Below are 144,179 nucleotides of genomic sequence, written 5' to 3'. Positions count from 1 at the left end.
GTATTACATTTAATCTGTAGATTACTTTGGATGATATTGTAATTTTAACAATATTGTCTTACAACCAGTGAACATAGAATGTCTTTCGAGTTATTTCCATTCTCTTTAGTTTTTTTCAGCAAAGTTTTGTGTATACCATCATGGTTAGATTTCTGCCTGAATAACTTATTCTTTGACGCTATTATAAATGGAATTTTTAAAATGTTTTCATAGTTCTTTACAACTCTGTAGCAATATAACTCATTTTCCTATGTTTGTTTTGCATCCTGCCTCTTTTATTAGTTATAATCGGTTTTGTGTTTTGTTTGGAGCTTTATACACATAAGATCATGTGTAGATATAATTTTAATCCTATTTTTTATTTCTAATTTAGATGCTTTTTATTTCTTTGTCTTGCCTAATTACTCTGGCTAGACCTGCCAGTGCTACGTTGAATGCAGGTGGCAAATGCACCATCCTCATCTTGTTCTAGATGTTAGGAAAACAGCTTTCAGTGTTTCATCATTGATCATGATATTAACTGTTGGTTTTTTATACATCCCATTGTCATGTTGCAGAAGTTCCCTTCTATGCCTAATTTATTGAGTATTTTTATTATAGAAAGGTGTTGTATTTCATCAATGTTTTTTTCTGCATCAATTGAAATAATAATGTGCTTATTCATTTTACTGTTACAGTATATTACTCTGATTGATTTTTTATATGTTGAGCCACCGTTGCATTTTGGGGATAAATCTCATAGGGTGATAGTTTACAATCCTTTGATTATATAGTATTGCTGCTAGTATTTTGCTGGTATTGCTAGTATTTTGCTGAGATTTTTGCTTATATATTCATAATGGATATTGTGCTGTAGTTCTCTCTTTTGTTCTCTCTTTGGCTTTGGTATAAGGATAATGCTATTATCAAAAAATGAATTAGCAATTATTCCTTCTTCATATATTTTGTCAGAAGAGTTTGAGAAGAAATGGTATTAATTCTTCTTTTAATGTTAGGTTGACTCAGCAGTTAATGCAGCTATTTGGTCATAAATATTTCTTTGTTAATCGCTTTCAATTACTAATTCAATCTCCTAGGTTATAGGTCTATTCAGATTTTCTCTTACTTCTTGGCCACTTTGGTAGTTTATGTCTTTCTAGCGATTCATCCATTTCATCCGGGGCACCTAATTTGTTGTTAGACAGTTGTTCACAGTATACTCCTGTAATCCTTTTGTATTTCTGTAAAGTTGGTAGTAATGGCTCAGCTTTCATTTATAATTTTAATAATTAGTCTTCCATATTTTGCTCAGTCAATATAGTGAAAGGCTTGATCTTTCAAAGAATCTTTTTGGGGTCAAACAAATGTATCCCTTTTGTGTATTGATTTATGTATTCCCCTATAATTTCTCCCTCTCTAAAATGGAAAATCAACTGTAATTCAACTGCTGTGCATGCAGTTTCTCAGGACTCCTTAAACCTGTGATTCACTGGGCCACAGTCATTCATACGAGCTCAAAATAAACCTCTTTAAGAACCCTCAAAGAGTTTGGTTTTTCTTCTAAAATTTCGTAACGTAAATTATATGTAAATCATGGTAGTTGGCATTTTTCCACGCATCAGTAAGTTGTCTCACAGTGATCAAATGCAACTTGCAGAAAATAATTGGATACTATCTTCAAAATAAAAACAATCTCACTTCAGATGTTCTTTATCCAACATAAATTTAATACCTAAGAGATAATGTATAACATAAAGATTCATTAATTATATCATCTTCTCCACCATTATCCATGATGATCACATACTTTGGAACTTATTCTATGGAGAATAGCCTAAAGTGAAGTCATAATAATGATCACATTGATATGCATTATCTCTCTTCTTCTTTTTATTTTTATTTTTTGAGATGGAATGTTGCTCTTGTTGCCCAGGCTGGAGTGCAATGGTGTGATCTCAGCTCACTGCAACCTCTGCCTCTGGTGTTCAAGTGATTCTCCTGCCTCAGCCTCTCAAGTAGCTGGGATTGCAGGTGCACACCACCATACCTGGCTAATTTTTATATTTTTAGTAGAGACGTGGTTTTGCATGTTGGCCAGGCTGGTCTCGAATGCATTATGTGTCTTCTAAGAGTGGTCAGGGGATTCACTCTAGTTTAATTGTCACTTCTTACAGTGAGTGCTGAGGTTTGTATTCAGATTTCACATTTTGAATGTACTTATTAGGACCTGATTACACTCTTTTACACTCTGGCAAAACTATACGAATTCTATAAATTTTAATTCTATATCACTTCTCCAGGTACATATCATATTTTCCAAGACCCACGATTATTTTCATGGTGGATCTACCAGATTCAGCAAATAGTCATATAGAATATACTTAAGTTCAAGATTATGAAAAAAGTAATACTTTTCTATTATGATATCTGCATACTTGCATGCAATATGTATATGCAATACTATAAATGTAAATACACTAAATTTTATCTATTATTTATCTGAAGTTCAAATTTAACTGTGTCATTGGTTATCTCTCAACTCCAATCCATGGGAAACTTGGTGTTCTTCTGTCCAAAATTAGCTCCAACTACCTCCAGAGACCCGTTGGAGAAAGACACCAGTTTTTGAGCCAACTACTACAATTCTTAAAATGTGGATACCATCGTGTCTTAAAGTCAATTTTTTTCTTACTATTCTTGTGTCCAAAATGACAGTAACACACAAACAATATGACTGTGCCGATACGTGTTGGTGGCACCTATTAATTATTTGTTTCTGGCACTGAAGATAAATATGTGTATTTATGAGATTAATCTTTTAGCTCGAGAATAACAACCACTTAATAAAATATTCAATTTTCCTTTTCTAAACTCCAATTTAGATTAAATTGTTTTTTCAAGGTGATGGATTAGAGACTTTAAGCATGCTTCAGCCACATGGACATAGCACAATAGTGCATAAATGTCAACTCTCTGAGCTTTAATTTAAGGAGAAGAATAGGAATCCACCAGAATCATGAAGGAGACACCAGATCCCGGGAAGGAAAATGGAGGCAAACTGCCCCCATGATGGCAACCAGCTAATAAAAGTGAGTGAAGTACCAGTAAGTAAAATCTATTTTAATATATTCTAAATATATATGCAATATATATATATATATTCTAAATATAAATGCAGCCAACATTGGAGCACACAGATTGGAACACACCCCAATGACTGTTAGACAGATCATTGATGCAGAAAACTAATAAAGAAATTCTGCATTTAAATTCAATTCTTGACCATTAGGAATTACAATACTCTTCACTCATCAACCACAGAACATACACTGGAGTATCATCTGCGTGTAGATGTGTATACTGCTCAAAGCAATTTACAGATTCAATGCTTTTCCCATCAAACTACTAATGTTATTTTTCACAAAATAGAAAACATCTAAAATTTACATGGAACCTAAAAGGAGTCTGAATAGCCAAGCCAAAGCAATACTAAGGCTAGAGACATAGGCTAGAGATATCAAATTACATGACTTCAAAATATCCTAGAAGACTATAGTAATCAAAACAACATGGTACTTGTAGAGAAACAGACACATAGAACAACGGAACAGACTAGAGTACTAGAAACTAAGTCCACATGCCTGCAACCATCACAACGTTAACAAAGTTGACAAAAGCAAGCAATGGGAAAAAGACTTTTTATTTAATAAATAATGCGGGATAACTGGCTAGTCATATGCAGAAGAATAAAACTAGACCCCCATATTTCGCCAAATACAAAAATTAACTTAAGATGGATTAAAGAGTTAAATGTAAAATCTCAAGCTATAAAACGCCTAGAAAAAAACCTAGGAACTACTTTTCTTGATAATGGCCTTGGCAAATAATTTATGGCTAAGTCCTCAAAAGCAATTGCAACTAAAACAAAAATTGACAAGTGGGATTTAATTAAACGGAAAAACTTTTACACAACAAGAGAAACTATCAAGGTAGTAAAGAGATAACCCACAGAATGAAAGAAAATATTTACAAACTATGCATCTAACAGAGGTCTATTATTCAGAACCTATAAGAAACTTAAACAAATCAACAAGCAAGCAGCAAGTAACTCCATTAGAAAGTGAGCAACAGGACATGAATAGACACTGCTGAAAAGAAGACATACACACAAGCACCCAACAAACATATGTAAAAGTGCCATCATCATTATTTATTAAAGAAATGCAAATCAAAACGGAAATGAAATACCATTTCACACCTGTCAGAATGGCTTTTTTTGAAAAGTCAAAAGAAAAACATATATCAGCGAAGATTTAGAGAATAGAGAACATGTATACAATTTCTGAAGGAATGTATAATTAGTTCAGCCACTGTGGAAAGCAGGTTGGGGATTTCTTAAAGAACGGAGAGTTGAACTACCATTCAACCCAGTAACCCCATTACTGGGTATATACCCGAAAGAAAATAAATATCCTACCAAAAAGACACATGTAGTCATAGTTTTTATCACAGCAGTATTCACAATCACAAAGACATAGACTTAACCCAGGCGTCCAGCAGTGGTGGTATGGATAAAGACTCATGAAATACTATACAGCCATAAAAAACTCCAAATTATGCCATTTGAAGCAACATGGATGCATTGTTTCCAGCAAACTAATGCAAAAGCAAAAAACAAAATACCGCATGTTCTCTCTCATAAGTGGGAGCTAAATGCTAGGTACACATAGTCATAATACAGAGGGGCGGGAGGGGCCGGGACTGGTGGCTCACACTTGTAATCCCAACAATTTGGGAGGCCAAGGTGAGCGGATCACCTGAGGTCAGGAGTTTGAGACCGGCCTGGCCAACGTGGTGAAACCCCGCCTCTAATGAAAACACAAAAATTAACTGGGCATGTTGGCTGGCGCCTGTAATCCCAGCTACTCGCGGGTCTGAGGCGGAGAGTCACTTGAACCCTGGGGGCGGAGGTTGTAGTGAGCCGAGATCGCGTCACATCACTCCAGCCTGGGCGACGGAGCAAAACTCTGTCTCAAAAACAAACAAACAAACAAACAAAAAACAAAGAGGGAAGAGGGAGGGAATACAGATCGATTAAAACTACCGATTGGTTAGTGTCCTCTCTACCTTGGTAATGAATTCATTCATTTAATTCATAATTCATTCATTCAATTCATAATTCAGTTCCCCCTGAGGAAAAAATATTCACTTGTCATTAAAATCTCTCTGCGTCTTATTGATTTCAGATAGAAGTTAAATTTCACCTTAATAATAGAAACAAAAGAACTACTTAAACTGACAAAAACTAATAAAGGTTTGCTCAAATTTACTGACAGAGTCATGGGTACTTCATATAATGTAACATTCTACCAGTTTTAAGTAAAATAAATAAGGAAACAATCTTAATTCCATCGCCTACCGGGAGGGACGTGCCCCCGCTCCCAGGTGAGTGGGACCCTGCGCTCTGGGCGCGTTGCGCCGCGGCCTCTGGCACCTCTTGTTGGCAGCTTCGCCATTGCAGGCACAAGGCAGGCATTGGGGGGCGGGCAGCTGGCCAGGCCCAGGCGATTCCTTTGCCAGGGGCTGGGCAGGTGCGGAGAGGGGCGGAGCTGTGCTGCCCTAGGTGAGGGAGCCTCCCGCTCTGGACGGTTCGCCGCCCCTGCCCCAGGAGGGCGCTGCAGGAGCTGGGTGGGGAAGGGGAGGGACGAGGGGACGCAGGCCAGGCCAGGTGGCCTCTTAGACCTGGGTGATGCAGGAGGGGCTGTGGGAGACCAGAGAGGATCCGGAGCAGAAACCGGGAACTGATACCTCTGGCTGAATATCTGTCCTCTTGCAGAAGATTGAAAGTCAGTTATTTCATTAAAGTTTAATTTTATTATAAAAATAACAACTATTAAAAATTCCCTGTAGCCACTGGAATGATGAATTTTGGTGCAGTTTCAGCATAACAATCTTTGGAGTTTTAGATATTCTAATTATTCAAATTGTGGCCATGTTTCAAAATATATGCCGTATATTTTTATGGCACCCGTCCCTGTGTCCCGCATCCTCCTCTGTGTCCCTGCTGGCTCAGGAAACGAGCTTCTTCCTCCTTCCGCAGACTCGGATCAGGCTGTCCTCCCTCCGGCGCCTGAGGTGATCATGGGGACAGCCTGACCTCGAATAGCCTGAGAACGCCCGGCCTGTGCCCTGTGCTCAGCGTGGTGTCCTGGCTCGTGCCCCTCAGCCCCGCACAAAGCAGTGCGACAGGTGTGGAAGAAGCCAAAACCAGGCAGCGGTGAGCGGATGGATGCTCCAGGGATGTGGGGCTGCTGTCAGTCAAGAACCCATTGCCAAATTCCATGGCATAATTTTGGATATTTTTCCCTTATATTATTGTGGAAGGCTTTCAGACTTACACAGTTTGAGATTTTTAAAAAAATATAGTATAAACTACAATTCTGACATATATTTTACATGTTGATAGCAAGTCTTCATATCGTTTTTTGTTAAAGGGGGCTATTCCGTCTCCATAAGTTGGCCTTTGCACCCTTGTTGAAGATCATTTTGACCATATATACAAGGCTTTTGTGGAGAGGGGTATCTCTATTATTTACTATGTCTACATGTCTTGATTTAATACATTTCTTTTTAGATTTTCTCCTTTTTACTTTTTGAGACAGGTTCTCTGTCATCGAGGCTGAGGTGCACTGGTGCGACCATGGCTCACTGCAGCCTTGCTCTCCCAGGCTTAAACAATCCTCTCACCTCAGCAACTAGAATAGCTGAGACTACAGGTTCATGTCACATTGCCAGATTAATTTTAATTTTAATTTTTTTTTTGTAGTGATGGGTGTTCTCACTATGATGCCCAGTGTGGTTTGAACTCCTGGGTTCAAGCAATCCTCCTACCTCAGCCTCACAAAGTGCTGAGGTTACACATATAAGCCATCGAACCTGGCCTCAAAATACCACATTTGAAAAGAGTTCAACAGCACTGCAATTAGTTTTTGATTTAAAAATTGTGAGGGCTCCACACTTGACATTCTTTTGCAAGATTAATTGGCTATTTTCAGTCTTGAGATTTCATAGGTTTTAGAATTTTGTATTTCTCCAAGTAAATATTGTTATGATTTATATAGCTATTGTATATAAACTGTTGTTGATTTCATTAGTACAGACTTAAGAATATTGTTATCTAATTTATGAATATGGGATATCTTTTCAATTGTCTAATCTATAAATATAGACTATCTTCCCCATTCTTTGTGACTTTCCTTCAACAACATCTTGCAACTTCTAGTATACTAGTATTACATTTCTTTTTTTGTTTATTCCAAAGTATATTCTTCTTAATGCTATTTTCAATGGAATTTTAAGAACTTGGATTGTACATTGTAGTGAAGAGAAACACACTTAATATTGTATTCTGCAATTTTGCTAAATGCAACTATCAGTTCTAACAGGTATTGTTTTCAGCATATAGGATTTTTTGTATATAACATCATATCATAAGTAATAGGTAATTTTACTTCTTCCTTTAGAATGTGGATCTTTTCTTTTTTTCATTGCCTAGTTGTTTTGCCAGGACATTCACTGTTATTTTTGAATAGATGTGGCAACAGTGAATATCTTGCCTTATTATTAATCTTAGAGGATAAACTTTTGACACTTCAGAATTCAGTATAATATTAGTGGTGATTTTTTTTGTTTTTTGTTTTTGTTGTTGTTTTTTGTTTTTTTGAGCTAGAATCTTGCTCTGTCACCCAGGCTGGAGAGCAGTGGCATGATCTGGGCTCACTGCAACCTCCACCTCCTGAGTTCAAGCTATTCTCATCCCTCAGCCTCCCTGATAGCTGGGACTACAGGCACACACCACAAAGTCCAGCTAATATTAATATTTTTTGTAGAGACAGGGATTCACCATGTTGGTCAGGCTGGTCTGGAACTCCTGACCTAAAATCATCCACCCACCTCAGCCACCCAAACTGCTGGGACTATAGGCATAAGTTGTTGAACCCAGTTGGTGATGAGTTATTTACATATCTTTTGTTATGTTACTTTCCTTTTATTTCTAGTTTATTGAGTTTTTTTATCTTGAAAAGATGATTAATATTGTCAATTGACTTTTCTGCATTATTTGAGATGACTGTGTGATTTATATCTTTTCCTCTGTTATTATGATATATTAAATTGATTGATTTAAACTCTCATTCCAATATGGTCAAATAGGAAGAACTTTGGTCTGCTGCTCCCAGTGTGATCAATTCAAGATTTCTGTATTTCCAACTGAGGTACCTGATTCATCTCACTGGGACTGGTTGGACAGTGAGTTCATACCATGGAGTGTGAACTGAAGCAGGGCAGGGCATCAACTCACCCAGGAAGTGCAAGGGATTTGGGGATTTTCCTCTCCTAGCCAAGGGAAGGCAAGATAGACTGTACCTGGAAAAACAGGACACCCTCGCCCAAATACTGCACTTTTCATACAGTCTTAACACCTGGCAGACCAGGAGATTCTCTCCTGTGCCTGGTTCATTGGGTCTCACACCCATAGAGCCTTGCTCACTGCTAGCACAGCAGTCTAAGATTAACCTTCATGCTGCAGCTGAGCAAGTGGAGGTGAATCTGCAATTTTTGAGGCTTGAGTAGGTAAACAAAGTGGCCAGGAAGCTTGAACAGGATAGAGCCACTCACAGCTCAGCAACGCCTACTGCATTAATAAACTCGACTTCTGTGGGCAGGGCATAGCTGAATAAAAGGCAGCAGAAACTTCTGCAGACTTAAACGTCCCATCTGACAGCTGTGAAGAGAGCAGTGGTTCTCCTGGCATGGTGCTTGAGCTCTGAGAATGGACATACTGCCTCCTCAAGTGGGTCCCTGAACCCAATGTAGCCTAACTGGGAGACACCTCCTAGTAAGGGCCAACAGACACCTCATACAGGCGGGAGACTCTCTTCAATGAAGCATCCAAGGAAGGATCAAGCAGCAATATTTGCTGTTCTGCAGCCTCCTCTGTTGATACCCAAGCAAACAGGGTGTGGAGTGGACCTCCAGCCAACTCCAACAGACCTGCAGCTGAGGGACCTGACTGTTAGAAGGAAAACTAACAAACAGAAAGGAATAGCATCAGCATAAACAAAAAGGACATCCACACCAAAACTTCATCTGTAGGTTACCAACATCAAAGACCAAAGATAGATAAAACCACAAAGATTAGAAGAAACCCGAGCAGAAAAGCTGAAAATCCTGAAAACCAGACCACCTCTTTTCCTCCAAAGGATTGCAGCTCCTCACCAGCAACGGAACAAAGCTGGAGGGAGAATGACTTTGACGAGTTGACAGAAGGAGGCGTCAGAAGGCTGGTAATAACAAACTTCTCTGAGCTGAAGGAGTATGTTCGAACACATCATAAGGAAGCCAAAAACCTTGAAAAAAGGTCAGACAATGGCTAACTAGAATAAACAGTGTAGAAAATACCTTAAATGACTTTATGGAGCCGATAACCATGGCACAAGAACTTTGTGACATATGCACAAGCTGATTCAATAGCTGATTCAATCCAGTAGAAGAAAGGATATCAGTGATTGAAGATCAGATTAATAAAATAAAGTGAGAAGACAAGTTTAGAGTAAAAAGAGTGAAAAGAAATGAACAAAGCCTCCAGGAAAAATGGGACTATGTGGAAACACCAAATCTACGTTTGTTTGGTGTACCTAAACGTGACAGAGATAATGGAACCAAGTTGGAAAACACTGCTTAGGATATTATTCAGGAGAATTTTCCCAACGTAGCAAGGCAGGCCAACATTCAAATTCAGGAAATACAGAGAACACCACAAAGACACTTCTGGATAAGAGCAACCCCAAGATACTAATTGTCAGATTCACCAGGGTTGAAATGAAGGAAAAAATGTTAAGGGCAGCCAGAGAGAAAGGTCGGGTTACCCATAAGGGGAAACCCATCAGACTAACAGCAGACCTCTCAGCAGAAACCCTAGAAGCCAGAAGAGATTGGGGTCAATATTCAACATTCTTAAATAAAAGAATTTTCAGCCCAGAATTTCACATCCAGCTAAACTAAGCTTCATAAGTGAAGGAGAAATAAAATCCTTTAGAGACAAGCAAATGCTGAGAGATTTTGACACCCCCTGTCCTGACTTAAAAGAGCTCCTGAGGGAAGCACTCAGCATGTAAAGGAACTACTGGTACCAGTCACTGCAAAAAATATGCCAAATTGTTAAGACCATCAATACGATGAAGAAGCTGCATCAATTAACGGGAAAAACAGTGAGATAACATAACAATGACAGGATTAAATTCACACATAACAATATTGACCTTAAATGTAAATGGGATAAATGCCTCAATAAAAAGTCATAGACTGTGAAATTGGATAAAACATCAAGACCCATCAGTGTGCTGTATTCAGGAGACCAATCTCACATGCAGAGACACACATAGGCTCAAAATAAAGGTATGGAGGAAGATCGACCAAGCAAATGGAAAGGAATACAAATTAACAATTAAAGAAAAGCAGGGGTTGCAATCCTAGTCTCTGATAAAACAGAATTTAAACCAACAAAGATCAAAAGACACAAAGAAGGCCACTAAATAATGGTAAAAGGATCAATTCAGCAAGAAGAGCTAACTACCCTAAATATATATGCACCCAATACAGGAGCACCCAGATTCATAAAGTAAGTCCTTAGATACCTACAAACAGACTTAGACTCCCACACAATAATAATGGGAGAATTTAATACTCCATTGTCAATATTAGACAGATCAACAAGACAGAAGGTTAACAAGGATATCCAGGATTTGAACTCAGCTCTGCACCAAGTGGACCTAATAGAAATCTACAGAAATCTCCACCCCATATCAACAAAATAAACATTCTTCTCCGCACCACATCGCACTTATTCTAAAATTGATCACATAATTGGAAATAAGCACTCCTCATCAAATGTAAAAGAACAGATATCACAACAAACTGTCTCTCATATCACAGTGTAATCAAATTAGAACTTAGCGTTAAGAAACTCACTCAAAACGGCACAAATACATGGAAACAGAACAACCTGCTCCTGAATGGCTACTGGATAAATAACAAAATGAAGGCAAAAATAAAGATGTTCTTTGAAACCAGTGAGAACAAAGACAAAAAACAGCAGATCTCTGGGACACATCTAAAGCAGTGTGTAGAGGGAAATTTATAGCACTAAATGCCCACAAGAGAAAGGAGGAAAGATCTAAAATCGACAGCCACACATCACAATTAAAAGAACTAGAGAAACAAGAGCAAACAAACTCAAAAGTGAGCAAAAGGCAAGAAAGATCAAGCAGAACTAAAGGAGATAGAGACACAAAAAACCCTTTAAAATTATGAATTTAGGAGCCGATTTTTTGAGAAGATCCACAAAATTGATAGACCACTAGCAAGACTAATAAAGAAGAAAAAAGACAAGAATCAAATAGACACAATAAAAAAATGATAAATGTTATATCATCACGGATCTCACAGAAATACAAACTACCATCAGAGAATACTATAAACTCCTCTACACAAATAAACTAGAAAATCTAGAAGAAATGGATAAATTCCTGGACACATACTCCCTCCCAAGATTAAATCAGGAAGAATTTGAATCACCGAATAGACCAATAACGGGCTCTGAAATTGAGGCAATAATTAATAGCATACCAACAAAAAAATATCCAGGACAAGATGGATTCACAGCTGAATCCTACCAGAGGTACAAAAAGGAGCTGGTACCATACCATTTCTTCTGAAACTATTCCAATCAATAGAAAAAGAGGAAATCCTCCCTAATTCATTTTATAGGACCAGTATCATCCTGATACCAAACCCTTGCAGACACAAAACAAAAAAAGAGAACTGTAGAACAATATCGTTGATGAAAATCAATGTGCAAATCCTCAATAAAATACTGGCAAATGGAATCCAGCAGCACATCAAAAAGCTTATCCACCACTATCAAGTAGTCTTCATCCCTGGAATGCAAGGCTTGTGCAACATACACTAATTAATAAATGTAATCCATCAAATAAACAGAATCTATGACAAAAACCACATGAGTATCTCCATAGATATAGAAAAGGCCCTTGACAAAATTCAACAGTCTTTCCTGCTGAAAACTCTCAATAAACTACATATTGATGAAATGTATCTCAAAATAATAAGAGCTATTTATGACAAACCCACAGCCACTATCATACTAAATCCGTAAAACTGGAAACATTCCCTTTCAAAACTGACTCCAGACAAGAATGCCCTCTCTCACCTCTCTTATTCAAAATAGTGTTGGAAATTCTGGCCAGAGCAATCAGGCAAGAGAAAGAAACAAATGTATTCAATTAGGAAGTCAAATTATTTCTGTTTGCAGATGACATGATTGTATATTTAGAAAACCTCATCGTCTCAGCCCAAAATCTCCTTAAGCCGATAAGCAACCTTACTAGTCTCAGGATAAGAAATCGATATGCGAAAACCACAAGCATTTCTATACACCAATAACAGACAAACAGAGATCCAAATCATGAGTGAGCTCCCATTGACAATTGCTACAAAGAGAATAAAATACCTTGGAATACATCTTACAAGGGATGTGAAGGACTTCTTCAAGGAAAACTACAAATCACTGCTCAATGAAATAAAAGAGGACACAAACAAATGGAAGGACATTCCATGCTCGTGGATAGAAATAATCAATATTGTGAAAATGGTCATACTGCCCTAGGTAAATTACAGATTCAATGCCATCCCTATCAAGCTACCAATGACTTTATTCACAGAATTAGAAAATACTACTTTAAAGTTCATATGGAACCAGAAAAGAGCCCACTTTGCCAAGACAATCTAAGCAGAAAGAACAAAGCTGGAGTCATCACACTACCTGACTTCAATCTATACTAAAAGGCTACAGTAACCAAATAGCATGGTACTGATATCAAAACAGATCCATAGACCAATGGAACAGAACAGAGGCCTCAGAAATAACACCACACATCTACAACCATCTGATCTTTGACAAACCTGACAAAAACAAGCAATGGAGAAAGGATTCCCTATTTAATAAATGGTGCTGGGAAAACTGGCTAGCCCTAGATAGAAAGCTGAAACTGGATCCCTTCTTTACACCTTATACACAAATTAATTCAACAGGGAATAAAGACTTAAATGTTAGTCCTAAGACCGTAAAAACCTTAGAACAATTTCTAAACTACACCATTCAGGACATAAGCATGGGCAAAGATTTCATGACTAAAACAACAAAAGCAATGGCAACAAAAGCCAGAATAGACAAATCAGATCTAATTAAAGTAAAGCGCTTCTGCACAGCAAAGAAACTACCAACAGTGTGAACAGACAATCTACAGAATGGGAGAAAATTGTTGGCAATCTATCCATCTGACAAAGGGCTAATATCCAGAATCTACAAAAAACTTAAACAAATTAACAAGAAAAAAACACCATCAAAAAGCGGGCAAAGGATATGGACAGACACTTCTCAAAAGAAGACATCTATGCAGCCAACAGACACATGAGAAAATGCTCATCATCACTGGTCATCAGAGAAATGCAAATCAAAACCACAATGAGATAAAATCTCATGTGAGTTAGAATGGCGATTATTTGAAAGTCAGGAAACAACAGATGCTGGAGAGGATGTAGAAAAATAGGCAGGCTTTTACACTGTTGGTGGGATTGTAAATTAGTTCCTCCATTGTGGAAGACAGTGTGGCCATTCCTCCAGGATCTAGAACTAGAAATACCATCTGACCCAGTGATTCTATTACTGGGTATATACTCAAAGGATTATAAATCATGCCACTATAAAGACACATGCACACGTATGCTTATTGCAACACTATTCCCAATAGCAAAGACTTGGAACCAACCCAAATGTCTATCAATGATAGAACTGATTAAGAAAATGCAGCACGCATAAACCATGGAATAGTACGCAGCCATAAAAACGGATGAGTTTTTGTCCTTTGCGGGGACTTGGATGAAGCTGGAAACCATCATTTTCAGCAAACTATCAAAAGGACAGATAACCAAACACCATATGTTCTCAATCATAGGTGGGAATTTACCAATGAGAACACTTGGACACAAGGCAGGTAACATCACACAACGGGGCCTGTCAGGGGCTGGAGGGTTAGAGGAGAGATAGCAGTAGGAGAAATATCTAATGTAAATGATGAGTTGATGGGTGAAGCAAAACAACATGGCATCTGTAAACCTATGTAAAAAACCTGCACGTTGTTCACATGTACCCTAGAACTTAAAGTATAATAAAAAAAAAATAGATTGATTTACATGTGTTGAACAATACTTACATTGGAGAGATAACTCCTTCTTCGTCGTGGTGTATAATCCTTGCAATATGTTATTGAATTTGGTGTTCTAATGTTCTGAGGAGAATTTTTACATCAATAGTCAACAGGAAAATTGATTTGTACTTGTATTTTTTTTCCTTAGTGTCTTTGTGGGGTTCAGTGTTGTGTTAATGCTGGGCTCATAAAATAAGTTGGAAATTGTTTTCTCTTTTTCATTTTTCTGAAGTAGTTTAAGAAGGGTTGGTGTTAACCCTGCTTTAACATTTTGGAAAAAAGAAATTTAATGAAGTGATCTGGGCCTGGGCTTTTTGAGGGGAGGTTGTTGTTACTACTTATATGCCTATTCAGATTTTTTATGGTTTATTTTTAGTATAATCTATATTTCTAGACATTTGTCTGTTTCTCTTAGCTTATCACATTTTTTGGCATATACTTGGAATTAAACTTTTATAATCTCTTCTTTTCCTACTTTTATGGCATCAGTAGTAATAGCTCCTCTTTTATTTCTGAATTTAATTATTTGAGATATCTTCTTTTTTCTTTTAATCTAACTGTCAGTTTTCTTAATCTTTTCAATAAAACCAAAGTTTAATTGATTTTTCTATGGCTTTTAATTGTTATTTATTTATAACTGCTGAAATTTTTATTCTTTACTTATGTTTGGTTACATTTACTAGTTGATTTAGATACATTTTTTTTAAATGTACACATTTACTACTACAATTGAATACAAGCTATAGATGTATTCAATAATTTTGTTATGCTTTCTCTCCAGTTATGTTGAAATTTTCACTGTGATTTCTTCTTTAACCCATAATGCTGTTTAGGAGCATGTTACTTGATTTTAATGTATTTGTAAATTTTTAAATTTTTCTTCTGGTATTCACTTCTAGTTCCATTCCATTTTAATTGTAAATGATACTTCGTATGATTTTAATTTTCTTGAATTTATTTCTTTGTGGTCTGATTTGTGATATAGTCTCAAGAATGTTCCATGTGCGCACCAGAAGCATCTGCATTCTGTTGTTGAGAAGATCGTTTCTAAAAGTCTGTTGGATTTGGTTGAATCACTCCTTGCTCAATCCTCTGTCTTCATTTGGTCGACCAGGTTGTCCTCTCCATTATTAAAGTCTCCTATCATTTTGGTGGTGGTCTCTATTCCTCCCTTCATTTTTATTTATAATTTTGTTTTTTACACAGACGAAGTGTTGCTATCTTGCCCAGGTTAGTCTCAACTCCTGGGCTCAAACCATCCTCCTGCTTCAGCCCCCACCAAGATGCAGGGATTACAAGAAGGTGTGAGCCACTGTACTCAGCCTATTTCTCCTTTTAATTCTTTCATTATTTGTGTTATGTGTTTGGAATAGTTGCTGATACATGTGCATATTTTGATTATGATATCTTCTTGGAGATTTATCTTTATTGTATAATGTCCTTGTTTGTCTTTATGACAGTTTTTTGCTTAAAGTCTAATCATCTAATGTAAATGTGACCAACTTTGTTCTATTTTGGTTGCTATTTAGGATGATTTGGTTACCATATAGAATATAATTTTCCATTCCTGCACTTTCAATCCATGTTTATCATTAAATAAACAGCATTTATTTGATTTTATATTTTTAGTTTTATAAACAATTTATAAAAAGAATTTATTTGATTTTATATTTTTATTTTTTCAGTGACCTTGTGTCTGTTATTGGAGAATTTAACATTGTTATATATAAGTTATTATTTGAAGTTAAGGAGTTACTACTGCCATTTTGTGAATTATATTGTGTTTCTTTTGTAGTTATTTTTTTATTTATTTTATTTCTCACTGTCTTCCTTTTGTCTAATTAATTTTTGTACTAATATGTTTTTATTTCTTTTTCTTTTGTATACATTCTACATGTATTTTCTTTGTGATTACTATGCAGATTTCATGAAATATCTCAAAGTTATAAAAATCTAGTTTAATCTGATGTTATCTCCAGTAGCATATAAAAACTCCAGTCTTTTACGTGACTGTCTTTCCCAACACACACATTGTTCTTGATGTCACAAATTAGGCCTTTTTTTATGATGTATTCTTTAACATACACATAAAATATTTTTGTACATTTTGTGTCAAATTCTATAAAGGAATTAAAATTACTTACCAACATCACAATAATACAGGATGCTATATTTCTCTATATATTTGCTTTGCAACTGAGCTTTATAGTATTGTATGGCTTTTTTGGTACTCTAATTTTTTAATCTCAAAGGACTTTCCAGCACTTCTTGAAGAACAAACCTAGTGGTCATAACCTCCTTCAGCTTCACTTTATCTGAAAAAATCTTAATTTCACCTTCATGTTTCAATGAGAGTTTTGCCATATATAATGTCCTTGGTTGGTAATTTTTCTCTTTTTTTTTTGAAATTGAGTATATCATCCCACACTTTGAACTGCAAAATATCTTTAAAGACATCTGTTGATAGTATTAGTGGGCCTAAATTTATGTGTTTAATCTTTTTTCTCTTGAAATTTTTGAAGTTTTTTCTATGAGATATTTAACACTTTTATATTGTGTCTCACTTTGGTTTTCTTTAAATTTATGCTGGTCAAAGTCCACTAAAGTTCTTGAGTGTGTTTGTCGATTTCTTTTTTCATATTTGAGCAGTTTTTGTCCGTTAATTTTGTTTATTTATTTATTTGTTTTGAGATGAATTCTCACTCTGTTGCCTAGACTAGAGTGCAGTGGTGTGATCTCAGCTCATTGCAACCTCTGCCACCCGGGCTAGAGTGATTCTCTTGCCTCAGCCTCCCAAGGAGCTGGGACCAAATGTGAGTGCCACCAGGCTTGGCTAAATTTTGTATTTTTTTTTTTTTTTAGTAGAAATGGGATTTCACTATATTGCTAGGTGGATCTTGAACTCTTGACCTCAAGTAATCCACCTGCCTTGGCCTCCCAAACTGCTGGGATTACAGGTATGAGACACCGTGCATGACCTGCCTTTCGTATTTTTAATAACACACTTGGGACCTGTTATTTATTTCTTCTTGCCTATTTCTCCCTTTTGAAACAGCAATGTCTGTCCTTTGCCTTTCCCACCGTTGTATTTCAAAAACACACAACATGTTAGATTTCATAGATCCACAGCTAAAGAAAAACTTGCATTAGAATGAATTATACCTTGACTTTCACCCATATGAGGTTTGGACAAGACTTTGAAGTTAGATTTTAAAGTTGATTCTGGAGAGAGTTTAGAATTACAGAATCTAGTAGATGGAATGATTGTATTTTGTGTGGAATTAAAAATAAATTGGGAACATAAGGCATGGTTTTCATGTTTTTGTTTCCCTTAAAACTTTATGTTGAAAATTAATCCCCAAAGCAGCAGTATTGGGAGATGTGGTTTTTCGGGATGTGTTTATGTCAGGAGTGCTCTATCCTCATAAATAGACTACTGCTCTTATTAAAACGTTTGATGAAGAAAGTTTGGTCAATTACACATTATAACTTCTCTCCACCTCACATTAATTCCTAGAGTGAAAAAAACTGACCAATGGATTGTCTACTTATCTCCAGTCATTCACCTTTTTATAAAACTTAACCTAACACTGTAACAAGTGTGCAGATACAAAAGTTCATAAGTCATTGTCCATGATCTTGTGTAATTTAAGAGAAGATATAACAATAAACTAAAACTTCCAGGACACATGGCACTTATAACTGTTCAGGAAATGTGAAGATAATAAAGGTACTAAAAGAGGGGCTTCAGTGGCATCATTGCATGTTTGATGTTTATGGGAAATGAAGGAAAGAGCAGGCTGGGGGGATGATTCACATAGGGTTGCTAGGGATGACTCAGGACTCTTTGAGGTAACAATGATGGTCGGCACTGAGGAGAGTGGTGGTCTTTGTTGACATAATCACAGAGATTTTCTAAGAAGAGATTTTGTTTGTTGTCCTGTTTGTTTTTCCAGATATGCATTTACTTTTCTGATAAAGGACACATCTTCAAATAGTAGTGCTATAAAAGTGCTTTTTATTCCATAGAATTGGAATCTCTGTCATGTTCCTTCCTGTCTTCTGGATTTTTGCCTGTTTTTTGGGTTGCAGGCCCAGGTACTGTGACCAGAGCAACAGTAATTAGGCCTTTATCTACATAGTGATGCTCCTACCATGACAAACTTGTTCTCTACCGACATAGATTGGGAAGATGTTCTCTACAGTGGCCTCAAATAGAAGCCTGCTGTCTATCTTAACATGATAATGAGCAGCTTCTTCCCATGCACCACCTGCTCTTTGAATATACTACAAGCCATTGCCATTAATCCCAGAACCTACTGGTTGGTGAATTTCAAACTCACTCATTTTAGTTATACATTATGTGTTTTCTTCCTCTCATGGATTCTCAACTTCTGTATTAGTAGTGACTGGCTTTACCCCACTAAAGCTAAATCAAATGCAACCTGGGCAAGAATTATTTTTCTTATTTACTCATCTATTACCAAATTCACTCTTTTAATTAATATAACGCTTGGGATAACATTTTCTTTTATTCGTCCATAAATGTGCTTCATATGGATATATCACACATGGTGTATAATTTGACACAGTGTTAATATAGTTTTGATCCATTTAGATGTTTGCATGTTTATTTTATCTCAATGTTTGTTCTCAGGAAGAGTATTTTTCTCCATAAACTAAATTTTCAGGAAATTTTAAATGCATTTTACTGAGGTAAATATACTCAGTTCACATTGCTTTTGTGTATTAAGGCACATTTTTCCTCAATCCTGAAAATAACTTTTGAAATATATGTAATTTTAAATTTACATGTCTTTCCCTCAGAACTTTGAAGACCATAATCTACTGGATTCTTGATCTTATTCACATATGGAGAAATAGGTTTGTTTTCATTGCTTCATAATTAATTTGAATTTTATCTTAGATGGCTTTATGTGATTTTCTCTATTTTGGTATTATGCTTTTAACTATTGTTTTTCTTTTAATAGGTAGGCCTTTAAGCTATTATAATTAATTATTTTAATAATTATATTTTTTATTCCTTATTTGACATTCACTCCATTTTATTTATTTAAACTGGGACTTAAACTATATGATTTATTCTAGATTTTTATGTATTTTAATTTTTCATATTATTTATTTGTTTATCCCTATTGGGACTCCTAAATATTCACTTCATCCTACCTTCTAATTCATAATTCCTTTTTTCATTTATGTAATTTTTCTATTTATTCTATCCTTTACGTTGAAAATTTTTTTACATTTAAAATTTTTACCTAATTGTTTTCATAATATACTTTATTTTTTTCTTACTTTTAAACTTTTCCTCTGCTATATTTAATCATTATAACTACTTATATTATTTCTACACTATATATACAATTTTGAGATTTATTAAGAGCTAATGGTACAGCCGTGTTTTGATTAGTATTTTGTTACTGAATAACTTTGATCTTGATGACTTTTACTTTGTATATCTTAAAAAGAATAGTAGATTTCATTTTGTTATAAATGACCGACCTCAAATGATGGGGTCGTTGAAGATTCTGTGTCGAGGTATTTTATTCCACTGAAAAGATATCCGTAATGTGAACAATGCTCCCATTGCAGACACCTGAAATGATTAAGTCAATGTCTTTATCTAAATTGTCCTGATTAAAACACAGGGTGTACATATGAACCAGAAACTAATATGAGGATTGGTGTTAATTCCCAAATCAACCAAAGAGGAGAAATACCACCTCCACTAACTACTCTAACCTATTTTTTCTAAACTTTTGAAAATGTAAGGATTCTTGTTTAGATAGCATAGTCAGATCCAAATACTCCTGCATCTATGCTGCTGTGACATTATACTCACCAATCAGACATGTTCAATTCTAAAAACCTGTGCTTTCCTTATTAGCAATTCCGAAAGGTAGCATCAACTTCTAGTCTAATTTTGATTCTACAGCTGTACTTCTTTATTCTTTCCTGAAAAATTATTTGTGGAGTTAGATGCTTTTGAAGTTTCTCAGCATATATGGTTATTTCAGGTTGAAAAGATAAGATTATCTAAATTTTTGCCAGAAATTCTGATACCCACATTATATCTTTGAAATAATTGGTTGTCACACTCCTGCTGACATGTACATTTAGGAAAAGTATATAAATGTCAGTGCTTTGCAGTGTCTGAGGGGTTGAAATAAATAATACCGGACATCTTGAACACTGAGTCTCACATGTAGATTTTCATTCCCATTCCCAGCACTTAGATTCAGGGGCACCTTCCTGAGGGGCTTTTGGTGGAGGCTTTCTTCAGAAACTTTTGTTCAGATCCCTGTTTCTGGAGAAGAAATGGAACTTTGATAATAATTTTTATACATTCTTTTGAATACTCCATGCTTTTTACTCTTGCTCATGAATTCTCCTCTATGCTCTCCTGCCCCTTTTCTTACAAAATTGCAGGCCTGTTTTTAATGAGGGGCCACCTCGGCAGTGAGACAGTGCCCCATGTTTGTGCTGATCCATCTGACCCTTTCCTGGTGCTTCTCCATGAGGAAAAAATGGAACAATGAGGAGTCGGTGCTTCATCTGATTTTGTTTGTTGCTTACCACAATCACAGAAAGGAAGACAAAAAGGCTTAACAATTACTTTGATGTGGGCCTCTTGATTTAATTTCCAACTCTGATATCAAGCAGTTTAGCTCTTCCCAGCTCAGCTCAGCTCTTGAAATTTCAAGAAAGAAATTCTGTTTTTATTGGTCTAACTTTTGTGTCATTTATATAGAAAAAATGGTAATAAAATTGCATCATATATTTAAAAATTGAATGCCTTCTGTTTTGCCATTTTACTGAGGAGAAAATTTGTGTAGCCTATTGGAATCTTTAACGGTGAAACTCCAAGTACTAATATTTGGAAAAATTAAGGAATCAAAATCCAACTATTTCTCATAGCATTTCTTTTTTTGTAAAATTTCTATTTTATTGTTTGTAATTTAAAAACTTCTGTAGAGTATAAAATAGTTTAAAATTTTCAAAGTTAATACAAAATTAATTTTAGAATTTCTGTTTGCATAACCGATTGTTGTAAGTAGCTAATATTAATAAATTTTAATCATCAACTATTATCTAAGCTGCACATTAAAAACTGTGTTAATATTTGCTGCTGCCTAAAATATAATACAAATTTATGTAATCTAAGTTACTAAAAATTACATAATTTTGCATAGTAACATACACACATATAAATAATGAACATACACAAGTCATTTTTTTTCTATTTCTTACTTACATTTTCTGTTTCATATTTGTATCAGAACAAAGTGTTTATGTCCTACTATCATAAATGGGTGTTTGCCTATTTTGCATTTTATTATGTTAAATAATCAGACATATGCTTAGATTCCCCTAGGTTAAATTTTTTATATAATTGTTATTCACATAAATAATCCAGAAATTATTTAAAGTTTTTAAAAAATTTCCAGTGCCCTCACTGTACATAATATAATTCTATTTGTCAAAGTGTTAGTGCCGTTTGCATGATATAAAACAACATTTTAGTGGTATCGACTAAATACATTACTGTAGGCATAGCTTACTTTTTCATTATTATGTAATTTTGGTTGTGCTATGCTGTTTTTCTAAAAGTGCTTGCAAATCAGTTCCAGGCCACAAAGCTTTGTCTTCAACCAAATAAGAATGTCTCAGAGACCCACAGAAATAACTGCCCCAAGTACTCTTATAAACAGGCTTTGATAGAATGACCTGTATAACTTTGAGACACTATCACTGGACTAAGTTATTTCTCTAATTCTAGCAGAGAAGCATATGTGCTTACAAGATAGAGTAAAACAAATATTAGTAAAATAGGAATAAATGAACTGATGATGGATGATAATAGGTTTTGTTTGGAATGTGAACATAAAACATTACTGCATTATTTCCTTGATATCTAAACATGAGTTAATGAGAGCTGTTGTTACATGTTATACACCCTTTAGAAGGCTTGTGTTTTTTGTTCTTATCTATATTCATAGTTTTCTGTATTTGTGATTTACAATCTCAGCGCTTTTCATAATTATAGCTATATTTGTAGTTGCATACAATTGAGTTGCATAGTTGTAGTCAGTAGTCAGGGGATGGGCAAGGAGATGCAAACATTTCCAGAGTGTTATTACCTTCTGTTTCAGTGGAAGTTCTTGAGGTTTCATTGCCACCTGGCACTCATCTTTCATGAGCTCCTTTGTGTTTCTGAGGCCTTTGTCATACACCTAGGGTGTGGGTTTGCCTGGAAGCCAGCATCTAAGTGTAGAAAACAGGGTTTTCCATGACCCAGTCATTGAATAGACTCTTCATCTACTTCTGCTGTTGAGAAAACATTGTTTCTTCTTCAGGAATTTCCACCTTCTTTATCAAGGACATCGTATCATTCTTCAGGGTCACAGAATGCTCTACAGCCTACTTCCTTGTATCCACAATGTAGGAGATCAGTTGCACCTGAATTCAAGGAAGATTCGAGAGGGGTTACAGTTGCAGAATTCCAAGCACCCTCACTCTGACTGTGATGATGTTAGAAAGACACATGGGGAACTGCCACAAGGGAGGCACTTTGCAGGGAGGCCTCAACCCCAGGTCACACCCCTGCAGGAGGGCTCTTCTCCTTGTAACACTCACTTAACCACTTACAGAAAGGCAACAATTAGAAAATTTAAATGAGGACCAAAATACTAACTCTAACCAGTTTATTATCTCAAAGAATTGGAAAAACAAATTTTTCCAATAATAGGGGATTAGAAGAGTAAACAAGGTATGCGTCTTCATTGGAGCTACTTATATGTATTAAAAATGAGATGTACAAATAATTTTTTTATGACATGGAGAAGTGCTTATGAGAAGATATACCATTAAACATATTAATTAAAGGCATACATTAAAAGGTATAACCAAACTTATACACTAGAGCTTAAAATTTAAAATGTGCAGAAAAATGACTGAGAGGAAATATGCCGAATTATAAGAATTGAGGTGTTTCTTATAGGAATCAGGATCCTGTGAGAAATTGAATTGCCTTATTGATTCTCTTGTACTTTTATAGTTTCCAAAAGTTCTACAGAGAGTGTAATGTAGGACCTTAGTCAGGAATAAGCATCTCTTTCAATAAGCAGGAGTGAAGTTCAAAGGAAGGGTGTGGTATGGGTCTGTGTGCTTCTTTTAATATCTAATTTTTTCCACGTAGTGCTTCAGAAAGGAGAAGGCAATTTAAACAACTTAACCCCATCATCAAGAGGGTGTTACTTAAGTACATTATGGGAGGTCATAGATAAACAACCAGGCAGCCACTAAGCATCAGAAAGTCCGTGATGTCTATTGGCCTGTGAGATGGTCTGCATTTCCTTGAAGGAAAAAAAGCAGGTTTTAAAACACTAGAACCAAGTCAAATCCTAAGTTTAAATAGAAATATTAGAAAGGCTTATGCATAAGAAAAAGATCAGAGTATTCAATGGTTAATTCTAGCTATTACTGAGTAATTTAAATTTACCTATAATTTTTTAAATTTTAAGGCCAGGTGTGGTGACTCATGCCTGTAATCCCAGCACTTTGGGAGGCCGAGGTGGGTGAATCACTTGAGACCAGGAGTTTGACAGCAGTATGGGCGCCATGGCAAAACCCCATATCCACCAAAACCACAAAAATTACCCAATTGGTGGTGTCTACTTGTAGTCCCAGATATTTCGGAGGCTGATGCATGAGAATCACTTGACCCTAGGAGGTAGAGGTTGCAATAACCCAAGATCTCACCACTGCACTCCAGCCTGGGTGACAGAGCAAGACCTTGTTTCAAAAAAAAAAAAAAATTATCTTAATTAGGAATCAAATAAGTTAATTAAATGTCAACTTACACTCAATTTACTTTTTAAACATTTCAAGAATTGATATTCTAATTTTGTGTCAGTACCTTATAAGAATCAATAAAATTATTTTTAAAATCCAAGCAATTTTAAAGCTTTTATTTCATTAGACTCCCTGGCAAGAAAGCCTTGGGAGGTTAGAAAATTTGGAGAATGTAGAGGGAAGTTTGGGAAAAGTAGAGGAATGTATGGAGGGCAGAAGGAGTGAACATCAGGGAAACCCTCCCCTAGCTCAGTCTTCAGATGAGCTGGTGGACTTCCCCAATCAGCCTGGGTCACCTTTGCCAATGACCACATCTTGTCTTCTGATTGAATGCTCCTTTCAAGAAGCTGGTGTCTAGAAATCTTTTCTCAATTTTAGTGTCTTTTGTTATTCAGAGGTTGAAAAGCAAGCCTCCACCTAAAGTGCCAGTCCTGGGGCCTTGGTGAGACCCTCTGCTGAGGAGAACCTCCACTTGACATGGGGGTTCTTATTTTATACAAAATGAGGACACCAGGGAGCAGGCAAGGAGCAGTAAACCAAATCTTAAGCAAGAACCAAACTCTTGGGGGAGTTTGTTTCTTTCTGCCACATAGTGCACAAGTTTTAGAGAGATTATAGGGGTGAAGAATAATAAAATATTTTATTTTTCAATATCTTGCATGGTTGTCCAGGTTGGAGTGCAGTAGCATGATCATAGCTCACTGCAGCCTAGAATCCCTGGGCTCAAGTGATCCTCTGCCTCAAACTCCCACATAGCTGGGACTACAGTTGGGAACCATCACACCTGGCCAAACTTTTTTTAATGTTTAAATGTTTTTGTATAAATAGAGCCTCACTATGTTGACGAGGCTGGTATCAAATTCCTGGCCTCAAGCAATTCTATCTTCTCAGCCTATCAATATAACAGGAATACAGGTATGAACCACTCTCCCTGGTCAGGCCCTTTTTAATGTTTTATTCTCCCAAATTCTTCTCAGAAAAGTCAACATGCACCAAGTATCAGCTGAGATTTGACTTTCAACCCTGAGCTGAAATCAGTTGCAAAGCTCTCCATTCCAAACAAGGGACAAATGCAGAAAGAAATGGTGAGAGGGAGCAGCTTGATTCTGGCCATGCTAATTGGGCACCTATTATGTGCTGAGAAGACCCATAGAGCTCTTTCCAAGCTCCAGCAGCAGCGGACAACCATGGTGTAGAAGGCATAGCACAGAGGAGGGAGGCTTAGCAAGCGGAGCACCCCTCCATGGAGTATTGACATTCAGCCAATTATTTCCATCAATGCTGCTTTCTTTCTGCCCAAGGGAATAATTTTGGGTTGTCAGGAGCATCACACTAAATGTTCTGAAAACTAGTAGAAGGTATGAGAGGTTGCACTAAACCCTTATGAGCAAGAAAATGTATTCAAACTTCTTTGATTTGGTTAAAACAAACCTTTACTAAAAGGCAGCACAGAGTAAAGATTGCCTGTGGGAATTTAAAAACATCTCAGAAAACCACTCCTTTCTCAGTTTAAGAAGAAAGGCTAAAGGCTTGTGTGGGATAATAAGAAAAAAGCATATTTATGTAATACTTCTTTGAGTTTCTATTGCTCTTAACCACCTTTGCTACATAATTATTCCAAAATATTTCTCTTATTTACACACCGTACTGTTCAAAAGTACCTCACTGATACTGTAACCTCCAACTAATCCACCCCATTGTCCCTGACCACCACAGAGGCCTATTATCCTCTGCTTTTTACTGTCACTCTCCCCAGCCCAGTAAACTCATTTCTGCATAAACCTTCCTGCATAAACCTTCTGGGTATCTGCCGTTTTTTATCTGCACCCTCTGCTGAGTTTATTTTGTCTTCACCCATCCCAAACCCATCCATACTTCCAGTGCATTACCAGGGGTAATTATCTCATCCACCCATCCTGATTTTTAAACTTACCTTCCTGCCCCTACCCTCTCTCCACTCTGAACAAGCTTTTACTAGGTTCTTGGTAAGTTTTGGAGTTCAGAAAATCTGATAGTGTGAGTTTGCCGAAGTAAAGATAATGCCTTAATAATTTTCACTTTAATTGCCCTTTGCACAGTGTTTTGCACATAATTTAACACAATAAATCCTCCCTGGGTAAATGCATAAATCTTTGCAATGCCGTAATTCACTCCCTTAGAGTTTGGCTCTTTTTCCATACAACCATCCAGAGTCCTGTCTAACCAGAGTGAAAATGCTTGTGGTGGTTACCTATCATGGCTGAGAATTCCCCATATGTATGGGGCACCTGGCTCCTTCTCAGGGACTGCCTCTTTCTGGCAGACATCCCTGCTGAGAATGAAAATAAATGCTGTCTATGCCAACTCCCTAGGACAAGTATCGGTTTCATATAGACTAGTTTTCAAAATGAGGAAACAGCATGCACACAAGTACTTTATTCTCACTCTTTGGTCCTAAGGTTTATTAACAAGGTGAAATTATACAGAAGAATAAATTAGTTTAGATGAAAAAATCAAAAAAATAGGTAACTGAGGAAGAAATTGAAAATGCAATAAAAATAGAAGATGTTCAGGAATTCAATGTTACTGGTGCATAGAAATGCTACTAATTTTTGTGCGTTGGTTTTGTGTCCTAAAACTTTACTTGCTTATCCCTTCCTGGAGGCTCTCCGGTTTTCTCCAGAAGGAGTTTTGGAGAGGCTTTAGCATTCGCTATGTAGAAACTCATATTGCAAATAAAGGGAGAGAATTCAACTTTTTTTTTTCTATTTGGATGCTTTTTTTTTTCTATTATCTGATTGCTCTGGCTAGGACTATTAAATCTAATTAAATTGTGTTTCAGAGATTTTTGTACATTTTCAAATGCCTGTAATTAGTTTTATATCGTCCCCGTATAAAGGAATATGTAGCTGTTTTATTTATTTATTTTATTATTGATGCACATTTGATTTGTTTTCAGTTTGAAAAGTGGCAAATAATGCTGCTTGAGCACATCAAAAAGCTTATCCAACATGATCAAGTGGGCTTCATCCCTGGGATGCAAGGCTGCTTCAACATACACAAATCAATAAACGTAATCCAGCATATAAACAGAACCAAAGACAAAAACCACATGATTATCTCAATAGATGAAGGAAAGGCCTTTGACAAAATTCAACAACATTCGTGCTAAAAATTCTCAATAAATTAGGTATTGATGGTACGTATCTCAAAATAATAAGAGCTATCTATGACCAACCCACAACCAATATCATACAGAATGGGCAAAAACTGGAAGCATTCCCTTTGAAAACTGGCACAAGACAAGGATGCTCTCTCTCACAACTCCTATTCAACATAGTGTTAGAATTTCTGGCCAGGGAAATCAGGCAGGAGAAGGAAATAAAGGGTATTCAATTAGGGAAAGAGGAAGTCAAATTGTCCCTGTTTGCAGATGACGTGATTGTATATCTAGAAAACCCTATTGTCTCAGCCAAAAATCTCCTTAAGCTGATAAGCAACTTCAGCAAAGTCTCAGGATACAAAATCAATGTACAAAAATCACAAGCATTCTTATACACCAATAACAGGCAAACAGAGAGCCGAATCATGAATGAATTCCCATTCACAATTTCTTCAAAGAGAATAAAATACCTAGGAATCCAACTTACAAGGGATGTGAAGGACCGATTCAAGGAGAACTACAAACCACTGCTCAATGAAATAAAAGAGGATACAAACAAATGGAAGAGCATTCCATTCTCATTAGTAGGAAAAATCAATATCATGAAAATGGCCATATTGCCCAAGGTAATTGATAGATTCAATGCCATCCCCATCAAGCTAACAATGATTTTCTTCACAGAATTGGAAAAAACTACTTTAAAGTTCATATGGAACCAAAAAAGAGCCTGCATTGCCAAGTTAATCCTACGTCAAAAGAACAAAGCTGGAGGCATCACGCTACCTGACTTCAAACTATACTACAAGGCTACAGTAACCAAAACAACATGGCAATGATACTAAAACAGAGATATAGACCAATGGGACAGAACAGAGCCCTCAGAAATAATGCTGCATATCTACAACTATCTGATCTTTGACAAACCTGAGAAAAACAAGCAATGGGGAAAGGATTCCCTATTTAATAAATGATGCTGGGAAAACTGGCTAGCCATATGTAGAAAGCTGAAAATGGATCCCTTCCTTACACCTTATACAAAAATTAATTCAAGATGGATTAAAGACTTAAACGTTAGATCTAAAACCACAAAAACCCTAGAAGAAAACCTAGGCATTACCCTTCAGGGCATAGGCGTCGGCAAGTACTTCATATCTAAAAGACCAAAAGCAATGGCAACAAAAGTGAAAAGTGACAAATGAGATCTAATTAAACTAAAGAGCTTCTGCACAGCAAAAGAAACTACCAGCAGAGTGAATAGGAAACCTACAGAATGGGGGGAAAATTTTCCAATCTACTCATCTGACAAAAGGCTAATATCCAGAATCTACAATGAACTCAAACAAATTGACAAGAAAAACCCAAACAACCCCATCAAAAAGTGGGCAAAGGACATGAACAGACACTTCTCAAAAGAAAACATTTATTCAGCCAAAAGACATATGAAAAAATGCTCATCATCACTGGCCATCAGAGAAATGCAAATCAAAACGACAATGAGATACCATCTCACAGAAGTTAGGATGGTGATCAGTAAAAAGTCAGGAAACAACAAGTGCTGGAGAGGATGTGGAGAAATAGGAACACTTTTACACTGTTGGTGGGACCGTAAACGAGTTCAACCATTGTGGAAGTCAGTGTGGCGATTCCTCAGGGATCTAGAACTAGAAATACCATTTGACCCAGCCATCCCATTACTGGATATATACCCAAAGGATTACAAAACATGCTGCTATAAAGACACATGCACACGTATGTTTATTGCGGCACTATTTACAATAGCAAAGACTTGGAACCAACGCAAATGTCCAACAATGATAAACTGGATTAAGAAAATGTGGTACATATACACCATGGAGTACTATGCAGCCATAAAAAATGATGAGTTCATGTCCTTTGTAGGGACATGGAGAAAGCTGGAAACCATCATTCTCAGCAAACTATCACAAAGACAAAAAACCAAACACCACATGTTCTCACTCATAGGTGGGAATTGAACAATGAGAACACATGGACGCAGGAAGGGGAACATCATGCACCGTTGCCTGTTGTGGGGTGGCAGGATTAGGGAGGGATAACATTAGGAGATATACCTAATGCTAAGTGATGACTTAATGGTTGCAGCACACCAACATGGTACGAGCATACATATGTAACAAACCTGCACTTTGTGCACATGTACCCTATAACTTTAAGTATAATAAAAAAAGAAACAAGTAAACCAACTAATAAAAACCCTGTACTGCCATTCTTTTAAACTTTTTGTTGTTTATCTTCATTCCCTATTTTACAGTCTATGTCTTGGAAATATGTTGTAGTTATTTTTATTGGTTTACTGTTTACTCTTTCTATCTGAGATTTTTGCACCCCATAATTACCACGTTATAATATTCAGTGTTTTTCCATATGCTATTGCTAGAGAGTTCTGTACATTCAGATGATTTCTTATTGCTCACTAACTTTTCTCTTTTAAGTTAAGATATCCCTTTAGCATTTCTTGTAGGACAGGTCTGGTGTTAATGAAATCCCTCAGTTTTTGTTTGTCAGAAAAAGTTCTTATTTTTCCGTCAAATTTAAAGGATGATTTGCCAGATACATTATTCTAAAGTAAAAGTCTTTTTTTCCTTAAGCTTTTTTAATATGTCATGCCAGTCTCCCAGCCTGTAATTTTTCCCCTGAAAAGTCTGCTGTCAGATGTATTGGAGTTCCACTGAATGTTATTTGTTTGTCTTCTCTCGATGCTTTTAGAATCATTTCTTTATCCTTAACTTTTAGGAGTTCAGTTAAGTGCCTTGAGGTGGTATTCTTTTGGTTAAATCTGCTTTATGTTCTGTAACTTTCTGTTACTCGAATGTTGATATCAAATATTGAGGAATTGTTTAATATTATTTATTTAAATAAATGTTCAACTCATCTCTTTTTCAACATCCTCTTTGAGGCCAATAACTCTTAGATTTGCTATTTTGAGGCAATTTTTCAAATTCTATAGGCATGCTTTATTTTTTATTCTTTTTTGTCTCCTCTGACTTTGTATTTTTAAATAGTCTGGCTTCAAGTTCACTAAATCTATCTTCTCCTTGGTCATTTCTTTTAAGTAATTCTGATCCATTCTTCAGTATGACAATAGCATTTTAACTTCAGAATTTCTGATTTTTTCTTTTCATTTCAATCTCATTGTTAAATTTATCTGATAGAATTTTGAATTCTTTCTCTGTGTTATATTGTACATTTCTTTGAATTACCTCAACCAGCTATTTTGGATTTCCTGTATTAAATGTCACATATCTCTTTTCTTTTCCAGGATTTGTCCCTGGTGCTTTATTTAGCTTGTTTGGTGAGGTCATGTTTCCTGGATGGCCTTGATACTTGTAGATGTTCATCTGTATCTGGGCATTGACGAATTCAGTCTTTATTGTAGTTTTCACAATCTGGGCTTGTTTGTGCCCATTATCTTTGGGAACACTTTCCAGGTATTGAAAGAGACTTAGGTCCCAAACCCAATAGCACAGTAGTTTATGCAAACACGTAGAGGTACTGCCTTGGTGGCCTTGGGTTAACATCAAGAAAAATTCTCTTGATTTATCAAGTAGAGGCTCTTGTTCCCTTCCCTTACTTTCTCTCAAATCAGCAGTCTCTCTTTCTGTGCTGAGACATGTGGAACTGGGGTTGGCATAACATAAGCACTCCTGTGGCCACCACCACTGAGACTATGCTTGTTCACACCTGAAGTAGGCACAGAACTTGGTCTCACCCAAGGCCCACTGCAACCACTACTTTGCTACCATATAAGTTTATTCAAAGCCCTAGGACTCTGATTAACAGGTGGCAATGCCAGCCAGGTTTGTGCCTCTGCCTATAGGGTGGCAAGTTCCCCTAGCCATGGGTGGGTCCACAGATGCTACCTGGGAGCCAGAGATTAAAGCATAGAATCTTCAAAATTTAGCTGCTCTTCTATTTTACTTTAGCTAACCTGGCACTTAGGGAATAAAACAAAGTATTTTCTACTCTTCCTTCCCCTGTCTGCAGCAGGCAGAAGAGCCTCTTCTATGACTGCCAACAGTACTGGCCCATGGGGGGTTTCCACCAAATCATCATCACTTTCTCAGTTAAAGCCCAACTACTCTTTATTTAGCTTGTGATAAATTCTGCTATGCCTGGGACTCGACCTTTGGCCCAGGGCAAGTGCAGAAATGCTGACCAAGAAGGACCTAGGCCTGGACTCAGGGACTCTAAGAATCTGCTTTGTGCTCTACCCCACTGTGTTTGAGCTGGTATATCAGGTGCAACGCAGAGTTCCCCTTACTATTCCCCCTGCTTTTTTCAAACAGAAGTCTTTCACCGTAGCTACCACAGCTAAAAATGTACTGTGTCACCCCTGAAGTTAGCACTTCTCAGAGCCCAGTGCCTATGGTGTATTACCTGGTTGTCCCTGTTTTTTATTCTGGGTACAGGGGTTCTTTAGTCAGCAGGTGATGAATTCTGCCAGGTCTTTACTGACATGGCAGCATTGAGTTTAACGTAAAGTCCTCCAGTCACTGTGCTCTCCCTCTCCCAAATTCACAGGTTTCTCTGTGTTGTGTGGCTACTGCTAGGTGGGAGTGGGGGAGTGGTGTTGTGAGCACTCCCTTAGCTTCTCTGGCTGCTGTCTCAGTAGACCCCATTCTCCCCACCCTCCACATTCCACTGGCTCTGAGCCCAGCTCCGAGTATGCCTTGCCTAATAATTGAAGTCCTTGTGGCCTAGATTGCCCCTTAAGTTCTCTTAGAGTCCAATAGCTCATCAACTCATGATGGCAAGACTTGTAAAAGCTCAAGCTCCCAACACTAGCATGGGAGGTTTTCCTCTTTCTCAGGCCAATACAAACGCACCCCCCATTGGCAGATGTCAGCTGATTACAGTCTGGTTCTGCTTTTCACTGTGACAGTGTAGTACTGAGTTTATTGCAAAGCCTCACAAACTATGCTCTCCCTTTCCCAAACTTACTATCTCTGCACCATGTAGCCACTACTGGTGGTTGAAAAAGAGGTGGCATCCATGCTTCTAGGCCGTCTTTTTTTTTTTTTTGTCTCCTCTAATGTCTCTTTCAGTAATATGAAGTTAATACCAGGTATTGTGATTGCTCACACAATTTTTGGTCCCTTTGACAGTGCTTCTTGAATGTAGTGAGTTGTGGAAATTTGGTGTTTTGTGTGGGGGATGAGAGTGTAGGCTTCTATTCTGCCCTCTTACTCTGTCTCTGCCTTAAAATTTTTAGATTCAGGGAGTATATTTGCAGGTTTGTTACATGGGTGTATTGTGTGATGCTGAGCTATGTGGGATATAATTGATCTCATCACCTAGGTAGTAAACATAGAACCCATAGTTTCTCACCCCCTGCCCTCCCACTTCCCTCCTTCATCTAATAGTTCTCAGTGTCTATTGTTGTCATCTTTATATTCATGAGTATGCCATGTTTAGATCCTACTTATTGGCAAGAACATGTGGGCATTTGGTTTTCTGTTCCTGTATTAAATTCCTTAGGATAATGGCCTCCAGACGTATGCATGTTGCTGCAAAGGACATGATTGTATTCTTTTTAATGTGTGCATAGTATTTTATGGTGTATATGTGGCACATATTTCCATCCAATTTATTGATTCACACATAAGTTCATTCCATGCCTTCCCTATTGTGAATAGCAATATGACAAATATACAAGTGTGTGTGGGGTTTCTTTTTGTAGAATTTTTAATTTTCTTTTGGATATATACTCAGCAATGGAATTGCTGGTTGAATGGTACTTCTGTTTAAAATTCTTTGAAAAATCTCCAAACTGCTTTTCACAGTGGCTGAACTAATTTACATTCTCACAAACAGTGTATAAGCATTTCATTTTTTCTGAAGTCTAACCAGAATTTATTTTTTAATTTTAATAGTAGCCATTCTGACTAATATGAGATGATATCTCACATTGATTTACATTTCTCTGATAATTAGTGATGTTGAACATTAGTGATGTTTGGTGGGAAAACAACCCCATTAAAACATTGACAAGGGACACAAGCAGACACTTCTCAAAAGAAGATGAGCCGGGTACAGTAGCTCACGCCTGTAATCCCAGCACTTTGGGAGGCCATGGTGGGTAGATCACAATGTCAGGAGATTGAGACCATCCTGGCTAACACGGTGAAACCCCTTCTCTACAAAAAATACAAAAAAATTAGCCAGGTGTGGTGGCGGGCCTCCATAGTCCCAGCTACTCAGGAGGCTGAGGCAAGAGAATGGAGTGAACCCTGGAGGCAGAGCTTGCAGTGAGCCAAGATCGCACGACTGCACTCCAGCTTGGCCGACAGAGTGAGACTCTGTCTCAAAAAAAAAAAAAAAAAAAAGATATAGAAGTGGGATTCTAATTCTATCACAATAAGCTGCCTTTCCTTTGCAAATACAAAATCAAACCATTCGAAAAATCACTGTAATTGTTGGGATTGACAGTATATTTCCCCTTCTCTATCTTCTTTCCTCTTTTGTGATTTTTTTTCTGATCACTATGAATCCACTCAGCAGAGTAACCTCCATTCTTAATCTGTGTGATTTGTGATGATGAGCTAGTCATCTCTCTTAAAATCACTAACCAAAAAGTTTTAAATTTCCGAGTTAGTAATACATTTTTAGCATGCCACAGGATACTCTTAGAACAAGGACTTCTGGTCCAGGCATTATGGATTATGATGATTAGTTCTCTGGATTTCTATAAGCTTTGAAATTAACAGGTAAAAATCTAAAATAAATTTGGACTTCATACTATTTATACATTTATTGGGTTTGTTAATTATTCCATAGGAAAACAGATGAAAGACTTTTGTAGAATTCAATTCTGTTTCACCATATTGAGGGTTACAATAAGGGAATTATATAGATGTAATTGACAGGCTGAATTAACCTCAGTCATCACATGTGATTTTTCTAGAGTTTTTTTAATGGTGCTGACATTCTCTTCAACATGTCCATGCCTAGCTTGGCTTTCTGGGGGAAGGATGAGTAGCTAGTACCACCCATCTAAAACATAATGTTCATTAGCTGGAATAATGGTGTGATATGATAGTCTTCAATATGTCCATGCCTAGCTTGGGTTTCTGGGGGAGAGAAGAGTAGCTAGTACCACCCATCTGAAACATAATGTTCATTCGCTGGAATAATGGTGTGATATGATAGTCTTCAAGATGATGCCCTCAATTTCTTTCCTCCCTGCATGAACATGCTGCTGTCTACATTGACAGGTAGAGTCGAATCTCCCATTTCTTGAATCTGTGCTCGTCACAATGACTTGCTTTACCAATAGGATAGAGCAGAAGTCGTATTCTAGGACCTCCAAGGCTAGGTCCTAAGAAGCTTTGTAGTATTTTCCTGTGTGTCTTGGGACCAACTACCATGTTGTGAGGACTCCAGGTAACATGGAGAGGTCAGATAGGCATCACACTCAGCAGCTAATATGCACTGCCAGCCATGTGAGTGACCCCTCTAGGTTCTTTAGCCTAGTTGAGCTTTCAGGTGACCTCAGCAGCAGCCAACCAACCTCAAGTGCAAGAAAGACTCTGAAAGAGAACTTTTGTATTGCCCGTCAATCCACAAAACCATGAGAAATAACGTTAGTTAAAATTACTAAACAAACAATAACAATAAACAATATTAAAAAATAAATAATTCCTTCTGTTTTGGAATGGCTTACTACTCAGCAAGAGATAGCTAGAACAAGTACTAAGTATTGCACAATACTGAATAAGTGTAAGTTTAGTTGTATAATATACTTCCATATTTTAAAGCCATTGACATTTCTGGAAAGAGTGAGAAAGTGAGGATTGATTAAATGATTCCCAAGAGAAATTGTCTGTTGTATCTCAACATCGTGATTTACCAATGGGAGCTGTATTTTGTTTTTGGAAAATATACATTTTAATGTTCATTTAAAAAAATATACTAACAATTGTTTAGAAAGGATTATGCTATTTTGAAAAAAATTTGAGCGAAACAGAAAAGTGTAAACTTAAAACTCTAATTATCTTTATATGCTATTTAACCCATAAATACAAAGTCTGATGACAAATATGTTTATGTAATACTGATATTTGGATAAATAAGTTAAACTAACAGTTTTCTTTTTAAATGATAGGCCTTATAATTGGTATGATGTTGAGATGGCTGCAGTGGATGGGCTCAACACCATAATAACATTTTATCTTTAATAATTTTTTATAACATTAAGTGACAACCAGAGAGTCTAAAACTGCGTTACACAACAGTAATAAAATCAGAGTGACACTTACTTTGCAGCAGCAGGATTGGAATTCTTGCTATTAGGGTTGGTGGCAGCAAACTCAATTATGGGGGTCTTCTGCTTCGTGCTTAGATGGTGTGTTGGAACATTTCCTGTTTAGAACTTTCTAACACTTCCTGACTAGAGCTGTTTAAAATAGAAACAAACCCATCTGATTTTGAATTTATCCTATTTATTGTTATAATTTGTTCATATGTTTCTACTTTTTAGACTGTGGCTTTCTTGTAGACAGAAATTGCATCTTATAACTCTTTTTCTTCTGCAGTGATGTGCCTGGAACCTAGTTGAATTCTCAGGTTCGTTGAATAAGTAAAGTAAAATTATACTAGAAGTAAACTATTAAATTTATCAATTTTACTCAGAAAATATATAGCTAAGTATGACCTATGAATCAATTCACTCGCTGATTCAACAAACATTTTTAAATTGACTACAGTATGCTGTGAGCTAGGAATATGGCAGTAAACAAATCTCACCTTGTCTCAAACTTCAGTGGATCCAGGAGTCTCTAAAAGTTTAATTCTTCCTCAATCAGCAATTCGTTTTCACTGAAGACTTGACAAGAAGATTTGAGAAGGCAAGAGTGTGTGAACTCAGCAGATGTTTGTGATGCACCTATTGTGTGCCAGACCCTGCAGTGCCACAGGGTCTCCCTGTGTCTCCTAGGAAAGGTGAAAACTAAGGATACTATTTTAAACAACAAATAATGCCAAGTATGCCACATGATGGAGAAGGAAAGCACTGGGTCCCAAGAGTATAACAAGCACTGAGCCTAGCATGGGGTCCACGCATCTCTGGCATGGTGCCCTCCTAGGTCGTGGTTGTCCCTCCTTGTTTCTCCTGCGGTCTTCTTCAGTTACATCTGCTTCTCTGCATTTCTTCATTTTACAGTGTTTGGGATGCAATCATCTCTGAACAGAAATAGGCAACTGTGCGCCTGTTATACCGTGCTTGATACTCTGCATTGATGTACACTGGGCCCAGGTTTCCCCTGTGGACTGCTTGGGCCGTTCTTGTCGTCTGGCTTTGAAGTCTTTGTTCACAGAGGTGCACTTGCCAGATGGGGAAGCCAGAGATCTGGGGTCCTCTGATGAGGCCACTTTCACCCTGTTTATTTTCCCTGACATACCTAACAGATGAAGCTCAGGTGGGCGATGCACCTCAGGCAGCAGTATAGACTGTTGTAACCAAGCGAGTTATAGAGGAACGCCACACTTTGAGACAAATTAAGGAGTCCTTTATTAGCTGGCGACCGAGAGGCAGCTAACGCTCAAAATTCTCTGGGTCCCGAGGAAGGGGCTGGCTTTATTTTTGTACCATGGTCTAAATAGGGGTGAAGGGAGTTTAGCTGAAGGAAATTTTACAGAAGCAGAGCTGGCAAAAAGTTAAAAAAAAGTTAATTGGCTACAAAAGCAGTTACAAAAAGAATAAACAGTTCCAGGTGCAGGGGCTTAAACTATCTCTAAGAAAGAAATGCAGGGGTTTTGGGTGCCATTCACCAAAGGCGTCCCCAGGAGCTGCTGGTGTAGCTTGCCTCAATATCTTATCAGTAAGTGCATTCCTGGACGTGCTTTGAGTCAGTTTACACTAGTTATGTCCTTAAGGGAGGGAGGTAAATGTGGCTGCACGTGAAGAACCTAAAATGGAATCTGTCCTTCTCTGTCTCCCCTAGGAGAGAGTCACTCAGGTTAAAACAAGGTAGGGTATCACAGGACCATGTACAATTCTTCCAGCTCCAGCTTCAACTCTCTTTCTTATTGCTCTCTTAGGACAGTATATTTAGATGGGAGTAAATGAAAGTAATGTTATTAGAGGATAAGATTAAAATCGATCCCATTTATAAAAAAGGAAGTAGATTGTGAACTGTAATACTTTTTTTTAGTGAAGAATCACCTTAAAACTTGGAACCTGGATACAAGATAATTCCTTAATTCTGCAAAAGTTTAGTGGCAAATTATATGCCAGGACTGTGCTAGTTACTAGGGATAAATAGTTGAATATATAGTATAAGATGCCTTGGAGTGTCAGATAGATTCATATAAATGGCTCATGCAGTATATAGACAGTGTGGTAAAAAGAGACTCCTGAGACGCCCAGAGAACAGACAATAAAGCCTCTTTGAATGGTAGATAAATGTGTTTGGACTTTTCACTCAGGGCTGTTGAAGTTTTTGAAGGTCAGTGGTCTCAGAGTTTCGGTGTTTTCAAGCCTTGCTAAGTACTTTGTTTCTAGCTGACGATTGACCACCATTACTGTTCGTCTATTGGCTCTGTCTGATTCAGCAATCCCACCACTGAGTGTTTATGCAAAGGAAAAGAAATCAATATATCAGAAAGATAACTGTACTTGTATATTTGTTGCAACACTTCACAGTAGCACAGATATAAAATCAACCTAAACGTCCATCAAAAAATGATTGGAGTAAGAAGATGTAGAAAATATACACAATGAAATACTATTCAGGCATAAAAAGACAATAGAATCATAACTTTTGCAGACACATGGATGGAACTAGAGGCCATTGTTAAGTGAAGCAAGCCAGACACAGAGTAAACATCACATTTTATCATTCATAAGTGGTTGCTAAAAGATGTGTAGGTATTGATGTAGAGAGTGGAATGATAATGGAGACTCATCAGAGTGAGGGGACGGAAGGGGGGAACAGTGAGAAATTACTTAATGGGTACAATGTGCATTATTCCGGTGATGGATACCTAAAAGCCCTGACTTCACCACTATGCCATCCATGCTTACAGCAAAATTGCACTTGGAACCCATAAATTTATACACAAAAAGTCTTAGACCTCTCTCTCTTCTCTTATAAGCCTCAGAGCTCAGTGATCCCCTTGGATCTCCTCAGCCTGCTGAGTTTGGGCTTTCCTACCTAAGGTGATTTTGGGCAGAGACAAGGAGTGTTTCAGGAAGATGTTCTCTGGCACACGCTTCTAAAGAAACATCAGAGGCTCTTCTACTGGCCCTAACTAGTCACTGCTTTAAGCCAGGAATAAAACATCTGTGGCTAAAATTTGAAAAACTGTGTTTCCCACCCACCCTTCAGACCTGACAGAAGAGCTTTTAGGATTTTAAGGGAACAGCTTTTTCCTGACCCAAAAGGGCACAGTAGTGCAAAGGCCAATGTCACGTAAGTACCTTTTCCCCATCTGTAAAATAACTTTCTGATACTATTCCCCCAGCCAGAATCAGTACAATGTTTTGACTGAGGTATTGGAAAAGGCTATGAGCTCATTATCATTTGAACATATAAGTAATGTAAAATTTAGGCAGAATTTTATTTGAAAGGATTATTTATGCAATTTTTAGTTAACTGATTTATGTTGCGGTTATTTCAAACAATAAAAATCAGGTCACTGTGTTGTAAGCTAGAAATATTTACAATAACACATGGTCTTGATTATCTCACATAATGAATTGAAGATTAAAGCAAAATAATTTATCTTAGGGAATTCTGTGACAGTTTCTCTTTCACTTTGCTTTAATAATAACTTCAAACTGTTGTACATATATAGAGAACTCCTGAATAAAGAGAATTTTTTTGACTACTGTGCTATGTTTCTGTAACTTTTTAAGATCTAGAGGAACATACATTTAGTCTCAGTTGGCCAACTAAATGTTATGGAGTCAGCTTCTGTGTTATCTGCTGAGTATTGAAGGAATGGTAGACACAAGGCTGCTGCCCTCGCAGAGTCTGCAGAGAAAACCTGATGGAGTGTGGCAGGGAACATACTGGGAGCATCCCAGGATGCCAAAAGCACACACAGTTGGAACACCTGCGTTAGAACAGGGGAGGGTCAGACAAGGAGAGGTGTCAGGAAAATCAAGGTAAGTTTAAAATGCAGGAATAGAAACACACTTGAGAAATCCATGGGGAATGAAAAGATAATGGCTGAGCAGCAGCATATTTTCAAAAAGGAAATCAAGAAGGAGCAGCCAAAGGGGTTGATGGAGAATCAGGAGAAAGAAGGACAATGCAGCCAAGGGAAGGAAAGTGTTTCAACATTTCTGAGAAAAAATGGCATGCTCTGTCTTAACCTTGCTGTTTTATGGTCATATAGCCACATTCCAGGTTCTAAGATCTCCAGCACTAAAGATGTTTCTTTTAGTTTGCTTAACCCGGAATTTGCCAGAATAATCTGGGCTCAGTGTGAGTGTGTGTGCGTGTGTGTGCCTATGTGTTCTACTAATATCTCACTGAGGCTAGTGCTGTATACAACATAATTTTTAAAACACTGGTTTTATCCATCTTTTTGTTCAGCTGCAGCAACACTTACAAAGGTCAACTTTGATCACTTGTCTTCGTTACTAAAGGAAACAAAACAAACTAATGAATAAAGCCCACCTGGCAGTGGCTCCTCACTACCTGTACGATGGAGCCCACATGGCTTGGCCTGGGTGCCCTGTGCTGACCCAGCCGTACTGTCTTCTGCCTGCTGTTTTGCCTCCCCTTTCCTCCTGGAGAAGGTAGAGATGCTCTGAGCTTTGGCCCGTCTGGAACATGTGTCCTTTCCCTCATGTGGTCCATGTTTTCCTGAGTCCACTTTAATCTCGTTTAAGGGTATAGAACTTTCCTTAAAGCTTTTGGTCAGGTCTCACTCTCTATGCTGTCTTTCTGCCACTTCTACAATGTACATACTTTACTGATACATTAATTATGCTATACGAGCCCGGGTTTTTACTTCTATATCATTTTGTATCATCATCATTTTTTCTTAGAGCTTAGTTGACTTATTTATTCAGTCTTTCCACAATATAATTGTATGTCATATAATTTCATATTTATTTTAATTGGTGTTTTTATATCTTTTTTGTAAAAATGGAGGCTTTCTATATAGATCTTCATTAATGTTGAAAGAACAAGGTTTTAAGTATTGGTCTCAGCCAAAAGGAGTTCCCCGCATTACCAGGAGGGAAAGAAACACTTGCATTGTTGCATTAGATATTCTTACAGAGAAAGAGAACCATGTGTAATGGAAAATTGCTAACTTTGCCTCAGGGAGACTAGGTTGATTCACTGAGAAAGTTTGAATTGGTGTAGAAAGCATAGTTCTGAGTTTTCTAGAAGGACAAAAGTTAGAGTAGGGCATAAGAAGTAATGCCCATATCAAAAAATTAGAAATATCTCAAATTAACAACCTAACATCACAACTGAAAGAATTAGAAAAGCAAGAAGAACTCAACCACAAAGCTTATAGAAGACAAGAAATAACTAAAATCCGAGCTGAATTGAAAGAAATTGAGACATGAAAAGCTGTTCAAGAGATCACTTAATCAGGGTTTTTTGAAAAAATTAATAAGATAGATAGGGCACTAGCTATACTAATAAAGAAGAAGAGAGAAGATTCAAATAAACAAAATTAGAAATGATGAAGGGAGTGTTACCACTGACCCCAGGGAAATAAAAATAACAACCAGCAACTACTACGAGCACCTCTATACACACAAATTAGAAAACCAAAAGAGATTAATAAATTCCTGGACACATATACTCTCTCAAGACTGAACCAGGAAGAAATTCAGTCTCTGAGCAGACCAATTATGACCTCCAAAAATTGAATCCGTAATAAATAGCCTATCAACCCCCCAAAAAAGCCCTGGACCTGATAGATTAACAAATTTTAACAGATGTACAAACAAGAGCCAGTACCAGTCCTACTGATACTATTTCAAGAAATAGAGGAGGAGGGAGTCTTCCCCTACTTCTTCTACAAGGTCAGAATCATCCTGATACCAAAGCATGGCAGTAACACAACAAAAAAAGGAAACTTCAGGCCAGTATCCTTCATGAACATCCATTCACTAATCCACAACAAAATACTTGCAAACTGAATCTAGCAACACATCAAAAGGCTAATTCAACATAGTGAAGTAAGCTTCTTTCCTGGAATGGAAGGTTGGTCTATCATGGGCAAATCAATAAAATGTGATTCATAACATAAATAAAACTAAAGATAAGAACCACGTGGTTGTCTCAACAGATGCAGAAAAGGCTTTCAGTAAAATTCAACAAATCTTCATGTTAAAAATTCTCAATAAATGAGGTATCAAAGAAACATACCTCAAAATAATAAAGGCCACCTATGACAAATTCACAGCCAACATTATACTAAATGGGCAAAATCTGCCCTCTCTCACCACTCCTATTCAACATAGTATTGGAAGTCCTTCATGGAGGAATCAGACAAGAGAAAGAAATAAAGCGTATTTAAATAGAAAGAGAAGTCCAACTACCTCTGTTTGCAGACAACATAATTCTCTATCTGAACCCTATAGTTGTGACCCAAACACTCCTTAAGCTGATAAACAACTTCCACAAAGTTTCAGGACACAAAATCAATGTACGAAATTTGCTAGCATTCCTATACACCAACAAGAGCCAAACTAAGAGCCAAATCAGAGAGGCAATTTTATTCACAAATTCCATGAAAAGAATAAAGTACATACGAATACAGCTAACTAGGTTGGTGAAAAATCTCTACAATGAAAATTACAAAACACTGCTCAAAGAAGTCAGAGAAGACACAAATAAATGAAAAATCATTCTATGTTAATGGAGAGAAAGAATTAATATCATTTAAATGGTGTACTGCCCAAAGCTATTCCTATTAAACTACCAATGACATGCTTCACGGAAGTAGAAAAAAGCTGTTTAAAAATTCATATAGAACCAAGAAAGAACCTAAGTAGCCAAGGCAATCCTAAGCAAAAAGAACAAAGCTTGACGCATCACATTACCTGACTTCAAACTATACTACAGCACTATAGTAACCAAAACAGCATGGTACTAGTACAAAAACAGACACATACACCAGTGGAACAGAATAGAGGGGTTAGAAGTAAGACCACATACCTACAACTATCTAAGCTTTGATGAAGCTGGAAAAACAAGCAATGCGGAAAAGATTCCCTATTCAATAAATGGTGCTGTGATAACTGGCTAGCCATATGCAGATGATTGAAGTTGGACTTCTTTCTTATGCCATACACAAAAATCAACTTAAGATGGATTAAATACTTAAATGTAAAACCAAAAATTATAAAATCACTGGAAGACAACCTAGACAATACCATCCTGGACGTAGAATCAGGCAAAGATTTCATGATAAAGATACCAAAAACAACAAATACAACTATTGACAAGTGGGATCTAATTAAACTTAAAAGCTTGTGCTCAGCAAAAGAAATTATCAATAGAGTGAACAGACAACCTATAGAAAAAATATTTACAAACTATGTATCTGACAAAGATCTAATATTCAATATAAGGAACTTAAATTTACAAGAGAAAAACAGAAACAAAAAAAAACGCTATTAAAAAGTGGCCTAAGCCCTGACTTCTGAATGGCACTTCTGGACCCAGCCAGGGACTGAGGGATCTCACTGCCCTAAAGGAAAGAACACAGGCCTTGCTGGCTTTGCCACCTGCTAATTGTAGAGACCAAAGGCCTTGAGTGAACATAGGCAGTTGTCAGAAAGTGCATGCAGCAGGAATTGAGCAAGACCCGTGTTGTGCTAGCTTTAGGTCTGATCCAGGACAGTCATAGTGGTGGTGGCCACGGGTGCTTGTGTCTTTCTTCTCCCAGCTTTAGGTGGCTTAGAACAGAGAGAAAGACTCTGTATCTTTGAGAGAAAATGAGGGTAAGGAAAAAGATTCTCTGGCTAGTAACCCAGAAAATTCTCCTGGGTCTTGTTGAAGGCTGTCAAGGTGGTACTTCTCTGAGTCTGGAAGAATTACAGCATTATTGGGTATAAGGTGCCCCATAAAGCAGATATGGCTTAGATCACAACACCCAACTCTTTTCAAATATGTGAAAAGCCTTCCCATGAAAGACAGCTACAAATAAACCCAGACAGTGAAGAATACAATAAATACTCACTTATTCTCTAATTAAATTTTATTTTTTAAACCTCTCACATGGTGCTGCATGCCCAAGATTTTAATGTCCCAACACTGAAGGACATCTACTAGCATCAACACCATCCAGGAAAATATGACCTCACCAAGTGAACTAAATAAGGCACTGGGGACAAATCCTCGAGAAAAAGTGATATGTGACGTTTCAGATAGAGAATTCAAAATAGCTGTATTAAAAATAAACTGAAAGAAACTTAAGAAAACAAAGTAAAGAAATTCCAAATTTTATCAGCTAAACTCAACAAAGAGATTGAAATAGTTACAGCAAATTAAGCAGAAATTCTGAGCTGAAAAATGCAATTGGCATGCTGAAGAATGCATTAGAGCCATGTAATAGCAGAATGGATCAAGCAGAAGAAATAGTGAGCTTAAAGACAGGCTCTTTGAAAATACATAGAAGAGACAAAAGAAAAAGAATAAAAAGAACAAATCATGCCGACAGGATCTAGAAAATAGTCTCACAAAGACAGATCTAAGAGTTATTTGTTTTAAAGAAGATGTAGAGAAAGAGGCAGGGGAGGATCTAGAGAATAGCCTCACAAAGACAGGTCTAAGAGTTTCTGGTTTAAAAAAAGATGTAGAAAAAGAGGCAGGGGTAGAAAAATTTATTCAAAGGGATAATAACAGAACTTTCCAAACCTAGAGAAAGATATCCATATCCAACTACAAAAATGTTATAGAACATTAAGCAGATTTAACTCAAAAAAGACTACTTCAAAGCATTCCATAGATCTTCCAAAAGTCAAAGATAAAGAAGAGTTCTAAAGGAAGAAAGAGAAAAGAAACAAATAACATACTGGGGAGCTCCAACACGTCTGGCAGCAGACTTTACAGTGGAAACTCTACTTGTCAGGAGAGAGAAGCAATAAATATTTAAAGTACTAAAGGAAAAAAACTTTTACCTTAGAATAGAATATACAGTGAAAATGTTCTTCAAATAAAAAGAAGAAATACTGACTTTTTCAGACAAACAAAAGCTGAAGTATTTTGTGAATACCATACCTGTCCTAAAGGAATGCTAAAGGGAGTACTTCAATCAGGAAGAAAAGGACATTAATGAGCAATAAATGATCACCTAAAGGTAAAAAAAAATCCTCACTGCTAATAGAATACAAAACAAGACCGGATATTGTAACACTATAGCTGTGGGGTGTGCAAACTACTCTTATTCAAAGTAGGAATACTAAATAATATCCAATCAAAAGTAATAACTACAACAACATTTCAAGACATAGCATAATAAAATATAAATAGAAACAACAAAAAGTTAAAAAGTTAAGTGATGAGCACGACCCGTCCTGAGCCGGCAGATGTGGTGGAAGCTCGGGAGCTCGGGAGCTCGCGGAAGGACTAGAGCATGGGCGGAAGGGAAGCCGCCCCGAGAGCCGGAAGCCTGAGCGGGGGACGGAGGCCTCCTGCGACCCCAGCAACAGCAGGGCGGCGCCACATTGGTCCTGCGACAGGCCTGGCCGCCGGTGACGGCGGGACTCTCTGGGAGGCCGGCGGTGCTCGAGTGTAGAGGGAGACAGCTGCCCGGGGGCACGGACAAGCGGCTTTGGGGGTCCCGGATCCGAGACCCGCGGCTCCGGGGTGGCGGTGACGCCTGCAGTCGTGCGGGCGTGGCTGGACCGGGTTCTTGGGGCAGCGAGGCGCCGCTGCTGGCGTCTAGGCCACACCACCCTGAACGCGCTCGCTCGCCTCTGATCTGTTGAAGCTAAGCAGGGTCCGCCTGGTTAGTATTTGGATGGGATTCCGCCTGGTAATAGCGGGTACCATAGGCTTTTGGCATCTCGCTCCCTCCCTCTTTCCCTCTTTTGTCTCCGTGCTTCCCAACCACCCCCCGCCTCTGCTCCCCCTTGACAGCCCCCGCGCCCCAGCTGAAGCCCAGGACCTCCTCCTGAAGATCCGCCACTGCAGCACCGCCAGGCAGCAGCATCCCACTTCTTCCGACCCGCAGCAGCCCAACCAGGAGCCTGGCTACAAGCCGAGCGGGACGGGACGAACGCCGAGGGCGCAGGCGCGGGTTCTCTGAGGTCCCCGGTGTCTTCATGCTCCCCGGACTCCCAGGCTATTCTATTCATTCATCCAGCGACGCCGCAACCGTCCAAGCCAGCGGAAGGGGCGGTCAGGGGCAGCGGGTCCCACAGACCCCAGCCAAGACCTCTGCTCCAGAACCCATGGGCTGCTTTCCCCAGGGGAAGGACATTGTCTTCGCCAGCCACGAGGAAATCCGTCCCTGTGCACCCGGTTTCCCAATTCCACTGACTTCGTGTGAACTCCAGTCCTGAAGACAGGAGACAGACCCAGGCCTCGCCCCGTGGACAAGCTCAGCGCTTTGGCTCCCGCCAGACAAACGAGCACACTCTACAAATCTCGGGGCCCACCGCACCAAACAGACAGAAAGAAGCAAACAAAGGAAGGACCTTATGAAACGCACCCCCAAAGCAACCAACCAATTCAAGAAAAAAAAAAAAAACACATCTCAGGGCTCCTTTTGTTTTCCCGGGTGGGGGGCCCTGACCCCCTGTTCTAGCCCAGCTCAAGCACCCTCCACCCCACCCCGGCCTGCTGAAGGGTGCCCTGTCTACCTGAGCAGAGCCTCCCTCTCCAAGGCTCTGTCGCTGTCGCTGTCGCTCCATAACACCCTCACCCTCACCCTTTCTCTACTTCCCCCTCCACCTCGCGCTCTACTGTGGCTCTCTCTCTTCCCCCCTCTCTGTCTCTCCTCCCCCTTCTCTGTCTCTCTCTCTATCGCTGTCTCTCTCTCTCCCTCTGGTTCTATTTCTCCATCCCTCTCTCCCTTGCCCTCCTTCTGTAGCAGGAGGAGCTGCAGACAAAACCCCTCAGACACCGAGTTGTAGAAGGAAGGGCTTTATTCAGCTGGGAGCATCGGCAGACTCACGTCTCCAAAAACCTAGCTCTCTGAGTGAGCAATTCCTGTCCTTCTTATGGGCTTACAACTCTAAGGAGGTCTGCGTGAGAGGGTCGTGATGGATTGAGGAAGCAGAGGGTACCTGACTGGGGGCTGCATGCACCAGTAATTAGATCAGAACAAAACACGACAGAGATTTTCACAGTGCTTTTCTATACAATATCTGTAATCTATAGATAACATAACCGAGTAGGTCAGGGGTCGATCTTTAACTACCAGGCCCAGGATGTGGCGCAGGGCTGTCTGCCTGTGGATTTCATTTTTGCCTTTTAGATTTTACTTCTTTCTTTGGAGGCAGAAATTGGGCATAAGACAATATGAGGGGTGGTCTCCCTTCAAGCTATCTGTGTCTGTGTCTTTGTGTGTCTGTGCCTGTGTGCCTGGTGTGGTGTGTGTGTCCGTGTGTGTGTGTGTGTGCACGCGTGCACCCGTGTGTATCCGTGTGTGTGTCAAGGTGGGTTTGCTCGTGGTAGTGGTGGGGTGTGTCTGGGTGTCCGTCAGCCCCTCTTTCCCGGGATGAGGCTGCCGGGGCTCTAGTGCTAGCGCGGGGCAAAGCAGAGCATTCCTACCCCGTTGGCCACGGCGTGTCCTCATCGGAACAAGCGACGATGGTGTGGGTGTTGTGAGAAAAAGCGCCCGCGTGGCTGGGCCGGCTGTTCGCCCCTGGGCAGCCCTGGTGGCTCTGGGTGTGTGGGGCAAAAGGGGGCCTTGCAGGAGGGGCGGCGAGGAATCCAAAATAATTTTTCCATGGCAAGGCGGAGGACCGGAGCGGACCCCAGGACCGTGGGCCCTAGGCCCTGACGCCTCGGAGCACACCCCGTCCTGAGCGGGCCCCAGGTGTTGGAAGCTCTGGAGCTCGAGAGCCGGGGGAAGGCCTGGAATGTCAGCGAGAGGGTAGCCGCCTGGAGAGTCCAGAGCCCTGACAGGGGATGGAGACCTCTGGCGCTTGGGCGGTCTCGTGCTTGGTCTGGCCGCCAGCGACAGCGGGACGCTCTGGGAGGTTGGCGGAAAGCTCAATGCGGCGACTGGTGGTGCTTGGGCGTAGGGGGGAGAGCAGCCCGGCCATGGGCAAGAGGCTCCGGGGTGCCTGATCCCAGCCTCGCGGCCCCGGGTTAGTGGTGACGCTTGGAATCAGGCGTGTGTAGCTGGACCGGGCTCTTGGGCCAGCCAGGCGCCACTGCCATTGTCTACGGCCATACCACCCGGAAAACGAGAGAGACACAAGCCGCGGCCCGTGGGCACGCTCAGCGCCACTGCTCCTGCCACAGAGAGGGGCGCACTCCACAACTTTCAGGGCCCACGGCACCAAAAGGACAGGGAGGAGCCAACAAAGGAATGACGCTACGCAACGTACCCCCAAAGCAACCAACCAATCAAAGTAAAAACACGTCTCAGGGCTCTGTTGGTTTTCCCGCATGGGCGGCCCTGTCCCCCTGTTCCAGCCCGGCCCAGGCACCCTCCACCCTACCCTGGCCAAAGGGGCCCCTGTCTACCAGATAGAGCCTCTCTCTCCAAGGTTCTGTTGCTCTTCTTCTCTAGCTCCCTCACCCTTTCCCTTTCTCTACTTCCCTCTCCACCTTGCTCTCTCTCTCTCTCAATCTCCCCGGTTCCTCTCTGTCTCTCTCTCGATCACTGTTTCTCTCTCCTTCCGTTTCTAACTCTCCATCCCTCTGTCCCTTTCTCTCCTTCAAGCTGTCTGTGTCTTTGTGTCTCTGTGTGTGTGCTTGTGTTCCCGCGCGTGCGCCCGTGTGTGTCTGTGTGTTTGGGAGTGGGTTTGCTAATGATTGTGGTGGGGTGTGTCTGGATGTCCATCAGTACCTTTGTCCCGGGATGAGGCTGCCAACTCTATTGCCAGCGCGTGGGTGTCACAGTTGCTGTGATAGTCTCACACACGCAGATGTGTGGATCTCGTTCATTTTCACGTAGACAACGAGAGTGAAACCACAGAGAAAAGAAATATCCCGTGCATCACGGCCAGATGATGGATTCCTGTTTCCTGCAAAATGGGGAGTCTCCAATATAGCCTGTTTGAAAACTGGAAAGGAGAGCACCGACACGATGCTGGTCTTCCACGCATTCCGGGAAGTTTCTGGGGCGCCACAGAGCTCGGGTAACAAACAGTCAACATGGTCAAGCTTTCGGGGGGCAGAAACTTGAGAAACAGGCACCTTTGCAGAGGGCAAAGAAATGTGGAATCCAGAATCACGCTTCAGTTGACCTGAGTGTGACTCCTGTGTGGTTGGGACTATCCGCCTTGCGCTGTGTTGCAGGGCTCAAAGTGGGGATATGTCATCTGTGAACCATGTGGATGAAAAACAGACAACCACCTGAGTCTCGGCTCATTGCTCTCTGGGGAATTCGCTCATTCCTTCGGAAATGGAATTGGTCTGAATTGTTCCGGGATGAAGTAACCCAGGCTGGCGATCCAGAGGGCCGCTGAGCACCCCGCGGCCAAAGGGGCTGTGGGCCCAGCACTTAGACTGCACTGGGCACCCAACATTTTCCCGGAGTGCTGGGTCCTGTTGGTTCTGGAGGCAGAAGACCGTTTTTCTCTCTGCCTTCCGTTCTCTGTTTCTTGCTCCTTTTGTCCCTTGGTCCATCCTTCCCTGTGTTCTTCCTTCCCTCCTCCAGTTTTTTCCTCCCTTTTTCCCTCCCTCCCTCTTTCTCTCCCTTCCGGGGTCCCTCCTTCCACCCATCATTTCCTAGCTCCATCCTTCCATCTCACTCTGTCTCCGCTCCTGTCCTCATCTCTGTCTGCCTTCCCTCTTGCCTGGAAAGGGCAGCACCCCGGTTTGCACGGGGTCTCGTGTCTACATTTAGTTGCAAGGCGCTCCATCGTGCTGGCAAGGAGGCTGGCGGGACAAGGGTTGGCAAGTTATGGTTAGCGAAGTGGCAGAGGAGTCGAGCCGCAGAAAGGAGAACTGGCCTGGCTTCTGCCCCGGCCCAGTGTTTCGCGGACTAAGGTCTCCGCCAACCCGACTGAAGAACGCGGGGGAAAAAGGGATGAGAGCTCCGCCTGGGCTAGTTAGAAAACCTAGGCTGCTGCCTGGAAACCCGCGCATGCGCAGTAGACAGCCCACCTCACAGTACCTGGACCGGCCCTGGGATCCCCGGGATGCTCAGCAGTTCTTTCTTGTCATTCCTGACAGCTTTCCTCTGTGTGGAGTCTCTCCTTGGACCTGGAACTCAGGGATCTTAGGCAGGTCAGCTGGAAGGGAAGACACGACTCTCCACACCAAGCCTGAGGTTCACCGCGAAAGAGAGGCCGCCACTCTGCCCCCACCCCGCCCAAACCCCGCCCCAACCTGCTCCTCCAGCAGAGCCCTGTGTTCTTCCTGGCTGAGTAGTGGTTCCAGCAAAGCGGGCTCTTCCAAGTCCTTCAGCTCCCCCAGTGGCGCCGGATCTAGGAAAGGTTGTGCCTTTTGCTGAAACTCTGGGGTTGACAGGAGCTCATCTAACAGGCTGGAGGTTAGTGCAGATGAGCACACCGGCTCCTGGAGCTGTTGTGAGGTGCCTGGATGGCTGGCATCTGTGCTTGACCCGGAGGCCTCCGGGGTCGAGAGCTCCGGAGATGGAGGTGCCTCGTCTTCGGGTTCCCATGCCGCCCTGGCGACCTGGGGCTCCAGTCCCCCCACGGACTCCGGTGGGACGTGGGTGGCAGAAGCACACCTTGCCCCTGTGACTCAGCTTGAGGGAACCTAAGCTATCCCACTGAGCACGCGCCCAGCAGGCCGTCACGCTGCGGGTTCTGGTCTTCGTGTCATTTGTTGGGGTGTGGAGGCCACCAGGGAGTCTGAGGATGGAAGAGCCCCAGTTCCGGAGGAGCCAGGGCAGCAAACACAAAGCCCTGCATGCCCAGGCAGGTTGGAAGAGTCCTTCTGCCTGCGCAGCCTGGCTGGGCTGGAGCAGGGGGATGTCCCTTGCTGCCTGGCTCACGAAAGCCCCCTGTGGGAGAGCCACAGGGAAGCAGGGCATGTGGGGTGTGCTAAGCGCCGTTCCCCACGCCCCAGTGTGAGTGAACTCGATAGAGGAGGCAGGAGGGTGACAAACACCGGGGTTGCTTATTAGTAACCACAGTGGCCTCAAAGAACTCAAATGAAAGGAAGACTTGCACATCTCTCTCTTTAAGTCCAGAGGTAGAAATGATTAAGCTTAGTGAAAATGTAGAATTTTCATAGCTAGAGAGAAGTCAATGCTTGGCTTCAAAACTTCAAAGGATGGGCTGACTCTCTTTGAGGACCACTGCAGCTGGTGACTTTAAGTTACAGCCAGTGCTCATTGACCACTCTGAAAATCTCAGGGCCCTTAAGAATTATGCAAAATCTATTCTTTCTGTGCTCTAGAAGTGGAACATCACTGTCTGGGTGACAGCACATCTGTTAATAGCATGGTTTACTGAATATTTTAATCCCATTATTGAGACCTACTGCTCAGAAAAAAATAAAAAAGATTCCTTTAAAAAGATTGTTGCTTGGCCAGGCGTAGAGGCTCACACTGGTAATCCCTGAATTTTGGGAGGCCAAGGATCACCTGAGGTCAGGAGTTCAAGACCAGCCTGGCCAAAATGATGAAACCCCATCTCTAATAAAAATACAAAAAAATTAGCCGGGCATGGTGGTAGTACCTGTCATTTCAGCTACTTGGGAGACTGAGGCAGAAGAATGGCTTGAACCTTGGTGGCGGAGTTTGAAGTGAGCTGAGACTGCACCACTGCACTCCAGCCTGGGCAACAAGAGCAAAACTACATAAAAAAAAAAAGAAAGAAAAAATAAAAGAAAAGGAAAAAGGAAAAAAAAGATTGCTGCTTATTGACAATTCACCTAGCTACCCAGAAGCTTAGATGGAGATGTACTTGGAAATTAATGTTATTTTCATGGCTGCTAATACAATATTTACCTTCAGCCTGTGGACCAAGGAGTGGTTTTGACTTTCAAGTGTTTTTATTAATTAATAAATGCATTTTGTAAAGGTATAGCTGTCATAGCTAGTGATTTCTTTGATGAATCTGGATAAATTGAATTGAAAACCTTTTGGAAATGATTCACCATTAATCCTTTCATGATACTTGAACCTCCTCCCGTGAATCACAAACGTCCTTAATAGCAATCCTTAAATGCCATTAAGGACATTTGTGATTGATGGGAGGAGGTTGAAATATTAACATTAACAGGACTTTGGAAGAAGTTGATTCCAGCCCTCATGGGTGACTTTGAGGGCTCAGGATGTCACTGGAGGAAGTCCCTGCAGATGTGGTAGAAATCGCAAGACAACTAGAATTAGAATTAGAGCCTTAAGGTGAGATGAAATTGCTGTAAACTCATGATGAAACTTGAACAAATAGGGAGTTGCTTCTTATGGACGAGGAAAGAAAATATTTTATTGAGATGGAATATAATCCAGGTGGAGATGCTACAAACATTGTTGAAATGACACCAAAGGATTTAGAGTATTCCATAAACCTAGTTGATAAAGCAGCAGCAGGGTTTGAGAGGGTTTACTTCAATTTTGAAAGACGTTCTACTGTTGATAAAATGCTGTCAAACAGCATTACATGCTACAAGGAAATCTTTTGTGAAAGGAACAAACGTCATTGTTTTAAGAAATTGACTAAGGCACCCAACCTTCAGCAGCTCCCACACTGATTAGCCAGCAGTCATCAATATAGAGGCAAGACCCTCACCAGCAAAAAGGTTATGACTTGGTAAGGCTCAGATACTCATTAGCATTTTTTAGCACTGACGTATTTTAATTTAAGGTATGTACACAGTTTTTTAGACATGCTATTAATTACTAATTAATAATTATTAAATAATCATTAGACTACCATATAGTTTAAGCATAACTTTTATAAGCACTGGGAAACAAAATGTTTATGCAACTAACTTGATTGTAACATTTGCCTTATTGCAGTCTTCTGGAACCAAACCCACACTATCTCTGAGGTGTGCTTGTAGGTTTTTGGTTGTAACATTTGCCTTATTGCAGTGGTCTGGAACCAAACCCACACTATCTCTGAGATGTGCTTGTAGGTTTTTGGTTGTAACATTTGCCTTATTGCAGTTGTCTGGAACCAAACCCACAATATCTCTGAGTATGCTTGTAGGTTTTTGGTTGTTCTTTGTTTTGAGATGGGGTTTTGCTCTGTCGCCCAGGCCGGAGTGCAGTGGCATGATCATAGCTCACTGCAGTCTCAAACTGCTGGGTCAAGTGATTTTTCTACCACAGCCTCCTGAGTAGCTGGGACTACAGGCATGCAGCACTATGCCTGGCTATTTTTTTAATACTTTTTTTGTAGAGACGGTATCTCACTATCTTGCCCAGCTGGACTTGAACTCCGGGGCTCAAGCAATCCAGCCACTTCAGCCTCCCAAAGTGTAGCCATTACAGGCTTGAGCCACTGCACCCAGCTTGTCTGCAGTTCTTAAAACAAAAACGGCCAGGTGCGGTGTCTGATGCCTGTAATCCCAGCTCTTTGCGAGGCCAAGGCAGGTGGATCACAAGGTCAGGAGTTTGAGACCAGACTGGCTAAGATGGTGAACCCAGTCTCTACTAAAAATACAAAAATTAGCCGGATGCAGTGGTGGGTGCCTGTAGTCCCAACTCCTCAGGAGGCTGAGGCAGGAGAATCGCTTGAATCCAGGAGGCGAAGTTTGCAGTAAGCCGAGATCGTGCCACTGCACTCCTGCCTTGCAACAGAGCAAGACTCCATCAAAAAAAAAAAAACAAAGTAATTTAAAAGATTAAAAGTTAAGATAGATTTTTACAGATGTATATATCTACCATTACAGTGTCATACAGAATGGTTTTACTGCCGTGAAGATTCTCTGTGCTCTGTGTATCCATCTCTTCCTTCCCTTTGGTCCATGGCAACCACTGATCTTTCTACTGTTCCCATAGTTTCACCGTTTCCAGAACGTCACATAATTAGAATCGAACACTATTTAGATTTCGGATTGGCTTCTTCTTTTAGCAATATGCATTTAAGTTTCCTCCATATTTTTTTTGTGGCTTGATAGATCATCTCCTTTTAGCAGTGAATAATATCCCATTGCCAATGTACTTTTGTCAAGACTCAGAAAGTACAATGTGAAGAGTAAACATGAATGTGCACTGTAAGTTTTGAGTGATAATGAAGGGTCAAGGTAGGTTCCTGGTTTTCACAGGTGTGATCCTGTAAGGCAGGAAGCTGTAGAGGGGAGGCTGTGTGTGGGGAAAGAGACATATGAGAAGTCTGTACTCTCTGTTCCGTTTAGCTGTGAACCTGCACTCCTCTAAAAAATAAAATTAGTTAAAATTAAAAGCAAAAAATTAGAAAAATTAAAACCTTACAATGTGTCATATAGTTTTCAAATCACAAGACAGAAAAAGACATAATAAAAGAAACTATAGAAAACAACAAGGATAGGAATAAAACATCAGTGATAGAAGGCAGAAGACAGAAACGTGGAGCCAAACACATTAATTTATTTTAATCATTAGTTATACTAATTTATACTAATTTATATTGATTAACATATTAATTTTGACTAAATGGCATTAAAGGAGGTTTGAGGAATTTGCATGTCACATTCTGGATGAGAGGACTCAATAATATTAACTCTTTAGTTTGCTGTAAATAATTTAAAAATATGCTCAAATTCCAATAAAAATTACAAGAAAAATATTTTCAAAAAAGAAAATGTGATTTTAAATCCACATATTGAACACACACGAGAGCCAATTTTATAAAATTTACTATAAGATATTTAAGATTGTTATTACTATTCAAAATTAAACAAATTTGAAATGGCACAAAAATAAACACATTAATGAAAGAGAATCAAAAACACAGAAATTGAGTGTAGTTTTATCTAGTAACGGTAATATTTTAAACCCACAAAACAGAGTGATTTTTCCATTTATGATATTAAAATATTAGGTAATGGTTTGAGAATATAAAATGATAGAATTGAATCATGGTCCTACACCTTACATAAAATTCCAATATTAAATGTAAAAAAAGAGAGAGAGGGAGAAAAGAAAATAAAATTAGATGTGTGTGTGTTTTATGACCTTGAGAATGAATGAATATCTTCTAAAATCAAAATTGCAAACAGAAACCATATAAAAAGGAATAAACCTAACGTACCTAGAATGTAAATTCTTACACATTTCAACACCAGGTAAATAGCACAAAACAAACTGGGGACATTTTAACAATTATGTTACATGAAAGTTAAAATCCTTATGACATATACAATGTATAAAACAGTATTATTACCACTATCATTAATACTATTATGATTACCTGGTCTTCCCAAGCACCAGTCTTCTTCTGGTTCCCTGTGGTGAAACAGAGCCCTCCCTCTCTGGCCACAGTGAGGGATCCAGCAGGAACCCTGCCTAAGCTCTCAGAGGGTGTGAGCCAAGCCAGGACATCACATTCCCTCCTGCAATGACGCAGATACCCACTCACGACAGAGATTTCGTCCCTCTCTGGAAAAGTTGTGTAACAATTATTGCAGAAAGTTGTTTCTTATGTTCCCAGACACATGGAGAAAGCTGGTCTGGAAGACTGATGTCCACATGCTAACAGAAACAGTCACTCATAACACACACACTGCACACACCACACCATGTGCACACGCACACACACCCCACACACAGGCACCACACAAAGAGCAAACACACCATGTGCACACGTGAAGGGGTGTCCTGCCCCTTCACACTTGTGGGCGTTTCTCGTCGAGTGGAACAAGAGACTTGAGAAAAGAAAGAGACACAAAGTATAGAGACAGAAAAGTGGGCCTAGGGGAACGGCGCTCAGCATACGGAGGACTCACGCTGGCACCAGTCTCACAGTTCCCTTAGTATTTATTGATCATTATCAGGCGTTTCTCAGAGAGGGGGATGTGGCAGGACAATAGGGTAATAGTGGAGAGAAGGTCAGCAGGAAAACATATGAACAAATGTCTCTGCATCATAAAGTAAAGAAAAAAGTGCTGTGCTTTTGATGTTCATATACATAAACATCTCAATGACAAAGAGCAGTATTGTTGCCATCATGTCCCACCTCCAGGCCTAAGGCAGTTTTCCCCTATCTCAGTAGACGGAATATACAATTGGGCTTTAACATCTAGACATGCCATTGCCCAGGGACGAGCAGGAGACAGACGCCTTCCTCTTGTCTCAACTGCAAAGAGGCCTTCCTGTTTTACTAATCCTCCCCAGCACAGACCCTTTATCGGTGTCAGGCTGGGGGTCGGTCAGGTCTTTCCCTTCCCACGAGGCCATATTTCAGGCTATCACATGGGAAGAAACCTCGGTCAATACCTGGCTTTCCTAGGCAGAGGTCCCTGTGGCCTTCCGCAGTGTTTTGTGTCTCTGGGTACTTGAGGCAGTGGTGATGGCTCTTAACAAGCATGCTGCCTTCAAGCATTTGTTTAACAAAGCACATCCTGCACAGCCCTTAATCCATTTAACCTTGACTTGACACAGCACATGTCTCAGGGAGCACAGGGTTGGGGGTACGGTTACAGATTAACAGCTTCTCAAGGCAGAAGAATTTTTCTTAATACAGAACAAAATTGAGTCTCTTATGTCTACTTCTTTCTACATAGACACAGTAACAGTCTGATCTCTTTCTTTTCCCCACACACACACATACACACCCCACACACAGACACCACGCACACTGTATACACACCCCAGACACCACACACTATGCACACACCACACCATGTGCACACGCACACACACCCGACACCACACACACTGCACACACACCATGTGCACAAGTACACACACACCCCACACTGCACACACACCACACCCACTGCACACACCATGTGCAAATGCACCCACCAGACACCACACACGCTGCACACACACCATGTGCACATGCACGCCCCACACACACACCACACCCACTCCACACACACCATGTGCACATGCACACACCCCAGACACCACACTACACACACCGCACCATGTGCACACACACCCCAGACACCACACTGCACACACACCATGTGCACACACACACCACACACAGACACCACACACACTACACATAGCCATCTGCACATGCACACACCCCAGACACCACACACTTTGCACACACCACACCATGTGCACACGCACACACACCCGACACCACACACACTGCACACACACCAGGTGCACACGCACACACACACCCCACACTGCACACACACACCCATTGCACACACCATGTGCACATGCACACACCAGACACCACACACGCTGCACACACACCATGTGCACATGCACACCCCACACACACCACACCCAGTCCACACACACCATGTGCACATGCTCACACCCCAGACACACTACACACACCACACCATGTGTACACACACACCCCAGATACCACACTGCACACACACCATGTGCACACACACACACCACACACAGACACCACACACACTACAATAACCATCTGCACATGCACACACCCCAGACATCACACACTTTGCACACACACCATGTGCACACGCACACACACCCGACACCACACACACTGCACACACACCATGTGCACACGCACACACACACCCCACACTGCACACACCACACCCACTGCACACACCATGTGCACATGCACACACCAGACACCACACACGCTGCACACACACCATGTGCACATGCACACCCCACACACACCACACCCACTCCACACACACCATGTGCACATGCACACACCCCAGACACCACACTACACACACCACACCATGTGCACACACACACGCCAGACACCACACTGCACACACACCATGTGCACACACACACACACCACACACAGACACCACACACACTACACATAGCCATCTGCACATGCACACACCCCAGATACCACACACACTGCACACACCACGCCATATGCACAGGCACACACTTCATACAGACACCACACACAATGCACATACACACACCACACAGACACCACACCCACTGCACACACAACACCCACTTTACACACCACACCATGTGCACACACACGCAACCCAGACACCATACACACTGCACATACACCATGACACACATCACACAGACACCACACACTGCATATATACAATATGCACAAACACACCACACACTGCACACACATGTGCACATGCACATACCACAGACACCACACACTGCACACACACCATGTGCACACATACCACACACACACTGCACACACACCATGTGCACACATACACACCCCAGACACCACACTGCACACACACATTTGCACACACACGCACTGCACACACACCATGTGCACACACACCCCACACACAGACACCACACACTACACATACACCCCACCACAGTGCACATGCCACACCATGTGTACATGCACACACCACATACACACCACACACACTGTGTACACAAGCACACATGCCCCACACATACACCACACAGACACCACACACACAACACACAGCACACCATGCATACACGCACACACACCCCCACACACCACACACACTGCACACACCACGTGCACATGCACGCACACCACAGACACCACACATTGCACACACAACATGTGCACATGCACACACACCCCCACACACCACACACACTGCACACAGACGAGGTGCACACACGCACACCCCTGATACACCACACACACCACACCATGTGCACACACACACTGCACACACACAATGTGAAAATGCACACATCCCCATACCACACACTGCACAATGTGAACACAAGCATACACTGCACACACTACACCACACACGAATCTACTACACACACAACGTACACATGCAGCACCACACACACCCCATACTCCCCACACACATCAAACACACACCCCACACATACACCCCACACACTGCACATGTATATATAGCACCACAGACCCAGAGCACACACATCACATACACACACCACACACACTGTGCACACACACCACACATTCTACACTCATCACACATCAAACACTGCACACAGTGCACACACACCCAGCACCATACACACACACATCACATACTCCACACATTGCACAGACATATCACACGCACACCACACCACACATAGTACACACACACAACACACACATACACCACAAACACAGCACATATACACACCATGCACCACCCACAAACTACACAGAGTATACACACATAACACCCATAATACACACCACACACACATATATATACCCCATGAACCTACTACACACACAGACCAAACACACACACCATACATACACATCACACGCATACACCTGCGCACACCTCACAGCATACATACAATCCTCACTTTTATAAATTAATTTGGCTTTTAAGGGGCCTGGATAGTAAAGTATCTTATTGGCGTTTGAATGAACCAAGAAAATGCATATAAATACACATGTGTAACTATAAGGGCAAAAGTAGTACTTTTGAAATCACAACACTAGATTAAACTATGTAAATTTTTTATTGTTTTTAAAAAATCAAGTCTTTCTCATCTTAATAGAAACTACCAGAGTAAATAAGCTTCTTCCCGAGGTCAAAAGACTTTCTGGAAAAGCTTCTCCTTGATGAAATTGCACTTAAAACATCACTTCCATCGTGAAGTATTTAAGATGTTCTTGGTCCTTTTCCTGTTATGTGGAGTCGCCAATTCAAATTTTAAAAGTGACTTTGAGATGTTTTTCATCTATTATTTTAAAAATGTTGAAGGCGTCTTTAATTCTGCCTTCAACAGAGATCGACATACCACTGATTATGATGTAAAATTGAACACGTTACTCTGACAGGCTTTCTTTTCTGTAGCGCAGCTACCATCGCTATTAATAAGGATTGAATGCTTTTACTCCATGCACAATCTGTATTCCCTGCTTTATAAAGAATAGAAATCTAATTCTCACTATGAAGGCAGATAAACCTATAGATGAGTCATTTACCAAAGCACTCAGACTTTAAATAGCATTTATCAAATGTGTCTATATTTCTATGCAGATTCATAGAAAGAACATGTAGTTTAAATCATTGCACATTTTATGCTTTTAATGAGTTGTGATGGTCATTAGTATTTTTATCACATTTCCCCAAAGGTAGGCTAATTACTGTTATTATTTTCAGCTAGAAATATAAAATGAATTTTCTATTTTTGAAGACTTTAAGACATAATACTTGGAATATAATATCTGTGTATAATATCTGTGGAAAGCATGAAAGTAATATTCAAACAGTATGCATTTTTTCCAGAATGAAAATTTCCTCTACAATAACATTCAACTTTATTTTCTGATAGGCACATAAAAGTCAAGATTTCTAACATTGCTGGACGTTATTCACATTAAACTTGCCTCATCTTCAGGTGCTGTAGATAGTGGACTAGAGGCCACAAGGTACACAATACACACACACACACACACAAAACTTGTATTATTATACTTATCTAAGTGTCTAAAGAGGTGGATAAATATATTAGATTGCTCCAGAACAAGGATTTTTATGGGGCCTATTGGAAAGTATGACTGCAGTTTGAGTGAGATGCCTGTAAGAGATTCAATTTGGCCACTAATAGGGTAACCCATTTTAAAAATACTGACAGAACGCTCATAAGATAGAAATTTTCACCTAGATCTATTGGAAATATGCTACTAGATTCTGTAGTAAAAAGACTGGTGCGGTAACTGTAAAACATATCTGCTATCTAAACCTTTGTTTATTTTTTACCTGAAATCCTTATGGGGGTGATTGTGTACGTCAATTTGAATCTTCCCATCAACGAGATAAATAAATACATAAATAAATAGTCAGCCTGCCTGGATAAATTAGTTCACCTTTTCTATATTTTGAGGGCAGTGCTTCTCCTCCTTTGACAGCCACAAGATTCACCTGGGGATCCTTTAAAATGTAAAACCATAGACCACACTTTGACTAGCTTGGGTAAGGGGCCAGAGCATTGAAATTAGTGTGTAGGTGACTGTGCTAAGATTGTCCTGCTCATTTGGGCACTGGCTCACCATATAAACAAAGCTTAGGACCTCTAGTCCTTGCTGGAAAAGAAATACACATACATAGGATGTGACTGTGCATATGGAATATCTGTTGTGTTCTGGACATTGTGCTAGATAACAGAGATAAGAAGTCAAATAATCCCTTGTCTCTAGCTGAAAAGAGCTTCCTACACACTGGCTTCTGAGGTCTTTGAAACTAGATTCACTTTCAGATTTGATTATTATATTTATGATTTGATGCTTTCACTGAATCCCATGATATGATAAAGTTTTGTAGAACCTGCTAGAATAATTGACTCTTCTCTTAGCATTATGAAGCCACTGGGGCACATAAGTAATTCATTTATGTTTCTATTTAACCAGACAGGAACAACTTGAACTACTTTTCTAGCCACTTTCGTTTAGAGCTGTTTTTGCTTGTTATTTTTGTTTGTTTGTTTTTGAGACGGGTCTCACTCTGTCACCTAGGCTGGAATGCAGTGGTGCGATCAGAGCTCACTGCAGCCTCTACCTCCTGGGCTCAAGCAATCCTCTCACCTCAGCCTCCTGAAATGCTGGGACTACAGGCTCATACCACCATACTCAGCTAATTATTATTTTTTTTGTAGAGACGGTTTTTCCATGTTTCCTAGACTTGTCTCCAACTCTTGAACTTAAGCAATCTGCCTGCCTCAGCCTCCTAAAATGTAGAGCTGTGTTTTCAATCTTTTTCGAGCTTTTTTACAATCCAGTTTTGAATTGGTAAGTTTGGATTCATTCTGACATTTACAGATTTAACATCCTACTTCACAAGATGCTCATAGCCGTAATCCATTACAGCCGCTGCCTCATCCATCTCTGCTCATAGCCTTGATCCATTACAGTAGCCACCTCGTCCATCTCTGCTCATAGCCTAAATAGAAGCCAGAGGGAAGAAATGGAAGCCAACGTGAGTCCAGAACAAACATTTTATAAGAGTATAAGAAATTTAAAAACAGCAAAGTATATCATGAAGTTTGTAATACATGTGCATGGCTAAAATTTATTCTTAATCAATATAGTCTATAAATTGGGAGAAAATATTAAACACATGAAAAGTAAGGAACTTGGGCTGGGTGCGGTGGCTCATGCCTGTAATCCCAGCACTTTGGGAGGCTTGCGGATCACAAGGTCAGGAGATCAAGACCATCCTGGCTAACATGGTGAAACTCCGTCTCTACTAAAAATACAAAAATATTAGCCAGGTGTGGTGGTGGGTGCCTGTAGTCCCAGCTACACGGAAGGCTGAGGCAGGAGAATGGCATGAACCCAGGAGGCGGAGCTTGCAGGGAATCGAGATCGCACCACTGCACTCCAGCCTGGGGACAGAGCGAGACTCCGTCGCAAAAAAAAAAAAAAAAGAAAGAAAAGTAAGGAACTTTCATCATTAATATATAACTAATATGACAAGAATGTGGTTTATGTTTTTATCTTTGCAAGATTTAGGAACATTTAGTGGAAGGAGGAAGAATTTATAATTATGGGGAGCGTGTATGATACTGGAAGGAGCCTTTTGACAAGGGGAAAATGGCATCACAAGATATGCTATGGTCATACCTATGTGGGAGCACAGCTAGCCATGGTCTCTCCCGTCAAACCCACTGGGCAGTGTTCAGTTACCAACATTGAGATAGAGCTCACCCACCCAAGACAGAAGAGAAAATATACAATGCAGTCAGAAGCCACTGTGTATGAAGCTCCTTTCAGAAAGAGGCAAGGGATATTTGACTTTTTGTCTCTAGTGTCTAGTACAATGTCGAGAACACAACAGGCATTCCATATGCACAGTCACATCCTATGTATCTGTATTTCTTTTCCAGCAGGGACTGGAGGTCCTAAGCTTCGTTAATATGGTGAGCCAGTGCCCACATGAACAGTAGGATCTTAGCACTGTCACCTGGACATCCATTTAAATGCTCTTGTCTTAGCTAGTCAAAGTGTGGTCTATGAGTTTGCATTTTAATAAGATTCCAGGGTGAATCTTGTGCATGTTACAGGGAAGCACTCTCCTACCTCATATGTCACAGGCTCTCATAGTCACCATCATCACGGGAATCTTGCACACGTTACAGGGAAGCACTGTCCAATATCATATGTGACAGGCTTACACAGTCACCATCATCACGGGAATCTTGGGATTGTTAAAGGGAAGCACGGTCCTAAATCTTATGGGACAGGCTCTCATAGTCACCATCATCACGGGAATTTTGTGCATGTTAAAGAAAGCACTGTCCTACATAGTACCTGACAGGTTTTCATAGTCAACATCATCACAGGAATCCTCTGCATGTTACAGGGAAGCAGTGTCCTACATCATATGTGACAGGCTCTCATAGTCACCGTCATCACGGGAATCTTGTGTCTGTTACAGGGAAGCACTGTCCTACATCGTATATGACAGGCTGTCATAGTCAGCATCATCACGGGAATCTCGTGCATGTTACAGGGAAGCACAGTCCTACATCGTATGTGACAAGCTCTCATAGTCACCATCATCACGGGAATCTTGTGCATGTTACAGGGAAGCACTCTTCTACCTCATATGTGACAGGCTCTCATAGTCACCATCATCACGGGAATCTTGTGCATGTTACAGGGAAGCACTCTCCTACCTCATATGTGACAGGCTCTCATAGTCACCATCATCACGGGAATCTTGTGCATGTTACAGGGAAGCACTCTCCTACCTCATATGTGACAGGCTCTCATAGTCACCATCATCACGGGAATCTTGTGCATGTTACAGGGAAGCACTCTCCTACCTCATATGTGACAGGCTCTCATAGTCACCATCATCACGGGAATCTTGTGCATGTTACAGGGAAGCACTCTCCTACCTCATATGTGACAGGCTCTCATAGTCACCATCATCACGGGAATCTTGTGCATGTTACAGGGAAGCACTCTCCTACCTCATATGTGACAGGCTCTCATAGTCACCATCATGATGGGAATCTTGTGCATGTTAAAGGGAAGGACTGTCCAACATCATATGTAACAGGCTGTCATAGTCACCATCATAACGGGAATCTTGCACACGTTACAGGGAATCTCTGGCATACATCATATGTGACAGGCCCTCATAGTCATCATCATCATGGCAATCTTGTGCATGTTACAGGGAAACACTGTCCTACATCATATGTGACAGGCTCAAATAGTCATCATCATCACGGAAATCTTGTGCATGTTACTGGGAAACACTGACCTACATCATATGTGACAGGCTCTAATAGTCACTATCATCACGGAAATCTTGTGCATGTTAAAGGGAAGCACTGGGCTACATAGTATCCGACAGGCTCTCATAGTCACCATCATCACGGTAATCTTGCACATGTTACAGGGAAGCACTGTCCTACATCATATGTGACAGACTCTCATAGTCACCATCATCACGGGAATCTTGTGTATGTTACAGGGAAGCACTGCCCTACATCGTATCTGAGAGGCTGTCATAGTCACCATCATCATGGGAATCTTGTGCATGTTACAGGGAAGCATTGTCCTACATCATATCTGACAGGCTTTCATAGTCACCATCATCAGGGGAATGTTGCGCATGTTACAGGAAAGCACTGTCCTACATCATATGTGACAGGCTCATAATCACTGTCATCACGGGAATCTTGTGCATGTTACAGGAAAGAACTGTCCTTCATCATATCTGACAGGGTCTCATAGTCACCATCATCACGGGAATCTTGCACACGTTACAGGGAAGCACTGGCCTACATCATATGTGACAGTCTCTCATAGTCACCATCATCACGGGAATCCTGTGCGCGTTACAGGGAAGCACTGTCCTACATCATATGTGACAGGCTCTCACAGTCACCATCATCACGGGAATCTTGCACACGTTACAGGGAAGCACTGGCATACATCATGTGACAGGCTCTAATAGTCACCATCACCATGGGAAGCTGCATTTAGAGCATTTAACTATAGGGGCTCTGAAATCAGATGACTTAGGTTTAGACTTACTTCTACTTCTTATTAAGCAGAGAACTGTGGGGTTAAAACTTTACGATACCCAGTTTTATCATGTCCAAATTGGAGGCAAGGGGAAATTATAGCATTTTGCCTAGAATGTTGTTTTAAGTATAAAATGAAATAGTACCTAGTAAGCTTCTGCCATACACTGACTGCACAATAAATATTAGTTAATAGTAACTCATTTAATCCTAAGATCTATAAATTTGTACACAATTTTTTTTGTGACTACCCAAATTTTCATAATTAGTCTAGATTTAAAATCAAGGAATGTTCTTACGTGTAGTTGGCAATCAATACGACATGCCAAAATTATATGTAAGTATTTTATTGTTGGTGGGGATATAAGAAATTTATCATCAAAAGAGAGACGATAATCTATGTTTGCAGACTTCAGAAAGCTGTCTCTCACATAAGAATTTGCAATTTCTGGGGGAAAAGAAAAAGTTGATTGTGCAAATAAAGATTACCATGGAGTTTTCTCTATGGCAACATCAAAAATGAAAGCTGATTCTCATCTTCCTAACAATCTGCAAAGACGAGTGAAACACAAACTACTGAGCATCAAGTTAAAGGAGAGAATTTGAGTGGCACAGGAGGAAATCATGTCACTGCTAGTGAAATCAATATATCCAGTGCTCCTCTGCTCTCCTCCGAGGCTAAAGATGGGTTAAATATCAGTGGCTGACCTCAGGTAATGGAATGAGAAAAAAGCTATAAAAATGCATGCATCACATAATTAAGAGGGTGGGAAGGGATTTTTTTTAAAAAGGCAATTTCTACTTGGGTTCCTTCCTGTTCACCCCATTGGTGAAGAAGCTAGTCTTGCCCTAGAATTCTGGGAATGGCTGCAGACAAAACAAACACTGAGCAGACGAAATTCCCAGTAATTTACTCGTCACACATACTCAGCCCAGCGGGGGATGACACTGCATTTATGCAGGTCTACCCAGGGTTGCACTCTGGAACATAGGGTGTGGTAGGCAGGCTTGGTAGAAATCACAGCGTGGGGTAACCCCTGGTCCCTTCAGGGATGTGCTTGACTAATTCAGAGTTTTGCAGTCTGGTGGGGGCATGAAAGTCATTAGGCTGAGGACATGGTGGGGTGCTGCATGAAATTTTGGGTGTCACAATACAATTGACCCCTGATGCTTTAACATTAGACATTTATTTTTACGATGACTAATATTTTGAGAGGCTGAGAGAAAGCAGCTGAGACATTGTAATAAGTGCTTAGGGACATGAGAGATTAGGAAGGCCACAGTTATGAGTAATGTAAGGTGGAAGCCGATGCAAAGCTACTGCCCCCATTTATTTAGCAGGAGGCAGGAAATGTGATCCGGGATCTCTGGCAGCACAAGCGTGTTCGTAAATATTTCGGTGACTTCATGCATTCCCCATGCATTGGTTTAGAGTTCTGGGGTCTCTGGCAGCACAAGCGTGTTCATAAATATTTGGGTGACGTCATGCACCCCCCATGAATTGGTTTTCATGTCTCCAGTGAGTTGTTGGGCAAGTCTGATATTACTGATCCACAAGCAGCAGGTAGCTTCTTGTATGGAGCTACCTCCACCCCTTGGACAGTCCAGGACTGAATGGTTGTCAAAAATGTGAACTCCTTGATGTCCAGTAAAGGCAACTGAGGGAACTGTGTAGCATTGGTGTAAAAAGTGCACTTTCCTAAGAAGTATGAACTAAGAGTAATCAAAGCCTGTGGCAACAGTGGAACCCAGCAGGGCATCCACTCGCTTCTTTGTAACTTAAAGAGGAATTCTTTGAGGAGCTCAGTCTATCTCTCAACTAAAGCAGCTGCCTGCAGCCTATAGGGGCAGTGGAAGCCCTACTGGACACTTTCACGAGCCTATCACTGTGTTTTCTGATGAAATGCTGCCTTGGCCACCATCAGTAGTGTCTGGAACTCTGCAGGGGATAAGGAGTGTCCTTGTGAGATCCATACTGTGTCCTTGAGTAAAAAAAAGGTATCTGTTACCTTGATTGTATTCTGAGTATCCATGAGGCAAGAAGTTTCTTTAATTCAATGGGGAGTGAAGGTGGACAATTGCAAAAAATTTGTAAAAATGTACAAATGGGTCTAATTGTTGGCCCAGCATCAGTGCTGAGATGACCACCTCAACTTTGGCCAGTTGTGCTGAGGCTTGGGTGTCATCCTTTATCAAGGACATCGTACTAAGAGAGGGAAGGCAGCAGAATCCCACTGAGCTCCATCACATCAGATGATGGCATCCACTCAGAAGGTGGACAAACTTGACTGCTGGTCACTCAGTCGATCCCAAGGGGACTCAGAGACGGGTGACTTCCAGCAACACAGCCTGAGGATGAAGGAGGCCAGTGTTTCCTGCAGATGAGAATGGCAGGAGGTCCGGGTTTGACTCCATCCTGAGGCAAGGAGTTCTCTGCAGCTGTGCCAAGGTTGTGTGGTGCTGCTTCCCAAGGCCTGATGAACAAATGGGCATGAAAGCTCGTGGATATGGATGCAAAGCCCTCTGTTTCCAGAGGGTCCAGTATGTGGTCAGCAATCACTTACCTGGTGCTATACTGAATAGGGTCAAGAGGGGCAGGTTTGTTTTTTACATCAGAAGCCCATGGACTACTTATGGCCACCATATGCAACCAAGATAGTTCAGGAGTCATGGGAAGAGGTTGCTAAAGCATCCACAGTGTGTTCTCTGAGGGAATTCATAGGAGCAGCTGTTAATTTAAATTCGGACAGATTCAAGACTTGTTGCAGGAGGCTTCATTCAAGGTGGGTCAGTTTGCGAATGACAGCATCAGTGAGATTAAGTAAAATTTGTAAATAAGAAATATGTTGTCACCTGAACCCCAAGTAAAGAATTAAAGGGCTGTGCGCAGTCGCTCACACCTGTAATTCCAGAATTTTGGGAGGCTGAGGCAAGAGGATCGTTTCAGCCCAGGAGTTTGAGACCAGCCTGGGTAACATAGCGAGACCTTTTCTTTACAAAAAAATAAACAAAATTAGCTGAGTGTGGTGGCACACACCTGCAGTCCTAGCTACTTGGAAGGACGAGATGTGAGAATTGCTTGAGCTCAGGAAGTGGAGGCTGCAGTGAGTTGAAATCATGCCACTTCATACCAGCCTGGGTGACAGAGCAAGACTGTGCCTCCAAAAAACAAAACACAAATTAAGTAATATTAGGCTTGTATTAACATTGTGGATGCTGAGAGGATGAATAACTATTTTTTGAAAGTGTCAGGAATAGAGCAGCCACATGTTTACCAAGGAATTTTCAGGAATTGAAGCAAAGTGGCAGGGCCTTGCATTACTGTGTTGGGGAAAGGTCCATTCCCTTTGTGTAAGCCTCCTTGTATCTGCGTGTCCTTAGTGTGTAAAATGAATTTTCTCTGAGAATGATGTCATCAGTATAATGTCACACATGTGCTCCTGTAGAAAGGTGGCTGCAGTGAGATCTTGTCTGTGAAGATTGCATGCAATGACAAGGCTGCTGAGACACTCCGTGGGTCGCCTGGTCCCTTCAGAGATGAAGGCAGCCTATGACTGGGACTGTTAAAATAAGCACAAAAAGAACATGGTAGTCAAATCTGTAACAACAAAATATTTATCAGTTGCATCAATATATATAGGTTTATTGTAAGGAATTGGCTCATGTGGTTATGGAGGCTAAGAAGTCCCAGGACCTGCAGTCAGCAAGCTGGAGAACCAGGACTGCCAATGTTGGAGTTCTAGTCCAAGCCTAAAGTCCTGAGAACCAGGAAAGCTGCTGGCATAAGTTACAGTCCACATCTGACTTCAAAGGCGAGAGAAGATCTACGTCACAGCTCTGAAATCATCAAAGAGAGTGAATTCTCTCTTCCTCTACCCTTGTGTTTTATTTGGGATTTAATGGATTGGATGAGGCCCACTCACACTGGGGAGGGCAACTACTTTACTAAGTCTACATATTCAAATGTTCGTCTCATCAAGGAACACCCTCACAGACACATCCAGAATGTTTACCCAAATATCTAGGCAACCCAACTTGGCAAATAAAATTAACCATCATAAGGTGAAAGATGTATACGATCTGAAGAGAAACCAGGGATGCAGGATGGTTAAACATCTGCAAGTCAATAAATGTGATACACCATACAAACAGAATTAAAAACAAAAATCACATGATCATCTCAGTACATGCAGAAAAAGGATTTGACAAAATCCAGCATCCCTTTATGCCTAAAACACTCAGCAAAATCGACATAGAAAAAGAATTTGACAAAATCCAGAATCCCTTTATGATTAAAACCCTCAGCAAAATCAACAGCGAAGGGACATACCTTAAGGTAATAAAAGCCACATAGGACAAACACACAGTCAACAATATATGGAATACGGAAAAGTTGAAATAATTCCCCCTGAGAACTGGAACAAGACAATGATGCCAACTTTCACCACTTCTATTCAACACAGTACTAGAAGTCCTTGCCAGAGCAATCAGATAAGAGAAATAAAGGGCATCCAAATCGGTAAAGAGGAAGTCGAACTGTCACTCTTTGCTGATGACATGATTGTATACCTAGAAAAGCCTAAAGACTCATCCCAAAAGCTACTAGAACTGGTAAATGAATTCAGCAAAGTTTCAGGATACAAAATTAATGTACACAAGTCAGAGGCTCTGCTATACAGTAACAGTGAACAAGCTGAAAATTGAATAAAAAACTCACCCCCTTTTACAATAGCTGCAATAAAAACCTTAGGAATATTATAATTTCTTTAATTATAATAGCATATTCCTATAATTGTCAATTGCATGCAATCTTTGCAGACAAAATCTTAATTATATCCGGAAAACTTAACCAAAGAGACAAAAGACCTCTACAAGGAAAACTACAAAACACTGCTGAGAGAAATCATAGATACAAACAAATGGAAACATATCCCATGCTCACGGATGGGTAAAATCAATATTGTGAAAACACCATACTGCCAAAAGCAATCTACAAACTCAATGCAATCCCCATTAAAGTACAAACATCAGTCTTCACAGAATTACAAAAATTCACATGGAACTAAAGAAGACATAGACGGGACATACTTTAAGGTAATAAAAGCCTGGAAACAAAAAAGAGTCTGTATAGCCAAAGAAAGACTAAGCAAAAAGAACAAATCTAGAAGCCGACTTCAAACTATAGTAGAAAGCCATCGTCACTAAAACAGCATGGTACTGGTATAAAAATAGCCATTTAGATCAATGGAACATATTAGAGAACCCAGAAATAAAGCCAAATACTTACAGTCATCTAATCTTCAACAAAACAAACAAAAACATAAAGCAGAGAAAGAATACCCTACTTGGGGAGGAGCCAAGATGGCCGAATAGAAACAGCTCCAGTCCACAGCTCCCAGCATGAGCGTCACAGAAGACGGGTGATCTCTGCATTTCCATCTGAGGTACCATGTTCATCTCACTTGGGAGTGCCAGACAGTGGGCTCAGGTCAGTGGGTGAGTGCACCGTGTGCCAGCCAAAGCAGGGGCAAGACATTGCCTCAATAGGGAAGTGCAAGGGGTCAGGGAGTTCCCTTTCCAGGGGTGACAGAAGGCACCTGGAAAATCCGGCCACTCCCACCCGAATACTGGGCTTTTCCGACGGGCTTAGGAAACGGTGCACCAGGAGATTTTGGCCCGCACCTGGATTAGAGGGACCTAGGCCCACGGAGTCTTGCTGATTGCTAGCACAGCAGTCTGAGATTAAACAGCAAGTCCGCAGAGAGGCTGGGGGAGGGGCGCCCGCCATTGCCCAGGTTCCCTTAGGTAAACAAAGCAGCCGGGAAGCTCGAACATGGTGGAGCCCACCACAGCTCAAGGAGGCCTGCCTGACTCTGTAGGCTCCACCTCTGGGGGCAGGGCACAGACAAACAAAAAGACAGCAGTAACCTCTGCAGACTTTAAAGTCCCTGTCTGACAGCTTTGAGGAGAGCAGTGGTTCTCCCAGCATGCAGCTGGAGATCTGAGAATGGGCAGACTGCCTCCTCAAGTGGGTCCCTGACCCCTGAACCCCAAGCAGCCTAACTGGGAGGCACCCCCCAGCAGGGGCAGACTGACACATCAAACGGCCAGCCAGGTACTCCAACAGACCTGCAGCTGAGGGTCATGTCTGTTAGAAGGAAAACTAACAGAAAGGACATCCACACCAAAAACACATCTGTACATCACCATCATCAAAGACCAAAAGTAGATAAAACCACAAAGATGGGGAAAAAACACAGCAGAAAAACTGGAAACTCTAAAAAGCAGAGAACCTCTCCTCCTCCAAAGGAAAGCAGTTATTCACCAGCAACGGAAGAAAGCTGGATGGAGAATCACTTTGACAAGCTGAGAGAAGAAGTCTTCAGACGATTAAATTACTCCGAGCTACGGGAGGATGTTCAAACCAAAGGCAAAGAAGTTGAAAACTTTGAAAAAAATTTAGAAGAATGTAAAACTAGAATAACCAATACAGAGAAGTGCGTAAAGGAGCTGATGGAGCTGAAAACCAAGGCTCGAGAACTACGTGATGAATGCAGAAGCCTCAGGAGCTGATGCAATCAAATGGAAGAAAGGGTATCAGCCCTGGAAGATGAAATGAATGGAATGAAGTGAGAAGGGAAGTTTGGAGAAAAAAGAAAAAAAAAGAAACGAGCAAAGCCTCCAAGAAATGTGGGACTATGTGAAAAGACCAAATATACGTCTGATTGGTGTACCTGAAAGTGACGGGGAGAATGGAACCAAGATGGAAAACACTCTGCAGGATATTATCCAAGAGAACTTCCCCAATCTAGCAAAGTAGGCCAACATTCAGATTCAGGAAACACAGAGAACAACACAAAGATACTCCTCGAGAAGAGCAACTCCAAGACACATCATTGTCAGATTCACCAAAGTTGAAATGAAGGAAAAAATGTTAAGGGCAGCCAGAGACAAAGGTCGGGTTACCATCAAAGGGAAGCCCATCACACTAACAACGGGTCTCTCGGCAGAAACCCTACAAGCCAGAAGAGAGTGGGGGCCAATATTCAACGTTCCAAAAGAAAAGAATTTTCAACCCAGAATTTCATATCCAGCCAAATTAAGCTTCATAAGTGAAGGAGAAATAAAATACTTTACAGACAAGCAAATGCTGAGAGATTTTGTCACCACCAGGCCTGCCCTAAAAGAGCTCCTGAAGGAAGCACTAAATATGGAAAGGCACAACCGGTACCAGCCACTGCAAAATCATACCGAAATGTAAAGACCATCGAGACTAGGAAGAGACTGCATCAACTACCGAGCAAAATAACCAGCTAACATCATAATGACAAGATCAAATTCACACATAACAATATTAACTTTAAATGTAAATGGACTAAATGCTCCAATTAAAAGACACAGACTGGCAAATTGGATAAAGACTGAAGACCCATCAGTGTGCTGTATTAAGGAAACCCATCTCACGTGCAGAGACACACATAGGCTGAAAATAAAAGGATGGAGGAAGATCTACCAAGCAAATGGAAAACAAAAAAAGGCACGGGTTGCAATCCTAGTCTCTGATAAAGCAGACTTTAAACCAACGAAGATCAAAAGAGACAAAGAAGGCCATTACATAATGGTAAAGGGATTAATTCAACAAGAAGAGCTAACTATCCTAAATATATGTGCACCCAATACAGGAGCACCCAGATGCATAAAGCAAGAGAAAGCAGGAAAGATCCAAAATTGACACTCTAACATCACAATTAAAAGAAGTAAAAAGCAAGAGCAAACACATTCAAAAGCTAGCAGAAGGCAAGAAATAAGTAAAATCAGAGCAGAACTGAAGGAAATAGAGACACAAAAAACCCTTCAAAAAATTAATGAATCCAGGAGCTGGTTTTTTGAAAGGATCAACAAAATTGACAGACTGCTAGCAAGATTAATAAAGAAAAAAAGAGAGAAGAATCAAATAGATGCAATAAAAAATCATGAAGGTGATATCACCACTGACCCCTCAGAAATACAAACTACCATCAGAGAATACTACAAACACCTCTATGCAAATAAACGAGAAAATCTAGAAGAAATGGATAAATTCCTAAACACATAAACCCTCCCAAGACTAAACCAGGAAGAAGTTGAATCTCTGAATAGATCAATAACAGGAGCTGAAATTGTGGCAATAATCAATAGCTTACAAACTAAAAAAAGTCCAGGACCAGATGGATTCACAGCCGAATTCTACCAGAGGTACAAGGAGGAACTGGTATCATTCCTTCTGAAACTATTCCAATCAACAGAAAAAGAGGGAATCCTCCCTAACTCATTTTATGAGGCCAGCATCATCCTGATACCAAAGCCGGGCAGAGACACAACCAAAAAAGAGAATTTTAGACCAATATCCTTGATGAACATTGATGCAAAAATCCTCAATAAAATACTGGCAAACAGAATCCAGCAGCGCATCAAAAAGCTTATCTACCATGATCAAGTGAGTTTCATCCCTGGGATACAAGGCTGGTTCAATATATGCAAATCAAAAAATGTAATCTAGCATATAAACAGAATCAAAGACAAAAACCACATGATTATCTCAATAGATACAGAAAATGCCTTTGACAAAATTCAACAACCCTTCATGCTAAAAACTCTCAATAAATTAGGTATTGATGGGGCATATCTCAAAATAATAAGAGCTATCTATTACAAACCCACAGCCAATATCATACTGAATGGGCAAAAATTGGAAGCATTCCCTTTGAAAACTAGCACAAGACAGGGATGCCCTCTCCCACCACTTCTATTCAACATAGTGTTGGAAGTTCTGGCCAGGGCAATTAGGAAGGAGAAGGAAATAAAGGGTATTCAATTAGGAAAAGAGGAAGTCAAATTGTCCCTGTTTGCATATGACATGATTGTATATCTAGAAAACACAGTTGTCTCAGCCAAAAATCTCCTTAAGCTGATAAGCAACTTCAGCAAAGTCTCAGGATACAAAATCAATGTACAAAAATCACAAGCATTCTTATACACCAATAACAGACAAACAGAGAGCCAAATCATGAGTGAACTCCCATTCACAATTGCTTCAAAGAGAATAAAATACCTAGGAATCCAACTTACAAGGGATGTGAAGGACCACTTCATGGAGAACTACAAACCACTGCTCAAGGAAATAAAAGAGGATACAAACAAATGGAAGAACATTCCATGCTCATGGGTAGGAAGAATCAATATCGTGAAAATGGCCATCCTTCCCAAGGTAATTTAAGATTCAATGCCATCCCCATCAAGCTACCAATGACTTTCTTCACAGAATTGGAAAAAACTACTTTAAAGTTCATATGGAAACAAAAAAGAGCCCGCATCACCAAGTCAATCCTAAGCCAAAAGGACAAAGCTGGAGGCATCACACTACCTGACTTCAAACTATACTACAAGGCTACAGTAACCAAAACAGCATGGTACTGCTACCAAAACAGAGATATAGATCAATGGAACAGAACAGAGCCGTCAGATATAATGCCACATATCTACAACTATCTGATCTTTGACAAACCTGACAAAAACAAGAAATGGGGAAAGGATCCCCTATTTAATAAATGGTGCTGGGAAAACTGGCTAGCCATATGTAGAAAGCTGAAACTGGATCCCTTCCTTACACCTTATACAAAAATCAATTAAAGATGGATTAAAGACTTAACCGTTAGACCTAAAACCATAAAAACCCTAGAAGAAAACCTAGGCATTATCATTCAGGACATAGGCATGGGCAAGGACTTCATATCTAAAACACCAAAAGCAATGGCAACAAAAGTGAAAAGTGACAATTGAGATCTAATTAAACTAAAGAGCTTCTGCACAGCAAAAGAAACTACCAGCAGAGAGAATAGGAAACCTACAGAATGGGGGGAAAATTTTCGCAACCTACTCATCTGACAAAGGGCTAATATCCAGAATCTACAATGAACTCAAACAAATTTACAAGTAAAAAACAAACAACCCCATCAAAAAGTGGCAAAGGACATGAACAGACACTTCTCAAAAGAAGACATTTATGCAGCCAAAAGACATATGAAAAAATGCTCATCATCACTGGCCATCAGAGAAATGCAAATCAAAATGACAATGAGATACCATCTCACACAAGTTAGGATGGTGATCAGTAAAAAGTCAGGAAACAACAAGTGCTGGAGAGGATGTGGAGAAATAGGAACACTTTTACACTGTTGGTGAGACTGTAAACTAGTTCAACCATTGTGGAAGTCAGTGTGGCGATTCCTCAGGGATCTAGAACTAGAAATTCCATTCGACCCAGCCATCCCATTTCTGGGTATATACCCAAAGGACTATAAATCATGCTGCTATAAAGACACATGCACACATATGTTTATTGCGGCATTATTCACAATAGCAAAGACTTGGAAGCAACCCAAATGTCCAACAATGATAGAATGGATTAAGAAAATGTGGCACATATACACCATGGAGTACTACGCAGCCATAAAAATGATGAGTTCATGTTCTTTGTAGGGACATGGATGAAATTGGAAATCATCATTCTCTGTAAACTATCGCAAGAACAAAAAACCAAACACCACATATTCTCACTCATAGGTGGGAATTGAACAATGAGAACACATGGACACAGGAAGGGGAACATCACAGTTCGGGGACTGTTGCGGGGTGGGGGTGGTGAGGGATAGCATTGGGAGATATACCTAATGCTAGATGACGAGATGGTGGGTGCAGCTCACCAGCATGGCACATGTATACCTATGTAACTTACCTGCACATTGTGCACATGTAGCATAAAACCTAAAGTATAATAATAATAATAATATAAATTAAAAATACAAATAAATAAAAAAATAGATAAAACTCTAAAAAAAAAAAAAGAATACGCTACTCAATAAATGGTGCTGTGATAAATGGCAAGCCACACATAGAAGAATGAAAGAGGATGCTCATTTCTCACCCTGTTCATAAATCAACTCAAGATGGATCAAGGACTTAAATCTCATACCTGAAACCATAAAAATTCTAGAAGACGACATTGGAAAAACCTTCTAGACATTGGCTTAGGCAAAGACTTTATGACCAATAACCCAAAAAGCAAATGCAACTAAAACAAAGACAAATAGATGAGACTTAATTAAACTAAAAGGCTTCTGTGCAGTGAGAGAAATAATCAGCAGAGTAAACAGATAACCTACAGAGTGGGAGAAAATCTTCACAATCTGTACTTCTGATTAAAGGACTAATACCCAGAATCTGCAAGGAACTCAAACAAAACATCAAGAAAAACATCCCATCAAAAAGTGGGCTAAGGACATGAACAGAGAATTCTCAAAAGAAGATAAGCAACTGGCCAGCAAACACATGAAAAAATGCTCAACATAACTAATTATCAGGGAAATGCAAATGAAAACCACAATACAATATGATACCCCTTCACTCCTGCAAGAATGGTCATAATCAAAAAATAAAAAACTCATAGATGTTGGCATGGATGTGGTAAAAAGGGAACACATGTACACTTTTTGGAGGGAATGTAAGCTAGTACAACAGCTATGGAAAACAGGAGATTTCCAAAGAAGTAAAAGCAGATCTATCATTTGATCCAGTAATTCCACTCCTGGGTATCTACTCAGAGGAAAATAAGTCATTATATGAAAAAGATACTTGCACACCATGTTTATAGCAGCACAATAAGCAATTGGAAGAATTTGAAACCAGCCTAAATGCCCATCAATCAGTAAGTGGATAAAGAAAATGTGGTATAAATATTTACCTCATGGAATAACACTCAGCCATAAGGTGGAATGAAATAATGCATTCACAGCAACCTGGATGAAACTGGACACCATTATTCTAAGTGAAGCAACTTAGGAATGGAAAACCAAACATTGTATGTTCTCATTCATAAGTGAGAGCTAAGCTATGAGGATGCAAAGGCATAAGAATGATACAATGGTCTTCGGGGACTCAGGGAAAGGCTGGGACTGGTGGGGTGGGTGTGGTGAGGGATAAAACACTACACATTGGGTACAGTGTACACTGCTTTGGTGATGGGTGCACCACAAATCTCAAAAATCACCACTGAAGGACTTATTCCTGTAACTAAACACCACATGTTTCCCAAAAACCTATTTAAATAAAAAAGAAAACCATCATATTCCCCCAAAACCTATTGAAATAAAAGAAAAAGTTAACCACAATATTAGGCATTGGGTAGGAGGGCCTTAATGGATGAGAGCACTGCAGTCACATTACAGCAATGCATTGTGAAACACCATTTATTATTTGCAGGTTTAAGAACAGACCAAATTCTACTGCAAAACGTTGAAGCAATGAGTATTATCACCCTTCACTAATTAATTAAGTCTTATATAATAAGTTTTATTTATTTGAAGTCATGTTGTAATTTGTGTTGGACCATATTTGCTAATTTATCAAGATGAGGAGGCTAGGCAAGATGGCTCACACCTGTAATCCCAGCACTTTGGGAGGCCGAGGCAGGAGGATTGCTTGAGGCCAGAAGTTAGAGACCAGCCTAGGAAACATAGCAAGACTCAACTTCTATAATTTTTTTTAATTGGCTGTGTTGGTGCATGCCTGTAATCTCAGCTACTTGGAAGGCTAAAATGGGAGGATTGCTTGAGCCCAGGAGTTCAAGACAGCAATGAGCTATGATTGTGCCACTGCACTTCATTCAGCCTGGGTAATGGAGCAAGACCCCATCTCTAAAAAAATGAAAAATTAAAAATAAATCAAATTAAAAAAACAAGAGAGGGAGTTCTGTAAGGTTACGTTTGGTGAAGTCAATGTGTAAGTGCAAATGATTTAATATCAATTTGTTACTCATTAGGTCAGAGCCTCCAGGTCCCCTATGGACAAAGGCTTCTATGACTATGGGAAATTTAGTCAAGGTAATAAATGTGAGGCATAACTATGTGTCCCCTATTCTATATGCAGTTACTCTGCTAGGATTAGGGGATGCAATGTTTAAATTTAATGAAATTTCAGGTATAACAAAGTTTGAGCTCCAGTATTGATTAAGTTTGTGAAGGTATGCCAATTGGTAGATTTCCGCAGATGCTAAAATTGATTCAGAATATATGCTGGAGAGTTACAAATACCAATCAGCACCCTTTTATCTTAGGACTGTATAAATTGTTTTAGAAAATAGTACATTTCCAATTAGGTCAGATGATAGACTTCGTTTTAATTTAAATTTTGTTTTTGTGCATATCCAAGTTCCTTCCCTTCCTTCCCTCCTTCCTTCCCTCCTTTCCTCCTTCCATCTTTCCTTCCTTCCCTCTTTCCTTCCTTTTCTTCCTTCCCTCCTTCCTTCCCTCTCTCCTTCCTTCCTTCCCTCCCTCTGTCCTTCCTTCCTTTCCTCTCTCCTTCCTTCCTTCCTACCCTCCTCCCCTCTCTCCTTCCTTCCTTCATTCCTTCCTTCCCTCTCTCTTTCCTTCCTTCCATTCCTAACTCCCTCCCTACTTCCTTCCTTCCCTCTCTCCTTCCTTCCCTCCTTTCTTCCCTGTCTCCTTCCCTCCCCCTTATTTTTTTGCCACTGGATATGGGGAATGTTGTTCTCTTTCCCACCCATATTTATAATTTATTTCTTTGAAACAGCCCCAAATCAGTATCTTCAGAATTAAGGTCCTCCTTTTGAGCAGATTGTGTGGCTTAAGAACCATAGACTTAAGTCAGGTTTGGATTTCTCCCTTCTCTGTGTCTCAGGGGTACCGCAGGTATCTTTTCCTATAACCCTGGGAATTAGATCTTTGTTGTGGCAGAACCATAAGTCACAGAGCGATGCAGCACAACCAGCCCACAATTCTAGGGTCAGTGGATTGAAATCATCTTCTGCTACGGCTACATCTGGCTCTTCCAGGACTTCCCTCACCCCCTTTTTTTTCCTTTTAGGGTGTTGAAACTTTAGTGGTATATACATTGCCTCATAGTCAGTCAAAACTCCCCTTATCCCACATCATGGATTAAAGAGAACATTCCCAGGAGCCCTTCACTCTTCTAGAAGGACTTTATTTGTTAGGTCCTTTTTCCATGGTTTAGAATAAAAGAGGTAATAACTAGAAATATCTCCCTCATAACAGGCTCTACAGCAAATTCTACTTTAAAGGCTGTTGTTCGTGTCTTTAACTGTGGCTGCTTTTAATGTTCTTGTCATTCGCAGACAATTGTTGTCTCATTTTGGTCCTCTTTAAATGATGGTTTTATAATCAGCTGTAAAATTTAACAGATGCCCTTAAATGCAGGATTCTGATTAATAACGCTGGGGATTGTGACATTAGAATAGAGGGAAAACTTTCAAATAGAAGAATGAATGGTGTTTGGTCTACTTTGGACTGTATTTTTATAAATGTTATTAGTATGTGTTCCAAAATTATGGGAAACTTCAATAGAAATGTAATCCCCAGTGTTGGAGATGGGGCCTACTGGGAGGTGGCTGGTCCATGGGAGCAGTTTCCAGTGGTTCCCAGTGTCGGAGACGAGGCCTGCTGGCCGGTTGCTGGTCCATGGGAGCAGCCTCCGGTGGTTCCCATTGTCGGAGATGGGGCCTGCTGGGAGGTGGCTGGTCCATGGGAGCAGTTTCTATTGGTTAAACATAATTCCCCAGCGCTGCTCTTGTGATAGAGTTCTCATGGGAACTTGTTGTATAAAGTGTGTAGGATCTTCCCCCCTCTCTCTTCCTCCTGCTCTTGCTTTCCCTTCCAACATGATTGATAAGTTTCCTGAGGCCTCCCCAGAAGGTGAGCAGATGTCAGCATCATGCTTGCTGTACAGGCTGTGGAACTGTGGGCTAATTTTCAGTACTCTTCTGTTTTCTTTTCATTTTATTTTATTTTTTTAAATTTCATTTTAAGTTCCAGGATACATGTGCAGGACAGGCAGTTTTGTGACGTAGGTAAACGTGCACTATGATGATTTGCTGTACCTATCAACCCACCACCTAGGTGCCTAGGTATTAAGCCCCACATGCGTTAGCTATTTATCCTGATGCTCTCCCTCCCCATCCTCACTGACAGGCCCCAGTGTGTGTTGTTCCCCTCCCTGTGTCCAGGTGTTCTCATTATTCAGCTCCCACTTTTGAGTGAGAACATGTGGTGTTTGGTCTTCTGTTCCTGTATTAGTTTGCTGAAGATGATGGTTTCCAGATTCATTCATGTCCCTGCAAAAGACATGACCTCATTCTTTTTTATGGCTGCATAGTATTCCATGGCGTGTATGTACCACATTTTCTTTATCCAGTCTATCATTGATGGGCATTTGGATTGATTCCGTTTTTGCTAATGGGAATAGTGCTGCTATAAACATACACATGCATGCGTCTTTATAATAGAATGATTTATAGTCCTTTGGATATATACCCAGTAATGGGATTTCTAGGTCAAATGGTATTTCTGGTTCTAGATCCTTGCAGAATTGCCAAACTGTCTTCCACAATGATTGAACTAATTAACATTCCTACCAATAGTGTAAAAGTGTTTATTTCTCCACAGCCTTGCCAGTATCTGTTGTTTCTTGACTATTTTTTTTATTATACTTTAAGTTTTAGGGTACATGTGCACAACGTGCAGGTTTGTTACATACGTATACATGTACTATGTTGGTGTCCTTCACCCATTAACTCGGCATTTAGCATTAGTTATATCTTGTAATGCTATCCCTCCCCACTCCCACCACCCCACAGCAGTCCCCAGTGTGTGATGTTCCCTTTCCTGTGTCCATGTGTTCTCATTGTTCAATTCCCACCTATGAGTGACAACATGTGGTGTTTGGTTTTTTGTTCTTGTGATAGTTTGGTGAGAATGATGTTTTCCAGTTTCATCCATGTCCCTACAAAGGACATGAACTCTTCATTTTTTATCCTGCGTAGTACTCCATGGTGTATATGTGCCACAGTTTCTTAATCCAGTCTATCATTGTTGGACATTTGTGTTGGTTCCAAGTCTTTGCTCTCGTGAATAGTGCCACAATAAACATACGTGTGCATGTGTCTTTATAGCAGCATGATTCATAGTCCTTTGAGTATATACCCAGTAATGGGATGGCTGGGTCAAATGGTATTTCTAGTCTAGATCCCTGACGAATCTCCACACTGACTTCCACAATGGTTGAACTAGTTTACAGTCTCACCAACAGTGTAAAAGTGTTCCTATTTCTCCACATCCTCTCCAGCACCTGTTGTTTCCTGAATTTTTAATGATCGCCATTTTAACCAGTGGGAGATGATATCACATTTTGGTTTTGATTTGCATTTCTCTGATGGCCAGTGACGATGAGCATTTTTTCATGTGTTTTTTGGCTGCATAAATGTCTTCTTTTGAGAAGTGTCTGTTTATATCCTTTGCCCACTTTTTGATGGGGTTGTTTGTTTGGTTTTTTTTGTCAATTTGTTTGAGTTCATTGTAGATTCTGGATATTAGCCCTTTGTCAGATGAGTAGGTTGCGAAAATTTTCTCCTATTCTGCAGGTTGCCTGTTCACTCTGATGGTAGTTTCTTTTGACTTGCAGAAGCTCTTTAGTTTAATTAGATCCCATTTGTCAATTTTGGCTTTTGTTGCCATTGCTTTTGTTGTTTCAGACATGAAGTCCTTGCCCATGCCTATGTCCTGAGTGGCAATGCCTAGGATTTCTTCTAGGGTTTTTATGGTTTTAGGTCTAACATGTAAGTCTTTAATCCATCTTGAATTAATTTTTGTATAAGGTGTAAGGAAGGGATCCAGTTTCAGCTTTCTCCATATGGCTAGCCAGTTTTCCCAGCACCATTTATTAAATAGGGAATCCTTTCCCCATTGATTGTTTTTGTCAGGTTTGTCAAAGATCAGATAGTTGTAGATATGCAGCATTATTTTTGAGGGCTCTGTTCTGTCCCATTGATCTATATCTCTGTTTTGGTAGCAGTACCATGCTGTTTTCGTTACTGTAGCTTTGTAGTATAGTTTGAAGTCAGGTAGTGTAATGCCTCCAGCTTTGTTCTTTTGGCTTAGGATTGACTTGGCGATGCAGGCTCTTTTTTGGTTCCATATGAACTTTAAAGTAGTTTTTTCTATTTCTGTGAAGAAAGACTTTTTTATCTTGATGGGGATGACATTGAATCTATAAATTGCCTTGGGCAGTGTGGCCATTTTCATGATATTGATTCTTCCTACACATGAGCATGGAATGTTCTTCCATTTGTTTGTATCCTCTTTTACTTCATTGAGCAATGATTTGTACTTCTCCTTGAAGAGTTCTTTCACATCCTTTTTAAGTTGGATTCCTAGGTATTTTATTATCTTTGAAGCAATTTTGAATGGGAATTCCCTCATGATTTGGCTCTCTGTTTGTCTGTTATTGGTGTATAAGAATTCTTGTGATTTTTGTACATTGATTTTGTATCCTGAGACTTTGCTGAAGTTGCTTATCAGCTTAAGGAGATTTTTGGCTGAGACGATGGGGTATTCTAGATATACAATCATGTCATCTGCAAACAGGGACAATTTGACTTCCTCTTTTCCTAATTGAATACCTTTTATTCCCTTCTCCTGCCTGATTGCCCTGGCCAGAACTCCCAACACTATGTTGAATAGGAGTGGGGAGAGAGGGTATCCCTGTGCTGTGCCAGTTTTCGAAGGGAAGGCTTCCAAATTTTCCCCATTCATTATGATATTGGCTGTGGGTTTGTCAAAGATAGCTCTTATTATTATGAGATATGTCCCATCAATACCTAATTTATTGAGAGTTTTTAGCATGAAGGGTTGTTGAATTTTGTCAAAGGCCTTTTCTGCATCTATTGAGTTAATCATGTGCTTTTTGTCTTTGCATTTGTTTATATGCTGGATTACATCTATTGATTTGTGTATGTTGGACCAAACTTGCATCTCAGGAATGAAGCCCAGTTGATCATGGTGGATAAGCTTTTTGATGTGCTGCTGAATTCTGTTTGCCAGTATTTTATTGAGGGTTTTTGCATCAATATTCATCAAGGATATTGGTCTAAAATTATCGTTTTCCGTTGTGTCTCTGCCAGGCTTCGGTATCAGGATGATGCTGGCCTCATAAAATGAGTTAGGGAGGATTCCCTCTTTTTCTATTGATTAGAATAGTTTCATAAGGAGTGGTACCATCTCCTCCTTGTACCTGTGGTAGAATTCAGCATGAATCCATCTGGTTCTGGACTTTTTTTAGACGGTAAGCTATTGATTATTGCCACAATTCCAAAGCCTGTTATTGGTCTATTCAGAGATTCAACTTCTTTCTTGTTTAGTCTTGGGAGGATATGTCGAGTAATTTATCCTTTTATTCTAGATTGTCTAGTTTATTTATGTAGAGGTGATCATAGTATTCTCTGATTGTAGTTTGTATTTCTGTGGGATCGGTGGTGATATCCCCTTTATCATTTTTTCTTGCACCTATTTGATTCTTGTCTGTTTTATTATTAGTCTTGCTAGCTGTCTATAGAATTTGTTGATCTTTTCAAAAAAAACAGCTCCTGGAATCATTAATTTTCTGAAGGGTGTTTTGTGTCTCTATTTCCTTCAGTTCTTCTCTGATTTTAGTTATTTCTTGCCTTCTGCTAGCTTTTGAAAGTGTTTGCTCTTGCTTTTCTAGTTCTTTTAATTGTGATGTTAGGATGTCAATTTTGGATCTTTCTTGCTTTCTCTTGTGGGCAATTAGTGCTATAAATTTACCTCTACAAACTGCTTTGAATGTGTCCCAGAGATTCTGTTATGATGTGTATTTTTTGTTTTTTAAGGTAGAGTCTTGCTCTGTCACCCAGGCTGGAGTACAGTGGCTTGATCTCAGTTCACTGCAACCTCCACCTCACGGGTTCAAGTGATTCTCCTGCCTCAGCCTCCTGATTAGCTGGGATTACAGGCGCCTGCCACCACACCCAGCTAATTTTTGTATTTTTAGTAGAGATGAGGTTTCACCATGTTGGCCACGCTTGTCTCAAACTCCTGACCTCAAGTGATCCAACCACCTCAGCCTCCCAAAGAGCTGGGATTACAGGTGTGAGCCACTGTGCCCTGCCCGTTTCTTGTATTTGATGATGAAAATCTGTTATTGACTGGCACCTGGCCTGTTTCTTGTATTTTATGATGAAAATCTGTTATTGATGGTAAGAGGATGGCGGCTCAGGTTAACAACAGGGTGTTAGAGAAACAGCAGTAAAATTTTGGTTCTCAAAACATTTGATGTCTTATTCCTTTTTCAGAACATGGGTTTTGCTAAAAAAGGCCAGCCATTTTGAAACTTGATTTTATTATCATGTACTCCTTTTGAAATTCATCTTATTGTTTGTATGAATTGGCAGCAGTTTGAGGGAAATTTCTGTTTTGCATATTTTCAGATTATTTTCATTTTTATATCAGAGATTTTGAACAGATGCTATACAAAAATATTCATTTATTTATTCAACAAAATTTAGTGCTGGTTATGTTGCAAGCACTTAGTGAACTTCATGCTGTACGTGCCTCAGCTACTTTTGTGAATGTAATGGCAACATCAAAAACTTTTCCCTTATGCACCTTATAAACCTTTAATTTCAAGGCATGTTGATGAATGAGCATCTGCTGTAACTTACTTTCATTGTCATTTAATTCACCATTATTTGGGTATACCTTATATTAAAACTGATTTTTAAAACCTGGAAAATATTTAACACATCTTCATCTTGACTTTTTCTTTAACATATGTAGATCAAGGGAGTCACTGAGAATCAATTTTAGGGATAGTTATAAAAATCTTAACTTTACAACTATAACTTTGTCCTCAATGTAATAACTGGAAAAAATAATTTACGTTTCAAAGCCTTTAAACTTTGTATTTTTTTGAAAAGGAGCCTTCACCGAGATTCTTTAAAAATTCTTGCTCTGTCCTACAGTAGAGACTGATAGACTCATGAATATCGTCCTCTAATGGATCTGTACCACCTCAGTTCTCTGATTGTCGCCCTCCTGTGGTGAAAATTAATGCTTATTTTCATTTGATGTCTAGGATGTAGTATGTTCTTGTTGGGAAAAAATTATGTTTCTTGAGAAATAAGTGCCTTCAGTATCACTGTGTGTCACTTAATAAATATGACTAATATCTACGTTTAACAATTGCTGCAATTTAATCCTTAAACAGCCATCCTTAAATTATACTTTTTGATTGGTTAAAGAAATTATAATAGGCATTAATTATTTTTACATAATTTTCTTATGTGGACAGCCATTCTTAGAACTAAAACTTTCAGATGTTTATATTACAAGTACAATTATTATTTATTATTATTAATGTCAGTAGCCAAATGTAATCAACTCTCTTCCTTTTGTTTCCTTTTTTGAATCAAAATGTTGCACTTATATAAGCGAGAGCAACAGCTCTATATCTGGATCACTGCAGTTCCTAGAAGATACAACAGCACAATTTACAAATCCAAATTTCCGGAAAGTCTCTGCACATAACTCTAGTACAAAAGATGCTTCAGAGACTAGAGGGAAAAGAGAGGAAATATTCAACTCCCAGTTCAGGCAAAAAGGGAAGAAAGCCTGGTGTTGAAAGAAATCCAAGAATGACTGTGTCTGCAACTCGCTCCTTTCTGTAAAGTATTCATGGTGTTTTACTTAAAATATTTGCTCTTATGATGGTCAATAATATTAATAGTTATGCTTTGTAAAAGAATTTATTCTTTACTTATAATTAATGGATCATTCTAAATTATTATATGTTTAGTTGCTATAGTAAGATGATGTGAAAGATTTGTTGCCTGTTAAATATTTCTGGGATTTTTGCTTTATTTTTATATTATGATCTCTGTTTCAAAAGTTGAGCTGTAATTTTATTGTTTATACAAAGGTAGAATAAAGCTTAAGTTTAGGGAGAAAAATAAAAGCTAGAGTTTTCCTTTCAGCTATAGAACAGTCATTTATTTATATAAATGTTCTTTATGTAGCTTTCCTAGTTTCACATTTAAAAAGATAAATATGGGGATCTACACAGGTTTCAGTAAATAATAGTTCTTGATTAATAATGCATTTATTATAAAGCTTGAAGTTTTAAGTAGAATTTTGATCAGCCTACATATCTTTTATGGTCAGGCTGCTCTGATTATGTAATACCCAGTTAAATTTCAATTTCAGATAAACAAGGAATAATATTTTAGTATAAGCATGTCCCAAATATTGCATGGGATATACTTAAATGAAAAAATTATTTATTTATCTGAAATTTAAAATTAAATGGGCATGCTTTATTTTCTGTGGCAACCTGTTTTATACAAAACAGAGTAAGTCAGCTAAATTTTAGAATACTTAACCCTAACCTGGTGTTCTAGGTCTTTCCTTTTTCTAATTATAAATATTATTTTGGTTCAGGGTCGTGCTCCATCACCCAGGCTGGAGTGCAGTGGCACAATCACAGTGCCCTGTAGCCTTGAGCTTCTGGGCTCAAGTGATTCTGGCACCTCTGCCTTTGACTCCCATGTAGCTAGTACGACAGGTACGTGGGCCCAGCTATTTTTTTTTTTCTCATAGAGACAGGGTCTAAGGCTTGTCTGGAACTCCTGGGCTCATGCAATCCTCCCACCTCTGCCTTCACTTCCTAAATAGCTGAGACCACAGGCACAGGCCACCATAGCCAGCTTATTTTTTATCAGGTTGGTGCAAGAATAATTGCGGGTTTTGCTATTGAAAGTAATGGCAAAGCCCGCAATTACTTTTTGCACCACCCTAATAATTTTTTGTGGAGACAGGGTCTTGCCCTATTGTGTAGGCTGGTTTCCAACTCCTGGGCTCGAGTGACTCTCCTGCCTTGGCCTCTAAAAGTTCTGGGATTACAGATGGGAGTCAGTGCATCAAGCTACTTTGAGTAATTTTTAACATAAACATAAATATGTTGAGAAATAGAAATGTTAAAATCATTGGAGGAAAATATATTGTAAAGTATAAAATAGATAAAAAAATCAAACAAAATAGTACAACAAAAAATTATCAAAATTTTCAGAGGAACAAAACAAAATCTAGTTTTAAAATCTTTAGAATTCATTCTCATTATATCAAACATATAAAGAAACATATTCAAAGAAAAAGGCAATCAAGAGCGACTGATGTCGAGATGACCCAGATGTTGGAATTAGTGTGGATTTTTAAAGTAGTTATTGTAATTCTTACTAAAATCAAAACCCCAAAAACCCTTAAAATAAATGGATAGGAAATCACAGCAGAGAAGAAGAAACTACAATAATAACAAAGGCTAAAGTAGAAATTCTAGAAGTGAGAAAGTTTTCAAAATTAAAAAATAATAATCAGTTGTGTTCAGGAGCAGCTTGGAGGTGGTAAAGAGTGAATGAACTTTAAAATACAATTGAAATGATTCAATGTGAAAAATGTGAGCAGTCATAGGTTGGGGTGAAGGAGCTTTTCCTTTGGTTAGTGCTTTTAGGTAATCTTGGTTTTGACAAGATTACTAGACTGATCTGTCAGGGGCATGCTAAGCCAGAGTTTATGTTTGTTTCAGCGGTGCTTTAAACAAAACTCATGATATTCTTGTGTACAAGATGGAAGAAGAGTGGACCAGATGACAATATTTAGATGCAGTCATTCTTAACCTCCGTTGCTCTCCCAGTGGTCTAGCTGGGGTTTGTATAAAGTGGAATGGGAGGAATAGGGAAGGAGCCCCCACCTACCCTCTCCCCTGGTCCACTTGTCCTTCTTCACTAGTGGATAAAGTCAACGGGAACAGGCAAGTTATTTTAAATCTGTATCTTCTGTTGTGAAGATCTGTAATCAGTTCTGCTCACTGGACTGGGGACAGGAACCAAGGGAACATGAGGGTGAATGGGTTGACATGGAGTCCAGGAACACACTGTGCCTACATGAAGAACGTTTGTGCCAGGAAAGCGAGTCAGCAGGCAGATGGACTCAGATAGGAAGCTAGTGTTGGGAAGCAAGATTTAGTCTCTTGAAGGCGGTGTTCCTCATTGTGTGGTTTGTATCACTTGCTTCAGAATGACCTGGAGTACTTGTTAAAATGCAAATTTTGAGCCCAATCCTAGACCTCCTAAGCCTGCATCTCTACGGATGGGTCTCAGTAGTCGATATTGGAAACGTTCAGGTCCCTAGGAGATGCTTATGCATATAGATTTGAACTGTTGTGTTTAAGGGTTAGGGGGCTGGCAAAAGCAAGGAATAGACCAAGCCCATGGGTGGGAAGGCTCCATAAACTTGGCACTGTTAGCATTCTGGGCGTAACAGGATTCTGCCACATGCTTCGCAGCATCCCTAGCCTCTACCCTCTAACACCGTATTCCAGTTGTGAAAAGCAAAAATGTCCCCTGGGAGGCAAAACAGTCACCAGTTGGGAACCAGAACCACTGCTTTGTGGGATCAGAGTGGTTACTTTGTTCCCAATCCAAGGATCAGAACACACGATGAGAGAAAGTCCAGGTATTGGAACTGGAGTTCCAAGTTGAAGCTAGACCTACAACAAAAGCTCCAAAAGCTCCTTTATAGGGCTGATCCCATGCCTCAGCTACCTAGATTGTACAGATGCCATGTAACTCTAGATTTGGTGACAGAGCTAATTTAAAGGCTAGAACTAGATAGGGTCTTTCAGGTTAGGCCAACACACAACGTGTGCTTTTGACATCATCCAGATGCTTGAACCAACCTCAGTCCTGAGGCAGAGTTTCCCATGGCATGTGATACACAGCCTGGATTTGGAGCTCTCACTGGCGTTAGATGCCACAGGAATATTGTGTTTAGAAACTCTGAAAGAGACAGGCTACAACAAAGCAGACCTAAGCAACACGTAGCATCAGAACTTCTTTATCAGCTTCCATTCCAGTCCACGAGGACAAAAGCATCACATACATATCCACTCTGGCAAACCTGTCCTCAGTAGGGAGTTTCCCCAGTACTACTCTTGCCTCTTTTCTGAGCCTACTTGCTCCTTTATAGTGTTTCCACTTTCTGTCCCACTCCCTAATAGATGATTTGTCCTCTCTGCCCAGCCGCCTAGTTCTGATATTTGGATTGTCTGTGATCTGGGTAGTACTTAGGAGGTAGAATCAAAGCCTTGTTGATTGGATTTGGAGTTTCTAACTTCCTATTAAAGGCACTGATTAAGCATCTATTGTATAAAGTAAAGTAAGAATACAATCCAGTAAGAAAGATTCAACAAGTAGAGCAGAAAGAATTGGTTTCTAGTACAGTTCATTCTTCAGGACAGGAAATCCAAAAAAAAAAAAATCTGTGGTAGGTTAAGTGTGTACTGTAAGGTTCATTTCCATGTGAAAAACTGTAGTTAGCTAAAAAGTACATCCATGAAGAATCCTGATTAGACTTGTTTAATCCTGGTTAAACTAGCTACTAGCTAAACAATAATTTCACAACAATTCAAGAACTCTGTAAAAGCATTCCCTCTGAATATTTTACTCAGAAAAAAAAAAAGCAAAAAGATAAGGCAGAAACAAAAATCCCAGTCATTTGCAGTATGTGTCGGCTTTCAATTTGGTTCTCTTGTTTAAACAAAGAAAAATAGTAAAATTAATCTATGTAAAACATCCCATATATATTCAACTACTAATAAATATAAAAAGCTTTAATACTCTGTGTCTGATTTTGATTATTGTTTTACCAAAACACTTATGTTAAAATATGTATACTTTTAAATTTGGTTTCTATAAAAAATAGATTCTAATCTTATAAAAGTTATTTTCTAATATTCAATAAATGTTGCCAAACGGCTTTTTCAATCCAAATAGCAATTTTAATTATTCCAGAATTTAAGGGTGCTCTAAATTTCCCTTTAACAGGGTGAGAATGCTGTATTATTACAAGTGAGAAAAGTTACAGGACATAGAGCTTATTCCATTTTAGAGTCCACACCCTGATTATATTTTATATCCTCTTCTTGATTTCTTACAACTAGATACATATTCATTTGCTCAGCTGGAAAAAATTCTTAACATTATTTACTGACTGTAGGTATGAATTCTACCAGCTAGTTAACAGGAAATATGTAATTAAACATTGCATTTATCAAGTAATGTAAAAAAAGGATAAGAGTAATTTTGCAGCATAGGACTTGAATGAGCGGCTGGTGATTGTCAAAATCTGGCAATTAATTTATTTATACTTGTACACTCACAGCTAAACGTCTCTACCTGTTTTTCTATATGGTAAATCTAGGACATTACTTGTCTACATAGGAAGAGTAATAAGTATTAACAATGTGCTATGATAAACATCCTGCACTCTTCCAAATCTTACAATAAAACTGCTTCAATTTCACTTGTTTAGCTTTTATACTTAGTTTTTTAGTTGATCTGTGCTTATTTTAAGGAACCTGAACTACTCTAACAGAATCCACATAATTTTTTTATTAGTCAAACTGCTTTTTTCTAACTCTGGTTCTAATAATTATAAAAAGATAATGATAAATTTATGAAGTAGATACAGTCAAACCTCAATTTCTTAAAATATATACTTAGAATCGGTTATAATTTTTAGATATTCTTTCTTGACAGTCTTTTCCCAAACTCATGATGTCCTCTCTAGGTAATATTGCCACATTCATAAATCAGAAATAAAGACAAAAATGTGGAAACTACAGTAATTTAAGAGAATATAGGTTTTCTACATGCCATTTCCATTGGCTACAGAAAATAGTGAAAATAAGTAAATAAATAGCTAGCTGTCCAGAAGCGTCTCATGCAAAAATCCATCTTTCTGAGCCTTTTTAAGAATTTTAATGTCTTCTTTACTTATTTTAAGTTTGTGGGTTTGGAAGCTCTGAAATTTCTTTCTGCAAAGAAAATGTCTTCATTGAAAAATATCTCAAACTCTGAATATACATATTTACTATTAAATTTATAAATACTGTTAATTTCTTTTTCACTTATTTAAAAAGTCTAATTGTAGGCCAGGCGCAGTGGCTCACACCTGCAATCCCAGCCCTTTGGAAGGCCAAGGCAGGCCGATCACTCGACGTCAGGAGTTCGAGAACAGCCTGGCCAACATGGTGAAACCCTGTCTCTACTAAAACTACAAAAATAGCCGAGCGTAGTGGCGTGTGCCTGTAGTCCCAGCTACTCGGGAGGCTGAGGCAGGAGAATCACATGAACCTGGGAGGCGGAGGTTGCGATGAGCCGAGATAGTGGCACTGCACTCCAGTCTTCGGAACAGAGCGAGACTCCCTCTTGTGGGAGAAAAACATATCTAATTGTATTTTTTTTAATAAGCTGAAGCTTTTGAACAACAAAGATGACCTTCATGACCTCTCAAGAGGAGGGCCACTCATTGATTGGGTAGCAGAAGGCCCCACTTCTATTAGCGCATGCTGGCTGGAGTCCTCTGTGTCCTGGCCATAGCACAGACTTTGACTGGCATCACGCCCATTCTATGAATGAATAGAGAGATTGACTAACCCGAGTGACTAGCTTTGGGAGCTGGTAGGATGATTAGGAAAACTGAACCCTCAAGAAAAGAAAAGCATTTAGCTCAGTGCTCTGTCCTAGAGCTAAATTGTGTTGCCTCTTCTTGTCCATCAGTTTTCACTTTTTCAGACAGGGTCTTGCTCTGTCACACAAGCTGGAATGCAGTGGTGATCAGAGCTCACTGCAGCCTTGAACTCCTGGGCTCAAACAATCCTCCTGTCTCAGCCTCCCGGGTAGCTGAGCCTACAGACATGCACCACCATCCGCAGCTAATTAGGTAATTTATTTTGAAAGCACTTTGATAACCACTTCAACATCAAATCTGTAGGTCTAAAAGGAAAAGCATACATACAAATAATTGATTTCATATTGTTTTACATTTCCTTTGTCTTCTTCTGGAATGTCATTGTTTTTCTTGGTTTCTCTTTCAGCACAGGATCTAATCTAGATATTGGAAAAGAGAATCCAATGGGTTATATGTTTATCTTCTCCCTTCCCCACTTTACCTATCACATAAGAACATTCGAGATGATTTCTTAAGCAGAAGCAAAAATTAACTGAGCAACTATATTCAGAAAAAGACTGGTTCTGGGTATGTGTTTTTACTTCATATATCTAATCTACATGAGTAAGTGCTATCACATACTTCCTCCATAGCCCTTGTGTCAGAAACACTACAGACAAAATTATTTCAGAAATATTTTACACATCAGATCCTGCTAGGCAATAAAGCAATCATTAATTTAAATTTGTCCTCCAAGTGAATACACTAGGATCAAATTATCCCTAGTAGACAAGTGTTTATTTGCTTAGATTGAAAGCTTAATAGCTATTTTACATTGCACAGACTATTACCAAAGTATTAAAATTTTTAACATTACACAACTTGTTTTTAATTAATTAGAACCCACCTCTTTTACTAGCTTCTTATATCCTCTTAAGTTTGCATAGATGTTTACTATCACATGTCATAAGTTAATTGATCTGCATTCATCAATTAGGATCACCCGCAGAACGAGCAACTGCCAATGGCAAGGACTCATGTCTCCTAAGGGATCTCTGTGGCCAGAGTCCAGTTCCAGTGCTGCTTAGAAAGTGATGACAAATAACGTGTTTGTGCCAATGACATCTTTGTGACAGTTTTGATTAGAGGGGTCCCAGACCTGAAAACATTCCCTGCTAGGGCCTGTAGCACAATGCTACATTTAGTAAGAGGGATCTGTGTTCTGGTAGACAAGGCAAGGTCATAAAGGTGAAAGGCTGACAGAGAGTAGGACAGCCTGTAATCAAATGGTACGAAAAGAGTCCTAAATAATCACTGTTCAGAGCTTCCAAGTACTTGACTAACCAAAGAGACCCAGAAAACTTTGTATTTCGTCTGAAAATTTCTTCAAATAGTGAAAAACGCAATCTTTGTGTAAGTATCTTTGTATCTTTGTATAAGTGCCAAGCACTGCACATATATTTACAACTACCTTCAATAACACATTTGTGATGATATCCAGATGAAAAATAATTTAAACATGATGCAATAAAATATAAATAAGTAAAGATAAATGTAAGTCACAAACCCATCTGCATTTCCTCAATGATCTGTATCCGGAGAAGCAATGTGCTATGAAATACTGAGAGTGGCCTCTGGAGTCAGCTGGGCCTGGGTACACATCCTGTCTTACCATACCTTGAAATCACTGTGATTTGCATGAACTGACTGACAAAAACCACGAGGATGTAAGGAGGGTCAGGGGCTGTCTTCCTGTCTGTAAGGCTGAGCTCACATCCACCTCACAGGAGCATTATGGAAATTCAAGACTACAACGCATGTGCCGGATGCATGCAACGAAAAAATATAACATTTCACTTCTCTAACTGTAGGAAAATACCTACATTTTAGATTGAAATTGTTTGAGCTTTAGATTTGAAATTATCTGAAATCAAGGCTATTCTAAAAAGAAAATCAAACATATGATCGGATATCTAACATGTACCACATACAGAGAATTGATAGATGCTTTTAAATTGCACTGGTAGTAGAGAAAAATGCAACATAAATTTTTATGCTCTAATTATAAGAACGAAGGGCATTTTAGAAAAGGTATTTGCCCCCTCTCTTAGAGCCTTCCACTCTGGCCCCCACAATGCCTTACAGAGCAAATATGGGTCAGACTGGATGCAACCTGTGATTCTCAACAGAGACAAACAAAGCAAGGTTCACGATGGTCAGTACAGTGATGGAATCCCAAGACACAGAAAAATCATGTGTCAAGAAGTGGGGAGTTATTCTTTAGACACATCCTGTTATATGTTTATCATTAAAGATCAGTGGCATTTGTGAGTCTAAAAAATTAAGCCTTAAATGTTTTCATCAAATTCCAGTTAACTACCTGATTTATCTAGGTTATATTAACAGTATTATTTAGAATTTCACCTTGATATGAAGATGTCTGTGTAACTTTTACAATGATGTAAACAAAGAGTAGGATTAGGGAGGGCACAGGCCACTGGTGCAATGGATAATGCATCTGACTACGGATGAGGGAATTTAGCCTGGAATAAGCAACTTTTATTTCCAGCTTAGTGATGCACACAAATTTTAAAAATAAAATAAAAATCATGTTTTATGTGATTCGTATTTCTCCTAATGCAAAGAAGACGGGTACTATTAATACAAATATTTTTAAAATGTAAGGGATAAGGCCCCAGAAGTTCTGCTATGATTTTTTATGTTTCATAGCGTGATTATCATCACAGAAGCTCAAGCATTACATAAATACAAACACGTATACCCCGACCTGGTAATTCTGCTTCTGGAAATTTATCTTCAGGTCCACCCGCACATCTACAAATTGATGCATATTCAATGTTATGTACTGCAGCACTGTTCATAAGAGCAAAAGACTGGAAACAGCCTAAATTTCCATCTATAAAAGGCTAAATAAATTAAGGTATATCCCTAAAATGGAATATTATGTGGCTGTTAAAAAAGAGAGAGAGAGAAAGGGAGGAAAAGCAAGAAAAAGAGAAAACTTTATACATTCAAACTAATGGTAGAAAACTCTCCAAGATACAATTTTAAGGAAAAAAAATCAAAGTCAAGAAGACTATAGAGGAGGCTGCCTTTAGTGTAAAACAGTTGAAAATTATAAATATATTCATATGTTTATAAAGAAATTTTAGGAGGCTATAAAAAAACAAAACAAAGGAAAGAGGAACAGGAGCTGGGACACATGTGAGTAAGATGTATGCAGGCATATGTCTTCATCTTACTTCATATGCTTTAAAAATGTTGGACCACGTGTACGTGTTATCTATTTTAAAAATTAGATTTTAAAATAGAAGAAATAAGAAAATGAAAGCTTAAAAAGAGCATGTGGAACTACCAGAAAAACGATACTAATCCATGGAGATAATGGCAAGGTAGCTCCTAGATGCACTGATTTCTCTACCACATTGTATAAACAATCCATCAGCTATGGGATTTATAATTAAAAATAAGTCTATTTGAAACACCACATTATAAAAAGCTATTAAATAAATCTTTAAAGTGACAGTAAATGACAACATTTTGAAGAGATACAGTCACATCGCATGTGTGAAAGCAGTAATCTTTATAAAATGTCATCATTACCTTGATCATTTCTTCTTCTCCTGCTGTTTTACTTTTTGCTTCTATGTCCCCTGCTTCATTGCATCTAATAAAGCAGCTATTTGAGGCCAACAAAGCCTTTTTCCCCTAAGTGAAACAAAATAACAAAATAGCCATGAGGATACTTCTTGTAGAAGAAACATTAAGTGTTTAGACTGAATTAATTTTTCCTCCCTGATTTAAAAATCACAGAAAAGAACTTAGAGAAAAACCTGAAAAATATAATACAAGAACATATAGAAAAGGAAACCAAAATCACCTTTCATTTTATTATTCAAAGATTACCACAATAAACATTTGCAGTGTATCTTCCTAGTAGGACTAAATTCTAATTAGATGAGGTGGGATTGCTTCCTTTCTAAAAGATCTACTGAAGATAAAGCTGATTTAGTTCTATTTCAAAAATTAACTTTAAAGACAAGAACATAATTATGAATGCATAATTTATTCAAATATTAGCATTTTAAGTAAAATTTATTTTCTTCACAATTAGAAAACATGAAAAGGTATATACAATGCCTTTGGTGTTTTGAATTTAAGAATCAATGTCTGGGGGACTTTTGTGTGTGAAAATAAATATTCTTATATATTTTTAGTTGTTTAATGTTTGATATATTACACTGCTTTCTATTAAACAAAACTTTAAAAACTGATTTTCTTGTGTATCTAAATCTGGGTTATAAATTTGGTTAGCTTAACTCCTGTAACAAATATAACATTTATTTATAACCTGTATTTGGTTGATTCTTTTGGAAAACTTGGAATACCATAACATTTAGACAAAATATTTATAAATACAATGATTTCAAAATGTGTTAAATTTGTATCACATCCAGTTAAAAACGTGCTGATAACATGTATTTAATTTCTTAGTCAAGTCACAAGGGCTGGGTGGTCTCTCATCTGGATGGCTCCTGGTGAGCCCTGGAACATGGCGGTGTGGTCCAAGGTGATTTAAACCTGTGCCACAGATTATTCAGCTGAGTCCTTTTTGCAATAGAGTTTTAAGACCCTCTTTCATTTAAATTTAAATTTTTGAAAGTTAGTGTCCTTCCTAAAAATAAAATGCAATGAACTTTCCTAAAGTGTTGTATTATTAGTTCTATCTAAGTTATCATCTTGGTCTTATGAAATATTGGCATTTTCTACTGGTGTAACTTTTATTAGAAGCTTCTCATCATAACTAGTAGGATCATCTCAAAGGGATTGCAACACATTAGCAGGTAATGAAATCAACGCAGTGTTTACTGAACGGTATTGGGTGGGTGGGGAGGAAAAGGAATACACACAGACACACAGAGGAAGGGGTAAAAGAGAATAAGAAATATCAAGGTGCATAACACATGGATAAGTAAGTATTGTTAAGTACAACTCTTACTTCAGTTTCACATATGTATGTGCTTGGCTGCAATGTAAAAATGCATTTATCAATGGATTGGGTCAAAATAGTTTTCAAGTCACTGACTTAAGAATTTATCCTAGGAGATGAGGAAATTAGTCTAAGTGATTACCTCTTTCTGGTGGGAAGTTTGTTTAATCTGTCATCTTAGAAAACACTGCTGAGTTCCTATTTTCAGTTCACTATTGTATACTACCAAAGCTGCTACTCAAAAGCTGAGCTTATCTTCTATTTGCTTGTTCTGCGTGGTGCCCACTGGTCCTTACTGTTTTTGATATAGTTATCTACTTTTTAAAGACAGTTTAACACTCACATATTTTTGTTCAATCTTTACTTCTCACACAAACAGAAAAAGGAAATTATGTATTCTGTATCAACAAAGATTTAACAAAACATCCATACGCTACAACTGTCTACTTACTAAAATTAAGAATTAGTATATCATCTTTTTTCTTCTTATATTAAAACCATCTTTTCATAAACTATTTTAAGCTTATGAACTGAAAGTCTTTTAGAGATAATTTACTTTAATGAATTATTACTATTTATATTTTATACACAAATTGTCACAACTTGGTCTTAGCTAGGTCCACTGTTCACTTACAGTCTGTAATGTTTCTGAAAGCATCCATGATTTCTGCTACAAAGAAGATACTTAGAAACTATTCTGTTTTCCTACTCTGTGACCTAAAATTGACTGGTTCTTCAATGGAAATGAGATCCACATCTAGGCACTAAGAGTATACAGAAATAATTGTGGGGAAACGTACTAATGCTATTTTTGTTGCACTCTATTTTGAGATCTCTTTAAGGCTCTATGTTCTTACTGATTTATTCCAGTTTAATGTATTATACTATTACATCCTACTTTTTTTTAAATATATTATGATTGACTGTTACAGACTTTCTGTTAAACTAACAGGAAGTTTTTATAAACCATAACAGCACTTACATTTTGAAAGACTGGTTCCCATTGTTCTCTTGTTCCAATTGCATCTGAACGCTCAACAAGTTCATCTGAATTTATACCAAGATATTTTTCATAGCCAGATTTCAGGGCAATTGTGTACATTAATAAGATAGATGAAAGTTAAAAACTGAGAGAAAATTAATTATAGGACATCAAAACATGATATGTGTATGTGTGTGATTGTGTACATATCTAAAACTTCAGACTGGACATATTCCAAGTGTTCAAAAGATGCATGTGGCTGAGTGGTGACATACTCCTGTAATCTCTGTGCTTTGGGAAGGCAATGGGAAAATTGCTTGAGGCAAGAAGTTCAAGATCAGCCTTGACAACATAGTGAGACCCCATCTCTACACAAAATTTAAAAAGTTAGCTGGGCATGGTGGTGTGCACATGTAATACCAGCTACTTAGGAGGCTGAGGCAGGAGGAGTGCTTGAGCCCAGAAATTTTAGGTTATAGTGAGCTATGATCACACCACTGCCCTCCAGCCTGGGTGACAGAGTGAGACTCTGTGCCTTCCAAAAAAAAAAAAAAGCTACATGTGACTAGTTGTTGCCATATTGGACAGTGCAGTTTTAAATTTAGTTTTATATTTTGCTTTTTTAATATAAACATTATACGTTATATATTACATAAAAAATATTTTCAAAATTCATCATTCTTCAATTATATCTCTTTAGTTATAAACTTCAATAATAAATTACTAAAACTTTATGTCATCAAACTGTTTTCCAGAAAATGTTGCTTCCATTTACATTCTTACCCCAAATTACCACAGTATGTTTTGTATCATGGATTTTTTTTTAAATATTATGACTCCAAAAAAATACTTGAAAACCTGATATGGAAAAAGCAGTATTCTATTAATTTGCATTTTAGTAGTTAACTAGAATAACAACTGTTTTTTTTTTTCCTTTCCTTTTTAGTTTTTAGATTATCTGGTAATGTCCCTTGCCCATTTTTCTATTCAGATCTGATTGCAGTTTTTCTACTGGGGTCTTCAGTGCTATGAATTCTATACAAGATACATGTGAAGAGTAAGAACTCACTGCCTATTAAGATTGTTGCAAATATTTTCCTCATTTGTCAGTTAATTTTCTTTATAATCCTCTTTTGTTTATAATTTTAAAGCAGTTTAAAACTATTGAATTTTTTCTTCCTCTGCTTTTATTCTTTGTCTTTCACCCTACTCATCAGACTTTCAAAGAAAGTATAGAAATAATCATCTTAATGTGATTTTTAAAAATTATGATTACTTTTACCTTACCAAGAATCTCCTTGGATGCCAGAATTAACTTTTACTCCTTTATACGTTAATGATTATATAACAGAAATCATTATCATGTTGATGTAACCAATTACTAAAATATGTAAATTCACTTTCAGTATCTTTTATCCAAAGAATCATTCTATACTTCTGCACAAGGTGAGAATAAAATGGCTACTTTATAAAATACTGTAAAAATAGTGAGTAAAAATATTCTTTCTGTCGTTATGATGCTGTAACATTCTCTGCTGGTTTCAACAATATTCTTTTTTTGAGTCTTCCTGTTTGTCTTTAGACTTCCAAACAGTGAGTTTAAATATCATAGCAACAGTGAACCAGGTTTTGTACTATTTGATTTTTTTTAATCTATCTTATTTGGTGTGAGAAATTACTAATCTTCATTTTTTAACTTACATATCTTTTTTCCAGCCTAGCATTATATATTGATAGGAAATCCACTAAAAGTAGATCATAAAATCTACTTTTCAAAAAAGCTATTTCATTTTTTATATCAAAATTACCATGGGCTTAAGACAGATACTAAAATTTTTAATGAATAAAATTAAATTTTTAAAATAACTGCTTACTAATTATATTACAACATAAGCTCACCTGGAATCAGATAATTTGACAGCCGTAAACTGCTCTGGAGGACTAGGGCCCTCATCAACTATTGGAGAAAAAACATTTGAAAATAAATTTGACATTTGCTATAAATATAAAGACATTATTTTCTTTAAAAAAGTGGCTATTTTCTTCTGCAATTAAATGTAAGAATATTCAGATATACTGAAGTCACTGTAATACTGTATCTTTGGAATCAAGATCTATTTTACCTTCTTTTAACTACAGTGCTAATTTTATACACTGAGTAAGACAGGGTGATATAATGCTTATTTAATAACTTTTGAGATAGCTTCTCTTTATGTTTTAAAATACAGTCATAAATAAGCACTTATTTAAAAAAGCTAAATGATTTCATTTATTCAATGTATGGCCTTGCTGACCAAATGGTACTGCTTTTTATCTTCTAATTACTTCGTATCTCATTAGTGCTTCCTCTAATGGGCTAAAGAAAATGAGGAAACTTCAAATTGTTAAATGCACGCAGGTTAGTTTTGGTAATAGGTCTGAATAAAAAAGAAATTCAAACATATTTGACACAAATAGATTTTCTTTTTTCTTTCCACTTACTATATTAATTATTCATATTGTTTTGATTTCCAAAGATATTCTTCTGGAACTATACGGAATGTTTTCAAACACTTATATTAGAAAGAGGGACTTGCCAATGGCTGGTAAATATTAAGGAATTAAAAAAAATGGAAGAATCAAAAGCAATGGTTCCATTCCTTTGAAAAACATTTGAGACTAGTTAGAGTTTGGCCTAAGTGAATGAATGTCCTAAAATCTACACTTGCGGCAGGATCTTCCCTTCCAGACACAAACCTTCTTTGTGTGGAGCTCCCAGGGTAAAAAGACCATTGTCGAGTGCTTTTATATAGGTTCCCTCATCCATTTCAATGGCTAGGGTTCCTGAAATTTCACCAAAGTTTGTTACTGTCCACCAGATTCCTAAAAAATAAAATTGATATTTCAACTTTATATTTTAGTTTTGACACAGAGTTCTTTGTTATTATAACTTAGTTTTAAAATCTTTTTATTTTGCAGTCATAAGAAATACTATGAAGATCTCACATATCCTTTACTCGCTTTGTCTCAATGATGACATCTTGCATAAGTATCATACATTGTTAGAATCAGGAAACTGACATTGATATAATCCATGAAGCTTATTCAGATTTCACTAGTTTTACATGTACTTGTTTGCATGTATGTGCACAGATTCATGCGACTACCAGCACAGTCAGGATTAGGTTTTTAAAATACAAAATAGCAACATAGAGCCAGGCATGGGGGTGTATGCCTGTTATCGCTACTCGGGGAGCTGGGAAAGAGGATCACTTGAGCCCAGGATTTCAAGGTTATAATGAGCTATGGTCACACCACTGCACTCTTGCCTGAGGGACAGAGCAAGGTCCTCTCTCAAAAAAAGACCAAAACAAAACAAAAGGCAACATGTGAAGGTAAAAATTGATATATGAAGAATGGTCTCTCTCATGATAGATCTCAGGCATCTATTCACGCCTGCTTTCCAGAGGCAGTGCCTATCATAATGCTTCTTAAAAATGCCTCTACAGGAAGACTTTCTAGCATAGTAATTTTTTTTTTTTTTTTTGAGACGGAGTCTCACTCTGTCACCCAGGCAGGAGTGCAGTGACGTGATCTTGGCTCACTGCAACCTCCGCCTCCTGGGTTCAAACAATTCTCTATCTCAGCTTCGCGAGTAGCTGGGGTTACAAGAGCCTGCCACCATGCCCGAATAGTTTTTTTTTGTATTTTTAGTAGAGACGGAGTTTCACCACATTGGCCAGGCTGGTCTAGAACTCCTGACCTCGTGATCCACCCACCACTGCCTCCCAAAGTGCTGGGATTACAGGTGTGAGCCACCGCACCCAGCCAGTAATCTTAACTATGATTTTAGATTGAAAGCAAAATGAGCAGAATCTATGTCTATGTATACTAATTTCCAATTTACCAATAGAAATGTTAGACTCTAGCAACAATTATTTTACCAGTTGTTATAAAAGTTTATATCTTAATGTTAAAAAATATCCTCAAACCTCCTCCTAAATTGTACTTCAACAGGAGTAGAAATGAGTCAATCATTAACTGGATATGACATATTAAGGAATTCTCGTTAATTTTACAAGGTCTGATAATGACATAGTATAACGTATAAAAGTAAAGAACAAAACAGGTGATGAGAGAAAGACATACCATGTTAAGAAATGTACATTTATGTAATTATGGGTAAAATGACATAATATCTGTGATTTTACTTAAAATTTTCTAGGAAAAAACGTGTGTGGGGGTGTGTATGTAAATGAAACGAGATTGGCAAAATATTGATAATTAATGCTGGGGTCTGGGCACATGGGGGACTCATTATATTCTTCTATGTGTGGATTAGTTTAAATATTTCCATAATAAAAAGGTTTTAAAGATTCAGTTAATTCCACTGCACAAAATTTTCTATTCAACTAAACACTTCATGCTTTTCATAATCAAGTTTAAAATACATAAAATTGTAGCTAAAATGAAGTTGGACCCTTATCTAACACCAAATACAAAAAGTAACTTAAAATAGAGCAAAGACCTAAATGTAAGAGCTAAAGTTAGAAAACTTTTAGAAGAAAATGGTAAAAGCTTCACGACAATGAATTTGGCAATGATTTCTTATTTAGAACATCAAAGGCACAGGCAACAAAAGAAAACATAGACAAACTGGACTTCATCAGAATTAAAAACTTTCGTGCATCAAGAACCACTGTCAACAGAGTAAAAGGCAACCCAGAGAATGGAGAAAATATTTGTAAACTACATACATTATAAGGAATTAATATCCAGACTATAAACAGAACTCCAAAAAGACAAATACCACAATTCAAAACTGGGCAAAGCATATACACGGACATTGCTCCAAAGATGATATACAAATGGCCAATAAGCACTCGAAAAGACGCTCAACATCACTAGTCACTAGGGAAATATAAATCAAAACCATAATGCAATACCACTTCACACCCATTAGAATGCTATTATCAAAACAACAAAAAACAGAAACCAAGAAAACCAGAAAAACAAATGTTGGGCAGGATGTGGAGAAACTGAAACCCTGTGCAATGCTGGTGTTAAGGTAAAATGGTACACGTACTTAAATTCCACTGAAGTGTACACGTAAAAATAGAAAAACTGGCAAGTTCTATATTCTGTAAATTTTACCTCCACACACACACAAAACCAATGCAGAAAAAGAAAATTAATCAAAATTAAAGTTTCAGCTAAAGAGGATTAGAAAGCAATAAAACTAATGACAATTTAGATGATTGAGTTATAGCTACAATTGTTTTCAGTAAAAAAAATAATGCTTTATTCAGAATCATTATGAACAGTGGTATGATTAGCAAGTCTTTCTTATAAATGTAATAGTTAATAATTTAAAATTAGTTTTATTTTGTATGTTCTATGCCACGTTCACCAAGTACACTTATTATTAAATAAAATCATTTAAATATAATATCTCATTAATGTTTTGCAAATGAAGAAATTTCTGGCAGAAAAGCTCCTCAAAATTTTCACACTCTGTCCAAGTAGGGAAATGATACAATAACATTACTAATAATATTGTCAACTGAAAAAGAAATTACTTTGTGTAGATGCCAGTATTTTTTCTCAATGGCATTTCAAAGAATAAGAAAGCTAAACACAGTATCATCAAGAATTAAATATGAGCATTCTGCTTACTTTCTGCAAGTGGCCTACATTCAACCTTTGGAGGTATGCTTATATGTTTAACGACTAAAGTAACATAATACTTAACAGTGCCACTTGGGTGTTTTAGCTGTGAAAAAGCAGTGGATCCTAAGAACAGTGGGCACTGAAGTTGCCTGTCTCTACGTCAGGTTACAGCTCAAGCTGTGTATATGCTGCAGACGCTCAAGCTTAATTTAAGAGAATCCACTGTGAAACATTACTTGCTATTTAGACAAATGCTTAAAGTTATTTCCTTTTAAACCTGAGGAAGATGGTGAAATATTCCCGCTGTGTTGTCTCACAATGCATAACAAAGCTTTTCACATATTTTCATATAGTTTAGAATGTTTACATATGTCTGGCATGCCTGTATTCCAGCACTTTGAGAGGAGGAAGCAGGAGAATCACTTAAGCCCAGGAGTTCAAAATCAGCCTAGGTAACAAAAGGAGACCCCCATCTCTACAAAAAAATTAAGAAATTAGCTGCGTATGGTGGTACAAGACTGTGGTCCCAGCTACTCGGGAGTCCGATGTGAGAGGATTGCTTGAGCCCACGAGGTCGAGCGTGCACTGAGTCATGATCATGTCACTGCACTCCAGCCTGAGCAACAAAGCAAGAGCCTGTCTCAAACAAAAAAAGTCCCCATGCACCAGTGTCATGGCTGATAAGATACTACCAGGGCACCCTAATTCTAGCATCAAGGCTGTGTGACAGCTCACCTCGCCTTCTGACTAACCCAGTGCTTCTGTGCTAAGGGCCCTCTTAAATATCTGCCTTCATTATGTGCTTGGCACAAAGGAATGATATAGCTTAGATTTGGAAATGGAATTTTCTTCCCCAATCTTACTGTAGTCTAAGTACCCTTCACAGACCTTCTATTAACCCATATCTTACTTAACTATAGTTCCTGGGTAAATCAAATCTGTGTTTTGCAAACTACGATGTTGTAAGTTCAATTGCTTCTGAATCTAGCAGAGCTCAGTGAAACTACTTGCTTACAGACATGCTCATTTTTATTAATGTCACACATGGTATTCTCCATTTGAAAGACAGAATTTCTTTCATCCTATTTACCAATCCCTTCAGATCCTTGTGAGCAACCAACAGAACAGCTTTAAAAAATTAAAGGGTTTTTTCTTTCCCTTCACAAATAGGCACATGCTTACTTATACGGCAAGTTTAGAAAATCCACATTGCCAAAGAAGGTAGAAGGACAAAGAGAAAAAGACGAAGAAAGACTTCCTCTTCCAGCCAAGATGGACTTGCCCTCCCACCATGACCAAGAAAACTGAAACTGGATAGAATATTTGAGAAAACTGTTTTCAGGGATTGGAACACAGGCAGAACAGGACTGTGATATTTGAGAACAGGAAAACACAGGAGGCCAATCTCACACACACTTCTGTTTTCTGCCCAATGGCAGTTTCTTGACCACACAGAGAGAGGTAGAGACCTCCAAAAATGAGGCAATGTCACTGTCACTAAGCTGAGTCTTGCAGTACTAACATGTTTGAAGTTTATAGAATAAGGTACTGGAGAAGAGGGAACTACATACAGGTGAGGCCTCAAAAGAGTATGCAAAAGTTCTCCGCAGGTCTGGGGCCAAGGGCTGGGGGGAGTGCTTACAGCAGGCAGGCTCCACAAGGCCTCTGCAGAGTGGCTGGCACTTCTGAGGGCTGACTGGAGATGCCAGAGATCACACAAATTTGGGACATAGCAGAGTGGAGAGAACTCATCAAATATACCTAGAACATGTGGCTGAGGCCCGTGAGGATGAACCTTTCCTAGAGTAAGAGTCACTGTCTAAGTCTACAGGCAAAAACCTAATAAATAAGCACAAACTAACAAAGGCCCAGGCTTGACAGGAGCAAAAGTTTGGTCAAATAATTTCACTAGGCATCAAGACATTTAACAGAAATAAAGGTTAAAATGTTATGAAAATGAAAGACTGAATTTATAAGGAAGACTTAACAATCCTAAATGAGTACACATGACAGCTTCAAAATACTTTAAGCAAAAACTGCTTAAGTAGACAGATCTAGAATTACAGTTGGAGATTTTAACATAACTCTCAATACATTGTAGGATGAGTAAAAAATCAGTAAGAACACAGAAGATGTGCATAGTCACAAGCTCCACCAGTTGATCTAACTGACATCTAAAGAACACTGAATCACCGGGTGACACGGCTCACGTCAGTAATCCCAGCACTTTGGGAGGCTGATGCGGGTGGATCGCCTGAGGTCAGGAGTTTGAGACCAGCTTGGCCAACTTGGTGAAATGCCACCTCTATTAAAAATATAAAAAAATTAGCCAGGCATGGTGGCAGGTGTCTGTAATTCCAGCTCCTCCGGAGGCTGAGGCAGGAGAATCACTTGAACCTGGGAGGCAGAGGCTGCAGTGAGCCAAGATCGTGCCACTGCACTCCAGCCTGCTGGGCAACAGAGCACGACTTCATCTCCAAAAAAAAATAAAAATAAAAATTAAAAAAACCCTGAACCAACATCTGCAGAATACACATTCTTTTCAAGTGTACACGGAAATTCACTAGGAAAGTATGTTCTCCAACTATACTATAAATGAATTAGAAATCAGCAACAATAACATACCTACAATATCTCTATGTAGTAGAAATTAAAAACAATACATTTCTAAATAACTCAAGTGTCCATGAAAAGAAAAATCACAAGGAAAACTTGGAGATATTTTGAATGGAATCAAAATGAAACAAAATGTGTTGACTATAACTAAAATTAACATGGAATGAAGAGATCTAACTCCCTTCTTAAGAAGCAATAAAACAAGAGCGATGTAAACTGAAAATTAGTTAAAGGGAGGAAAAAAAGACTGAAAATAAATGAAATAGAAAATGATAAAAAGAGAAAATAAGTAACACTGAAACAGGCTTGTCCAACCTGAGGGCTGCATGTGGCCCAGGCCAGCTTTGAATGCAGCCCAACACAAATTCATAAACTTTCTTGAAACATGATGAGATTTTTTTCCTTTTTTTTTTTTTGGCTCATCAGCTTATCATTAGTGTATTCTATGTGTGGCCCAAGACAATTCTTCTCCTTCCATTGTGGCCCAGGGAAGCTAAAAGATTGAATACCCCTGTACTAAAAGATCATTAATTATCTAAAATAAGTGATCTTATAAAGAATTGATAAACCTCCAGCTAGACTGACTGATCCAGGAAAAAATAGAAAAAACACAAATTACCAATATGAAGAGACTGCAATACAGATTAGATTCTACAGACATTAAAAGGATATTAAAGGAATATTTTGAACAATTTTATGCCAATAAATCCAACAACTTGGATGAAATGAAATTTTCCTAAAAGACACAAATTATCAAAACTGACAACCGAAAAATCTGAAAATATCTCTTAAAAAATCTTAATTCTCCCACAAAAAATTAAAACCAAACCAAACAAAACCCTCTAGGTTCAGATGACTTCACTGGTAAATCCTGTCAAACATGTAAAGAAGAAATTATACCCATCTTACACAGCTATTTCCAAAAACGGGGAAGGAGACAGCACTTCCCATCTAATTTTCTGACACCCAATATCACCTTGACACCAAAATCAAATAAAGACATTACAAGAAAAGGATACAAAAGTCCAATATCTCCCATCAACACCAATATAAAAATCTTAAAAAAAAAAAAAAAACACCTAGAAATCAACTCTAGCAATATCCCAAAGGACAACGCACCACAACCAGGTGGGGTTTATCTCAGGGATGTAAAGTTAGTTTAAAAGTTGAAAATGAAACCAATGTAATTCATTGGCAGAATGAAGAAAGTTGTATAATCATCTCAACAGATACAGAAAGACACATTTGACAGCATTAACCATCGTTATGATAAAAACTCCCAAGAAACAAAGTTTAAAAGGAATGTCCTCATTTTGATAAAGGTTTTCTCTGCAGATCCTGCAGACATCATACCATATGGTGGACTACTGAAAGCTTTCTGCCTAAGCTTGGAAACAATGCAATTATGCCCATTCTCATGACTTCTGTTCAACACTATAGAAGTCCTGGACAGTATAATAAACCAATAAAAAGCAAGACAAGACATAAGGATTAAAAAAAAAGAAGTAAAACGATAGTCACAGGAAACATAATTGCAAATTCCTTCGTTTCCTATATAAACAAACCACTAGAAGTAATAAGGGAAACAGACTTATCAGACTAAAAAGTCACTATCCAAAATCAACTGTATATCTATATACTGACAGCAAACAACTGGAAAATCAAATTCAGAACTTCTATTGACAGTAGTGTAAAATTATAAAATAGTTAAGAATAAAGTTTTAAACAGGCATGCAAGACTGCTACATTGAAAATTATGAAATATTGAGGCTCAATATTAAGATGTTGATTCTCCCCCAAATGATCTGGACTCAATACAATTCTCCGAGAAAATCCAACAGGCTTCACGGTAGAAATTAATAAACTAATAGTAAGTACAAAGTTGGAGTACACACACTACCTGATCTCAAGACTTCATGAAATTATAGCAATCAAGAGAAATATACCAAAAGAAAAACAGACAATCGATAAAACAGAGTCCAGAAATAGACCAATACATAGAAAGTTAATTGACTTTTTATGAAGATATGAAACTGGATTAATGGAAAAAGGAAACATCAGTGGTGCTGGCACAAATGGCTATCAAGATGTTTAAAAAAAAAAAAAGTAAATCTTGAAACCAAACTCACACCATGCCAAAAATTAATTTGAGATTAATGACAGATTTAATGTAAAAACTAAAACTGTGATGCCTCTAAAAGGCAATGTAGAATATTTTCCTGACTTTGGGGTAAGCAAAGATCTCTTAGATCAAAGAGATAAGGCAGTAACCATAAAATAAAAAAAATAAACTAAGCTTTATAAAAATTAAAAGCTTCTGACCATCCTGGCTAACATGGTGAAACCCTGTCACTACTAAAAACACAAAAAATTAGCTGGGCGTGGTGGCAGGCGCCTGTAGTACCAGCTACTTGGGAGGCTGAGGCAGGAGAATGGTGTGAACCTGGGAGGTGGAGCTTGCAGTGAACCGAGATCGCGCCACTGCCCTCCAGTCTGGGTGACAGAGCGAGACACCATCTCAAAAAAAAAAAAAAAAAAAAAGCTGTCCATCCAAAAACCACCATTAAGAAACTGAAAATGTAAAACTCAGACTGGGAGAAAAGACTGATAACACCATCAACTCTTGGCAAGGATGTAAGTGGAGAACTAATTCATTCTTGGTGGGAGGCTAAAATAGCACAACTACTTTAGAAAATTTTTGGCAATTTCTTATATAAACATTCACCTATCCTTTGACACAGCAATTCCACATCTACATATCCACCCTAGATATTTACCTTAATTTTAGAATTGTTGATTTGCAATTTCAAAAGCAATGATTCTTCCAGAACATTAGCTTTATACCATTCCATATTTTATATATTTTTAAAGCTCCCATAATTTATGAAGTTTCAAAATACAACTTGCCAAGTTTTAAGAGAGAGAAAAAAAAGTATGGAAACAGCTAAATGGAAAACAGGATGGTTAAGTGTGTTTGGGTCAGTTTATTTCTAGTATCATTTACAGGCTACCCTGGTATTGTATTTAAAATTTTCATTCATTTCAGAGTTCACAAAATAATGACTTTTCCTGTGAAGATACTTTGTTTAAGAGGCAACTGACTTCTACAACTAAAATGTATATATATTCAAAGAAAATAACTTGTAAAATATATTTGGTTGAATAACATTTACATTAAGTCTTTAAAATTATGTATCAGAATCTGCAGCTATTAAGCAGTCTAATGGTGCCTAGTAAGTCAGAGAGTTGTAATTCTTCTCTCGCGTGCTCTGTTCTGACAATGAAGTAAAGGTATCAGTAGCATCTACTGTGCTAAAGAATAAATGCAATTTGCAACTGTAGGTAATATTTAAGCACTTTAAGACAAATATGAATACATCATAAATTTCTATCTAGGAAAATATTTTCAATGAGATCTCAAGAAATGTTAACTTTTTTCAGAATAAAACACTGAAAACTGACTCACCAACATATCAAGCTGGGTTTCTTCATCTTCTTCTCTTTTTCTCTTCTTATCTTTGCTCTTTTTCTTCTTACTACAGGACATAATTTATATAGATGAGTTCAGGTATATTGATTTGTGTGATAAATAAATATCATAAGATTGAAACTTGGAAGTCTTTAAGCTGTTTCATTTATAAATTATTGATTTAAGGAGACTTACATTGCTATGCCCTCTTAAATACAGTACTGAGAATTGGCTTCATGCTTTGTACATATTATGTTAAAGTTCAAAGCAGATTGTAGAGTCACACTGCCAGATTTTAAATCCTGATTCTGTCACTTCTTAGCTCTGTAATTTTTGGAAAAGGTACCGAATCTCTCTGTGAGTCAGTTTCCCCACTTAAAAAATTAGGATAATAACTTAACTCTTAAGGCTATTGTGAGGATTAAGAGATAATATGTATCTTCACACATTGCTGGTGGAAATGTAAAATGATGCAGCATCTACAGGAAACAGTTTGTGATTCCTCAAAAAGTTAAAGGGTTACCATATGACCCAGCAATTTTACTCTTAAGTATGTATACCAAAGGGAAATGAAAACATACACCCACAAAAATACTTATGTAAGAACATTCACACTAGCATTATTCACAATAGTCAAAAAGGGGAAACAACCTAAATGTTCATTAACTGATGAATGGATGAACAAAATGTTACATCCATACAATGGAATACTATGCAGCCATAAAAAGGAACAAGCGCTACAACAATGATGAACCTGAAGAATGTTATAAGTGAAAGACGCCAGATACAAAAGACCACATGTTGCATGATTTCTTAGGAAATATTCAGAATAGGCAATTTCACATAGATAGCAGACTAGTGGTTGCCAAGGTCTAGGAGAGGGGGAGGATGGGATGTGACTGCTTTAATGGGTAGGAAGAGATTTCCTTCTGAGATGATGAAAATGCTGATCAACTAGACAGTGGTGAACCTCTTGAATATATACTAAAAGCCACTGACTGTACAAAAGGGTGAATTTTATAATTATGAATTACATCGCAATAAAAAATAAAAACCCAAGAGCGATTTGAAAAAAGTTAATGTGCAAAGTGCCTACAACAATTTCTTGGCACATTGAAAGTGCCATATAAGCATTAATTATGATTATTACGATATTCTTAAGACACTCTTGCCTGCATTTTCATCATAAAGTTTTCAGAAGATAACTCACCATTCCTCACCGGAAATTCACAGAGTAAAAATCTAACATTCATTCGGGATATACCTGCATTTGTTCTGGCATCTTCATGAGGCCAGACTCCTTGAAAGGGCTCTCAAGGGCAGTGGCTTCAGCTCACTCCTTGATACTTTCTTTCCATCTCGCCTACCAATATCAAAACCTCTATTTATCACGGAGGCCAGGAGGAAATGCTCAATATTTGTATGTACAGTCAACCTCAGGCAAATCTGCCAGTTAAAAAAGAAGCGGGGATATGAATGCACAGGTACTTTTCTCCTAAAGAGCTAATAAATTACCACTACGACCTCCTCCTCACATTTGGCTCAATTTATTTACTGCATGTATGTTCTCTCATTTAATCTTCACAGTCTTCTAAAGGTATAAAAAATGGTCTGAAAGTATAAATGTGTAAACGGAGGTACAAAGATACTTGATCTCTTAATGAGTAAATGAAAGTTCAGACATATTAAGCAATTTGCCACAAATTACAAAATTAGTAAATGACAGAATGCAGGTTCCATCCCATATCCCTATCAAAGCTCATATACACCTCAACCACTGGGTGATTCATCCTGGTTTCACTCTACATATTAGCTTAGAAAAAATTAATCAATAATTTTTCCAAGAAGAGACAATGGAGAAAAGAATAATCCCTAATAAAGGAAGTTATTATCATGAAGTACAAGATCAGACTAATACAGACCCAACAGGCAGAGGCCTGGAGAGATGCCTCAGGGGACCGAAACTCATGGGTACAGGTCCACGGATCACCCGACCATCTATCCTGTTTCCAGGGTCGTCTGCGCGGGAGGCTGCACCTGTCTGCACAGGCGCCAGGAACTGCGATCTGGCCTCCGTCCAGCCCAGAAAGGGTCAGGGCGAAGCCTGGGAGGCCACGAAGCCGGCTCTCCAGACCACGGCTTCCACCGGATTCGCGGGGATGGAGTGCATCCGAAAAGAACTGAGGAGGCTCCCGCCGGAGCTGCAGGACCCACCTCTTCGCCTTGGTTCCCTTGAGCACAAGCTTGGTAGACTTCACATAAGAGTACTCAGCCATGGCTCCGGGAGACTTCTGCGCAGAGAGGCTGAAGCTGGCCCAGGACGAGAATGTGACCCGGAGCAGCACCAGGGCGGGGAGGAACAGAAGTGGAGGTGAAGTAAACACTCCCTGAAAGCGTACGTCTGTCCAGAACCTCCTTTCGTCTTCACCCAAACGCTGAATGGCTGACATTTCCACTTCCGGATTTCTGGCGTGGAGGGGGGGGGGAGGGGAGCTACAGCGGCTGCAGAGGGCTGAAAGGTGTCCGCACGCATCTGCTCCCTGGCGCCCTCTCGAGGAGCCCCTGAGGATTCATGCCTCCCAGAGGTGGGGAAAGCCCGCCCCAGGCGCCGGTGCTGATGGTTTTGGGGCTGCCATGCGCGCTGTGGAACCGCCTCCCGCTAGAGATGCGGGCTGGCTACGGTCCCCGCGGGGGCGGGAAGCGGCTCAGGTTACCCTCGCTGTCTCGCGGCGGCGCTTCTGGAAGCGTGAGCCACTTGTGCGCGGGTCACTCGGGGCTGTGCCTCGCGCGACTGTGTGTGCAGGAAACAAGCAGGAAATACCCTAAAATAGAATGAAGCACCATGTTGAGGGCCGCGGACGTCGCGAGTGCTGTGGGAAAGTGGGCTAAGGTGGAGAGTTATGGTGGCGCGTGTTACAGGCTCAGGGGTCAGGAAGAAGCCTAATCACAGAGGCAGCATCTGAGGAGGGTCTTGAGAGCTGGGCAGGCTTTTGCCCGATAGAGATGGAGGAAGCTAGTCCTGTCTGTTGGCGGAAACAGGGCAGAGGCGTGGAGGGAGCCGTGCAGCGCTGGTGTGAGGAGCCGCGAGCAGGCCAGGCCTGTAAAGCAGTGATGGGATCCAGTATAGAGAAGGCAAGTCGGGGTCCTGTGGTCGCTGAAGAATTTGAATGAAATCAGTAAACAGGTGAGAGGGATCCATCACAAGAGCATGGGATGAAACGAGGAGTACTCCACCGTGATTCCTCTGCAGCGGGGGGTATTATTAATCGCGTATGTGACACCAAAACGGTGGGTATTATTGATAGCGTATGTGACACCAAAACCACCCCACTCAAGCTGTGGCTCTTTCCCTAAAGTAGAAAACAGAGACCAGTTGGGTTCCAAGCATCCACGTAGATCTTATTAAATTCGTGATCTCTGGTGGCACCATGGATTCAGGATTGGCTCATCTCAAACTTGACTCAGAAACAAAACCATCTCAATGTGCAGAGATGAGCGTCCTTACCCGCTATCATATTTTCTGGTGTTTTCAGAGTGCTGTGCTTCCTAATCCCCATTCCACGGCAATCCACATGCCATGATGCCCAGAGGCATTAACAAAGGAAACACACAGGCGCTCCTCACGTTGGCTTTCCATGGTTTTGATGAAAATCTCAGTTTCCTCATCTCATACAATGTGGTTAGTAATAGTATCATTTAGGGTTGAAGAATTAAATGGTAGGAATTATATAGGGTGCTTATTATAACCTATATGGAAAATGCCTAGGATATGTTAGCTATGCTCATCACCAACATCGTTATATGATGGTAATAATCAGATAGTCAGGAAGGCCGACACCAAGAAAATGGACTCATGCTCTGAGGGAATGAATGTGGAGAGATCAGAAGGTCAAGAACAAAGCCTTAAAACATGTCTGCAGTAAAGGGATAGAGAAAAGAAAGGCTATAAAAGAAGGAATGAACAGAGTTAGAGTAAAATTATAAAATCAAAGCTAAGGAGAATTTCTAGAAAGGGTAATATTTAATATCATAGAAGTTTAGGAGCACAAGATGGAAAAAAGGCCTCTGGGTAACTGACATTGAAGCAGTCTTTAGGGAAGCTCCATTTCCGATAGAGAAGTAGACAGAAAGTCAGCTTGAAGCAGGGACTAGGTGAAGAAGCTGTTGGCTGGTCGCATGGGAAAATAAATAAGGGATGGCATATGTCATATTTCTGGATTTTTTTCTTTCTTGCCCAGCCTCTATATATGCGTAGAGTTTGGCGAAAAATTACAAAAAATAAAAATGAAACCAATTTCGTTTGTAGACTCAAATACAATGCTTTGTGTTAGAATCAAGACAAATTCATGCTTCTCCCTTCTATTGTCACCATCAGTTTTGAAATTAAACATCAGCTTTTCTTCATTAAAATCATTTTCAACTCCTTCCAGGTGTAGGTGGTTTGGGGGCGTTACATAAGCAGTCAGGTCTTGATGAGTAGAGGAGGAGGGAACAAACACTTTCAGCAAAGGCAGAATTCTGAAATTCTGCTCATATTTTTCTCCAGTAACTTTCCTATGTTTGTGAGGTTATTCAGTCATAAAGATCCTAGTGAAATTTTTTTCAAGTTTTACTAATCGTAATCACTGTGGACGTTTGTTTAAAATGTGTTTTCCCAGGCCTCTCACCTGCTGATTCTGATTCAGGAGATCATGGATGGGACTCAGAATACATGTGTTTGACAAGTACCACAAGTGGTTATTAGGGTCAGGCATACTTGGGAATCTAACCAGGAATTTATGTTTTTATGACTGGCAGCTAGAAAAGATTCCTAGAGTCTTTGCTTTTTGAAAATAAAATATTTATTTTTTTAAGTGAAAATTGTATGACTAGATACAACATTTATATATGTGGGACATGTACTATGCTGTGTGCTTTTGTCATATTTACAGTTAAAGATGTGTAAGAACACTCTGAGAAAAATTATGTATTAAATGCAAAGAGGGGTAAGTCAGGGTGGGGGAGAAATGGGAAGGATGTGCTTATTGTTGCTAAAAGGTAGAAAAGACAGAATGATAGCCATCTAAGGTTGCAAATAACAAATTGTAAGTTGAGGGAACTTCACAATCATGTCTGAAACCTTTGATATACTGAGTTGTAAACAGTGGCTTTGGACAAGATTTGAGGGAGAAACCAACTATGCTTTAAAGTGTTCATTTAAAAGACTTTAATTAAAGGAAAGTCTTTGTATTTACTTGAGCTAATTTAACTTCAGGACTTTAACAAATTGCTAGCCCTTAACCTCTTAAAAATTGTCTTTCGTTTCTTTTTTTTTAATTTATTATTATTATTATTATACTTTAGGTTTTATGTTACATGTGAGCAATGTGCAGGTAAGTTACATATGTATACATGTGCCATGCTGGTGCACTGCACCCATTAACTCGTCACCTAGCATTAGGTATATATCTCCCAATGCTATCCCTCCCCCGTCCCCCCACCCCACAACAGTCCCCGATGTGTGATGTTCCCCTTCCTGTGTCCAAGTGTTCTCATTGTTCAATTCCCACCTATGAGTGAGAATATACGGTGTTTGGTTTTTTGTTCTTGCGATAGTTTACTGAGAATGATGATTTCCAGTTTCATCCATGTCCCTACAAAGGACATGAACTCATCATTTTTTATGGCTGCATAGTATTCCATGGTGTATATGTGCCACATTTTCTTAATCCAGTCTATCATTCTTGGACATTTGGGTTGGTTCCAAGTCTTTGCTATCGTGAATAATGCTGCAATAAACATACGTGTGCATGTGTCTTTATAGCAGCATGATTTATAGTCCTTTGGGTATATACCCAGTAATGGGATGGCTGGGTCGAATGGAATTTCTAGTTCTAGATCCCTGAGGAATCTCCACACTGACTTCCACAAGGGTTGAACTAGTTTCCAGTCCCACCAACAGTGTAAAAGTGTTCCTATTTCTCCACATCCTCTCCAGCACCTGTTGTTTCCTGACTTTTGAGTGATTGCCATTCTAACTGGTGTGAGATGGTATCTCATTGTGGTTTTGATTTGCATTTCTCTGATGGCCAGCGATGGTGAGCATTTTTTCATGTGTTTTTTGGCTGCATAAATGTCTTCTTTTGAGAAGTGTCTGTTCATGTCCTTCACCCACTTTTTGATGGAGTTGTTTGTTTTTTTCTTGTAAATTTGTTGGAGTTCATTGTAGATTCTGGATATTAGCCCTTTGTCAGATGAGTAGGTTGTGAAAATTTTCTCCCATTTTGTAGGTTGCCTGTTCACTCTGATGGTAGTTTCCTTTACTGTGCAGAAGCTCTTTAGTTTAATTAGATCCCATTTGTCAATTTTGGCTTTTGTTGCCATTGCTTTTGGTGTTTTAGACATGAAGTCCTTGCCCATGCCTATGTCCTGAATGGTAATGTCTTTCATTTCAAATGAAAGTTTAAGGTGGCCTTTATGTTCGATTGGTATACTTGTGCAAAGACTTAACAGCAAGGTACTGTACATTTCTAAATATTTACTTCTTAATTTTGCTGGAAGACATATACTACTCAATTGATTATTTTTAAGTTAAAGTAAAAATTTATTTTGGCAAGCGACACTGTATTTTCCCAGTTTTCTGGTGGCAATGATTAGGCTTAACATCAGTAATCATGAGAGAAATGCAAATCAAAACCAAAACGATATACTATCCTACCCCAGTCAGAATAGCAACTATTAAAAAATCGAAAAACAACAGATCTTGGGAGGCTGTGGAGAAAAGGGAACATTTACACATAATTGGTGCGAATGTAAATTAGTTCAGCCACTGTTGAAAGCAGTTTGGAAATTTCTCAAAGAATTTAAAATAGAATTACCGTTCAAGCCAACAATTCCATTACTGGTATATGACCCAAAGAAAGTCAGTTATTCTACCAAAAAGACACATGCACTTGCATGTTCATCGCAGCACTATTCACAATAGCAAAGACATGGAGTCAGCCTAGTTGCCCATCAACAGTGGATTGGATCAATAAAATGTGGTGCATCCACACAGTATTATTAGGCCATTCTTGCATTGCTATGAAGAAATACCTGAGACTGGGTAATTTATAAGGAAAAGAGATTTTATTGGCTCATAGCTCTGCAGGCTGTGCAGGAAGCATGGTGACGGCATCTGCTTGACGCCTGTGGAGTCTCCAGGGAACTTTTGCTCATGATGGAAGGCGAAGAGGGACTAGGCTCATCACATGGCCAGAGCAGGAGCAAGAGAGAATGGGAGTGGGGGTTAGTACCACACACCCTTACACAACCAGATCTTGAAAGAATTCGCTACCACAAGGACGATATCAGGCCATGAGAGATCCACCCCCATGACCCAAACACCTCCTACCAGGCCCCACCTCCAACACTGAGGATTACATTTCTCCATGAGATTTATAGGGGCCACCTTCCAAACACCGGGACTACTAGAGGGGAGAAGCAGGAAGGCAAGGTTTGACAAACTAACTATTGGGTATCGTGATCATGTATTAATCTGTTCTCACACTGCTATATAGAACTACCCGAGACTGCATAATTTATAAAGAAAAGAGGTTTAACTGACTCACAGTTCCACAGGCAGTACAGGAAGCATTGCTGGGAGGCTTCAGGAAACTTATAATCATGGCAGAAAGTGAAGGGGGAAGCAAGGCATGTTCTACCATGGTGGCAGGAGACTAACTGAGCCAGGGGGGATGTGCCATATGTTTAACCCATCAGATCTCATGAGAACTCACTTACCATCTAAGAACAGCAAGGGGGAAATCTGCCCTCATGAGCTAATCACCTCCCACCAGGTCATTCCCCCTACATTGGGAATTATAATTCAACATGAGATTTGGGTGGGTACACAGAGTCAAACCATACCAAATCAGCATCTGGATGATGGGATCATTCGTACCCCAAAACTCAGCATTATGAGATATAGCCATGTAAGAAACTGGCACATGTACCCCTGAATGTAAAATACAAGTTAAAATTATTTTCAAAATAATTAATGAATAAATAAATATGATTAAATGAAATTAAAATTTTGAATTAAAAAAATTTGAGAGTGATTTCAGCTTGACAGTTATGTAAGTTATGTAAATGGAAAGAGTGAGTTCTGTAGGGTTCGGTTCAATTGCACTATCTGTACTAAGTTGATGTCCAGTTGTTTTGATGAAAAGAAAAGAGGAGAAACATATAGATCTAACAGGAAAAAAATGGACAAGTTTTTATGATAGCAAAAAGAAGAATGGAGGAAATAGGACTGAGGTTATAGTGATTGATAGATATTAATAGACGACTAAGTCAAAAGCCACTGGTTGCAGAAAATATTGATTAATTTTGTTTTATTCCAGTCACACAAAAAAAATCCTATAACCTGCCTCTAGAGAAAACCCTTTTAGCCCTGTGATTATCTTTATTCCAAGCACCATTCCATTCATTAAGTAGTATACAGGGTGATTAATAAGTGAATTATTCACAGAATTAGGACAGAATTTTTGAGTATTTCAGGATATTAATACTATAGTCAATGAACTAAAATAAAATTTGACTAGAGGTGTGATCACCATGAATGCCATGTTGGTATCTTGTTAGATTTGGCAACCTAAAGTTGACAAATTTATTAATAAAATAAACGTTCCTTGATGATTAATTTACATTTAGTAAACATGCTCTTTCTTCTTCCTTCCCTTTCTTATTCATTCATTCATTCATTCCTACAGAGCAGTGACTTTCGTTTTAAGATTCCCAGAATCCTAAGGAATTCTTCAATGTCATCATAGGGAGATAGGGAGCCAGGTGTGAGGATTCCCAACAGTTGTATTTAATACTTGAAAAATCTCGAAAAGTTATATACTTACACCAGAAAAAGCTATACAGGTTTTAAGTTATATATATATATATATATATATATATATAGTTGAATACTTTTTATTTCTATCCAGAACTAAGTCATTAGAGTTAATAATGTTGATTATTTCTTACTGACCTAGTGGGTAGCCTTTATATATCATTGATTACATATTAGTAAAATAAGAACCCCCCAAAATTACAAAATAAATATATTTTGTGGGTCTTTCTTAAGGCTTTTGAAACATAAAATCAGAGGAGAGGATTAAAAGTAATCCTTAATTGTTAAAAAGGCCGGGAATTACTAACTTAGAAAATTGTATGAAAACAGCAAGATATATACATGGCCCTCAGACCAGCTGCCTGTTTTAATAAAGTTTTCTTGGGCATCCAAGAATCTATGGTGCTTTCCTGCTACAATGGTAGAGTTGAGTGGTTGCTATAGAGACCGTATGGTTTGCAAAGCCTAAAATATTTATCATCTGGTCCTTTATAACAAAAGTGAACCCTGTTTTAGAACATTCACTTTACAAATTAAGATACAAATTAAGTGCCTTACAAATTAAGTGCTTTACAAATTAAGTGCCTTAACTGACATCCACTTAACTAATTTGCAATCAGCACTTTCTGGTACCCCTGTACAACTTATTGACTGATGTCTACTGCAAACTGAAAGCCTTTGAGCTACTTTTAATGCCTGTATGTTTCTCCTTCCATCACAGAAATTGTATAGTTTCTAAGAGGAAGCTGTGTTCATTCCTAAATATGTTTAAGCCATTTGTTCTTCTTCTTGTAGTTATGTGATTTAATTAAATATTATGTTGAGAGGCTGAGACGGGCGGATCACTAGGTCAGGAGACCGAGACCATCCTGGCTAACTCGGTGAAACACCATCTCTACTGAAAATACAAAAAAACTAGCTGTGCATGGTGGCGGGTGCCTGTACTCCCAGCTACTGGGGAGGCTGAGGCAGGAGAATGGCATGAACCCGGGAGGCGGAGCTTGCAGTGAGCAGAGATCGTACCACTGCACTCCAGCCTGGGTGACAGAGCGAGACTCCGTCTCAAAATAAATAAATAAATAAATATTATGTAAACTGAGAAAATGAGTATAACAAGAGTAGTATTGTTGTTTCTTTGAGAAATTAACTAAATTTGTTGGAAAAATGAGAAACTCAAACAGTTGCTGACAGCTTAACTGTTGGCAAGACAACTAGAAACAAATGGGAAAAATTGTGTCATCTAGGATTTCAGATTGCTTTACTCCAGTTGTCTTCACAGAAAGTGAACAAGAAATCAATGACAACATATCATTGGCGTAGTTTCCACAAGAAACTCCACTCTGAATCCTTGCAAGGCTTTGACCTTGTCATCAAAATTCTGGCAAATTTATTTACACGTCTTTTAAATTAAAGTTAAGTTTTAAGGACTTACATCTAATACTTCTTATGATTCCTCCATCTAACTTAAATTTGTGATTAATCTCTTTATTACTGGTCCCAATCTGATTGAATAAGGGAGTTTCTACCGTTTTTGCTAACCAAAAGTTTACTTTGATGAAGATGGAATTATAAATACAATAATTCAAGTTTAAAGAATTAGAATGGTAAAGGTTAATACAATTTAGTATGCCTAAAAACCACTTGAAAAGCTTACTAACAATGTAAATTCTTGGGCCTTAGGCCTGAGATTTTGATTCAATATGTCTAGCATGGGGCATAGGAATCTGTATTTTTAGGAATGATAAAGGAAAATTGCTTAAAATAGGGTAAATTATGACTTACAAATATAAAATGAACACTTGTCTAAGATTTTTGTTTAACTCATTTATTTAATGAGGGAGCCAGTAAGATGTTATAGAGTTTTATGGAAAATTAAGAGCGACACATATCTAGGCACTAAGGAACACTGAAATAAATTCGCTTGATAGGTTCAAAACTGACTTCTTGATGGAAGGTGGAAAAAGGAAAATTAATTATACTTCCACAAAAATCAATCATTTGCCTGTCTATAGACAAGAATATTTGCATTACTATCAGTAATCTACAACTAACAGAATTGCAAATAACAAAGAAAACAAAAGGCACAGATACCCCATAGAAACAGATAACCCAGGTTATTCTAGACAAGGCTGAGATTTCTATTAAAGACACTCAGTGGTAATTTCGTTGTTCCATCTTAAAATCTTTCCATTTTCTCCTGAAACAAATTGCCCAAAAAATTCAAATACAATGAATGAGTCAGTGGGTTCACACCTGGAGAAATCATTTTCTAACCTATAATCAAGACTGTTGAATTACTCCCTTCACGGGAAAGAATAAAATATTACCACATAAATTCGTATTATGATAATGGTTCACTATGAATGCTTTGGTGTTCTTAATTTTCTTAAGATTTATTAATATTTCTGAAGTAACTACTAAATGCCAAGCAATATATTTTCTAATTTAATCTTTCATTGACTTTTACTTTCACTTCAATTGAGCTAGTCACTTTTGTGACTATAAACTTAACTTTTCAACAACTTAAAAATTGATTTCTAATGTTATAAACTTTAATGTTCCACTCTGTGACCTGCTCTTTCAGACTCTCTCTTCCTGATTGCCAACTCACTTTCTCTTCTATCTCTTCCAGTGCCCCAGTATCTTGACTCTTCCATTTTCTTTTTTCTTTTCTTTTATTAAGTGGATACATGATAATTTCACATGTTGATGGGGTACAATGTGATATTTTGATACATGACATATTGTTAAGACCTCTTCTCCCTATCTTTCCCAGTCTGGTAACCACTCTTCTACTCTCTGTTAGATTAGTGTTTTTAGATTTAACATATGAATGAGATCATGTGATATTTGTCTTACCGTGGTCAGCTTATTTCACTTACCACAATGTCCTCTATGCTCATTCATGTTGTCACAAGTGACACGATTTTACCCTTTTTTATGGCCAAATGTGCATATGATATAGTTTGGATATTTGTCCTGACCCATATCTCATGTTATATTATAATACCCACTGTTAGAGATGGGGCCTGGTAGAGGGTGTTTGGGTCATGAAGGTGGATCCCTCATGGCTTGGTGCTATCCTCATGATATTGAATGAGTTCTCAAGCTTCCTGACTAGTCAAGCAGATGTTGGCACTATGCTCCCTGTACAGCCCATGGAATCAGGAGCCAATTATGTCTCTTTTCTTATAAATTATCCAATCTCAGGTATTTCTTTTAGCAATGCAAGAATGGCCAAATACAGCATATATGCCACATTTTATTTCTACATTCATTCATTGATGGACACTTAGTTTGATTCTAGGCTATTGTGAATAGTGCTGTAATAATCATGAGAGTCCAGAAATCTTTTTGACATACTGACTTAATAGTCTTTGAATATGTACCCAGTAGTGGGATTGCTGGATTATGTGATAAGTCTATTTTTAATGTTTTTGGAAGTTATATTGTTTTCCATAAAAATTGCTCTAATTTACATTTCCACCAACAGTGTATGAACATTCCCCTTTCTTCACATCCTTGCCAGCGTTTGTTATTTTTGACTTTTTCATAAAAAGCATTCTAAGCAGGGTGAGATAATATCTCACTGTGGATTTGACTTACATTTCTCTGATTATTAATGATGGTGAGCATTTTTTCATATACCTGTTGGTGATTTTTTTGTCTAATGTGGAGAAATGTCTATTCAGCTCTCCTGACTATTTTCTAATCCAATTATTTGCATTTTTGCTATTGAGTTGTTTGAGTTTTCTATAAATTTGGGATATTAACCCCTTATCAAGTGAATAGTTTGCAGATATTTTCTCCCATTTTGTAGGTTGTCTCTTCACTCTTGTGATTGTTTCCTATGCAGTGCAGAAGTTTTTATTTGGTGTAATCACATTTGTTTATTTTTGCTTTTGTTTTTCATGTCTTCTGGTGTCTTTTCTAAAAAGTCCTTGACCAGACCAATGACATATAACATTTCACCTATGTTTTCTTCTACTAGTTTCATAGTCTGGGGTCTTACATTTGAATATTTAATTTATTTTGAGTTGATTTTTGTGTATGATGAGAGATAGGGGTCTACTTTCATTCTTTTGTATGTGGATATGCACTTTTCCCAGCACAATTTGTTGAAAAGACTGTATGTTCCCCATTGAATGTTTGCACTTTTTCAAAAATAAGTTGCATGCAAATGTGTGGATTTATGCCTGGGCTCTCTATTTTTGTTCCACTGGTCTATGTGCCTGTTTTTATGCCAATACCATGCTGTTTTAGTTAAGATAGCTTTGTAATATATTTTGAAATTAGATAGTGTAATACCTCTAGTATTGCTCTTTTTGCTTAAGATTTATTTGGCTATTTGGGATGTTTTGTAGTTTCACTTGGATTTTAAGATTTTTTTAATATCTGTGAAGAATGAAATTGGAAATTTGATAGAGATTATATTGGATTTATAGATTGATTTCAGTAGTATGGTTATTTCAACAATATTAATTTTTCTAGTCCATGAACAAGGGATATCTTTCTGTTTATTTTAATTTTTTAATTGCTTTTATCAATGTTTAATAATTTTAATCTTTCCATGGCTTAATTTACTTGTAGGTATTTTGTTTTTTTAATAGCTATTTTAAGTGGGATTACTTTCTTGATTCCTTTTTCAGATAGTCTGCTATTGGTGTATAGAGATGTTACTGATTTTTTATGTTGCTGTTGTATGCTGAAACCTTATTGTATTCATTTACTGTTTCTGATTCTCAGTGGCGTATTTAGGGTTTTTTACATATATGATAACGTCATCTGCAAAGAGGGACAATTTGACTGTTTTTTCCAATTTGGATGCCTTTTACAAAACAGTTTTTAAATGTTTTGTAGAATTTGTCGTGAAAACCACCAAGTCGTGACTTTTCTTTCTTCCTCTATTTTTTTAGAGACAGGGTCTCACTCTATCACTGAGGCTGGCATACAGTGGTGCAGTCATAGCTGACCTGCCTCAGCCTCCTGAGTACACATACACAGCACTATACCTGGATAATTTTTATTTTTATTTTTAGAGATGAAGTCTCTTTGTGTTGCCCAGGCTAATCTTGAACTCCTGGCCTCTAGTGATTCTCCTGCCTTGGGCTCCTAAACTGTGAGATTATAGGTGTGAGCTACTGTGTGTATTTTCCTTGACTGAGAGCCTAAATCGCTCCTTCAATCTCATTATTTGTCATTGGTGTGTTCACATTTTCTATTTCTTCTTTCTTCAATTTTGATAGGTTATATGTGTCCAGAGCATACGTATTTCTTCTAAGTTTTTCAAATTTTTGGCGTATAATTGTTTGTAGTACTTACTCATGATTCCTCATATTTCTCTAGAGTCTACCATAGTATATCCTTTTTCATCTCTGATTTTATTTGAATTTTCTCTTTTTTTCTTAGTCTGTCAAAATATTTGTCAATTTTACCTTTTCAAAAAAGATTCCTTCATTTAATTAGTCATTTGTATTTTTTGTCTTCATTTTGTATATTTGTGCTCTGATATTTATATTCTTTTGCTAATTTGGGTCTTAGTTTGTTCTTGATTTTATAGTTCCTTGAAATACATTGTTAGATGGTTTATTCATTATCTTTCTTGTTTATTGATGTAGAAATGTATTGCTATAAACTTCCCTCTAAGGACTGTTTTGCTGTATTTCATAAGTTTTCATATGTTCTGATTTCATTTTTATGTGTCTTAGGACATTTTTAAAATTAAATTTTCTTTCTGTTGACCTATTCTTTGTTTAAGGATATGTTGTTTAATTTCTAAGTATTTGCACTCTTTCTGAAGGTCCTCCTGTTGTTTATTTCTAGCTTTATTCCATATGGTCAAAAAAAAAAAACACGTGATATGATTTGATTTTTTGATTAGCTAAGACTTGTTTTGTGGTCTAACATATCTATCATGGACAATATTCCATATGCAGGTGAAAAGACAGTGAATTATGCAATTGTTGGATGAAATATTATGTAAATAACTGTTAAATTCTTTTGATCTAGAGTGCAGTTTAAATGTTTCTTTGTTGATATTCTCTCTCAATGATCTGTTCATTTCTGAAAATGGTATGTCGACGTTTCTTACTATTATTGTACAGTTTTTTGTCTCTCCTTTTAGATCTATTAATGTTTGCTTCATATATTTAGGTTCTCTGATGTTGAATGCATTATATATTTGCAATTATTGTACTCTCTTGTTGTACTGACCCTTTTATTATTACATAATGGCCTTGTTTTTCTGTGTTTGCAGTTTTTTTACTTGAAGTATATTTTATTTGATATAAATATAACTACTTCTGCATTCTTTTGATTACCATTGTCATAAAATATATTTTTCCATCTGGTCACTTTCAATTTATGTGTGTATTTACAGATGATGGGAGTCTCTTGTAGAAAGAATATAGTTAGGTTTTGTTTTTAATCCATTTACCCATTCTCTGTCTTCTTACTGGATAATTTAATCTATTTACATTCAAGGTAATTATTGATAGATAAGGACTTGTACTGCCATATACTGTTTTCTTGTTGTCTATCAGAATTTTTGTACCTTTTTGTCCCATTGTTGTCTTCCTTTTTAGTTAAGTGATTTTCTCTGTGTGTTTCTGTTTCTTGTTCTTTTATTTTTAGTGTATCTAATAAAAATGTTTGCTTTTTGGTTACTATAAGGCATTCGAAGAATATTTTATAGTTTCAGTAGGTAATTTTGGATGGATAACAACTTAATTCTGATAAGAAGAAATGGGGAAAAGCAATCACTTTGCTCCTTAACTCAATTACTCCCCCACATTTTGCATTTTTGATGTCTTAATTTATATCTTTTATATCACTTATCACTTAACAAATTATTGTAGTTGTTATTATTTTTGTTTTGTATTTTAACCTTCTTACTAAAAACATGTAAGTGGTTTACATTCAATTATTACTATATTAGAGCATCCTGAATTTGTCTGAATATTTATTTTTACCTGCAGATTTATACCTTCCAATTTTCTGTATTACATATTAGTGCCGTTTTCTTTCAGTTTGAAGACTGTTCTTTAACATTTCTTTTAAGGCAGGTGTGGTTACAATGAATTCCTTCATCTTTTGTTTGTCTTAGAATGTTTTAGCCTCTCCTTCATTTCTAAATGAGAGCTGTGCTGGATACTGTATTCATGGTTGACAGTTTTGTTCTTCAGCCCTTGATTCTATTATCCTACTCTCTCCTGGCCCGTATTGTTTCTGCTGAGAAGTCTGCTGCCAGGCACATTGGAATTCCCTTATGTGTTATATGCTTCCTTTTTCTTAGTGCTTTCAGGACCTACTCTTTGTTTTTGACGTTTAAAAGTTTCATTATAATATGTCTTTTGGTTGTCTTATTCAGATTAAATCAGATTAGTGAGCTTTGGCCATCCTAAACATCTTAATCCTTCTCCAAGTTTAAAAAGTTGTCTGTTATTTCTCTGAATAAGCTTCTAACTCTTTTTCATTCTTAGTTCCACTTTAACACTGTAGATTTGTTTTTTTGATGCTGTCCCATAGATCTCATAAGTTTTCTTTGTTTCTTCTCATTTTTTTCTCTTTTCTACTCTGACAGTGTGTTTTCAAAGAGCCTGTCTTTGAGCTCACTGCTTTTTTTCTTCTACTTGATCAGTTCTGCTCTTGATGCCCTGTAGTTCATTTTTCAGTTTGTTTACTGAACTTTCCACCTGCAGGATTTCCATTTGATTTTTTCCCATTATTTTAAACTCTTTGTGGAATTTCTCAAAAATTTCCATATTGTTTCTCTGTACTTTGTTGAAGTGCACATATTTTTTTTTTTAAACAGCTATTTGAATTTTTTTGTCTGCCACATCATTCATTTGCATGTCTTTAGGTCCAAACACCTTGTTTTCTCCATTTGGTGAGACAGTTTTTCCTAGGCTATTCTTATTTTTTGTAGATGTACATCTCTGTCTACACATTGATGAATTAAATATTTATTTCAATCTTCTCAGTCTGTGTTTGTTTTTGACTGTTTCTCGGTGGGCTTGTTTAGAAATTCTGTGTGGATTTCCATTATATTCCATTTTAGCATTAGGAGGTGCCAAAGCAATGGTTAGACATAAGTTTTGCAATGGGGCTTCACCACTGATGCAATGTAACTGGATGGGCCCATGAGTGACCCACAGAAAGCTGCTGTCTGTGGGGGGAGAACAAGTCATGACATCAAATCTGGACAGTCTGTGTATCATGTTTCGCACAGCTTGGTGCCCATAAACAACCTGTCTGGTATAATGTTTCCTCTGGTAGGAATGGCTAGCCACTGCTAAGTTTCGTATAGTAAGTATTGCTAACCCAATCCCTTCTCTATGTCCCTAGCATGCCTCTGGTTGTTCAGCTCTGTTGACAGTCATGGTGCTGCTTGCGGGCTGATGCAGGAGTGAGTCTACTGTGAAGGCACTCAATATGGTGGAAAAAATATTCAACTTCTGCTCACTTTATTCAGTGTAAGAACTGTGAGTTCAGGAGGACTTTCTGCATATAATACCATTATGGCCTGGGAGAGGAGTATCACAGTCACAGAGTACTGTTTCCCTTACTGTCCAAGCATGGTTTTACTCTTCTTTGCAGTCCAAAGCGGCTTCATAGACTCACTCATGTATTCAGGGTTCATTAGCTCTTGTAAAGTTAATTTCATATGTGGATAGTTGTTCATATAGATGTGTCCGTAGGGGTATGATTATTGGAGAGATCTACTCCACTACCTTGCTCTGCCCAAATCCTTCCCCTTTCCAACAAGAGTTTGCCACCTTCTAGTTTTCTTTTCTCTTAACCAAACTAAGTTTAGCCTTTTAATCCTTCACCCTTCTCCACTTCTAATGCCATTGCTTCTTTGTATGCTTATTGTATTTTCCATTCTATATGACTTTCAGCTGGTTATTTACAGTATGTAAGTTTTAATATCCTGTTAAAGAGGGATACTAATAGCATCAATTTTATAGGGATGTTAAAGATACTAAATAATACTGTCCATGTTAAATAACTTTGTGAGATATATTGAGATTTTTCTGTACTTCCTTGTTCTGGCCTTCTTGTTGAACGAGAGGAATCTATTGCCATGAAAAGCAATAAAACCGTGATAGTAGAAATTATAAGTGAGTAGGAACTTATTTAAAAATCATCATTCTCCTATTCAATGCAAAAATAAGAACTAGAAACTTTTAATAAGGCAATAGTCTGAAGAAATAACTTATGGAAGATAACATGGGTTTTTTAATCTTAAAAGGTTCTTTATATATTCAAGGGTCGAGATTCGCTGCCTTGAATCCTACGAAAATTTCAACGTAAGTTTTAGAGAGGGAGGAAAGAGTCAAAGAAAAAATTGCACTGGAAAAAGTTAAATAAGTAAGGAAGATATTATTCAAGCTATTGCAATATGGGAGAGAGGCCAGACCTAGTCTGAACTCAGCTCCCCTGATACAAAGGGCAGTGGAGTTTTTGAAAGTGAGGGTAAGGGGGCGATCATAGGCCACCTGTCTTTGCTAACTATCTTTTCTCAAAGGGAAAATAAATTTTCTTTCATCTTTATTATATAAGGTAATTTTTACAATTTGGAGCAAGATTAGGCTCTTACTGTCTCATGGAGACTGGGAAATAAGGTTTTATCTTTCTGGAGGATTACACTTGAAAGGGATGGCTCCCAGATCCTTGTAAAAGGAAATTTTCTGCTTACAATTTACACATGCCACTTCTATCTGCATTTCACTCGCCAAACAGGTGACATGTCTGAATCTGACCCTTCCTTCAATACGACAGAAATGTATAATCTTCTAGGAGAGAGGGCCACTGCAGTAGGAAGACCAGATAATGGGAGAATGGTAACATAATCTTCCACAATGACCACAGTGAAAACATTAGTAATCCTTAGGGATAAATCAAGTCTTCTTGGACACTTAGATTGATTCTAGGCTATTGTCAATAGTGGAATAACAAAAAATAGAGAGAATAGCCCATTTATTTTTTACAGAGAAGCTAGACAATTCACAGTAACTTATGGCCTAGGCAATTTTATTTCTTGATCAACATAACTCTTTATAGATGCCTGTTGTCCAAAAATGCGGATTCCTAATCGTCCCCAAAAAGAAGGGATCCTCTGCAAGGCAACCTGGGAGGGAGTTTAGGATTGTTCTGAGGCAGTGAAAGCCATTGAGATTCACATGTAAGAGGGTAGAGAAAGGGTATCCAAATGTTTTGATCCCTCCATGTGCTGGATATACCTTGGTCTTCATTACATTGCACCACCTTTGGTGTCAGAGAGAACTGGATTTGAATCCCAGTTCCATCACTCATTATGATTTGATGGTGAATGTGTTTTTAACTCGTCTGAGCCTCAGTTTGCTCATCTATAAAAGATGGGATTGTTATGAGACTTGCATAAATTAAGTGTTTAAAAATCTGGGAATAATCCTTGTAATTTAAAAGACGGGGTTGTGATGAGGCTTCAATAAGGTAAGTGTGTAAAAATCTGGACACAATGTAACTAATTTTGTAGGTTTTCAATATATAGAGAAGGAGGATTGTTTTTCTCTCATTTAATTTTTAGAACAAGTTTATAAAATTGGTATTATTTATATTTTTGAGATAATCAAAGGATCAGTAATTTAAATAAATCACCATAGTCACAAAGCAGTTCACAATCTATTGAGTGGATAATTGCTAGTGAAAAGTAACAATGATGATCACATTGAAAATCTTGTGTTACGTGGTGATTTTCTCTTGCATAAGCCTCTTCATTTGTTGAAACCGTAGATTCTAAGTTTGCTCTATCAAAGTGATCATTAGAAAAATATAATGTACTTAGTGTATAAATTTTAGAAAATTTCCTTTTTAGTCCTGTTAATTTGATTGAATACGTGCGTTTTGAATTATGAATATAAATATGAATATGTATGACATATGAAATATGACTTGACATCACAGAGTAACCTTACGTCGTGGCAATGTTTTCTTCTGAAAGCACCTGCAGCAATGTATCTTCTTTCTAGTTTCAAAAAAACTCAGAGGCCAAGGGGGAAGAGGGGACTTTGGCTGTCAGATAGTGCATGAGGTTCATTAGGATACAGTAATTTTATCATAATTCATATTCATAATTCACAGTGAGGAAACCTGAAAGTTGCTGCCAGCTACGAATAAATGAAAGGTGGGGCGGGGTCGCTGGGGGCCGCGGTTTTGTGAGTCAGTTCCTGGACTCCCACGTCACAAATGGAAGGGCAGCGCGTGGAGGGAACTCAAAGCCTGATTGATTGTTCCTAAGCAGGACACGATCTTGTTGGCAGGGCAACCGGCCTTCAGTTCGTAGCCTTCAGTGGGTGCCTTAAGTTGGTGGCATTTGGTCACCTTTCCAGCGGAGAGGCGGCAGGTGCTCAGCTCTGTAGACGTGGGGGCAATCGAAGGCCCAAGCTGCCTCGAGAAGAGCAGAGGTGCCCCATGGGGACCACGATGACCGGTCGCATGTGCACCAAAACCAGTCCCCGGCAGGGCTAGCGCAGGGGTTCTGCCGGGCCGTCCTGTGGCTCTGATATCTATGAGTGGGAGGCCAGCAAAAGCACAAGAACCAGCAGAAAGGAGCAGAGACGACCAGAACATACGGTCCCCAATGCCAGCACCAAGCGGGGCCAGCTTAGGGTGCGGTGGACAGAGCCATCCTGCAGCTCTGAGATCCACGAGGTGGAGGTGGGAGTAGCGCCAGGCTCCACTGTGTTGGAACTCGCACAATTTGAGCCCAATTTGATTCCGGAGCCATGACCTGCAGCAAATTGGCGACCAGAAGACACCCAAAGGTAGGGAGGCGACAGATACCGCTTGGCCTCAGGAGCTCCTCTGGCCGTTGCTGAACCAACGTTCCCCCAGAGACATCCACAGCCTGGGGCTCCTCCCTTCTTCACCTAGTTCCTTTCCTAGGTCCAGGCCCCAAGCATGAGGACTGGCTCTGCCTGGCGTCTCCATCCCTTTGTCTTTCCCTGTGGTATCCAGCCGGTTTCTTTTCCCCTCCCTACCCATATACCCAGTTCTGGGCCCTCTTATTCTTCCTAGAGGCTGGCCAAAAACTAAGTTTTCAAAGTGCAAAATGGATGCTATAGATTTCGTTGCTGTAGAGGAAATGTCTGACAGCTCTTGTATTTAAACTTAAGTAGCTACACTGGGACACACGGTTTCATATCTTGAGTTCTAGACCGAAGCTCTCTACCCTTAAGCAACGGCAAGGGGTTAGAAGTATTCTTCTTGATTCTAATACTAAAAAATGATTTTTTGTTGTAGGGACAAGGTCTCACTGTGTTGCCCAAGCTGGTCTCAAACCCCTGTCCTCAAGTGATTCACCCACCTTGGCCTCCCACACTGCTGGGGTGACAGGCAAGAGCCACCACACCTGGTCATTGGAGGTGCTTTTGCTTTGTGTGTTTTGGCTGGTCTTCATGCACAGCTGTCAGTAAGATGCTCCTGCAGTATAGTTCTAAGTCTTTCTGCACAGATTCAGTGGATCCTGTGATTTTTTTTACATGGAATAGCCCCTTTATTTTTTGCAGAGAAGCTAGACAATTCACAGTAACCTATGGCCTAGAAAATTTTATTTCTTGATCAACACAACTCTTTATAGATGCTTGTGGTCCAAAAATGCAGATTCCTAATCATCCCCAAGAATAAGGGGGCCATTGCAAGGCAACCTGGGAGGGAGTTTAGGATTGCTCTGAGGCAATGAAAGTTATTGAAATTCCCACATGAGGGGGCAGAAAAGGGAATCCACATATTTTGAGCCCTCCATGTTCTGGGTGTAAGTTGGTCCTCATTAAATTGCACCATTTTTGGCATCAGAGAGAATCGGATTGGAATCCCAGTTCCATCCCTCATTATGATTTGATGGTGAATGTGTTTTTAACTCGTCTGAGCCTCAGTTTGCTGATCTTTAAAAGATGTGATTGGTACGAGGCTTCCATAACGTACGTGTGTAAAAATCATGGCAAAATGCTTGTAATTTAAAAGAGAGGGTTGTTAGGAGACTTCTATCACGTAAGTATGTAAAAACCTGGACACAATGCCTATAATTTTGAAAGTGTTCAATATATGGGGAAGGAGAATTATTTTTCTTTCATTTAATTTTTAGAGCCACTTTATAAAATTGGTGATACTCATATATTTGAGATAATCAAACCAAGGATCAGAAAGACTTAACAAATCACCATAGTCACAAAGCATTTCACAATACATTTACTGGAAAATTTCTAGTTAAATGTAGCAATGATGATCACATTGAAAATCTGGTATTATCTGGTGGTTTTCTCTTACATAAACTTCTTGGAATTTAGTAAGATAAGTTGCAGCTCAAAAAGCAGATCCGTAGAATATTTTGTTCCAGAGATTGTAGTGGGGGCCAAATTATTGCATGAGTTTTGTTGGGAACAAGGTGTAGGCTGAGAATCTAAGCAAACTTAAGTTGGTGGTTTTCAGTTGGTGGGCAGTGGCAGAAGGAGGAGGAGCTCTGTCTGTGCTCTCTCTTCCCTCAGTCACAGCCCTCAGGCTTGTTGCATCCAGGCCCTTCTAATTTAAACCAGACAGGTTGACAGGTTTACTTAGCATTTAGCAGACAAGTCAGCTCAGGGTAGGCGGGTGAGGTGGGCTGTGGGCTGCTAGTACAGTGCCGCCCTTTGACCCATGGCTGCCCGTGCCCATGGGGCTATTACATATATATATATAATATACATCTATATAATATATAATATATATTATATATATAATAAATGTCTATATAATATATATTATATATAATAATATACATCTATATAATATATAATATATATAATATTTATATATATGTATATAAGCCTGTTGGTTTGTTAAAACCATGGATTCTAAGTTGTTCTATCAACGCAATCATTAGAAAAATGTTATGTACTTAGTGTGTAAATTTTAGAACATTTCTTCTGTTAGTCTTGTTAATACTCAATTCTTTTATAAAACACCTAGCCCAAATCGCCATAGGTTTTAATCGAATTATATTATAATTTGGATTTTCTGGTCTGCCTATCTTCCAAATAATAAAGTTCTTAAAATTAATTTTCTATTGCTGCCGTAACAAATTACCACAACTTTGTTTCTTATGTCAAAGACTTACCACCCTATAGTTCTGTAGGGCAAACCTCTGACTGTGGTCTTACTGGGCTTAAGCCAAGGTGTTGTCAGGGCTGTATTGCTTTCTGGAGGCTCTAGAGAGAATCAATTTCCTTTTCCAACTTTTAGATGCTGTCCATATTCCTTGGATCATGGGACCAACCCTCCATCTTCAAAGCCAGTAATGTGGGAAGTCAATGACCATTGTTCTGTAGTCATATCACCTTCTGGCTGTAGCTAGGAAAGATTCTCTGATTTTATAGACATATGCAATTAGATCAGCCCCCAAGATAATCAACGATAATCCCCCTAACTTAAGGGTTAATCACATCTCCAAAGTCGCTTTTGCCCCATGTAAAGTAATATGGTCACAGATTCCAGGGACTAGAACATCTTTATGGGGTCATTATTTTGACTTTCACAAAGGCAAAGTCTTGGACTTATGCATATCTAGATTTTCTTTGCTTAATTTCAGAGCCTAGAACACATTAGATTCTAAATAAATGTGAATGGGCGATAAATATTATATTTACAGATTGCTACCCCATTACAATTCTGTCCTCCCACTGGTGGTGGAATCCTATGTACTTTTTACCATCTCCATTTTGCATTCAGACTGAACATAGCTATGTTATTCCTTTCACCTGGGTGATTTGAAACCATCTCTCTATTTCTATTTGTAGATACCTTATCTATCAAGCCGTTCTCAAATGCCACTTCAAAAAAGTTATTCTAATCCCCAATTGTCTTAGTCAATTTATGCTCTTACAACAAAATAACACAGACTAGACAATTTATGAAAACCAGACTTTTATCTGTCATAGTTCTGGAGACTAGGAAGTCCAAGATCAAGGCGTTGGCAGGTCTAATGTCTGGTAAGGACTGTTCTCTCCATTCAAGATGGTGTCTTGATGCTGCATCTTCCAGAGACAAGGAACACTGTGTCCTCACATGGTGGAAGGCGGGAGAGCAAGAGGGATGAACTCCCTCCATGAAGCCCTTTCATGAGGGCTCCTAAACCCATTCCTGAGGTAGGAGTCCTGATAGCCTCATCACTTCCTGTAGGTTCCACGTCAACACTATCACATTATCAACGCTGAATCTCGGAGGATGCACAGTGAAACCACAGCACCAATCAAGTATGATCTTTCTCTGCTCAGAAACCCCCTCATATGTTTAGACCTCCCATGCACTTTTATACATTTTATCTCATGGTTTCTTCGTGTATAAATAAGGTGCTATAAATGGATAGCAATAGTTTTGGGTTTCATTTCAACAAAACACCCTTCCTAGTTTTTTGAACCCCAAGCGAAATATAAGGACAGGCCCCACTTTCCATTACAAAAGCTGAAAGGGAGTGCATGATCCTTTTCAAGTTTCTTGGCCACTCACGTGTGGGCACATATCTAGGCCCAGCCAACTGATGTTTCTTTATCAGAACTTGGAACCCGATGAAATGATGCAAAAGACCCGAAAGAATCAGAGATGATTCTGAGAAATTGAGCAGAGATGCAGGACCAGGAATGTGGCAGCAAGTGCCTAGGTTCAGCAGAGCCCAGCTACATGGTGAGAAGTGTCAAATGACAACATCCTAGTGGTGGCATCCAAAGATCTGCTTCCATCGAATGAACTTTTCTGTGCTGAGATTCCCTCAGTTCTTACCTTGCTTCTCCAGCATCTTCCATGATTTTGTGAACTATTCAATATCCTTTCATTGAATTCTTGTTTTGCTTAAGTTGTCTAGAATTTGTTATTTTCAGTGAAAAATATAAACCAATTATCCCCACACATTAAAACACACTCCACTTAGGCATCTCCTGTGATCTCACTGGAGAAAAGTGTGGACGTTATTTGTAATTTGACTCAGAATGATAGGATTGTTTTGGTACTAGTAACAATGGAGATAAGTAACTAACTTTTTGTGAAACTTCTTCCTGGGGTGGAACAAAATCTATTGTGGAAACTCTTTCCAATCATCTCTGGAAATTTATTAAGTGACCTAGTAAATAATGATAATTACCATGATATTTGATAAAATAGTTTTGTGTGTTCAGAATAATTTCTTTTTCCTTTACCTTTGAAAATAATGCATCAATAGTTAATTTCTCCTAAATTGTCTGTTTTTATTTCCATAAAATATATTTATTGAATGTCTTCTTACTTTTAATATAACTAGGCATTGTGTGATCAAAGTAAAATAAATATGTTCTTGTTTCTGGAATTACTAAAGCTTTGAAAATGGACTTATCAACCTCAAACCAATGGGACATATTCCTATGTGGCCAGCTCCCCTGTTAGGGTTCCCAGGGTAAGTGGTGATTCCTTTTCTGTCTTTTTAAAGATTTTAGAAATGCAGCTTCTGCTGTGGGCCAGTAGACAGAGTACTTCAGAGCAGGGTGTGTGGGAGTACAAAGCTAACTTCTGCTGTTTTTGCTTGATGCTTCTGCAGCTTCCTTGACTACTGTGGATGATAAGTAATCATTCTCTTCCTCTTCTTTCTTTTTTCCCCTCACTCTTTGGAGTGAACTTGAAACATTTAGGAAGTTTGTTGATCAACATATACCGTGTTTATGAAGTCCGGCTAAGCTAATATGGTAGGACTCCTTTGGTTATAAATAATAGAATTCAAACTCAAACTGGTCTAAGCCAAAAAAATATTAATTTGTGGACTTGTATAATGGAAAAATCCAGGGTATAGCTTCAGAATGGCTGAACGTAGGCACTCAGGACTTGGCTCCTCTCCTCTTCCTTGCTTTTTTCTTCGCCATTGATTTTATTCTCAGACAATTTTCCCTTTATGCTGCAATGTGGCCATCATCACCCCTCCAGTTTACATTTCCTTAGTTCCACAGCCCCAGAATAAATCAAAAACAGAAACACTTCTAATAGTTTCAATAAGACACTAGAGATTGACTTTGGGTGTGAGGATTGGATTTCTTGTCCATCTCTAGTTTCATCTGTGCCAGGATTAGAAGTATATTCATTGGCCAGGCCTGTGTCACGAGCTCATGAAGGGTTTCCACTGTCCACACAGTGCCTTTGCAAGTATTAGAAAATGTCTCCCCTTTCTCCAGTTTGATGCAGCCCTGTATCGGGGCATGTGGCTTGGAGAAGAGCATGCAGACTGGATTTCAGCCCCCCTTTCTCCCTTAGCTGGGTTTCTTCCTTGAGTGAACAACATAATTGTTAGTAGCTGTCCTGTGCTTATTCCTGAAACTGGGGGTGAAATCAGCCCCAACGCCAAAACTGAAGGACAGAAGGTGGCTTCATCTAGGGTATCAGATAATGGCTAATAACAAAGGGAGGGGACAGTGGGTGCTGTGTGGGCAAAAGGAGCGAAAAATAATCTTAATCTGTCTAGACTTCATCTCAGAAGCCATATGCAACCTTATTCAATGGAAATATTTAACACTTCAAGAGTGCCAAGAAGGCTATAAGGAGCATATCTCTTAAGAACCTAAGTTAGGGCATTCTAGAATGTATGCTTTATGGATTTACCTTATAAATATATAACATTGACTAATACACACAGAAAACATATTGCAGAGTAACATAGATGACACAACTTGAAACACATGACATTCTACCGCAGTCTATCACTATTTTCTAACTTATCAAAAGACTCAGAGGATTTTTTTTTTCATATTGGTAAATTACTAGCCAGAGCCCTATTTACTCGTGTCTTGAAAAACAGAGTATTTGCAAATATATCTGAAGAGGGAAGAGAAAGAAAATGATTCCAAAAAAGCTGATAACATTAAGACAGCTTTTTATAGAAGATGTAAATTTGCAACCACAAATTAAAAGCTTACAGGAGATACACAAAATGTGAAGAAAAATAAATGAAACCAAACCACTACAAGAAATAACTAAACTAAAAAGGCAGCAAGAGAGAAAAAAAAAGAACTGCAAAACATATGAAAAACAATTAACAAAATGCAAGTTACTCCTTACCTATCAACAATGACTTTAAATGTGAAAGGATTAAACTACCTAATTAAAAGACACAGAGTGGCACAATGCATAAAAGATACTCATCAGTACATATTTATAAGGGAGTCACTTTAGATATAAAGATACATGGAGGCTCAAAGTGAAGGGATGGGAAAAGATACTCTACACAAATGGTAAACAAAAAAGAGCAAGGGTATCTATACTTAGATCAGAAAAAAATAGACTTGAAATCAAAAACTGTCACTAGAGACTAAGAAAGTCATTATATAATGATGAAAGTTCACTTCAATGGGAAGATTGTATGTATATATCCACCCAACATTAGAACACCTAAATATATAAAGTTAATATCAACAAAGCTAAGAGGAGAAATCAGTAACACTAAAATAGTAGTAGCCAACCTAATTACCACAAATTCAATAATGGATATGATATCTAGGCAGGAATTAAAAAAGAGGAAACAGCTGACTTGAACAACACAGTAGATTAAACACTGATATATACAGAACTTTCCATCCAACAGCATCAGAATATACATTCTTCTCAAGTGCACACAGAATATTCTGTGAGATAGATCAAATATTAGGTCACAAGGCCTCCTACAAATTTAAGAAGTTTGATATAATGCTAAGTATCTTCTCAGACTACAATTAAATAAAATTAGAAGTCAATAACAAAGAAAACAGAAACATTGACAAAAATGCAGAAACTAAACAACACACTCTTGAACAACCATTGGGTAAAAGAAGAAATCAAAAGGGAATTTTAAAAATATTTTGAGACAATCAAAAATGAACATACAACTCAATAAACTTACAGGATGCAGCAAAAGAAGTGCTAAGAGGGAAATGTTACAGTGAAAAATACCTACATTAAAAAATAAGAAAGATCTCACTCGAACAACCTAACTTTACAAATAAACAATTAGAAAAAGAAAAACTAACTAAACCCAAAGTTAGCATAATGAAGTAAATAATAAAGATTAGAATATAAATAAAATAACTACAAAATAAAAAACAATAGAAAAATCCACAAAGCTAGAGTTGAATTTTTGGAAATACAAACAAAAATAACAAGCCCTTTGCTACACTAAGAAAAAAAGAGAAATTCAAGTAAATATAATCAGAAATGAAAATGGAGACATTATAACAAATGTACAGGAATACAAATGATTATAAAGGACAATTAAGTAATTATATGCCAATAAATTGGATAACCTAGAAGAAATGGATAAATTCTTAGAAAGATGCCATCTACCAAGGTGGAACTAAAAAGAAATAGAACAGACCAAAAGCAAGCAAAGTGATTGAATCAGTAATCAAAAATTTCCCAACAAGGAAAAGCCCAGGTGCAGATGCTTTTATGGGCAACTTCTACCAAACATTCAAAGAAGAACTAACACCAAAACTTCTTAAACTCTTCAGAAATAATAGAAGAGAGAATACTCTCAAACTCATTTCATGAGGCCGATGTTACCATGACTTAAAAGCTAGACGAAGACAACACACACACACACACAAAAAAAATTACAGACCAGTATCCTTAATGAATATAGATGCAAAAATTCTCAGTAAAATACAAACTAGCAAACTGAATTCAAAAGCACATAGAAAAGGTCATACACCATGACCAATTGGAATTTATCTATGGGATACGAGGATGGTTCAATGTGTAAAAATTAATAATGTGATATACCACACTAACAGAATGAAAGAAAGAAATAACATTCCAATAGATGCAGAAAACACATTTGACAAAATTCAATATACTTTCATGATAAAACTCTCAACAAAATAAGTATACAAGAAACTTAACACTATAAAGGCTGTATATGAAAAACCTATATCTAATATTATAATCAATGGGGAGAAACTGAAAGCTTTTTCTTTAATATCTGGAACAAGACAAGGATGTCTACTCTCATCACTGCTATTCAACATAGTACTGGAAGTCCTAGCCAGAGCAATCAGGCAAGAAAAATAAAAGGCATCAAAATTGAAAGGAAAGATGTAGTTACCTCTGTTAACAGAAGACATGACTATTATACTTTGAAAACTCTAAAGACTCCACAGAAAATGGTTAGAAATAATACAATCAGTCTTTCATATCTGCTGGGGATTTGTTTCAGGACCCTCTCAGATAACAAAATCTGTGAAGATCAACTCCCTCACATAAAATCATGTACAGTTGGCCCTATGTATCCATGGGTCCACATCTGTGGATTCAAACCACCACAGATGGAAAATATGTACAAGTTAGGTTCATGGTTGATTGAGTTCATGGTTGCAGAACCCATTGATATGAAGGACTGACTACATAATAAATTTACTAAAGTTGTAGGATACACAATTGACATACAAAAATCATTGCTATTTCTAAACACTAACAATGAATTGTCTCAAAGGGAAATTTAAAAAACAGTATCAAATAAACTACTTTGGAACTAACTAAACAAAGAAGTGAAAGACTTAAACACTACAAATTATAAAAGATTGATGACAGAAATTTAAACCAAGTAAATTGAAAGACAACCCATGGATTGAAAGAGTTAGTACTGTATTATATATATATATATATATTTTTGATCAGCCAAAGCAGTCCTAAGTAAGGTTTAGGACTGATATGTTTATTTAACAGTTTTTAAAAACTGAAATATAATACACATACAGGAAAGTACATGCTGTATCATAGGCGAAGAGCTCCAACTTTCCCAAACTGAACACAACCATGTAACCAGCTCCCAGACCTAAATAGACTGCTGACTTTTAATGTAGGACCAAAGAATTGTATAGTTGTAGCCTGATGTTAGAATAATTTTTTTTTTTTTCTGAGACGAAGTTTCGCTCTTGTTTCCCAGGCTGGAGTGCAATGGCGGGATCTTGGCTCACCGCAACCTCTGCCCGGGTTCAAGTAAGTCTCCTGCCTCAGCCTCCTGAGTAGCTGGTATTACAGGCATGTGCCACCACCCCCGGCTAATTTTGTATTTTTAGTAGAGACAGGGTTTCTCCATATTGGTCAGGCTGGTCTTGAACTCCTGGCCTCAGGTGATCCGCCCGCCTCGGCCTCCCAAAGTGCTGGGATTACAGGCATGAGCCACTGCGCCTGGCCTGGATTTTTTTTTTTTTAAGAGACATGGTGTCACTATGTTGCCCAGGCTGGTCTCAGACTCCTGGCCTCAAGCCGTCCTCCTGCCTCAGCCTCTCAAGTTACTGGGATTACTGGCATGACTAATGTTGAATTTTTTTTCTTTTTTTTCTGTTATTATTATTATTATTATTATTATTATTATACTTTAGGTTTTATGGTACATGTAGACACAGGAAGGGGAACATCACACTTTGGGGACTGTTGTGGGGTGGGGGGAGTGGGGAGGGATAGCATTGGGAGATATACCTAATGCTAGATGACGAGTTGGTGGGTGCAGCCCACCAGCATGGCACATGTATACATATGTAACTTACCTGCACATTGCGCACAAGTACTGTATTATTAAAGGGTCCATATTACTCAAAGCAATCTACACATTTAATGTAATCCATATAAAAATCCCAAAGGTATCTCTCACAGAAATAGAAAAAAATAATCCTAAAATTCATATAGAATCACAAAAATCCCTGAGTGGCTGAAGCTATTTTAAGCAAGAACAAAACTGCAGGTATCACACTTCCTGACTTCAAATTAAATTACAAAGCTGTAGAAAGAAAAACACTGTGGTACTGGCATAAAAACAGACACATAAACCAGTGAAACAAAATAGAGAACCTAGGCATAACCCACATATTTGCAGTAATTGATCACCCTGGAAGGTGACAAGGAGACACTATAGGCAGAGGATATGCTCTTGAACAAATGGTGTTAGGAAAGCTGGATGTCTACATGTAAAAGAATGAAATCGGATCCCTAGCTCACGCCTTATGCAAAAATTAACTCAAAATGAATTAAACGTTTAAATGTAATACCTGAAACCATAAAACTCCTGGAAGAAGACAGGATAAAACATTGTTGACATTGGTCTTGGCAATAATTTGTTTAGATATGATGCCAAAAGCACAGGCAACAAAGGCAAAGTAGATAAATGAATTACATCGAACTAAAAAGCTTCTGCACAGCAAAGAAAACAATTAATGAAATGATAAGCTAACCTGCGAAATGGGGAAAATGTTTGTAAACCATACCTCTTATAAGGAGTTCAAAAAGTAAGAAGGACACATACACATCAATTCCAAAATTATAAATAACCTAATTTTATTTTACGGCAAAGAACTAAATAGATACATCCCAAAAGAAGAAATTCAAAGGGCTAACATGTATAAGAAAATGTGCTCAACATCTCTAAACTTCAGAGTAATGCAAATCAAAACCAAAATGAGATATCATGTCACACCAGATAAAATGGCTATTATCAAAAAGAGAAAATATAAATGTTGGTAAGAATGTGGAGAAAAGGAAACCATTATACACTATTGATGGGAAGGCAAATTAGTAAAACACAGAAAACGGTATTGAGGTTCCTCCAAAAAATATTGAATATAGCACTGGCCTGGTGTGATGGCTCACACCTGTAATCCCAGGATTTGGGGAAGCCAAGGCAGGAGACCAGGAGCTCCAGACCAGCCTGGGTAACATAGCAAGACCCTGTCTCAGAAAAAAAATTAAAATTAGCCAGACATGGTGTTGTACACCTGTAGTCCCAGCTACTCAGGGGGCTGAGGTAGGAGTATCGCTTGAGCCCAGGAGTTCAAGGCTGCAGTGAGCTATGATCTTGCCGCTGGACTTTACCCTGGTCAATAGAGTGAGACCCGGTTTCAAAAATGAAAAAAAGAACTACCACATAATCCAACAATTTCACTTCTGGATATATGTCCAGTGAAATTGACATAAGAGTCTTAGAGAGGTGTCTGTCATCCCGTTCATTGCAGCATGACACAAAATGACCAAAATATGAAAATAACCTAAATGTCCTTTGGCAGAGGAACAGATGAATGGGTAAAGAAAACGTGACGTGTATACATAAAATGAAATATTATACAACCTTAAAAAAGAAGGAAATCCTTCTATTTGTGAAAACATCGATGGAGCTGGAAGATATTGCGCCAAGCAAAAATGCAAGACACAGAAACAAATACTTCATGATGTCTCTTACATGTGGAATCTACAACAGTCAAATTCATAAAAACAGAGAATAGGACAGTGGTTGCAGGGGCTCAGGGAGGGGAAATGGGGTGATGTTAATTAAATTGTGCTATGTTCAAGTTATAATAATTTCTGGAGATATCATGTACAACATGGAACAACACTGTATCATATTCTTGTGTTCTGCTAAAGGACTAGATCATAAATTAATTACTCTCAACACACACACAATGGTAAATATGTAGAGATAATATGCTAATTTGCTTGATTGTGGTGATCGTTTCAAAAAGTATAGAAATATCAAAACATTAAGTTACCTTAAATTTATACAATTTGTTTATATCATGTTATCATGATAAAGCTGATAAGAAAGATTTAGTAAATCGTGTCTACAACCTGGGAACTTTCTCACGAGAGGGAGGGCTGGAGTAGGAAAATGGAATTTTGCAACAAGGATAGGGTGAGGGACATGGGAAATGATTGATCAAGTATTTAAGAAATGACCTGGGTGGAAGCTACATCAAAGGTATGAGATTTAGCGCATCAGTCCTCAAACTTTTTGGTTTCAGGAACACTTTACATTTTTAAAAGTTATTGAGGACCCCAAAGAGCTTTTATTTATTTGAATTATGTCTATCTATATTTATCATATTAAACATTAAAACTGAGAAATTAAAAAAATATACTTATATGTTTACATAAATCACATTTTTATTTAAAATTATCATTTTTAAGCAGTAAAGTTGGTGAGAACAGTGACATTGTTTTATATTTTTAGGTATGTCTTTAATGTCTGGTTTAATAGAAGAAAACTTGGTTCTCCTTTCTGCTTCTATGTCTAATTTCTTGTGACATCCCATGTCAGGTAGCGTCTGGGGAACTCCAATTATACTTGTGAGAGAATGAAAGTGAAAAAGGTAAACAAAACCTATGTATTTTTATGAAAAGACTTTTGACCTTGCAGAGCCCCTGGAAGGGACTCAGAGACTTCTCAGGGTTCTCTGGCTCATGTGTTCACAGAGTAGAGGGGAAGTTCGCAAGAGAAAGCAGTGATTGGCTGTGGGAGGTGTTGCTGAGACGTGGTAGAGAAGAAAGAGGTTGGATGTGGAGAAAGTATGGTCGTTGTTTTCATTTCTTTTCCCTGTCCTTTGGCCTCTTTTTGCTGGGATTACCTCTTTAGATGATCGTATCATAACTTAGAAATAGAATTAATGAACATTCTTGATACTGCCTAATGAAAGTTTTTGTTTTATCTTCCTGAGTCTTGACACATTTCAAGAATTCTTCTATCTCATTTATTTTTCCCACCCAAATTTGGAATTTAGGAAGAGTCGATATAGCTACATTTAGATGATTTATCTCCCTGAAGACATTTTGGGATCATTTATAAATCTGTATAAACAATGATCTGATGTCCCTTTATTTTGTTTAGAGTCTGGGTCTTGCCGTGTTGTCTGGAGTGGAGTGGCTCGATCGTAGCTCACAATACACAATACAATCAAACTCCTGGGCTCAAAGTGATCCTTCCACTCAGCCTCCACAGTAGCTAGGTCTGCAGGTGTGTGCCAGCACGCCTAGCTTTTGATTATTATTATTATTTTTGTAGAAATGGGTGTTTCATTATGCTGCCCAGGCTGGTCTTCCAACTCCTTGCCTCAAGCGATCCTCCTGCCTTCCGCCGTCTGAGGAGCTGAGATTACAGGTGTAAGCCACCATGCTGGTCCTGATGTCATTTAAATACAAACATGATACTATATTCCTTGTAGAAAGTGCTACATAAATATAATTTTTTTGAGATAGGGTCTTGCTGTGTCACCCAGGCTGGAATGCAGTGGTATGATCACACTCACTGCAGCCTTGACCTCCTGGGCTTAAGCGATCCTCCCACCTCAGCCTTCCAAGTAGCTGGGACCTGAGGTATGAGCCACCAAGACCAGCGAATTTTTCAATTTTTGGTAAATATCGGCGTGTCACTGTGTTGCCCAGGCTGGCCTTTAACTCTAGGGCTCAAGTTACCCTCCACCCAGGTCTCCCAAAGTGCTGAGATTACAGGCCTGAACCACTGCACCAGGTCCTAAAAATTCATTCACTTTCTTTGTTTGTCCACAAGATGATGGTGTTTCCCTTCTAATAACGTGAGACAGCTCACTCAAGAACATGAAGAACATGACATTCTCAAAAAAAATCACTGTAGTTCCTTTTCCATAACTATTAAGTTTTCAAGGTGTTATCAGGTTTATTTCATAGAAACAATGTGTAAAATTTTTCATGTAGAAACATAATGTTTTAGCAATGAATTAGTTAAAAAATTTGGCATTGTCAGATTGATTTCTTTTTCCCTATAATTTTATTTATTATAATTATATTTTTAATGATATCAATTGCTTTATAAAAACTCATTACATTATATACCCAATGACTGTGAAATCGTCTGCTTTGAAGCACAGTGAAATCATCAGTCAGCATACTGGGTCTAACACGGTTCCTTCCATTTTAAGAAAGCTATTTATACTCCAATTTGCAAGTTGGACTTTACAAAAATTAAAACATTTATAAAATATACTAACTGTGATTGTTTTAAAAAGTAATGGTTTTTTATGGTAAGGAAATAAATTGAAGCTCTGTGTTGGAAAATGCAGAAAACAAATCAGCTTTCTTTATTAATAGATTTTACTGCTGGTTTAGAAATTACCTTATGTGCTTTATAGATGATGGAAAATGAAATCAGCTGCAGTTAGCAGTGTGCATGCATCGTATTTGCTGTGCCACTTTCAGAAAGGTTATGGAATATTGGCCAGTCAGGATTCTCAAAATGATAAGCTCTAAGAAGAGGCTAAATGAAAAAGAATTTTAAAAGCAAGCCTAGTTGTTTAATATATACATGGATGAGTTATGGGGAAATCCTGGACTGGGAGCTAGCAGATCTATGTTCTGACTTTTACTAAGTCATTGGCTGCTACAGCGGGCCAAGCAGACATAACTGCCAAGGCTGCCTGGGAGTTGGGTTGATTGGCAATTGGCACAGGGAGAGAGGACAATTGTCAGAGTAATGGCCAAATATTCAGGGTTTCATGTTCAGTGAAGCAGGACGTGCATTTGTATCCCAAGGGCAAAACTGACGCTGGAATCTGGGCCTCCTGGCTGAATCTGAGTCCACAGTCTGATGAGTAGGATGAAGTAGCCTCAGAAATCCAAGCCAGCCAGAACCCATGAGGTGTGCTCTGCAGATTTTGGCTGGTGAGCAGCATTAAGATGTTTCATTCCATTGAGCAAACATTCCTTGATTGGTTAGGTTACCATCCCACAATAGTAGAGAAAAATTCTTCAGATTTTGTCCATGAAGCTATAGTCCCAGAGCCTATATTTCAAGGGAAGAGGGAGGAAACAGCATCTCAGGATGGTAGGTGATTACAGCTAAACCGAATTCTGAAAATAAAAGGAACATTATGTCTTTGTCTGCTCAGGCTGCTGCTACAAACAAC

General features: G+C 38.6%; 1 protein-coding gene across 4 annotated transcripts; it reads right to left on the bottom strand.

Moving 5' to 3' along the window:
• Positions 1-67,036: 67,036 nt before the first annotated feature.
• Positions 67,037-111,193, bottom strand: LOC129052396 (protein FRG1-like). Of its 4 annotated transcripts, none has more exons than XR_008517402.2 (6): positions 110,543-110,950; positions 108,618-108,687; positions 99,623-99,748; positions 98,786-98,843; positions 94,518-94,622; positions 92,942-93,728 (listed from the first exon to the last, which is right to left on the bottom strand). XR_008517402.2 is itself a non-coding variant. In XM_054542804.2 (5 exons), the coding sequence occupies exons 1-5, from the start codon at positions 111,068-111,070 to the stop codon at positions 67,883-67,885; spliced, it is 648 nt and encodes a 215-aa protein (XP_054398779.1). In that variant the 5' UTR covers positions 111,071-111,192; the 3' UTR covers positions 67,037-67,882. The 4 variants fall into 4 exon arrangements, 2 of the variants coding, with proteins under 2 accessions (XP_054398779.1, XP_054398780.1); XR_008517403.2 differs by having other exon boundaries at positions 110,835-110,854; XM_054542804.2 differs by lacking the exons at positions 92,942-93,728; positions 98,786-98,843; positions 99,623-99,748 and adding exons at positions 67,037-68,027; positions 91,242-91,333 and having other exon boundaries at positions 110,835-111,192.
• Between the last annotated feature and the right edge of the window lie 32,986 nt (positions 111,194-144,179).

This window comes from Pongo abelii, chromosome 11, assembly GCF_028885655.2.
Source record: "Pongo abelii isolate AG06213 chromosome 11, NHGRI_mPonAbe1-v2.0_pri, whole genome shotgun sequence".
Taxonomy (NCBI): Eukaryota; Metazoa; Chordata; class Mammalia; order Primates; family Hominidae; genus Pongo; species Pongo abelii.
The sequence above is the reverse complement of the archived record's forward strand: the minus strand, read 5'-3'. Positions and strand labels throughout refer to the sequence as shown.

Coding starts and splice junctions, on each gene's coding strand:
- LOC129052396 (XM_054542804.2), bottom strand. CDS start 111,070: ATGTCAGCCATTCAGCGTTTGGGTGAAGACGAAAGGAGGTTCTGGACA. Junction 108,688..110,834: donor AAGGGAACCAAGGCGAAGAG/GTGGGTCCTGCA, acceptor TATGTCCTGTAG/TAAGAAGAAAAAGAGCAAAG. Junction 91,334..94,517: donor GAGAAGAAGAAATGATCAAG/GTAATGATGACA, acceptor TCCAATATCTAG/ATTAGATCCTGTGCTGAAAG.